This window comes from Macrobrachium nipponense, chromosome 12, assembly GCF_015104395.2.
Source record: "Macrobrachium nipponense isolate FS-2020 chromosome 12, ASM1510439v2, whole genome shotgun sequence".
NCBI classification, from domain to species: domain Eukaryota; kingdom Metazoa; phylum Arthropoda; class Malacostraca; order Decapoda; family Palaemonidae; genus Macrobrachium; species Macrobrachium nipponense.
The window spans coordinates 3,010,261-3,152,760 of NC_087205.1; the positions used below are offsets into that span (position 1 = coordinate 3,010,261).

The 142,500-nt window shown below is 38.0% G+C and overlaps 4 protein-coding genes across 8 annotated transcripts in view; 1 reads left to right on the forward strand and 3 right to left on the reverse strand.

Annotated features, from left to right (window-relative positions):
• The window catches only part of LOC135224922 (U-scoloptoxin(01)-Cw1a-like), a 2,498-nt gene extending 1,359 nt beyond the window's left edge, over positions 1–1,139 (reverse strand). The window contains exon 1 of the mRNA XM_064264247.1: positions 1,020–1,139. Within this exon, the coding sequence (XP_064120317.1) occupies positions 1,020–1,038 (19 nt within the window). The 5' untranslated portion in view covers positions 1,039–1,139. The remainder of the gene's footprint in view (positions 1–1,019) is intronic.
• A 46,490-nt stretch (positions 1,140–47,629) lies between these two features.
• On the reverse strand, positions 47,630–66,449 carry LOC135224290 (zinc finger protein 37-like). The gene is made up of 13 exons (XM_064263134.1): positions 66,285–66,449; positions 64,548–64,659; positions 63,369–63,623; positions 62,456–62,687; positions 60,797–61,045; positions 60,134–60,223; positions 59,713–59,981; positions 59,206–59,316; positions 58,229–58,440; positions 57,223–57,390; positions 56,592–56,737; positions 56,260–56,412; positions 47,630–55,309 (listed from the first exon to the last, which is right to left on the reverse strand). Exons 2-13 carry the CDS (start codon positions 64,625–64,627, stop codon positions 54,809–54,811), a joined length of 2,466 nt encoding a protein of 821 aa, XP_064119204.1. The 5' UTR covers positions 64,628–64,659; positions 66,285–66,449; the 3' UTR covers positions 47,630–54,808.
• A 2,889-nt stretch (positions 66,450–69,338) lies between these two features.
• On the forward strand, positions 69,339–110,552 carry LOC135224291 (E3 ubiquitin-protein ligase CHIP-like). Of its 4 annotated transcripts, none has more exons than XM_064263137.1 (8): positions 69,339–69,537; positions 74,903–75,101; positions 79,944–80,071; positions 84,023–84,142; positions 88,137–88,193; positions 100,938–101,054; positions 102,711–102,880; positions 108,105–110,552. In XM_064263137.1, exons 1-7 carry the CDS (start codon positions 69,448–69,450, stop codon positions 102,834–102,836), a joined length of 837 nt encoding a protein of 278 aa, XP_064119207.1. In that variant the 5' UTR covers positions 69,339–69,447; the 3' UTR covers positions 102,837–102,880; positions 108,105–110,552. The 4 variants fall into 4 exon arrangements, with proteins under 4 accessions (XP_064119207.1, XP_064119208.1, XP_064119209.1 ...); XM_064263138.1 differs by having other exon boundaries at positions 109,090–110,552; XM_064263139.1 differs by having other exon boundaries at positions 109,351–110,552.
• A 3,805-nt stretch (positions 110,553–114,357) lies between these two features.
• LOC135224292 (cytochrome b-c1 complex subunit Rieske, mitochondrial-like) lies at positions 114,358–138,623 on the reverse strand. Of its 2 annotated transcripts, none has more exons than XM_064263141.1 (5): positions 138,457–138,622; positions 134,797–134,940; positions 131,985–132,162; positions 119,830–119,978; positions 114,358–114,837 (listed from the first exon to the last, which is right to left on the reverse strand). In XM_064263141.1, exons 1-5 carry the CDS (start codon positions 138,548–138,550, stop codon positions 114,698–114,700), a joined length of 705 nt encoding a protein of 234 aa, XP_064119211.1. In that variant the 5' UTR covers positions 138,551–138,622; the 3' UTR covers positions 114,358–114,697. The 2 variants fall into 2 exon arrangements, with proteins under 2 accessions (XP_064119211.1, XP_064119210.1); XM_064263140.1 differs by having other exon boundaries at positions 114,576–114,837; positions 138,343–138,623.
• Between the last annotated feature and the right edge of the window lie 3,877 nt (positions 138,624–142,500).

Here is a 142,500-nt window from a genome sequence, read left to right on the forward strand (position 1 = left end):
TTTTTTTTTTCAGATTAAGAATTGACAGTGACAAAACTTTGTTGGAGAATGTAAACTTGGGATATTGCTCGTCAAGATCTGGATTCCACCTTAACAGACTTTGAGTTTTATCGGTACGTTTAATGTATTTTATTCGTTCCTTAGCTGTTAAGTGCGAATCAAATGTGTAAATAAAAGTTCATTACAAGCTGGTCTTCTTGAAAGTTTTGACAATTAGTGCGGGAAGGCATTCTGTCACTCTGAGGCCAAAGAAGGCTTTGTAAATAGTGGAAAAATATTACCAACTTAAAGTCTATATGTAAGGTAATACTCTCTGTGCCCTTGAACCTTATAATCTTCCACCCTGAAAAAGGGAGGATCTATGGCTTCCTGCAGGTCAGGCTACACTAAATTTCTTTCCACCTTTTTTCCCCGTGAAGGGATTTAGTGCCGTCAGTGCACCTCACGTGATGCACTGTAAGCATTACCAGCGTTGTTTGAAACGTCCCTTCGGCCCATAGTTGCACTAACCCTTTTTCAAGTTTTTAATTTACCTCCTTTTCTAATTCATTTCTCCCATCTGGCTGTCCAACCACTCTAACTCCCTCTGTTCAGTCTCTTACTCTCTGAGTAGCCAAAAGGGCTCCAGAGCGTGCTTTACAGCTTAATTTAATAAAGCAATCAATTGCTTTATGAACTTCGATTAGAAAATGATATAGAGATGCCTGTCCAATTGGTCCCTACGTAAAAAAGAAAAAATAATAAGCTACCTCAGAGCATTAGAAGCGTTTCTCGAGCCATAAAGCTTAATACAAACTCAGATTTTTCACTCTGCCGACCTAGTACATAGTATATATATATATATATATATATTATAATAGATTATAATGTATCACTTATTCCAGACCCACTGTAAGTCTGTAAGTTAACTTACGGTTTCCTATCCACCCAGGAGAAGCAAATTAAAACTTTAAAAAATGTAATGAAATCCTGGTAAAGCAGAACGAAATCCAATTCAAAGTCAGGAAAGTAACACTTACCGATGATGACGGATTTCATCGTGGTGGCTGGCGTAGTAGATCAGAAGAAGAACTGAGCCTCGAGATATTCTGAGCTAGTGAGGACCCGAAGTCTGGAGGGAAGGATCTGCCTTCTCTCTCCCTCGTCCACTACTTTATATCTACCTCGACGGCCATCTCAAGTTTCTGTCCGAGGATGAAGTCGACCTTGGCGAGTGACCACTGACCTCCCTCCCCCTTCTAGTCTGGTCGCATTTTTCGGCCTACGGTTTCTGCACCAGCGAGAAGAAAGGATGAAGGATGCCATTATTACAACTGTTAGTTCATCTGCAAGAAGCATTGCCTAGTAGAGGACTGGGTTTGGATAAAACACGAGACTATACGCTGACACGTTCATCCTTCAATTTTGAAGCAAGGATGAACATCCTATGCAGAGGGGTTCCATAGCATTAGCCCCTTTACATACCAGCATAAAATATTATTATTATTATTATTATTATTATTATTATTATTATTATTATTATTATTATTATTATTAAAGCCTCGCAATCCCACAGTGCTAGACGAGATGATAGCTCACAAGGATCGTATGTTATAAATGAAATTGAGAGCAAAACAAAAAATAAGTATATTAGACTAAAAACGTAGGCTTATTATAAAGTGAATTTTCACTACGAAGTATAGCCACACGAACACAAGACATTTGTTGAGGGTAAACTCTTAGCATAGCACCAACAGCAACGAAATCCAGGGAATAATCTTCAACATATTCCGGTTTGACAACTATTGCTCGTGAACTTTCATCTGTAGCATCTCACAAAAAGTACTATTATTAATATAGTTTCTAGTATTAGTAGTGGTTATAGTATATTATCGTTATCATTAGTATTAGCAGCTAAATTAGTGCTATCATCAACACTAATATCACTATTCCTAGTAAAAGCAAAGATAGTAGTTTTAGCAATAAGTTGTTAGCGTGATAGAGTTGCATTTGTGGTAGCTATGAAACAAAAGAATCAAGTCCTACGAGTTTCACACTTACTATCATTAGTATCAGAAGCTAAATTAGTACTATCATCAACAATAATATCACTATTCCTAGTGAAAGCATCAAAAATATTAGTTTTAGCAATAAGCTATTAGCGTGATTGAGTTGTATTTGTGGTAGATATGAAACAAAGAATCAATTCCTAGGAGTTTCACCAGTGATAACAAGCAAACAGATTAGAAAATGTAGAAGGGGAGACAGCGGGCTTGTAAGGGATGGTAAGAGAAACGCAAGGAAAAGAAGAAAAATAAGAGAATGAAGAAGGGGAAGGAAAAGACGAAGAAGTGGTTTTACGCCGGTCACCCTGACCCACTTTGCGGTATTTCCAAAATAGCAGAGAGCGTCTCTTGTTTCAGCGCTGACCCGAGAGGGATGGATTCTTCGGGAGTGGCCGATTGCTTAGTAGCCTTTATCAGTAAAATTTTATCGTTTGCAATTTTTTTTCTGCAAAATTTATCTTAGCTTCCTTTTTTTAGACTTGGTGTGTTGTTATGTTAAACATAGGGAAAAGACAGCTCTCTCTCTCTCTCTCTCTCTCTCTCTCTCTCTCTCTCTCTCTGTGAAAGTTAATAGTTCCGATGCCTATACCTTGTGCAGGAGCAGGAGCAGGGAAGGTAAAAAAAAAAAAAAGTGGATTCTAATCGAACCCAAGTCAAGACAGGCAAGTTATAAGAGTCAGGGAGGCGAAATATTATTTTTATTTTATTTATTTTTTTTTTTTTTTCGTATGACAACCATCCTATTCGATTGGGTGGTTTTAATAGTGTGGGGTTCCGGGTTGCATTCTGCCTCCTGAGAAGTCCATCACTTTTCTCACTATGTGCGCTGTTTCTAGTAGCACACTCATCTGCATGAGTCCGGGAGCTACTTTGGCATCTAGTTTTTCCAGGATCCTTTTCAGGGATCTTGTGATCGGGCATAGTGTTCCTATGATTATAGGTACAATTTCCACTGGGATATCCCATATCCTTCTTATTTTTATTTTCAGGTCTTGATACTTATCTATTTTTTCTCATTCTTTCTCATCTGTTATATTATTATTATTATTATTATTATTATTATTATTATTATTATTATTATTATTATTATTGCTGTTGTTGTTGTTGTTATTGGAGACCAAGTCATCAACCCAAAATCTTGCTCAAGATGCTTCCACAGATAAAATGACTAAACATTCAAAAATAAATAAATAAAAACATAACAAAAAGGAGTAAAAAAGAAAATATATATGTACAAAGATTAGAAAAAGAAAACGAACACTAGATAAATAAATCAACAAAATATAAACGAACAAACAGCAACAGCTGTCAAAAGGTTAACATTAGCGGGAAAGAAACAAACAATAATTTATTGAACCATTTAGATGGGGGAATTTAAACTTTTTGTTTCGATATTTGGATGGGTTGAATACATAAATTCTAAAAAAGTAATAAAAATTACTTTATTTCATAAGTTTTGTAGTTTTAATTTGTTGTCATATCCAGTCAGTAGTTTTTAGACACATGCAAAAACTTCCATACACACAAACACATATGCTCATAACACAACACGTGTTTATAAGAATAGCTGGCACATTTACAAAGATATGCATTATGCATGCATGTGTTGCATATAAATTTCTGTATGTATGTATGTATGTATATAACTGTGCGTATGTATTTATCTGTGTGTGTATTACCCGTAGGCTACTCCCATTTCCCTTTAGGTGGGTGGCTCTAGAACAGGGGTTCTTAACAGGTGGGTATCCATACCCTGAAACCGCATGCTGGGGGTATGGGACTTGATCTCTGGATATTTGTATATATTTGATTTTAATGTGTCAATGTGTACATGTGTACATTTTGTAAATAAATAATTATATAAAACTGTAAATACTTTTGATTTTCTTGTATGTTCTATTCCTAGCTATTCACCTAAAGTACGTATTAAACTAAGTATATTATATTTTCAACAAATAAGACTTAAGTGTACTTAAGCAAAGGGGGTATGGAACCATACTGGGCAATTCATTGGGGTTCTGGAGTCATCAAAAGGTTAAGAACCCCTGCTCTAGATGGTATTACCAAGCTGGTTTTCAGCAAATGATTTGGGATGAAGGTGCTAGCCTATCTCCTCCAACATAGCTGTGGCTCCCACAGACGTCTTGATATTGGACAAAAAGGAATCTGACTGCGATCCCTTGGTTCAGTGTCTGCAACCTGACATTGCTCTCAAGTAATGCTTCCAATATTTATATATATATGTGTAATATATGTATATATATATATATATATATATATATATATATATATATATATATATCAGGGGGGGGGGGGGGTGTTCAATTACTTAAGTGACGCTTGAGAACTTTGGCTCCAAATTTTGTCCTGCTGTGTTTCAAACTTCAGTGCTTAGTTTCGAAGCTGTCGAAGTTATTCCAAGCGGAAGATTTTCGAAAAATAAAAATATCAGTAACAGTAAAACATATAAGAAATAAAATTATAACCACACTCTAACAACAATGTTCCTCCCTGAGAAACTGAAAGGGTAATATGAAATAAATCAGAGGCAGCACCTCCCTCGAAAGAGGTCTGAGAAAAACACACCTTCCATCTGTTTCAGTTTTTTCAATTCACTTTTACTTTCCAGCGGCAACCAATCCCTTCGCTGACCTTCAGGAAGGCCGGGCTGCTGGATCCTCAAATTTATTTCCCAAAAGAACACAGTCTTTCTGTCTATCCTGATGAGGATTCGCGAAAATTTCTCAGAGCAGGTTTTACCTGGAGGTCTGGAAAGGTTCGGAAGTTCTGGATGTTAGTTATTCAGCGTCTCGCCTCTTTGGTGTCGTCCATCATTTCCAGCAAATGAATTCTGGAATAGTTTGCAATTCCTAAGTCACGTATATATAAATATATATATATGTATGTATATATATATATATATATATATATATATATATATATATATATATATATATATATCTCAGTTTGTTGATAGCATTCCGGCATGATAGCAAAATAAGGTGTGGGGAGAACTGCCATCAGATAAATACGAAATCCTGAAATCCAACGTATCACCATATATTAGGTAAATTCCAGTGTTCCCAAATACCACTTTACATCATTTTCCAGAACGTTTAGAAGCTCTCATTCAAATCCTTTCTGCTTTCTCCCTTCCCATTCTATCCTATTCTGTCCTAGTGATGTGTAATATATTTATGGGTACATCGCAGTCTTCCTACATCCACACTTTACATCCTTTTCCAAAAGCTATGGAAATCCTCATCAAAATCTATTCTACCTCCTCCTCCCATCCCATCCCATCCTATCCTGTCGTGTCCTACCCTATCCTATCTTATCCCATCCTGTTACGTTGGGAGGCGTCTCGCCTCTTCAGCATCGTCCATAATCTCCATTAACTGGATTCCTGAATTAAAGGGTCATTCGTTATCACCTTGTAAATTTATTCTGATCCTCCGGTGGTCTCTATAATTATCCGTGTTTTTTTATGCTAATGAATGGTGATCTTTCACCTCCTATTTCGTTCTCAGCTGAATTTATCCGGAGCTCAATATATTTGCTTTCTTTCTTGCATATGTAAATGATTTTATCGTTACGTAGTAGATCAGTTACAGAAGGAATGTAGTTGCCTAGACAGTTATTTAATATCTGATTAAGAGACAAAACAATAGACCATTCTTGCATTATTTGTTTTTCACGCCTTATTCAGTTTTCATTCATATTTCTCATAACATTTTCATAGAGACATTAGATAGTTCAGAAATTAAATGTCTTAGGCTACCGTGCTCAGATTTTCACTCACCAGGTGACGAACCCAAGCAGGATCAAGATCGGCCGAGACCTACAACAAACCTAGCAGTCAGGGACGTGGTAATAGGCCATAATGAGGTGCAAAACTAGTAGAATTAGTTAAAGTAAGCACCAATGACGAGAAACAAATCCACAATTATGTAACTGTAGATATAATCTGAAAATAAAACAAAACCGAGAGCTTTCGAGAATGTGCACGAGATTAACACGGAGAATTGTACGCATTGTCGAAAGCTCTCAGTATAGTTTTGCTTTTAAACATTTTGTACAATTACATAACTAGATTTTTTTCTCCCGTTTAAGACTCCTGCTGCTATGAATATTCGTTAACCGATAACATTATTGCAGTTCTATATATCAAAGGCGGTTACATTCGACTTTTTTTTCCATTCAGTCTTCTTCTTCTTCTACTTCTTCTTCTTCTTCTTCTTCTTCTTCTTCTTCTTCGGGATAGAGAGAGAGAGAGAGAGAGAGAGAGAGAGAGAGAGAGAGAGAGTTTTTTATGCGGTTACCAGCCATAGCGACTATCATAGCAAAGATGAGATGACTTTTCACCACAGGATTTACCTGGTGTAGAAATGTGCTCCGAAGTTGCCGGTTTCCAAAATAACAGGCATTGTCTAAAATTGCGACCTTGGTACCTCGCAAACCACTGAAATTGGTTGTCTTGGCATAGATCATTATCGGGGATTTAGAGAGAGAGAGGGAGAGAGAGAGAGAGAGAAGAGAGAGAGAGAGAGAGAGAGGAGGGAGGGGTGGGTGGAGGGGAGTGAATTTAATGTATCAGAGAAAAACGAAGGAAGGTATGGTTTAAGAAAGAGGCTGTTTATCCCAGATGAGCGATAATAGGTCTGAAATTCTGAGGAACTGAGAGAGAGAGAGAAGAGAGAGAGAGAGAGAGAGAGAGAGAGAGAGAGAGACTATTCCATGCAGATGAGCGAGAAGATATCTATATATAGAACTATAAATAATATATATTCGGTCTATAAGATAACGAACGTTAGACAATTGGAAGGCGTAGTCACATCAACTGATGAAATTTTATTTACTTATTTCTACTATTTCTTTTTCATTTTTATTTATTGTTAATTTAATTTAATTTTTCCTTGGCCTTCGGCTCTATGCTAGTTGAGGATATGCCCGTTCTGTCGGCCTCTGAATTAAAATAAAGCTTATAAATCATATAAGCTAGATTTATGTCATTTCCTGTTCATTCCATGTGGAGACCAAGACCAGTTGCCAGTCACTCAAAAAACAGGCTAAATAATTCCTGTGAGGAAGACGAACTAGGCTTATCTTCTCCTTCCCTTCCAATGGATTTTCAACTCGCTCTCGTACTACCTTACTGCGTTAGCTTCACGGGCCTCATTGTGACCTACTGCCGTTCAACCTAGACTCCTAAATCTGTTGAAAATTTCTCGGTATTAATATTTAGCTACGGGTTTGAACTCCTGTGTCTTTAACCCCCACAATGGTGTCCGGTATTCACAGGTGCACACCCGTTCAAATATTGACGAAACTAATCGTATTCGTAACTCTACTGATCGACAGACTTGGGCTGAGGAAAATGTTACCGCTTGGCATTCGCTGGTGGTCGGTCATCCCAAGGTGCTGACAGTCCTCCGCGTTGTTTTAACTTCACTTCTCAAAGGAACCATAACGTTGTCATCATCTTAGATGTGCAAGTCAATGGACTCAAACCTGAGCCTAATTGATACCGCTCTAGGAATGTGACAGTGTTAAATAAGAAAGTTTTACGACCAAAGAATTTCAACGTTTTTTCGATTTGTTCTTTAAAATCGATTGAGTAGCTTACTTCATTAAGTATTACGCACCAGTTATCTTACGTCATTATTAATTCATGGTAATCTTGCAAGTTGGTAGTGAGATGCCATATAGATTTCACTGGAATGATAATATTAACACACTTCTGCCAGCGTCAAAAAAAAATATAAGTAAAAAATGCGTCGAAGTTTCTACGACACAATCGAGTTTTCTGTACAGCGTATCTTTCGGTGGTCTCGGCATAATGCTGTATGACCCGCGGCACGTGAAGCTTTAACCACATCACGGTGGTGGCCTGCCCTATATCGTTGCAGGCCCACGATTATGGCTAACTTTAACCTTAAATAAAATGGAAAAAAAACTACTGAGGCTAGAGGGCTGCAATTTGGTATGTTTGATGATTGGAGGGTGGATGATCAACATAACAATTTGCAGCTCTCTAGCCTTAGTAGATTTTAAGATCTGAAGGCGGACAGGAAAAAGTGCGGACGGACACACAAAGCCATCTCAATAGTTTTCTTTTGAATAAAACTAAAATCCGATTCATCTCAAAATCCGACCAACTTTTCCTTGATCTAAACCATACCGATCTCAATTCTTTGAATAAATAAACAAAATAAACAAACAAAAAAGAAAGACACAAGTGAAATAACGATACATCTTGCACACCAAACGAGTCATCATTGATGATTTTCATCGACTTATGATCAGGCCAATTTAATAACAAGTTACAAAAGAGAGCAAATTCTGTATATAAGTTGCATAAATAATTAATTACATGTTTTTGCTTTCCCAATTATACTGACCTGGAGGCAAACTATGCTTGCCTTTATACGCTAAACGGTCTTTGATGCTGTAATGAAACGAAATGTATACCTTTTACAATACTTGCAATGCATAATACCGTACGTTTCTGCCATTGATTTGTCTAATTGTATATATTTACATTCGACCGATAAAAGGTATATTTACAGCATTAATATATGCAGGCATTCATACCTCTCTCTCTCTCTCTCTCTCTCTCTCTCTCTCTCTCTCTATATATATATATATATATATATATATATATATATATATATATATATATATATATATATATATATATGTGTGTGTGTGTGTGTGTGTGTGTGTGTGTGTAATAAAAGGACCCCATAAAAACGCCAAAATATAGAAAATTAGCACTTATTTTCTACATTTTGGCGTTATTATGGGCTCCTTTTACTAGATGGAATTCTGTTGTAACAGAATTTTTTTACCAGTCATACATATACATATATATATATATATATATATATATATATATATATATATATATATATATATATATACATATATATATATATATACAGAGAGAGAGAGAGAGAATGTAAATCTATACGCAGACAATGCTTAAAGGAAAGATGAACTGTGCTCTTTCTTTCATCAGTGTCCAGGTCCCTGAAACCTCCTTTTAATCCTTTCGGTTATGATTCCTCCTGGTAGGTCATCTGACTCCTTTGCCTCTCTCTTCAAGTAACGCCCTCTTAACCGTCGATGGGCTGTTTCGATAAGCGAGCTACTCTCGGTTTTTCCATCGTCTGGTGATGACGCAGCAGAGCGTCACAGTCTTGAGTCTTCAGTCGTTATGACTTTTTTAGTCTTTTCATTGAAATAGTCCTTTGACTTACAAGGCCTGCGATTCATATCTCATTGAATTGGCATTTATAAAAAAGACTTTAACTTAAGGTTGAATCGGTAAGAAACAGAGTCCTTTGACTTACAAGACCTGTTATTCATATCTCATTGAATTGGCATTTATAAAAAGACTTTAACTTAAGGCTTAATCGGTAAGAAACTGAGCCTGCGATTCATATCTCACTGAATTGGCATTTGTAAAAAGACTTTAACTTAGGGTTAAATCGGTAAGAAACAGAGTCCTTCAACTTGCAAGACCTGCGACTCATATCTCATGGAATTGGCATTTATAAAAAAGACTTTAACTTAAGGCTTACTCGGTAAGAAACTGAGTTCTTTAACTTACAAGGCACAAGGCCTGCGATTTATATCTCATTGAATTGGCATTTATAAAAAGACTTTAACTTAAAGCTTAATCGGTAAGAAACAGCTATGTAATTGATATGACAAAATAGTTTGAATTGTAGTGGCTTTAATGTACAATCTAGCATTAACTCCTAGTTCTCGACCTTTTCAGCATTAACTATCATGTAAACGACCTGACCTTTATTTTGTACCCATAGTGACCTAGCAGTGATTACAGAATGCCTGTAATTGATTTTATTTCAAAATACAACGGCAACGCACCCGACATAGTAAGTGGGTGGAACTGTAATACTTTTATCAAATTAAACCGTTAAGAATTAAGCTTCTTAATCGAGTTTCCTCTCTCTCTCTCTCTCTCTCTCTCTCTCTCTCTCTCTCTCTCTCTCTCTCTCTCTCTCATCAGTAGAATTGAAACATTACTAACTGTTATATAGGTAAGATTAAGTTGAACTCGTAATGAATAATATATGTAGTATGTATATAATATATATATATATATATATATATATATATAGATATATATATATATATATATATTCCCTAGATCCAGTTAAATAAAAAGGCGAATGAGTAGTGAACAACCATATAAGTAGACAGAACATGAACAGAATTCCCGGACTCCCTTCCTTCTCTGTTTCGTTCTAAATATAAAGGTGACGAAAGCAAAGTTACCTAAAGCCAAGCATAACATAAAACATTGTACATTCAACCAACCCTGTTCTTATAATGAATCGCTGTACCCTTGTAAAGTCTAGTAAATACATGTCTAGGGCAACCTGAAGACGATTCAATGATAGTCACTGGCATACAATAGCTGCAATATTTTTCTTGATCCTTAATTACAGATTATATGACCTCTTATTACTCCAGACACGAGTGAATATGTATTGGCACTAATCTGCCATTCCAGCGTTTTTATTATGCAGGCAGTTTATTCAAGATACAGCTCTCGGGATACGTAGGTATGCATATTTACCTCAATTTAAAAATAAAATAAAATAAAAAATAAAAACTGGTTTCTGAGGAACAAACAAATCAGTAATCCCTCCTTTAATGGCAATCATTTCCTCGTCGTAAAAATACACTATCAGTTAAAAGCAGTTAAATGAAAGAGATAATTCAAAGATCAGTAAAATGTTAACGATATATTCCATGAAAAATTAATTCTTTTTCAACGAAAGCCTCTCGACCTGAAGTCTGCAGATGAGATCCACTGCATTTCAGTTTCGATCCTTAGTATCAACACATACGTTGAATATAATGACAAAAATTAATAAAGAAATAAAACTAATTACAAAAGAAATGTACTCAATTTCCATCTCATTTCTGCAAGCTGCAGCTTCCATCTTTAGTGATTCAATATTCAATGTCAGGTTAATGGTTTGATAGTTTCATATCCCTTGTGATATTCAATTAACTCCTGCTATAGCTTTTGGAGTAACTAGTCGACTCAAGAAGTGATGGGTTAACTCACACAGTGAATGGCTAACTCAGAAAGTGATTGCCAACTCATGAGGCACTTGGTTCATTCTTAGGGTGTTTGACCAACATAAGAGGATCTCGGTTAACTCTGGTCGTCGAAGGTGGGAGAAGGAACGAGATCGTCCCTTGCAGGCAGCGTGGCTGTGGCTTCCCATTCAGCAGTAATCGCAGGCAAATTCGAATCAACAAGAGCGTAAAGTCTGCCCCTGCGCCATACAAGTCTCGCTCAGATCTCAGAGACAAGGCTCCCTTAGATGTGAGATATCCTAAATTCGGGAGAGCCTGTCATAGAGGCAAATGAGAAAGGGAAAGTTGTTCGCCCACCACAAAGGGATGTTAATACCATGTTACGTAGTGGGGGTTAAGGGTTTTTTCTTTCATAGCTCGAAACCTTATTTTTTTGTCCTCTATTCAGAATGAAAGCTTGCAGACGAAAATGAAGACTAAAAGAGAGACAGAATTATAGTTATATTGTTATTTAGTAGCATAGGTTTGCTTTTGTTGTTTAATGTACTTTCAAAATAAAATTACAACTGACTCACACAAAAACAACCTACATTTATATATATATATATATATATATATATATATATATATATATATATATATATATGTGTGTGTGTGTGTGTGTGTGTGTGTGTGTGTTGTGGTGTGTATACATACATCGAGCTACAATGTCCTTTAATATCTAATTCATTCTATCTACCTCGGAATTAATATATTTTCATATATGCTTAACCGAAGGGGAATTTTTTACACGATAATAGATTTGCCTGGTCCCGGGCGCGAACCCAAGCTTCCATGACCGTCCTACATTTGAATGTCTTCTTGGGTTCGCGCCCGGTACCATGCAAATCTATTATCGTGTAACAAAAAAAAAAAGAAAAAAAATTCCCCTTCGTTAAGCATATATGAAAGTATAGAGGTAGAGCGAATTAGATATTAAAGGACATTGTAGCTCGATGTATGTGTATGAATCACGGTAATGTGATATGACTTATACATATATCTATATAATATATATATATATATATATATATATATTATATATATATATAATTATATATATATACATATATATAAATATTTATGATATATATATATATGATATATATAGATATATTTATGTCTATATTTATGATATATATAAGAATAATTTATATATCTATATAGATATATTATTTATTTAGAATTATGATATATACAAAATTAATATATAATATATATTATACTATATATATATTATATATTAATATACTTATATATTTTATATATATATATATATAATGTAAGTGTGTATATATGTATAATTATTCATGTCCACTCAAATATGTAGGCATATATATATACTTGTGTGTGTGAGTATTTTTCAAGTATATAGACTCCTATGTTTGATAAGAAAGAACATCAAATTTATAATTATGATTTGGAATTAAATCAGTCCAAATCAAACGGATATTCAATTTGAGGATGCATTAGTTTTTTAAAGTTGAATAAGGTTTCATTTGCTTGTAGTGCTATAAATAAAATACGAGTTAACACTATTTTGCGTTGTATTCGTTCGTGGATAAAACTTAACAGCTTCAATATTAAATGGTTTTATATGTTAATTCATTTCCCTCAATGTCATTCTCAGTCTGAAGTAGGAGTTTTGATGCTTCAGTTTCGTAAATGATTTAAACGTAAAAATGAAACAATCGCCACTTTTACACGCAGAAGAATGTAGCAGGTGGGAATGGATCACATGAGGCCCGGAAGCCGATATTGTGAGCGAGCATGCAGGGATTTTGCCGACTTAATTAGCAGGTCTCTTTAGTAAGACTGGTGGTAAGGTCAAGCAATCAAGTGTGGTGAAGTGTCTATGTGCAAGGGCTACTATATAATTGCTGTATGTTGATGTCACTGTGGACTCCTAATTATATCCATTTACAAAAAAAGCACATAGAGTATCGATATCTACCGTAAGCTTTTGTTTTATTCATATGAAAAAAACTAAAATTATTTTCCGAGAAGTATCCATCATATATATTTATGCTCACATTAACTGTAATTCAAGTCAGAAAACGAAGGTATTGGTGCATGGCGTTGTCAAGCAGTTTGGCAACCTCCTTTAATATAATGGACTCCTAGCATCATAACGAAGGTATTTTCTTCTAAAACGATAACTCTTGCTGTACCTTTGCAGAGGACAACGTGTCACTTCACGCGGAAAAAAAAATGGTGAGACGACCAATTATATCCACATCTTTATGGCTGTCTCGCAAGTAAATGGTGAGTATAATATCCCTAAGGATCCCTTAAGGATACCCCATAGGACGTAATTGCGGGAGGGGATAAACTGCCGGCGACTGGTCCTATAACGACCCACCAGCACACCGCGCGGATCCTACTGGTGTTAGCTAAGAGCTTGTTTATACCTCAAGATCGGTATCTCTGACGCTTTGTACTCTTTCCATTCGTTTCAGCTCTCGACCTTTATTTGGCTCTGCGTTGAGACACAAAGCGGGCCTGGTGTTTTAGCACCGGAGTAACAGATGTTGTATTATAGTAATCCCTTCATTCCTTTCCTTTTAAGTTTTTCTTGAATGCCTGTCTTCTTTTTTATATATTTTTTCGTTTCTGTATCTGACACTTGATACGTTATAATTCCGTTCTTTATTTTTGTATCACTCTCTTGATAAGCTGCAATTCTTTTCCTGTTCTCTTTACTTATTAATCTCATGTAAATTCATTTTACTGCATCAGTCACCCGATAACGCTATTATTCCTTCATTTCCTCTTTACCTGTTAATTTCTAGTCAAATCATTTTACTATACCGGTCTCTTTTTACGCCATAATTCTGCTCACTCCCTCTCCCCCTTTTAATCACTGTTAAAATAATTGTAAAATTCAGTTCGCTTGCAAACTACAGAGGAGCTTCGAGGCGCTAAAATTCAGGGGAGGTCTCTCTTCCTAGATGCTATTCCACCTTTGTTAATCCTTTCCTGTTAAATGACTTCCATTTCGCAATGATCTTGCGACAGCCGAAAGCTTGCAAGTTATGGGAGGAACTTAGGACTCGCCAAAGCCGTTGGAGGAACGGAAGATTGTATAGAGGGCAGGACAGAATGTCTCAGATCCTGCGATGTGGCCGGCTGATAAGCAGACGAACAAAAGAAGGTGACCCCTGAGCAACCATAGTATTACGCGAGGCGTTTGTTTATTTATAAACATGATGTCATGCTTTTGCTTCCTACGGTTTCGACTCTTCCCCTCTCAGCCCCCCCCCCCCCCCCTCGTCCCCCATTTGCCCAAATAAAGACGCTCACGAGTAACAAAAGCTTACGTATAATTTATAATCAGTCAGTCAACAAGATTGACGATTTCCATTATTATTAACAAAAAGCCACAATTATGTCTAAGAGCGGCTGTACTTTTCAAAATACAGAAAAAAAATGATAAAAGGGCGCTTTCGACCGTTTGCACAACGGTCCTCATCAGCCTCTTTTTTTAACTTTTTTTTTGTATTTTAAAAAATACAGTCGCTCTTATACATAATTGTGGCTATTTACTTATCAGTTCTGGTCACAGTCTAGTGATGCACCTTTCCATTATTATCATTATTCTGTATTATTAATCACCACGCAAACATTTATTTCAAGAAGGCTATGACACCTGAAAAGCAAGCTCCTACAGAATTGTGTGTCCCTGTACGAATTAAGGTAAAACAACAACCAAATGATGAGAGGCAGATATGTGAACGAGAAGATTAAGATACATGTACACTATCGGCATATACGTCAGAGAGAATCAAAGGCATCAGGAATATCTCTGTTGCGTGGTTATTTCAATTGCAACACATATCGACCTGATTATTCACTTGACTAAGACTGGCGGTGAGTCGACTGAGATTATGCCGGCACTAACTTAGCAAGTGCCCTTGCCTAAGAGCAGCCCGCAGGAGGTCTACTGTGAACCTCTGATCTCTCTAAATTAACGTAGACGACAAACTCTTTGTTTTTGTCTAAGTTTTAATATCATGAAAAGTGTTGCAGAAAGATAGTACAAAATGAAAGATGCTGTTATGAACTGATTACTGATACATTCTGGTAAATATATACTCTATGAAAAAGTTAAACACAAACCAACCTTTGTTTGCATAGCTTTTTTGTTACATCTTCTATTATATTCAGTGAAGTAGAGATGTCGTCAGAACAATGTTATATCAGATTGCTAAAAAAAAAACGCGTTGGTCAGTGCAACCAATATTTAGAAAGAACTTTTAAAGTAGAAAATAAAGTGTATGCAGAATTTATGAATAAAATTTTTACATACAATTGTGGGCTCTGCTCAGTTCCTTTCTGATGCCATAACCTTTTCTTTCTTATCAAGAACACTTAACTATAAACTTGAATATCTCACGCTCTTAATTCCTTGGCTCTGATTATATGTGACCCATCGCCATTAGCAACAAGATACTAAAATTTGTTTCAAGTTTCTATAACGCTTCGTATTTTTTTTTCTTTTTAAGGTACAGAGGCTGACACTGCGTTCTCTCTCTCTCTCTCTCTCTCTCTCTCTCTCTCTCTCTCTCTCTCTCTCTCTCTCTCTCTCTTTTATCCTGAATTAATTATTATGAAGCGCCAAACGCTCTGTTAATTTCTTCCATCTCCTTTATTGAAACAAAAGGTTAATCAGTTTCCAGCTACCTCAGAAAACCCCCTAACTACCATTTCCACACATGGGTGAAACCCCAACTAAGTGTGGACCAGCCAGCCTATCATTAGTAGATAGTAAACCAGCTTGAGCGTCGACTACAAACTAATCCTCACATCATTTTACGATCAGCACATTATCTCGCCAGTCTGCCGGGTCATTCTCTCCCTCGGCGTTTATTATCGGTCTCAAAGACGTGATGATTTATGCCCGGTTTCATTTTATAACGCCTCCTTAAAAGGCAAAGATTTTTTTCATGAAAGAATAAATCTAACGTAAGCAAATCCATCCCTACTTTCTGCTGACGTCTTCTGAATTCAAAAGAATCAGTTTGATTTTCCTTTCCTCTCTTATCTATTCATTTATCACCTGTTCCAATAACTTGTCTTTCTCTACAGGCTGATTTCCCTTTTGCAGCCCTTTTGGGTTTATGGTCTGTTGACTCTATCCATAAAGGTTTCCAGCTGAATATTTTAAGACAGAGAGAGCAAATCAGCTGTCCCTGGTCTTATAACCAATGGCTCAACTAAGCTGAAGATTTTCAGATATCCCCGGCCTCTGTGATTCATTTGTCGCTCCCAGCAGACTCCTAAAGGATGTCTTATTTTCAGCATCGATCACCTGAGCTTACCTGTAGGACTTAGGTTAGAGCAAAGGATATCTTGAAATGTATAGGACACATGTTCCGGCTATATGACCATTGTCATTCTTTAAATTAATAAAGATATTTATATACAGACGATCCGTATGTGGTTATGACAAAACATCCAAGGCAATTGTTTACCTTAGCTTACAAAATCTATCGTCATCAAACATCAATATGTGTATATTTGTCTATCCTCTGTCTACCTAGTTAGCTATCTATGTATCAGTCTATGTTTTTCAATTTTTAAATGTGACAACTTGCATATATATATATATATATATATATATATATATATATATATATATATATGTATACTATATATATATATATATATATATATATATATATATATATATATATATATATTGTGTGTGTGTGTAGCGTATATATATATATATATATATATATATATATATATATATATATATATATAGTGTGTGTGTGTGTAATATTTTCACTTTTTTTGCTATCATTTTACCCGCGTCTAAATAGATTCAGTGTAAATCATCTTCCAACCTACTTGAGAAAACTAGCTATGAAACCACAACTTAATGTGGGTGAAGCAACCCGTAATTAATAGATGAAAAAAAAAGTCTTTGTGTCATCTGTAAACTAACCACATTCATTTAATGATCTCATTATTCGCTGTCCACCCATTCTCATCCTCATTCTGCTCTTGGCTTTATCTTTATCCTCTCTGGGTTACGTTGAAATCTCGAATTACAGAGAACAATAATGCCCTCACACACTCGCAACTCTCATATATATATATATATATATATATATATAATATATATATATATATATATATATATATATATATATATATATGTGTGTGTGTGTGTGTGTGTGTGTGTGTGTGTGTGTGTGTATAAAATTCTTATTGTAAATATGTGTGTACTCTTCATTTTGTAAAACGTCGCCAGCACTTGTTTCAAATTGTTTCGTCCATTAAAGCACGTGACAGAATATTAATTTTTTTGAGTTGAGGAAGATAAAATCAATCTTGAACATAACGTATTGTCATCAGAGCGGAAAATCAATAACAACCAAATGAGAAAAGAAGAAGAAGAAGAAGAAGAAGAAGAAGAAGAAGAAGAAGAAGGAGAGAGAGAGAGAGAGAGAGAGAGAGAGAGAGAGAGAGAGAGAACGAAATCGGTCTTTGGTCGTTTACAATCAAAAGTAAAAGTCTGATCATACGTTCAGATCAAGGGAAGGACCAGACTGCGTGTCAAGAACATTAGTTTCCCGTCATTCGAACGATGTTTATATTCAGATATTCCAGATGTTGCTTCTTTTACCGACTCACCTTTAAGGGGAGAATAGATTCTTCAACTTTCACCTCCATCCCCTCGACTTTTCCTTGTTTTGTCTTTACGTTATTGTCAACTACAATGGCGTTGTCTGGCTGTTTATCGGGAATTTTTTTCTACACCCTAACGAGGTAGGTACCTCGATAAGGCATCGCGGCGCTATTCGTTTGCGGAGGTATGTCAGTGAATTTCCCTGTTGAGGGAAATGAAATATTTGCAATGCAGCTTCCTGGGTTATGACTTTTTAGTTTTCTGTAAAAGACAACTATTGATATGGCTGTTTGTCTGTCCGTCCGCACTTTTTCCTTTCCCCCCTTAGATCTTAAAAACTACTGAGGCTAGAGGGCTGCAAATTGGTATGTTGATCATCCACCCTCCAATCATCAAACATACTAAATTGCAGCTCTCTAGCTGCAGTAATTTTTATTTTATTTAAGGTTAAAGTTAGCCATGATCGCGCGTCTGGCACCGTTATAGGTGCTAACAACACAGGCCACCACCGGTCCGTGGCTGAGAGTTTCATGGGCCATGGTTGAGAGTTTCGTTCAGCATTATACGCTGTACAGATAACTCGATTATTTATTATTTTATCACATTAATGTTCAATAAACGTTTTAAATGATAATTCATTCTAACTAGCATCTTAGTTATTATGGGAATTGGAAACTATAAAATATTCTTCTTATGGGTAGGGTTAACTATTGTCTATTTTCCATCAAATATCTTTAGAACATTTGATGTCATGGCATTTGTAAATTACATGTTTACTCTGTAAGCCATACACATCTATAAAAGTTTGAAAACAAATCCCGACTAAAAAAATTCGGATAAAAGAGCAGGATTAAGCATATGTTAAATACCTAACTACTAAAAAAAAAAAAAAAAAAAAAAAAAAAAAAAAAAAAAAAATCCGTCACGCTAGTCGCAAAGAACTTTAGCACTCTAGTACTAGCTGCAACTAGCCGTTATGAAACCCGGAAATCCAAAAAAAAAGTGAGAACAAGTGGTAAAGTCTATTTCTTCTGCTATTTCATATGTAAGATATTCAAGAAAGAAATTCCTGAGGCAGCCTAAGAGTTGTAATGATCCTAGAGATGTCAGTGGATTCCTTTCTTCGTTGTCTATGAATAAACACCTACGAAAGTATGAAAGATATTCTCATTTTTTAGACAGTGCATAGAGAATAAATTCACTCGTTCACTCAGAGGTTCTCACCATCCTGTTTTGTGAACACCCTGAGACTCATAAACAGCTAATAAAGATGGCTGACAAAAATTTACTGAGGGAGAGAGAGAGAGAGAGAAGAGAGAGGAGAGAGAGAGAGAGAGAGAGAGAGAGAGAGAGAGAGAGAAGAGAGAGAGAGTATGATGATGACGCTAATGATTAATTGTAAAATAGTAAAGTAGCTACAGTTTAAGCCAATTAAGAATGTCCATTTCAAAACACTTCATAACTCATTTTACTCTCCATTCATAACTGTTATATTCGGTATCAGATGGATGGATTACGCGTTGAACGTCCGGTTATTCATACCGCAAGAAAAATCATATATTTCTAAACCACACTGGGATCGAACCCGGGAATCTCAAAGGTAACGCAAGGGCGTGCCAGCCCATGTATAGCCTCAGGTACTGTGCAAGTGTAAGTGTTTACATAATAAAAATATGGAATGTTAGTCCATATATATAAAAGATTGCTTGCAGGAATGTGATCAGACTAGAGACGCTAAAGATGACGTATACAATAAGTATGTAGGCTAAGTTGACATGTCGTCATCTGTGGTCATTCATTTGTTTTGAAACAGTCCAAGCTTCCTGCTTGAGACAACTACCCCGACCTATGATTCAAACGGCCTACGTGATCTGTAGCGTGTCTCATATGATTGTGTGTTCGTATGAAACTATGTCATTTGTATGTATGTTCATATGTTCGAACTACTGTCTGTTCCTTCATAACTTGTAACAGAGATGGTAGACAGGCAGAACAGAGTTAGCTATCGTCATTAGAAGACCTGTACCTCTTTACCTAAGCTTTATCATGTAGAGGAATAGGATTAGCCATCATCATTGGCAGAAGCGATCAAGCTATCGTTATTAGAAGACTTGTACAATCATATCTGATCTTCAGCATGTAAAACTTCAGAAGAATACATATATTTTTATATTTCGTGTTTTCTACAAGAACCTCCTCACCATGAGTTTAACACATCGTCGTAATAACCAACAAGATAATACCGACTTCGTAAATGATCTACAAACCCCCAGACACTCCATTGAAGATGGAAGTGCAATACCAACCGACTTAGCGTAAGATTATCGCTAGTCTAACATTACCTCATAGGGCGCCTTATCATACAAGGCACAAGCCCTAATACAAGTACATCGGTTCCATCTCCTTTTATGACCTGTGGGAGTCAGTTGGTAACGCCCTCGCCTTTTATTTGAAGACATGTGTATGACCACAGGAATGCCTGTAAATAGGTGCAGATTAGTCCCTGTATCTGATATGTTTGAAAAGCGAAAGACTCTTCCACACCTTCCTGGAATGAACGTCGGGTAGCAACATGCCAGTTGCTTGCTGGTCTCTCAGTTATCGAAAATTACCAATACCGGTCACTATTACTTTGGCGGGTAACTACTATTGAACACCCAAACCACACTGGTTCCTGTACTCCAGAGTCATCTGTGTGGATATGACCACGTAGTTAGCAACATCATGCTGAAACTTTCATAAACTTTCATACTTCGAAACTGACAACAAGCAATGGGAGTCTGGTACGAGCAATAGGTCACTACGGGGCCCGAGAAGCCAAGTATTCGTATTCAGCCAATTATACCTCAAAAGAATGATGAATTCGTGAACCACTTAACTCTATCTACTGCCATTTTCCATGAGTTCTGGTTTTCCTCTTATCACAATGAGTTTGTCTGATAAAATTCCATTATTGCCTCTCGGTACCTATGAATTTAGAGCCAGGATATAAAGAATGACGTTGACATCCCTGCCTTGTCCACAGACAGTAGGAGTTTGCTACAAGCCGTAATGGGTTACAACAAGGCTCGAGGAGCCACAGCAGTAGTATATCCAACATAAGAAACAATGTAATTATAACCTCAGAGGTTATAATTATCAGGAAAGATTGCGAATTTGACTAATTCATAGGAAAACGTAAGATTAAAATTATTTCAAAAGTAGTTTACTGATCCAATCCTGATTCTGAGTTTCCACTCTAAAACCATATTCTTGGCGGGCAGCCATCTGTTCTGCGCCAGATTAGTAAACCTTTCAAAGGAATTTCCTACCTGACGCAGAGCGGAAAACTTCAGTTTCTACAAGGTCCCCCAAAAAATGAGTAAATGAGAGAAACGGTGTTGTAGCGCCGTCCGCAAGATTGTCATGTGCCCTACAGACACTTAGAATCATAAAAAAACAACAACAAAAAGAGACTGATGCTAATTAGTACGGTCATTATTAATGAAAATTGAGAGTGAACAGCTCAGAGAAATATATTGCTTCAATAAAAGATATCCCATGGATCACAACCCATACTCATACATTCTGAGGTAAGCCTTCGACTTCGTGTGTTGGCTTATGATTCAGCACCGGGCGGATCGCAGAGCGAGGAAAACTGTAATTGGTACTATACAACGCTTAACAATGAACCCGCCCAATGACAAAGTCAATTCAGGCTTCCGAGAACGCTGTTGGACTGTTGATGAGCTGCGAAAGATGACTGGTTTCTGTAAGTACGCTTTAGCCCATAGTGAAATGAGGCACGTACTGGAAGATTTGCGTAAGCAATTTTTAAGGATTTCGCTTTTTACGGAAATTAATCTGTCAAAGCACTGTTGGTTAATAAAGCAATAGGCGGAAACTGACGAAATAGAAAGTATCACCTTTGTGAGGAAAATCAAATTTCAGACGATTTAATTTTCCTCAAATAATCCCACCAACATCTTTCCAACTTTGAAGCAAGTATATGTATCAGATGACTTTTACTCCAAGACAAGAGATAATGATTATTTAGCAAAGTATGACATCTTAATCTGAAGTACGTCTTTCCTTGTGTCCTAAAAAACGCCAGTCATTTCTGCGTCCTCTTTTACCTCCTCTTTCTTTCTCTCTCTCTTTCTTGTAGGTAAAGGCTCCAGTGGGCGTGGGTTTGCCCGAAAGTAAGAGTGCTGGATGAAGGTGGGTGGAAGATGACACCCAGATGACCTTGGTGGTGACCGCTGGTTTGGATGGGGGCTTGTCGTGTGCAAATTGAATCCGGGAGAGAGAGAGAGAGAGAGAGAGAGAGAGAGAGAGAGAGATTATACTGGTTGCTATGAAAGCTCTCAAACATTACAGAATTTTTAAAAACAAACTCATTAAAAAGTTGGAGCAGATTTTTTTTCGGAAAGATACTGCAATGAATAAAGACCGTGATCAAAAGAGAAAGGTGCTAACAACACAGGCCACCACCGGTCCGTGGCTGAGAGTTTCATGGGCCATGGTTGAGAGTTTCGTTCAGCATTATACGCTGTACAGATAACTCGATTATTTATTATTTTATCACATTAATGTTCAATAAACGTTTTAAATGATAATTCATTCTAACTAGCATCTTAGTTATTATGGGAATTGGAAACTATAAAATATTCTTCTTATGGGTAGGGTTAACTATTGTCTATTTTCCATCAAATATCTTTAGAACATTTGATGTCATGGCATTTGTAAATTACATGTTTACTCTGTAAGCCATACACATCTATAAAAGTTTGAAAACAAATCCCGACTAAAAAAATTCGGATAAAAGAGCAGGATTAAGCATATGTTAAATACCTAACTACTAAAAAAAAAAAAAAAAAAAAAAAAAAAAATCCGTCACGCTAGTCGCAAAGAACTTTAGCACTCTAGTACTAGCTGCAACTAGCCGTTATGAAACCCGGAAATCCAAAAAAAAAGTGAGAACAAGTGGTAAAGTCTATTTCTTCTGCTATTTCATATGTAAGATATTCAAGAAAGAAATTCCTGAGGCAGCCTAAGAGTTGTAATGATCCTAGAGATGTCAGTGGATTCCTTTCTTCGTTGTCTATGAATAAACACCTACGAAAGTATGAAAGATATTCTCATTTTTTAGACAGTGCATAGAGAATAAATTCACTCGTTCACTCAGAGGTTCTCACCATCCTGTTTTGTGAACACCCTGAGACTCATAAACGCTAATAAAGATGGCTGACAAAAATTTACTGCGGAGAGAGAGAGAGAGAGAAGATAGAGAGAGAGCGAGAGAGAGAGAGACGCGGCGCGAGAGAAGAGAGAGAGAGAGAGAGTATGATGATGACGCTAATGATTAATTGTAAAATAGTAAAGTAGCTACAGTTTAAGCCAATTAAGAATGTCCATTTCAAAACACTTCATAACTCATTTTACTCTCCATTCATAACTGTTATATTCGGTATCAGATGGATGGATTACGCGTTGAACGTCCGGTTATTCATACCGCAGAAAAATCATATATTTCTAAACCACACTGGGATCGAACCCGGGAATCTCAAAGGTAACGCAAGGGCGTGCCAGCCCATGTTAGCCTCAGGTACTGTGCAAGTGTAAGTGTTTACATAATAAAAATATGGAATGTTAGTCCATATATATAAAAGATTGCTTGCAGGAATGTGATCAGACTAGAGACGCTAAAGATGACGTATACAATAAGTATGTAGGCTAAGTTGACATGTCGTCATCTGTGGTCATTCATTTGTTTTGAAACAGTCCAAGCTTCCTGCTTGAGACAACTACCCCGACCTATGATTCAAACGGCCTACGTGATCTGTAGCGTGTCTCATATGATTGTGTGTTCGTATGAAACTATGTCATTTGTATGTATGTTCATATGTTCGAACTACTGTCTGTTCCTTCATAACTTGTAACAGAGATGGTAGACAGGCAGAACAGAGTTAGCTATCGTCATTAGAAGACCTGTACCTCTTTACCTAAGCTTTATCATGTAGAGGAATAGGATTAGCCATCATCATTGGCAGAAGCGATCAAGCTATCGTTATTAGAAGACTTGTACAATCATATCTGATCTTCAGCATGTAAAACTTCAGAAGAATACATATATTTTTATATTTCGTGTTTTCTACAAGAACCTCCTCACCATGAGTTTAACACATCGTCGTAATAACCAACAAGATAATACCGACTTCGTAAATGATCTACAAACCCCCAGACACTCCATTGAAGATGGAAGTGCAATACCAACCGACTTAGCGTAAGATTATCGCTAGTCTAACATTACCTCATAGGGCGCCTTATCATACAAGGCACAAGCCCTAATACAAGTACATCGGTTCCATCTCCTTTTATGACCTGTGGGAGTCAGTTGGTAACGCCCTCGCCTTTTATTTGAAGACATGTGTATGACCACAGGAATGCCTGTAAATAGGTGCAGATTAGTCCCTGTATCTGATATGTTGAAAAAGCGAAAGACTCTTCCACACCTTCCTGGAATGAACGTCGGGTAGCAAACATGCCAGTTGCTTGCTGGTCTCTCAGTTATCGAAAATTACCAATACCGGTCACTATTACTTTGGCGGGTAAACTACTATTGAACACCCAAACCACACTGGTTCCTGTACTCCAGAGTCATCTGTGTGGATATGACCCACGTAGTTAGCAACATCATGCTGAAACTTTCATAAACTTTCATACTTCGAAACTGACAACAAGCAATGGGAGTCTGGTACGAGCAATAGGTCACTACGGGGCCCGAGAAGCCAAGTATTCGTATTCAGCCAATTATACCTCAAAAGAATGATGAATTCGTGAACCACTTAACTCTATCTACTGCCATTTTCCATGAGTTCTGGTTTTCCTCTTATCACAATGAGTTTGTCTGATAAAATTCCATTATTGCCTCTCGGTACCTATGAATTTAGAGCCAGGATATAAAGAATGACGTTGACATCCCTGCCTTGTCCACAGACAGTAGGAGTTTGCTACAAGCCGTAATGGGTTACAACAAGGCCCGAGGAGCCACAGCAGTAGTATATCCAACATAAGAAACAATGTAATTATAACCTCAGAGGTTATAATTATCAGGAAAGATTGCGAATTTGACTAATTCATAGGAAAACGTAAGATTAAAATTATTTCAAAAGTAGTTTACTGATCCAATCCTGATTCTGAGTTTCCACTCTAAAACCATATTCTTGGCGGGCAGCCATCTGTTCTGCGCCAGATTAGTAAACCTTTCAAAGGAATTTCCTACCTGACGCAGAGCGGAAAACTTCAGTTTCTACAAGGTCCCCCAAAAAATGAGTAAATGAGAGAAACGGTGTTGTAGCGCCGTCCGCAAGATTGTCATGTGCCCTACAGACACTTAGAATCATAAAACAACAACAAAAACGAGACTGATGCTAATTAGTACGGTCATTATTAATGAAAATTGAGAGTGAACAGCTCAGAGAAATATATTGCTTCAATAAAAGATATCCCATGGATCACAACCCATACTCATACATTCTGAGGTAAGCCTTCGACTTCGTGTGTTGGCTTATGATTCAGCACCGGGCGGATCGCAGAGCGAGGAAAACTGTAATTGGTACTATACAACGCTTAACAATGAACCCGCCCAATGACAAAGTCAATTCAGGCTTCCGAGAACGCTGTTGGACTGTTGATGAGCTGCGAAAGATGACTGGTTTCTGTAAGTACGCTTTAGCCCATGTAGAAATGAGGCACGTACTGGAAGATTTGCGTAAGCAATTTTTAAGGATTTCGCTTTTTACGGAAATTAATCTGTCAAAGCACTGTTGGTTAATAAAGCAATAGGCGGAAACTGACGAAATAGAAAGTATCACCTTTGTGAGGAAAATCAAATTTCAGACGATTTAATTTTCCTCAAATAATCCCACCAACATCTTTCCAACTTTGAAGCAAGTATATAATGAAAAATATAGGTTTACAATGTATCAGATGACTTTTACTCCAAGACAAGAGATAATGATTATTTAGCAAAGTATGACATCTTAATCTGAAGTACGTCTTTCCTTGTGTCCTAAAAAACGCCAGTCATTTCTGCGTCCTCTTTTACCTCCTCTTTCTTTCTCTCTCTCTTTCTTGTAGGTAAAGGCTCCAGTGGGCGTGGGTTTGCCCGAAAGTAAGAGTGCTGGATGAAGGTGGGTGGAAGATGACACCCAGATGACCTTGGTGGTGACCGCTGGTTTGGATGGGGGCTTGTCGTGTGCAAATTGAATCCGGGAGAGAGAGAGAGAGAGAGAGAGAGAGAGAGAGAGAGAGAGAGAGAGATTATACTGGTTGCTATGAAAGCTCTCAAACATTACAGAATTTTTAAAAACAAACTCATTAAAAAGTTGGAGCAGATTTTTTTTCGGAAAGATACTGCAATGAATAAAGACCGTGATCAAAAGAGAAAGGTGTTTAGATCGTTACTGGCGACCAGGGAAGAAGAAAAAACAAACGTCTGTGACTTGGGCATCCTAGAATGATTGATGACGCAGACGCACGGAAGGGGAGATCAGACACTGGGATGAAACGGGAAACCTAATTGCCATTCGTCTTGGTAGAATACACTTCTATATTAGCTGACTTCAAGGAGAAAAAGAAGACGGTATGATGATGGCAAAAGAAAGCCAAGCAATACCAAGCAGATAAAAAAAAAAAAAAAAGAATGAGGGAGATCTTAGGATAAGACCAATTGCCACCGGACATTGGCTGCGGCGTGGTGCTGCTGATGACTGGGAGGTGGCCGGGCGTATCATAGACAGTCTCCGGGAGGTGAGCGCGACTGGGTATGTTTGATCCAACGCCCAAGAGAAAGAAGAACATCGAGGTCATCTTGTCTAGTCCGGCGAGAAGCTAAAAACCTGTAAAGGAAAGCCACGGGTCGGGTTGGGGTCCAGAGGATGCGAATAGGAAGGGCGAGGAAAGACGCGTGTTGCTAGATGACTTGACCACGCTGTCTTCTTCGATGGAAGTGGGGAGACCGATGAAAAAAATGCGTTTGCTAGATATATAGAGATGTGAATTTCAAGGTCATTTCGAGTTACAGATACTTTTGTTAAGAAATATAACTGTAACGCTGATGAGCAAGATGTTCGAGAGAACTATAATCTAGGAAGACCTCGTAAGCTCGGTAAGTATCTCTCTGCCTCTGTTTTGGTCCTGTTGTCCAAGTTTCATGATGAATTTCACGTAAGCTGTCGGGCAATGTTAAGGATTAACTTTTTCCCTCTCAGATATGCAAATTTGATCAATTTTATTTGCAACAGTCCCTAGGAGTCTGGCACGAGCAGCTGTGGATCAAAGTGAAGCTTGTAATTCTCCAATATTGATAAAACGATTCATCCTTACACAGTTCTATGCAAATGTGAAAATCAAAAGCTTTCCTTATCATGTCTGTTGCCTTTGAATATGAATTTGCTCTGGCTTAGGGAAAGGTTTGAAAAATTAGTAAGTTGATCTCTCTCTCTCTCTCTCTCTCTCTCTCTCTCTCTCTCTCTCTCTCTCTCTCTCTCTCTCTCTCTCTCTCTCTCTCTCTCTCTCTCTTTCAAGTTGATTTTAACAGGTAGACATTGTGGAAATTCTGCTGCTAAACAAACGTTTTCAATAGCATAAAGAGTCTGGGAATGATTTATTCTAAAATGCCCTTATGTAAGCCATTCTGAAATCTTAGATTCAAAGGGCAGTATCGAAAGTGCTCGGATGACTGGGAGTCAGTCAGTCAGGTCCAAATTTGTCAAATAATCTGTAGACCTCTTCCACAAGTATTTCCTTCGTAAGGCGTCAGCTTTCTGTTTATCAATTTTTACCTTATATATAATATATATATATTATATATATATATATATATATATATTATACATATATATATATATATATATATATATATAATATATAATATATATATATATTTAGTTCCATAGTTCATCTTTAAATATCTGTTTTTATTCTAGTGGTTACACTCTGGGGTAACAATATTTCCATTCGATCAAACTTCTAGTAAATGATGGTCATGCGTAGAAGATTACTTTCTGTGTAGAGGTGAAATTCCCTGTACTTTAGTTTAGGAAGCCTGCTTAATAATATGTCGAAGGTCTGAAGATTGTTTTCTTTGAAGGATTGAAGTCTCCTATAGAAGCAAAGTGTTTACTGAAGGCATTTAAAATTACCTTTTATGATTTATATATATCATAAAAGGTTTTGATATATATAGATGTATATATATATATATATTATATATATATATATATATATATATATATATATATAATATATATATAATATATATATATCAAAACCTTTTATGATATATGTAAAATCATAAAAGGTAATTTTAAATGCCTTCAGTAAACACTTTGCTTCTATAGGAGACTTCAATCCTTCGAAGAAAACAATCTTCAGGCCTTCGACATATTATTAAGCAGGCTTCCGAAACCAAAGTACTGGGAATTTCAACTCTACACAGAAAGAATCTTCTACGCATGACCATCATTCATTAGAAGTTTGATCGAATAGAAATACTTTTCCCCTCGAGCGCAACCGCTGGAGTAATACAGACATTTAAAGAGGAACTATGGAAAAACTGATAGTTCTGTAATCAAATAATCAATTCAACAGGGAAGCTACAGATAGGGACCGACAGTCCGCCGTAGTAGTTGAAGGGTAAAGTTCAAACAGAAAGAGGCTGTATGTATGTGTGTGTGTTTGTTTAGGAGAGAGAGAGAGAGAGAGAGAGAGAGAGAGAGAGAGAGAGAGAGAAATAAGGATAATAACAACTAGTTCGGAATGAAGTCTCACCCTCGAGGGCGACCGGTTGGTGGTCAGTTAGTCAACTGATTCTATCCAAATGGTTCTTGTTACAACTTTTACTCTCGAAGGAAGGTCTTCTCGGTGCATTTCTCTCTCGTATAATCCCGTAGAGAGGCAACGATTTGGAATAAATAAAAGTAAAAGCAAAAACATACTCATGGAGCAGCGACTTAGGAGAAGATAATTCAGAATATATTAGCACATTTATTTTTGAGAATGGTATCCCACAAATACGGATTCCTATTTGATGCTTTTCTGGTAAGTTTTTACTTGAGAATCTGATTCTTAATGAGAACTACGCTGCCTGGGAAAGTTATAAAGGATTGTTTAAGGAGAATGATCCCGTGATGGTATTAAGCCAGCTTTATATTAAAAAACAAACTCGAAAAGTAATATATATATATATATATATATATATATATATATATATATATATATATATATTTCTATATATTATATATATCTATAATGTGTTGTGTGTGTGTGTGTGTGCGTGTGTGTGTATATATGCATATATATATATATATATATATATATATATATATATATATATATATATATATATATATATATATATATATCAACTACAGTTTGCATCAGAATTCTGAAGTACGTATGTTTGTCGCCATGAACAGAAAAGCACATACTATTTCGTTTCGTAATTTTCTTTTCATTTTCAAGAACAAAATAAGAATAAGTTACAAAATACAGCTTCCTCGTGATCTCAACATGTGATTATCACTTATGAAGTCGAAATATCATGAGCAAAGTCGATGTTCGACATGTTAGGAAAATGGAATGGACACACGCCCTACAGTTCCAGGATACGCCCGCACCATTGGTTCCAGAAGAAGGAAGTTACGCCTTCAAGAATCATCGTTATTTCACACACACAAGTCAACCGTGATCTGAATTTGACCGAGAATTATGATGTATAAACTGTGGTTCTGGTTAGCATATCCGTATACAGAGAAAGGATAACGCGTTTCATCCCATACGCAAGCACTAGCTTAAAAAGAATGAATGAAATCATTGAAATTGCTGTAGCTGTTCGGGGGAAATAATGAAGAATGATATATATATATATTATATATATTATATCTATATTATATATATATATATATATATATATATATATGCATGTACGTATATATGTGTTTCTGTGTATTTCTCATATATAATTCCCGATGATGTTTTAAGATTTTATGGTTTAGTTAGATGTCTGAAAGTCGAATTACTTACATTTTTCTTTCAAAAAGATAAGAGTAAAACCAAGGAGCAGAGTTTCACAGTAAACCTGTGATAAGACATTGAAAGAGAGAATATTACGCCACTTTCTTGTCGAGGTGAATTCAAGTACGAGAGAGAGAGAGAGAGAGAGAGAGAGAGAGAGAGAGAGAGAGAGAGAGAGAGAGAGAGAGAGAGAGAGAGCTAAAATAGCGTAGCTTGTCGAATCATTGTTTCTCATGTAGTGAAAGAGAGTGAGTGCTTAAATAATACACCTTGTCGGAGCCTTATTTCACATGCAACGAGAGAGAGAGAGATGAGAGGAAGAGAGATAGAGATAAGAGAGAGAGAGAGAGAGAGAGAAGAGAGAGAGAGAGAAGATGGGTGGCAAAGGAGGGACATGAAGTGATCCAAAGCACTTGCATGGTAAGCTTCTTGGCAGGAGCAAAAGGGCCCGGCAGCACCTGCACTACCGCGGAACATCAAAAGCGAAGGAAGCGCAGGTATTTTGTACCTGGGAACCACCTTTCCTCAATGCCGTTGACGACCGCTCTCCCGTCCGCCCCGTTGATGATGACCAATCCCTGTTTTTCATCCTTTTTCTTAATGGCCGTCCTTCTATTTCCTCTCCTGTGCCCCTTTTACTACTTTCTCTCCTCTCTTTCTTCCTGGCTCATCAGAGAGTCATATGTATCCCCACTCGAGGTTTAGTATGCATTTCCACGTGCTTGTCGCTACCTTGTATTGGTAAAAAGGGTCTTGCAGTTGGTCCCACTCCCCCCCCCCCCCCCACAGCCCCCCCCCCCTCTCTCTCTCTCTCATCTCTTCTCTCAACTCTCTCTCTCTCGCGCTCTCTTTCTCCTCTCTCTCTGTGGCTTGGGAGGTGGACCGGGGGATTCCTGTCGCCAATGGCATCTCCATAAATCTGAGAGATCCTTGTTATTCTGGTGGTTAAACTTAATGACTTTTTAATGGCAGGAATCCTGCATGTTGGGTTGTTAATATACTCTATGGCTAGAGTACAGATCTCTCAATGCATAGATGACTTTAACTCTCTCTCTCTCTCTCTCTCTCTCTCTCTCTCTCTCTCTCTCTCTCTGCGCGTGAATACGTGTTATGGTTTGGTATTATAAGCTTTCATGGCGCGCAAGACTTTTCTCAACGCACGTGAAATACGTCTTAGCGCCCAAAGACATTAATATACTGACAGGTACCACAATCAGAGAAAGAAACCGCATCTTTTATCAAATGATAAGCTCTAAAACCATTTACGGAGCATCAGTCAAAGTCAGAGGCCAAACCATTGCGCGTCGATTCAGAAAAGCAAGAAAATAAACAACTTTGACAGGGCTAGTAAGATCTATGTCCTGTATATAAAGCTCGTCTCGGTCTGTCCTGGCTGGATCAAGACAGACGGTGCCTGTCCTGGTCGAGTCAAGACAGACAGGGTTTGCCCTTGTCTGTTTGTGTCGTAGCCTTGATGAAAGGACGGTATTTCCTGAGGACCCTTTTTTCTGCTTCTTCTTTTTAACGATAATCTGACGCATTTCAAATAGGCTTTGGTTGGACCCGCCATCGTAATGCGTTAGTTCGTCTTAATGGTTTCGAAGCTTTTATTTGTGTATGCTACGGTTTAAACACACATAAATGATAATTTTATTTTCATTACTTTTGATTATCACTTCCCATGGTTTATTCCTGTTTAAAGCCTTTTGATTAAATACGTAATAGACAATGGCTAATGATTACTCATTTTCTTTTTCTTTAAAGTAAATGGTCAGTATGCGAACACTGCCTAAAAATGTATATTAAAAATTATATAGTTTACGAGCCAATGCACGATTTATTCTATTCGAAAATCAAATTTCTGAACCAAATAAAGGTATTCATATACATATATATATATATATACTATATATATATATATATAATATATATAGTATATATATTATATATATAACTGAATATTCATACTTGCGCTGAAACTCCGTAAGCAGCATAATTTATAAAAATAACCGGCAAACTAAGCTCAGCCTTAACCATTCAGAATTTGACCTTCCTTTAAATGGTCAAAAATTCCAAAGGATAACAGCTGTATCTCATCCCTCAGAGCCCATGAGATCTGAGACGTTTTTGAGAGAAGAGTTGAGCAAGGTTGCAGGTAATGTTGCAAAAGCTTCCGTTATTGTGAAACCCATACTGGTTTTCAAGGCTGCATTTCTGAGTTGGGCTTCGGTGTACTCTCACTCACTCACTCACTGGGTTGGCTTCTCAAGCCTCATTTTGACCAATTACCGTTCATACCAGTATCCCGAGACTGCTGAAAGTTTCTAAGCATTGATTTCTTCGGGGCTAGGTAATTCTACCCAAGCACATGCTTACCTATAAGCATCAGCTATTCACCTAAGTACCAGCTAGACAATTGCTGCTTGACTTTGATTATCGATAAGCCCGTATTCCAATAAACATGTATACTCTGTTTTTTCCATCTGTCCATCCACCTGTGGTATTTTTGTATGGTAACACTGCGTCTCGGGCTTTAGATAGTTACGTTCAGCTTACATTCAACGATTATAATAATATCCTATTTCGAATATTAACGGTGTAATTTGCATACAGTAAATTATCAAAACACTTTTCAGTTGCAAATGTACACTCAGATATCCTTTTATTTACCTAAAACTTACACATTGCGAACTATCTAAAGCCCGGGACGCAGTGTTACCATACAAAAACACCACAGGCGGGTGGACAGATGGAAAAAAACAGAGTATAGTCGTCTTTATATATTGAAAAGATATGCAGCAAGAAAAACAGCAATAATTTGAAAGCAAGAAAAAGATATACGGTGATCTTATTTCTCAGGATGTCTTCTTACAAATCTTTTGCCTTCCTTCCTTTTATTTCGGGTCTGAGTTAGACAAAGATATATTGGCGACCTTCCAACTGTCCTTGGAATTTAAGAGAAATGTCAAATTATCAAGAGCCTTTCTCATAGATATATATATGGACCATACCTGGGTTCTTTATAGTGAAAACTTTTAAAGTAAAAGTAGAGATATATAGAGACATACAGGAAGGGAAGCAGGTAGGTAGCAGGTTTTTTTATAATGAATTTCCTTTTTGTCGTCAAGTCCTCAAATTATGGTCATTCCACATTCTTTACTCACATAGCCTGTAGCAAACACTCTAATGTCTGACATTGTGTACCCAAAACAGCAGGAGCGGATCAGTCCATGTTGATTCTAACATTACTTATATTTCGAACTGAACAAAAATACCAATGCAATTTCTGTCTGCTGTACGTGCTCAACACTTAAAGATTTTACATTAGGGTTTAATACATATATTCACAACTCCATTTGAATTAAACAGGAATACCTGCTATGCACAATCCTCTCTTCATGTTCAGATCTTAGTCGGTTAATGAACACTTGCTCCTCGAATCCTGCTATGAGTGATCATTTCCCTGTATTCTAGAATAAATAGTTAAAGGGTAAAAAAATTTCAGCTTTCGCCTCATCGTTCGTTAGGTGATTTACAGATATACTTTTGTAGAAAAAAATTAAAGATGGTTAGGACAACAGCTTCCAAGGGTTGCCACACAGATATGTTCCCTGGCATCTTTCAGCGTATTATCAACAGACTTTGTACCGAGTAGTCAATATTGTTGAAGGAATTAAAGTCAACCGTACACGTACTAGTACAAACGCGCCTAATGCGTGCTCTTGCTCTTGTGAGTTACAAGGAAACGAACTCGTATGAGAGTGAAAACATATTTGTGTGACACTAGAAAAGTTGCTTATTTGGCAACGAAAGCATTTTTGTCTGACGCATGATGTGCTTGTGAGATACCAGAAATCGAGCTTTGATGAGTTAAGACAAGTTTGAGTGACACCGGAATGCGTCCTTCTGTTACACCAGGAGCATATACGCTTGTGAGACTCCAGAAAACGTGCTCGTATGAGACCGAAAAATGTTTGTGTGCCACCGAACACAGTTTCGTGAAACCAGAAAACATGCTGCTGCTGTAGCAATATTTTAGACGAACAGATTGAACGTAACATTCATATTTGCGCAGGATTTATAAGAGAGAGAGAGAGAGAGAGAGAGAGAGAGAGAGAGAGGAGCAATTACCTTACCTTACAGACCTTACAGCTCGATCGGGTTGCCCCAGGTCCCTCAGTGTGAGGCACCTCTAATGTCTACCAGAGAATTGCTAATGCATCTTCCGGTATATTTTGCATCTTCCAATCTTGGATGGTCTGGGATGCAGAGAGAGAGAGAGAGAGAGAGAGAGAGAGAGAGAGAGAGAGAGAGATAAAATTCTGTCTTTAGTATAAACTTTTAATTTCCAGGATCTGGTATAAAATCTACATCATGTAATCGAATATGAGACTTAATGTAAAGTTGCGTCAAAGGTCTTGCCCGTCCGGTTTGCAATCATAAAATGGAAACCTTTGAAAACGTAATGCTCAGTCTTTCTAATCACGCAAATATCTTCATCCGTCCTATGAATATTAAGCAGAATTAAAAAGAGGTAGTAAAGGCAAGCGCGTCCGGGTACATTAAATGCGGAAAAATTATCCGTTAAAAAGACGAACCCAAAGTAAAAGTCACTTGAAGTCATATCCTTAAAACCTAGAAAAAAAAATCGCCCGCCGAAACCTGATGCCAATATCTCCGAGGGTAATCTTCAAAATGAATTACTCCTTGTGGGAATCTCCACCACAGCAATATTTTTGACGCAGCAAATGGACAGGGTCGTCTTCTCTGGCGACCCGCTCGAATATTGTTTTTCTCCGCTTCATATGTAAACATCGTGACTTGATCTCGTCCTAAAACTTAATTATTTATTTGTCTTAACCTGTAGCGTGCTTAATCGATTATCCACTATCTAAATTACTTTGCTGGCTCCCGTAGCTCAGTGAAGCCTATCGGTAATTCTATCTATCAGGTTTGTTGCAAGTTTCTGTGATTTTTTTTTTTTATTACTGGCAACTTTCGTTATCCCAGACCTCAAGAGTCGCCTTGCATCCGACCTGCTTGTCTAGATATCTGGACTTCCCTTATCTACCTCAAGAGTCCGCCTTGCTCCGAGCCCTGAGATTGTCTAGAGTATCTGGATACATTCCCTTATCTACCTCAAGAGTCGCCTTGCATCCGAGCCTGAGATTGTCTAGAGTATCTGGATACATTCCCTTATCTACCTCAAGAGTCGCCTTGCATCCGAGCCTGAGATTGTCTAGAGTATCTGGATACATTCCCTTATCTTCTGATAAAGCGAGACTCTTTATAGATATTTGGCAAAAAAAGTCAAGTGAACCATTTCATTTCTGAGTTACTCGTTTTATTAACAGGCACGAGGTTTGTTGGGGTCAAGAGCTAGGAAGAGAACAAGGGTAAATCTTAGAGATAACGGCCTGTTTTGTTTAAAGTAAAAGATTACAACAGAAATTAAACCTCGGTTGTCTTGGGCAGACAGCAAGGACATGACAGACAGTACTCCACTAATCTATCAATCTATGTACTTTATTTATTCAGTAGTTAACCAGTTCAATTTTCGTACAACGAACAGACTCAGTGGATGTGAAGGTTCTCGAATCCGATAGCGATCGATCACCGCTCGCACTGGACCCCTCCACGTCGAATAGCCCAGTCAAAATTTCAATTGAAATTCAGTTCTCGTGTTGAGATTGTTTCTAGAGGTCAATATATGAATAATTAAATATCGGAGATAGCAAATACTGTGGCAATGGGAATATATTACAACTTCAGAAGAAGAAGAAGAAGAAGAAGAAGAAGAAGAAGAACAAAAGCCAAATATTCTCTTATTAAAGAAGTCCCAACAAGTCTCAAACTACTCTGAGATCACATTAGACCAATACTGCTGAGTATAAGCCCATGCTGTAACAAGAATAGAGAGAGCTAGTACTAGTTTGTAGCCAATATTTTGAGAATGCTGGCAGCTGCCTGACAGGAATGTTGATTCTTAGTTTTATTGTTAATCAACAGGAAAGAAACACTGACTGGTTTGTTAGGGTCAGTAGACACATGGTAATCGGTCATTTCCCAAACGAAGGACGATGGGTCTGGCAACCCTTCAATAAGCCGAAAAAAATGAGAAGTTAAAGCCGTAAAGACTCGTCTCTTTGAAAAAGAGAAATTTATTGGGAATCGGAGAAAACAAAAGACGAGAAAGAATACCGAATCCTGCGATAATTTTCCAGAGTTTTGTTCTATCTCGATCTGTTTCCTCTCGAATTCCACCGAGGCCCATTGTCGCTCGCACTAGACCCATCACTTTGTGCTGGCTTCGTCTCAGTTCAGCCATCTTGTGGATCTTTAATATCCGGTGACGGTAGACTCACCTTCGTTCCCTAGGTCTACCTTATGTCACCTCTTCCGTTCGTAGTACTTCCATTACTAAAAGCCACTACGTCTCTTTTTACAGCGTATTCTTTTTCTCTTCCTACCACAACATGCTTAAAAGACTAACAAAGACAAACTGCGACACTTTACAAGGAAGCATTATCAGTTGAAATGGGCGTACTAGTCTGCGAGGATACATGGATCTATTATCCCGTTCCTCGAGACAGCGTTCGCAAGTCCAAATCATGATTTATTTATCCTGCGTTCCTCACTTAATTTTTTTCTCTGCTCTTGGGCCTAATTGTGACGAATGTCCGCTTTCACAAGGCTGTCATTGTCCATCTTGTACCTTTGTTTTAGGATCTCTTTACGCCCTTGTTAGGTTACAATGTTTGTTCGAAAGGAAAAGCCTTCACTCTAAATCTTGCCATAGATGTTCGCAATAGAGAAATGTCCTGAAAAATAAATCCATAACGAGGAAGAAATTCTGATTTATATCTTAATATTTGAAATATATATATATATATATATATATATATATATATATTATATATATAATATATTAGACCTGAAAATTCTCATATAGTGCCATCTTGGCGCTGATAACTTTTTGAAATGTGCCACCAGTTTCTTCAGCATGACGAAATGAGTCTCATCAACCACGTAAAGACAGAAAGCATATATACATGCATACTTACACACACGCACAAACATACACACACACACACACATTCACACATACATTTTCAATTTCTTCTTTTTCTTCGTCTATAGGCTCTTTAACAAAAGACCATCCAGCCAAAAGGACATCAGCCTTCATGTTGTAGCTTCATTCAGCATGACCATTAATCCCTGTCAGCCTCATCTTGTTTCTACATGGACCTGTTTTCGCTCTCTCTCTCTCTCTCTGTGGGTGTGTGTTGGGCGGGGGAGGGGGGAAGTGGGTTCGTGTGTACATGTGTGCTTGGAAACAGATGCTGTATAAGCAGAGGTTTATGTACTTACTCCCGTCAGTTACTTGACTGCTAATTAATCTTTTTATGAAGTATCATGAATATCTTGTAGTTTAAACACGCATACACAGACATACCCACTCAAATATATACATATACACTATATATATATATATACACTATATATATACATATATATATAATTTTCATTACTATTGATATTAATACTATTGTTCTTATTACTTCAGCAGCTATTTGGAATATATATAGGTCCGTCCGTCGGCACTTTATTCTGTCCGCCCTCAGATCTAAAAAACTACAGAGGCTAGAGCTACAGATTAGTATGTTGATCATCCACCCTCCAATCATCAAACATACCAAATTGCGACCGTCTAGACCCAGTAGTTTTTATTTTATTGAAAGTTAAAGTTAGCAAAGGATCGTGCATCTGGCAATGTTTTCCGGATGCGTGGGACACACCCTCACTCTACCACATCTGAGAAGAGACTGAGCGCTGCTGGTCGTAGCTGATGGTTTTATACAGCATTATATGTTGCAAATAAAACTCGATTGCGCAGAAGAAACTTAAGCGCATTTTTTACTTGTTTTCCTTTTATCTCGTGTATCTAAACTGTGTTTTGTATTGTCTCTACTTTGTATATTCCGTGCATATGGCCCAGAGCTGGAATCAAGGACATTAATATCATATTATATTATATATATATATATATATATATATATATATATATATATATATATATATATATATATATGTGTGTGTGTGTGTGTGTGTGTGTGTGTGTGTGTGTGTGTGTGTGTGTGTGTGTGTGTGTGTGTAATGAACAACAAACAAATGCATAAGCTATAATATTTTAGACTCAACAACCAAGCATTATAAAATTGGAACCCATAGACCAAGGTCTAGCATTACAAGGCTTAAGATCGCCCTACACGAGTCTTACAAACATTCTCCCAGATGATAATTATCTGCTTTAGTTGTCTTCAAAAGCGAAGCATACAAACTTACGACACACACACACACACACACACACACACACACACACACACACACACACACATATATATATATATATATATATATATATATATATATATATATATATATATATATATGCTTCGCTTTTGAAGACAACTACAAAACCATTACCTAGTCTAGTCACGCGATCTGAAGTCTTACCTCTCAGGAGAAGCTAGAGTTACAAATACGCAGATAATAATGACAAACAAACAATAAAATAAAGATACTGATAATGATTTTGTTGATGGCTAGCCCTGCAAACATGTTGAAGAGGTCATTGATGATAGGATAGTAATGATAGCAATTAAACACAGTGACATCATCCTATTGTTGTTTTATTGATTTGACAAACATCCGGCTTTTAAGTTTAGCCTTCCTTTCTTCAATCTTGGGATAGATGAGAACATTTTCTTGCCTCTCCCATCGACTCGGCGTTAAAATGGTGAAAACGTCAATAATACAATAAGTAGCAAACAGCAGAAATGGCAAGAACCTAAATGAAGAAGAAGAAGAAGAAGAAGAAGAAGAAGAAGAAGAAGAAGAAGAAGAATCAACAACTGGAATTCCATGACAGCCCGTGGCTCCTCGTCCTTCGGTTATCAAATTTCTGAGTTACCGCTCACTCTATTCAATTTAGAACAAGGTACTTTAAAAACAAAAAAACTGGATTATCTGTGAGATTTTTGCAAGGTTACGGAATTCAATAGGTGTGTGACGTTGCAAAGTTGGGGCTACTCGGGAATTGTCGATTTTCTTTGGGTAGGGGTGGGGAGTGGGTGGTTTGCTGGGACACCCAGGTTGGTAGATGCCATAGGGCTGGCATAAGCTTGAAATATATAGGTCTACTATAGCCCTTATTTTAGTGTACTAGTAAAAAAATTTCTTCCTTTTTAGTACAGTGTTTTTGGGCAAGAAACCTGTCAAAGATTCCCGTGGTTTATCAAAGTTTCCTATCCAGAGTTTTTTTTTTTTTAGCATATTTTACAAGCCAAAGTTCTTGTTTTTTATCATTGATTCGCATTTGATTTCACATCCGCCTGTCAGAACTAATTTTTCTTGGGGCATCTGTTTGTCATACAAAATTCATCGATTTTATCACTCCTCTTATACTGCGTGCTACATTAAGTAGAAATAAGTGTCTGTGTGTGTGTGTGTGTATGTGTGTGTATGAGTTTGAGAGAGAGAGAGAGAGAGAGAGAGAGAGAGAGAGAGAGAGAGAGAGAGAGAGAGATGTTTTGCTCCTTCTATCAGTCGACTCGAAAATAAACACTTCTGGGGGATCTTTATTTATACATTCACACTCCATGTTGGATATTCACTTCCACGCCAGACATAAACGAAGTGTCACATTCTTATTCGTGTTGACTTCCTTATATACCGAACTTTGACCAGAATTATGTGACTCCTGAATTTCTCCTGCCTTCCAAAATCAAATACAAATGTAAAAGATACCTAAATGCAAAATCAATGTCCACAGTAGGTAAGTGCTTCCCTAAGACTTATGTAAAACGAATAACGATCAACAAAGAAAGCAACGAGTGGCTTGGATAAAGGTGAATGTTTAAGAGAAGGAAAGTAAAGTAGTTTTGAAAAGAGGAAGAAAGAGCTTAACAAGAACAACGACTACAGAGAGAGACAAGAAGAAAACAAGTAGTTCTAGAAGAAGAAGAAGAAGAAGAAGAAGAAGAAGAAGAAGAAGAAGAAGAAGAAGAAGAAGAAGAAGAGGGACAACAACAGAAAAAGAAAACCGCAACGTTTCATCAAAATTAAAAAGAAGAATATGAAGAACGTCGTCAGCATCAGAAGAAACCAAAACCGTTTTAAAATAATGACAAAGAAAAAGAATAAAGAAGGAAAAGGAATAAATCAGAACCCGAAAGAAGAATGAAAAAAACAGAAAGCTCTTGATAGAATGAAGAAAAAGAAGGGAATTAGGAATCTTCTTCTCAGTGGGGGACGTCCGTATTTAGGAAAGGCGAAGATCGGAATTGATCGAGGGTGAAAGGTGGATCGGGGTGAAAGGACAACTTATGCGTAGGACATCTGGTTAAGCAGAGAGAGAGAGAGAGAGAGAGAGAGAGAGAGAGAGAGAGAGAGAGAGAGAGAGGTGCCATTCCTAAGAAGGTGAAAGTGACTATAATGGAAAAGAACTGTATCTTCTTCATCATGGGAGCAGATGGATGCTGCAAGGTTGACATTGGATCGAATTGAGGAGGTCGACAGGTAATCGCGCACAGGCCATATTGATGGAAGATGTTCCTATTGTCGTCTTCATTCTGCGAATGATAAGATAGATACTTGATGATAGGATAGCCATACAAAGCGGGAGGATGAACGGACTGCGGGAGTCTGGTTTGAGAGGAATCGGTCACAATGAGGGTCAGGAAGCAAATTTCATATCCAGTCATGTTTTGAGGTCTTTTGAATGCCCTTTTGTTGACCTTAGTAGGTGAAGTGTTTACAAAGAAAAAGAAATAATTGATAGCAGAATGACCCATTACATTTTCTAGTCCCAAACTTTGGACTTTCCAAATTCCTCATGATCCTTGTATGTGTAAGGGTGAGTTTACACTAGGCTTCACCCCACGGTGCATACATAAGACTCATCACAAACTCCTCCCAAATTCTCTTTAGCACCGCTTACTGGACTACTCATTAGGGTGTGTTAGTGGTGTGGCGTGACTCTTGATGAGCAGTCCAGTAGGCGCGGCTAATAAGAATTTGGGAGGATTTGGTGACGAGTCTGACGTGTGCAGCGTGGGGTAAAACCTAGTGTAAACTCACCATAACAACTACTCACAATAATATTTTAACAAGTTTAAGCAGAAAGAGTCGACTTCCATTCATACCTCGCTTCGAGATCTTCGTAAGGAACTTGCGTCATCTCCAGTGAGGATATACATCGCCGCTCCCCGAATCCAGAGGCAAAGAAGCAAAAACTGTCAGACTGAAAAGAAAATCATAAAAATTGAATGGCACTTCTTATCCAGGAGGAGTGGAGAGGCATTCAGGTGATTAGGCTTTTATAAGTTTGGTCCACCCGTTTGCCCTTTGCTACCTGTTCACTCGAGGTTTTTTCATCCATATCCGTCCAGCTGGATGGGAAAGAGAAGAAAAGGGGGGAAAACTGAGGATTTTAACCTTAAGGGAAGCCATGGGCCGTCTTTTGAAGGCTGGAAGGCTATAAGAACTTGAGAAAACGTGCAATGGAGAGTAGCAAGAGTTCCAAAGCTTGGCAGTAGATGGAAAGAAACACGGAACAGTCACCGAATTGCGTTGTTTAACAAGGAGAGCAAGGGCGAATGCGCATTGCAACATAAATGCACATAAACTAATTGTTGAAGACAAACTTTTGAAATACTGTAAAATATACCATAGCCCAAAATTAACGGTGACCAACTGCTACATAAAAATTTTGTTAAACTAGAGTATAAGCATCGAAAGGACAATATCAAGGATTCTAATAGCCCTCAAAGGAAAGGAAAAAAAAACTAATAACTCTTAAACTTAGGAGATAACTTTAATGTCTTCAATCGATTAGTAACAACGGGAAAACAGAGGAGCTGATGGATAAAAGTGAAAGCAATAAATCTCGTCATCGTTCCGTTGGAAGAATGAATGTCACTTAACTTAATTCAAAGATACGGTCAGCTTGAAGTATACGATACTCAGAGCTATTAATGCCTTAATTTTATCTATAATATATTACAAAGAGAAACAAAGGCAGCGACCGGTCTTCACGAGGTCGCAGGGTTTGAACTCCACATAAAGTGAAGATGACTTGGAGCCTTAGTCTAAAACCTAAGAGCCATCAGGAAAACAAGTTACGGTCTGCTCGATGGAGCAGATACCAGACCAGCTTTCTCCTTGTACTTGAATCATTTATTTACATTCTAATCTGTTTATGTATTGTTTTGTTCATTTTTTCCTAATAACTGATCTCTTTCTTCTTGGGAAGCTTAAATTTTAAGTCAGTGGCCCCTGAGAACTTGTTCCATATTAATAGGGTTCACCTTCTGAATTATATAACTATAGTGACAACAAAGGGAAGACAGAAATTCGATCGGGATTTTGAGTGAAATTATTGTTTTTATCATTATCCTCATTATTTATTTCGTCTTTATCAATAGCCAAGTTGCAACCTCAGCTGGAGAAACAGGAAGCCACAAGCATAAGACCCCCAATATGGGAAAGCAGTTCACTATTGCAAAAGGAAAACGGGATTAAGAAATAATAAAAGGAAAATAACAAATAAAAACAAATAAGATAAACCTCAGTTGAAATGATAGTTATGTCATCAACAGTAAAAGAATGATATCCTTTCCATTTAAATTCAACTCGCAGTTTTCATAAATTAACTAATTTAAGTTTTTTCCTGAGTTTTTTTTTATTCGTCAATTAAATCTTCTGATAAAATAAGTCACTATAACGTTCCTAAAGTAATCTAATTAAAACATTTACACTTGTATGTTGGGATACATATATTAACAAAATTTTAAAGAGACATTTGGTGAAAAGTACAAATTTTTTTGTAAACATATATATATATATGTATATATATTATATATATATATATATATATATATGTGTGCGTGTGTGTGTGTGTGTGTGTGTGTGTGTGTGTTCTGTCTGTCTCTGTCTGTCTGTCTGTTTAAACTTTATTTTAACCAGGAGATTAACCCTAGCTAAAATTTTATAGAATAGAAAGGCTTAAAAAAAATGCCTTTCTTAGACGTAGAGCCTATAAGAACGAGCAATAGTCTCTTTAATCCCTTTATGTTTTATTCATGCATTTCTTTGGCGTTTCTGATTCCCTGTGAACTGTTTCCAATATCCTTTCTAGTGCTTTGCGATGGCCAAACAACCCATTTCGAGAGGAATTTATAGACCGTTAAACCTTAAAATGAAAGTATGGCTGTGTTGTGTTTTGCATTTACATGGCCTTTCCCGTTTTCCCTTTGAATACTGTATGGCAGAAATAAATGCCAAGCATAGCCTACATTGTCGAAGAAATGGTCTTTTATTCATGCCTTACCGATCACAGAGTAATAAAAAAGTAACAGCGCTTGACGATTAAATATTCGCTCCCGAGTCGTAATCACTTACGACCCGCTATAAAGAGTGGACCCATCTACCCCTTTTCTTTATGTGTATATATGTGTGTGTATGTATCTATGTATATAGATATACATACACAGAATGTGTATCCTCCCGATTCTCAGCAAGCATTTTTAGATGAGGTTCCGGACCATCGCAGTTGAGTATTAGGTACTTGATTCAATTTTTAGATCGACAGAAGTACGAAGGGTATGAAAGGAATGTACTGATATTGCTTCGTATTCGACAGAAATACTTTACCTGGGTCCTCCTGCAGGTGAGGTAAAAGTTCCTCTGTTTAGACTTTGTCAGCACATACGCTTAGTTCAACTTAGTCGAGCTATGTCTAGTGTATCAGTTTTTACCGAACAAAAAATATATTACTATAAACTTAGCATGAACCAATAATAATACGCTCGACATGGCATTCATATGTAGTACATTCTTTAGTCACTGGCGATTTTCACCCCTACAAAGATGAAATTGAGATATAATAGCAAAATTCAATAGGACTAGGGAGTATAAAAGAAAAAGTCTCTTACATATCACAGGAAGTCTACCCAAAGTGGCTTGATCCTCCCTTTATAGATAAGGATACATTTTTTATTAATATGTTGCTTTCAAGTACTAAGGATACTGTAGAAAGTATCCTTAAAAAATGCTCTTTACTTGTTATTATTATTATAAAGTTGTTTAACCAGACCACTAAGCTGAATCATTTCGCTCTTATGTGGATGACCCATATGATTTGTTTCAATTAATAATGAAGTTTACATTTTACTTATTAAACTACAGCTTTTAAAAAATGTTACAGCTCAGATATTTGAAAATGTCAAAAATTCTGACAAAATTCCTTTAATTGATTTGCATCGTTGTTAATTGTAATTCGGATGTTCAAATAAAAAAATTACTGTTAGATTAACTTACATTCGTTACATTTAGCTGTTGGATTACGTGAGTCAAAAATAGTGTTTCGTATCATTCCTTCTGACATGAAGAATTCCATACTCTAACATCAAGCTCGCTTTGTTTTAGTTTAGCCCAGTGTTTTTTTTTTTCTTTCTTTCTTTTTCCCCTTAATATAAAGGATGGGTGAGCAATGCCACTGAGCCCACGGTGTGGAGACCACAAAACCCCAGAATCAGCCCAGTGATGAATTCAAGGAGGGGCCACCTGGTCGCATGCCCCCCGCCCCCTCCCCCCTTCAGATATGAATATTAGGACATTGTTTTCTTTCTGTAAATAAGATGGTATGGCCACCTGATGAGAAGAGAAGACCAACACATGGCAAGAGAATTGATGGACGTGGAGGTGGATGGAACACGAAGGAGAGGAAGACCCAAGACCAGGTGGGGAGATTGCATTAGAAATGATATGAGGGAGAAGGGAGTACGGGAAGAAATGACACAGGGCAAAGGTAGATGGAAGAGACTCATTAAAAACGGCGACACCTAATAGGGATAAAGCTGGAAGAAGAAGAAGAAGAAGTTTTCGTTCAATAAATCATTAACAGCAGCTCAGTTTGGTTATTTGATGATTATTTCATCAACAACAAAAACAATAGCAAGAGCTGTATGCGTGTGTTCATACATATATAAATATAAGTGCCCCACCAATGAAAGATCTCTTAGATCCGCTACTGAATCAGCTAAGTCCTAAAGACCAGAGATTAGGTCTAGGAGTAGCCTACAGCCTTCGAACGCCGTCAATCGCAGAGGACGAACAAACGGACAAATTTAGACAAACTTCAGCCCGACGAGAAGAGCCGGAGATAAGCAAGTTTAGGCAAGAGATGGAGCACCAGGGGAGCCCCTAGATGTCGCGAATTGGCTCCATGGGCGCCAAGGTAAGAAAAGGGATGAGACAAATATCAAATATACGTCGACAGAGATGAGATGTGCCCCATTCAGGGTGACCCACCTGTTAGCAACTCAAAGGGCTTAGTTTGTGAACCTATACATTGAATTGCCTTTGCTTTTATGGTTCACGTTTCTATTTCTGTATGTCCGTATCTATCATGTTGTTGGTTTTTCTTTTGTTTCCTTATATGCCTTTGCTCTATTTGTGGGGATTCTGTTTATGTTATTATTCATGCAAATAATAATAAAAAATAATAATAATAAAATAATAATAATAATAATAATAATAATAATAATAATAATAATAATAATAATAATAATAATAATAATAATAATGTTCTATAAGGTCCATAAATACTGATGGTAGCAGTAGTATAATTTATAAAACTATATAAAAGCTTTCAAACCATTCCTTAGGTTCCTCTTCAGTCGAAGATGGGCCCAGGGAAGGCTTCGAAAGCTTTTATATAGTTTTATAAAAATTTTACTGCTGCTACCATCAGTATATCAGTTTATTATAGTGGCCTTAAGAACATTGCTTGTGCCCTCGTAATTTAGAGTTCGAAGCAATAATAATAATAATAATAATAATAATAATAATAATAATAATAATAATAATAATAATAATAATAATAATAATAATAATAATATCAAGGCAGTTATCGTAGCCAGGCCCTGAATATGAGAAACCAGCAATCATTTATTTCCTCATGCGAGCTTTTAGGAGGCAATACAAATTAGCGCTCGCTTCAAGACGGTAAACTCCCCTGACGTTTATCTCTGAGAAAAAGTTATTTCATTCCGTAGCTCTAAAAAGAGAATTAACAAGTTCGAATCGTATCTTTGTGGATCTATAAACACTGACCTATAAACTATAAACATTTCCGAACATTAAATAGTAGATATCTATATCTGGGAGAGATCGTAAACCCCCTGTTAGATGGGCGGTTACATATTCTTCCTTGAAGAGGCCGCCCTCCGCCTGCACAACCGTTGTTCTCCATCGAGTCGAATCGTGGCCACGGTCGAATACTAGGTCGCAAATATCGAAACGTTACTTTGTACCATCAACCCCCCCCCCCCCCCCCTCTCTCTCTCTCTCTCTCTCTCTCTCTCTCTCTCTCTCTCTCTCTCTCCACAAATCGATGCAGTTGCGGCTACTCCAGGAGCAAGAGCCCGTGCCAGCACAAGTCTGGCTTATCTTAAAACATGTTACGGAGATGGTTCACGGAAATGAATATATAGTACAAATGAAAACATATCACATGATGGACATGGTTTTTCACATGATATTAGAATGCAAGAATTCACACTTATAAGTAATACTAACTCTCGAAGTCAAAAAAACGCGTTAAAAATGGAAGGAAAAACTCGGTTTACAATGCAGTTTACATAAGTGTCAAATATAAAAAGCAAAGGATATCGTATCTTGGGAAAATACCAATGCATAAATCCCAAATCCTGAAAAGCCTAAAGACAAGAGTGAACAACCAAACATTTCCATCTCTCCCAACAAAAAGTCAACAAAGTTGAGCAAACAGGGATTATCAAAAAAAAAAAAAGTGAAAAAAAGCCATGATAATTGGCAATAACTCGGTTAAATGAACCCAAGGCCTGGGATTGGCATAAATGAAAATTTGTGAAAACCCTCAAACAGGTATTAAACTAAGAAAAGTATTTTTACAAGACTTTTAGCAATTTCGAAAGTAAAATTAGCAGAGAAAGCAACCGAGTTGAGTTGAGTTGAATATAAAATTTAGGCCAAAGGCCAATCACCGGGACCTACGAGGTCATCCAGTGTTGACATGGAAATTGCAATAAAAGGTTTGAAAGGTGTAGCAGGAGGAAAACCTCAAAGCAGTTGCACTATGAATCAAAGTTAGGAGAGGGTGGAAAGTAAGATGAAGAGAGAATTGGAAAGGAGGTACAGTAAAAGCAACGAAAGTGGTTGCAGCTAGGGGCTGAAGGCACGCTGCAAAGAACCTGAAGTAATGCCTACAGTCCACCGCATGAGGTCGGCTGACAGCACTACCCCTCCCTACGGGGGAGAAAGCAATCAGCCTTGTATTTTTCAAAGCCTGACTGTGGTTATTAATAAGTTTCTTTGAGGAAACTATTCAAGAAGGAAAAATCTTAACATAAGCAGAATATTCTGGAGAGATGACCAAACTTCATGTGACAAAAGAAGTGATGGTAAGATCGGATCAGGTCAAGCAAGTCTGAATGATCATTCGTAAGAATGACTTCCAGTCAAGCATCTTAAATATCAACTGGTTTTAATGAGATATGAACAACTAGGTGACACCTCAGAGTAATTACGTCACACCTGATATCTCATTTGCAATTGATCTTCAAATCAAAAAGTCAATTCTAACAGCTTTCCTTTGGAGTTGAATAACCTGGTGTAAAAACAAAGTCCATTTCAAGGTAATAATAACACTTCTAAATAACATTTGTTAATTTTATTTAAAAAATTATTGTTCCAGCAGACTGGTACAACGAATTTAAATAGTACTGTACATTTAGCATCTCGAGTAACAGCACTTTCAGTAAGTGGGAAACAAATTCAAATTTGCTACTGAAACCCTTGCCTATTTCTTTCCAAATTGTTACATATACTTTGCTTTCCCCAAGACAGTCCTAAATATTGATGTAAAACTGTACCTTCAAAACCTTCAGTATTGTATCTCACATAATCACATGAAAAACAATAAATGAATATGTGTTATATTAAACACGTCAGAATTATTTAGAAAGAGTTGTAAATATACCTGGCATGTAGAGTCAGGTTTTCCCAATACAGAATATTAAAAATCATTCTGATCTACAGCAATGTGATTATATTCAGTTCACTTAGACAGTTAAAGTAGTTAACTTTTTTAAAGAAATATAGACACAGAGACATCTGCAGGCGTTACAACCACTTTAAAACTATAGTACAAATGAAACAAAATCTCTAGCAAGACAATGAACTATACATGTATCTAAACCCAATACAAAATAGCACCAGCCTTCAATTTAAGTTTCCTTATCATGAGTACGTACTGTATAAAGAAATTAAAGATTGCAAGATTTTTAATATCTCTGTCACCTAAAGTATTTAATTTCATCTACAGAACAACTCCCAACATTCAAAGCACATTTGTTCTAGTTTATTTCAAACAAAATAATGTCATTTAACCATGGAAGCACTCTCAAAATGGAATGGAAATTTTATCATCCTTTCTTCTAACATGTTCAGCACACTCCAAACTTGACATATTCCTCTTTACTGTCCATGAGTGACAAATATAACACCTGCAAGATGAAAAAAAAAGCGACTTCTTTGTGTAACATGAAAAGATTTAAGAGGAATATTGTAACATGCAACAAACAAGTGAATGAACACAAAATTAAATGTGAGTCAGTGCTGGATAGAAGTCACCACCCAAAAATGAGACAATGATGCTTCAGTAAACCAAAGTATGGTTTACACAACAGTAATTGGGAGTGTGCTTTAAGAAAAAAGAGAATAAAGATCATTTCAAAATACTTAACTGAGGCTGTAAAGACTATGATTTAAAGATAAGGTTTCCCTAGAGGCAGCAAGCGGAAGACCTTGTCAAATACAGTACTAAATGTGGATGATGCAACAGATACTACAATCCTTTGGAAACTACCAATTAGATTAGCTGAACCCCAATTATTAGAGAAAAGAAAAAGTAGAGCATCACTTGTTAGGTGTTAGATCATGAAAGTGAAAGCAAATATTTTGAGCACTCCTAGCACCTTGTGCACAGCTAAAATTGCAAAAGTTTCCTTCAGATATAGTTTGTTACCTCTGAAGTTGGAAAATTAGTCTGAATTGCATTTTTCATCTCACACGGGGCTGTCTAGAACTATGTATGCCCACACAAACAAAACCATATGGTTATATTTTCAAACCATCACTCATTCTTTCTGCTAAAAAATTTCCAAACCTTCAAAAACAATAGCTGCCATATTAACTCTTCATACAAAAAGTTCTGAGACTCTCGAATACTTCTTGAACCTACCCTTGTACATATGGATAATTGTCCATTTACAGGCATCATAATACAATTCACAATAAAATACCTCTTCCATAAGTTCCCTTTTCAACACAAGATACAACACGCCTCCATAAGTTGCCCTTTCAACACAAGTTATAAGATACTGAAGTGAATTTCAGGTACGAAAAAAAAATCTTGACCATTATGACTGAAAACAATTTCATTTGCCTACCAAAATAACCAACTTTAAAATGTGTATACCGTATTATACACTTAAACAAACAAACAAAATCCCTGATTAACTATTCATCAAAATGAAATGCATATCCTTCCTTAACTCACAGAAGGTGGCTTACAAACTTAAAAGCACTCAAAATAAAAGTATATGGATTACTTAATCACTAAGCTGGTACATTTTCAAAATCTATGAGCACAGTACAACACTTCACAACCTTGATAATCTAAATCGTCCACAACCATAACTTAATCCAGTAACATTGTAAAATCCTATAATCTTCCTTCTAACTACAAGGCAATTGAGTGGCTGGCTAGAAGTTCAAATTCAGCACCAGAGAACGATGTAGCAAAAGAATGTGAAATCACTAAACTTCGAAGTTTTCAAGTATACTACACTAGTAATTCACCTCTAGTCCTTGTTCTTGATTTAGGAGCTTACAATATCATATTTTTGTGGGGAAAATCATTTTTGCTTCATCTCTAATCTTGATGATTGGCAGAGGCTAAGAAGAGTATTTAGAAAACTAAGTGTTATTTGTAACATAAACTCAAAGGTCGTCTGTTTTGATGAGGTGGACCAATTTAGTGTTGCATGATAAAGACATCTTTTATTTGACAGATATAGGTGATATAAATAACAAAGATTAACATCTGCAAATACTACAGTGTAATTTATAAATGCTTTTCTTGCTTAAAACAAAAACAAAAAACTGTGAATACCACATAACTTCTTCCACAAGAAACACTTTTATAATAGCTATAAAGCCTGATGTAGAGTATAGAAAACCTCAATATTTTTTAAATGAGGATGCCATCAGAGTTCTTTGAGCTCTTATGATTATTTCTAAAACAAGAAAAAGAAAGTATATGACAATTGGATTTATCTCCTATATGATTTTCTTTTACATTAACTGAGACTTTGCTGAAACCAGCTCTGAATTTTGTATACAGTTGTATAATTCAGGCAGTATTTGTACTAGTACTCTTACAATTGATTATGCATTCACTATTTTTTCTAACTACACATGCTATATAGTATCTGCTTAATATTGTGAAAGGATGGGTGAGAGTAAACATGTTTTTATGTATGAATACCAACAACTAATGATGGCTTTCCTGTAAAAACACTAAATTCTTTATTGCAATAGTAAGCATCCTTGGAGGATTCAAAAACTCCCAAACATGGGGTTAATTGTTTATCTATAAATCTCACATTAATGACCCACCTTATTTAACATAACATTCAAAAGTAGACATTGATTCACAAGATTACTGTAATGAACTATTATATGGGTGTCTTGCTAACCACAAGAAAAATAACTTGTCTCCTATTAAATTCCCATACCTTTGAATCTTCATTTTACTTATACTAGCACCTTAATTTCTTGCTTTAGAGATGGAGAGATCGTCTGCATTTGATAAAAATGTGGAATAATCAAGTTTTGAACAGCTATTGACAGTGTTGAGTTGATCCACTGGGCAAGCAGCCCCTTTACCTAAAGCTAACAAGTCATTCATTTCTTACAAATGTTTTCATATCTCCCGAGCATGAAGGAAAATAAAATTTAAAATGGTTGTCTGAATGTTAAAAACATTTTGATTGTTATAAAAAATATTACCGTGTTTATATATGCTAACCTTTAAAGAGCATGGAAAGTATTTTTAAAGTACTAACAGCAAGACTATAGAACCTGCTACAGTATACAGAAAAAAATCATTATTTCAAAGGTTCAACCACATTGCAAGAGGTCACAAATGATGGGGACTAGAGCCATAATGGAGATGAACAAAGCCCCAGTTTCAAGACAGACTGATCCCATTCTCATGTAAGCAGTGTACTACTAAAGGATCCTGAAATTGTTGGATTCTTGTCGCTAATATTTCATTCCAGATAATTGTTTTTTCTATTCATTCACCATGGAAAGTGCACTCTACAAATACATAAATAAAATGTAAAATATTTACTTAGAATCTTGCTAAGGCCCAAATATAACTACTTCAAAAGCCCAAATTAATTTATGGGTATAGATCCTACATACAGATACTGAGTGGAAATACTGGATTACATGGGTTGTGTTGGCTATGAAGGTAACTAACCTGGCTGATGGGACATTAAATCAAAGTAAGGTGAGCCATCTCAAACACGAGAAATAAAATAGAATGTTACAAAAATATCTTAAAAACCATTTGTTAAGCCACAGCTCCATGGCTTATCAAGAAAAAACAATACATAAAATAGGATGTTATAAAGAAAATACATATTTCAAAAACCATTTGCCATGAAACTACCCCACCGTTTGTTGCTTCAGTTCAAGGGCATATGAAGTAATATAGTGAAATGTCATGCAGACAACATTGTCCATGCTTAAAAATTTATGAAGTCACTCACGGGTTGTAAAACTTGTTGAGAGAGCTCTGATATGTACACCTCATTAGAAGTCAATAATGTTTAGACTCTCTAGACCATACATGAAAGTCAATCATTGGGGGACGAATGGCTGCAAGTGGACAGATATTGTTTACCTCAAACAAAACTTTATAACCTACTATGTGTCTTGATCAATACTGCAGCAGCCATACAAAAAAATTCTGTCCCAGGCCATGCTAGACAACCTCCATTAATTGCTGTTGAATTTGCAACCACTAATGGAATGAGTGGCAGAGAAAATTTTGAAAGTTAAATCTATCATCATAACTTGCAAGATTTACTATTGTCAGAAAACTGCAATATACTTCTGCATGTAAAAGCAAGAGGGTACAACCCTTCAGGATGTTTATATTCTATCATGCAACAACCAACTACAGTAATATCGACAGATGTTAACATTAATATCTAGAGCACATAGAGATGCTGTATGCCCAAACCTACAGCATAAGAAAATGTAAAATTGTTGGTGGTTGGTGAGATACAGCTTCCTTTCCAAAAGCAGCAGCTCACCCACATTGCCAGTAACAGTTAAATGACCATACTATTCTGCAGTTTCAATATTTTTAGTTTGTATATTCACCTTTTAAAATGTATATTAATAAGAGTGAAATAAGTACTACCTATTAGTACAAATACTATATCAAAATTAAATTTTATCAAAAGTTCTCATATGCTCACTTCTAGACCATAATTGTTAGACAAATGTATACAATTACAGTACATTACAGTAGCTTTCTAACCTTATCTAAAATTATATTTTTGTTGTAAGGTTAGAGATAAAATCTGTATACTAACTGCAAAATATATTTCATGATAATTTTCATTAGTATATAGGTATAATAATTTCCTTTCAAAAGTTTGACACTGGTTAATTACATGCTCCAGCATGAAGGCTCATATACTGTACTGTACTTTACAATTTAGATGAAAGGCTCATAAAATACTTTCTACACATGTGATGAAGTTTGCCTGAACCTTGTTATAATTATTAATACAATTAATTTATTTTAAAAAGTATTACAGTAATTTTCCATTACATCTATAAAATCCAAGCGCAGTTTTGATTTTAGTCTTTATGAACAATGTCAGGAGATATGTTTATATTTGATTACTCAGGCTTCAGAGCCGAGACATTTAATTAGAATCAATAGCTAAACTTCTATTTGATATTAAAGAAGGCACTAGGATGATCAACTCACTATCCTTTAGGGTACCTGATGACTCAAAAAGTAAATTTACCCATGGCTCCTTACACTTTTGTTATACCAGGTAAATACTGAAGGTTAGTTGAAGGACAGAGCCTCTCCACCCCATTAATAATTTCTACATTACCGATATGGTAAATAGCGCATAATTTGTCAAATAAGCAATGTAACTATATCATTATTGTCTAATGATGGACACTCCAACCGAATTCCACCTATTTATTGTTACATTAACCAGCTGTACAGAATGATTCCAATCTTCTTACACGTGTGTCCAAAAAATAAAATACAATACACATACTCTTATATCCCATGACTGTCCAAGTAGTATAACCTGGAAGAAAGTTAACAACTGTTAACCAATTGTACACAGACACACAACAAAGTGTTACAATAATTTAAACATACAATAATAAATAAAATAACTTGAGCACTTTACACAATTAATGCGCAGTATGTTCCTGCTTAAGCTGATAAGCGGATAAATAAATCACAGTGCATAATGTCTTCATACACTTGTGTCACACATAAAATGTGTATTTTAGTCATGAAAAGTTTACCTGAAAATTCACATCTGTATAAATCTAAGTATTTCATTTCAGTCATATATAAACCTTCCCATGAGTTCTATTCATGACATCCTAGTTAACAATGAGGTAGGAATGGGTAACAAAATCCATTTTAGTTAGTGATTAAAGTATTACTAACACATACACACACTGCAGAAACAAAGGAGGACTGACTGGGGAAGTAGATATGTAGCTAATTAAATTTGCTCTTTCAAAACTTTTACTTCATAAAGCTCCATAATTCTGTCATTATTTTTCATATCACACACATGTAAAATTGTTATACAAAAATCCTGCAATCTTGCCCCTACTGTCAAAAACACCTGAAATCCATGCAAAATGGCTTTCAATTCTTAAAGCAATTTTTTTTCTTTTGATGAATTTTGGAACTCTGGAGCAGCCATGTCTTACATATGAAATCCCATTATCTGATGCAACCTAGCAGTGCATGTGAAATTGAGAACTCTAAAGAAATATTGCAGATATGTCTTCTTGTCTCCACTCTTCTGCTATCCATGGAGTCCCTATTATGAAGTTGAATGACTTCAAAATGGCTCATGAAGAAGAGGAACTGCATTGATGACCAAATCCTAAGTCTACATGCAATCTCTGTGCATACCTAAATATCCATTTCTTCTCCTGCTCTTCTTCTGTACTTATAATTATGTTTTATACAATCAGTTGCCAATAAACTCGGAAATAATCTGTAGTTGTGAAATGGAAGGAGCAAGTCTAGTACAGTATACTTCCCAAGACCACAATGCTCCAAAATGTATGCCACCAATGAATTACATAAAAATCCAAAGTATTAAACTCAAAAAAATTCAATTTTATATATCCAGTGCAGTTTATTGTCACTTGGAATTCGGAACCTTATGGTTTATGTATGCATGTGAAAAAGTTTCTTGTACAATTTTGGTTTTAATTCACACCTTTAAAAAACTAAGTGCTGCATATCTGTCAAATGCTTCACTCAATCTATTATATGGCCTACAGAAAAAGAACTTCAGGAACACTTATGAAAATAAATTAGGCTCTAAATAAAATACTATCATGAATTCAGGTCTACAAAATATACAGAACACTAAAGGAAGAAATATCACTTCTTCGGTCACAAAATTTGGCACATTTAAATACTTCTTTGCTTTGCACACACTATCACATCTTTTTTCAAGGTCTAGTGACTGGATAAATGATTTACACAGTTTTGTTGTGGACACATATCAAACAGTGACGGATAATGGGGCATGACAGCATGATTATAAAGAGTAGAGTTGTACTGGTGAAGGAAGCCAGTCATAGCCGCTGGATGATTGACTCCCCCTGAGGTAGGGATCTGAGTGGTGTGGGTAGGTGCTACTGTTCCTGGAACAACAGTTCCTTGATGAGCCATTGGTGGAGATATTGGCTGACTTGAATGCATAGCCATACCTCCAGTAGTTGCCCCAACACCCACACCATGTGGATGAGGACCAAGATGAGGATGTGGTTGAGGATGAGTGTGAGTAGGAACAATGGATGGCTGCTGCATCTGAGGTTTGGGAGTACGTCTTGAGGGAATGCGTGGGTTACGGTGAGGTGGCACCCTCAAACGTCCTGCATTGGCCCCCTGCACAGCTTCCTCACTCACTGGTTCATCATTATGACTATTCTTCATGTGAGCTTTAAGATGATGAACCTGTAACAATACACAGATCACTAACCATAACCATTAGCTTTCACTTGCACGTTAACTAAGAAAAACAGGGCTTTCCCTTATCCAGGATTTGGTGCTCTGGAGAGCAGTTAAAGTTGGAAGATACTATAGGCAATTCACAATATCATGATAAAATGGCAACAGGAAGATAACATCATCAAAAGGCTATACTGTAATCACAAATCCAATCCAGATCTACCATACTCTTTCACTATCACAAATTTTATGAAATTAGTCAAGATATCTCTCTCTCTCTCTCTCTCTCTCTCTCTCTCTCTCTCTCTCTCTCTCTCTCTCTCTCTCTCTCTCTCTCTCTCTCTCACACCTACTAAATATTTCTGAATAGGTATTCAGGTAACCAACAAAATGACCACATAAAAAAGTTATCATAAAAATCTAACATATATACTTCTTTTGTTGTAAATCAAAACATTTGTCTAGGTACTTTCCAAAATAGTTAATCGAAATGCACTATTAGTAGAGCTTTTCCTTTTAAGAAACTTCTATTTGCCTAAATATTCTCAGGTTTCAAAAATAGCTTAAATACATGAACTGCTAAAAGCCTTTAAATTATGAAAAGTAATTTCTTTATTAATAATTTTCACACAACATCAATCTTAGTTTATTGAAATTTCATTGAAGTTTTCTCAAGGAACACTGTATTTTAATCACAGAAAATAACAGAATTATAAATAAGCTGGATAATAATAACAATAATCATCATCATCATAATCATGAACTTTAAAAACTAGAGCAAATGCTGTTGATGCCAGCAGCTACAAGGCTGGGCTAGAGGTGGCAAGAGTCACATCTTGAAATTCTAATAGAACTTGCCCACAGGAACTGAAAACTGGAACCAAGTAAAGGAAAGCCTGGAAAACAGCAGGATAACTTTTATAGCTTAACTGCAACACTGTTATTCATTATCTTACCTGAGAAAAAGTGGCAAGACAAACGGCACAAGAGTAGGGTCTTTCTCCTGTATGGCGGCGCATGTGTCTCTTGAAATTTCCGGATTCTACAAATTGTTTGAGGCACACTTCACAGGTATATCGTAGTTCCTTATTGTGGTACCTCATGTGGACCTGTTTAAAAAAAAAAAAAAAGTCATAAACTGCAGAATCAACAGTTGCAAAGTGATAATCATACAGGGTTTTAATTGTTCAGTATAATAATAGAAAAAAAATCCTCAATAACCACAAAGCACACAACATTTTAAAAAACAATATAATTAAACTGACAAGCTTATAATAGGATATTTTACCTTCAAGTCATGAGAACGTGTAAATTGTTTTGCACATAACTGGCAAGGATATGGTTTTACTTCATCATGCTTTAAGCGATGTCGTCTAAGATCAGTGCCTGTCACATAAGTAGCACCACATATTTCACAGGCATAATCTCTTTCACCTACGAAAGAGAATATCTTTAATAAATTGTGAAATGATCCACCTCAATGTACTATGTAAAAAATCACAACCCAAAGGAACTATACTTCTACTGTAAACCGAACTATATTTGTAAACCATAACTATCTATCTATGATGTACAACTATAAACTATTTGGCCAGCAAAATTCTTTTAAGTCATTGTGAAGACAAAATAGGCCACTAATTAATTCCGAACAGTTTAGTTCTATAGTAGTGAAATACCAGTAATTTATCTAAAAAAACACAAAACACTTCAGATTGAAAGGGAATGTGTCACCTTGATAAGCCAAAATACGTATAACCAAATACACATAATTTAATTTAAAATGTCAGCTATTATCAAGCATTAAAATATAAAACCAAAACATTAACATCCCCTCAACCAAATACGAAATGAAATTTACATCAAGAATAATCCAATAATTCTTTTTGTGTTAGTTCATAAAAACACATATTTTATCTTACCTGTATGCAATTTTGCATGTCTTTTTAAGGCATTGATGGCAAAAAATGACTGACCACAAACTTCACAAGTAAACTTCCTTTCCCCTGTATGATATACCATGTGCATCTCCATGTTAGCCTTACGACTAAAATCTTTGTGACACACTGGGCATTTAAAAGGCCTCTCGCCTGTTGAAAGAACAAAAGATATAAATTACAAACAGGAATTTTTAAGAGAAAACTAACCAGAGTAAAATGTCATCAAAATACAAAAAAAGAAATTCATAACTAATCCTTTGATTAAATTCCTCTTCTGTATTGTCGAATGAGATCTACATTTTCTCTGTTGAGGTAAATAATATAGGATTTCCTCAGTTGTGACAGACTACTACTCATTCTTTAAAATTATATTAATATTAGGTAAGTTAACTGATTACCAACTGTCAATGGTTATAAATTAACTCAGACATTACCAACTTTAAGAACAAAAGTGATGAATACTTTTCCACAGAAAAGTATGAAAATTGTAAATGTTATCCATGGGTCCACTGCCTGCAGTCTGCAAGAATAGTTGCCCCTTTTAACCAATGTAGCTAAACTTAAGTACAGTCTTTAATGCAATCATTCCATCGCCACCCCACCAACAAGAACAGTTTCTGTTCATCAGTTTACAGTGGTAAATTTCTCTAATCATTTACAGACTGAGTACATGAACATTACTATAGGATACTCTTAACCAAATCCAATGAGACAGTGAAGATTAAGTAACTAATAAAAGAACAACATATAACAAACATAGTACTACATTCAAAGATTAGCAAAATGAGTTGCTAATCAGTGACATGGAACTGCTATTTCCCAACAAGCATCTTGCTCCAATCTCTTGCAGGAACCAGGAAGTAGCCATCATAAGTGAAGGCACTTGAATGATTTCTTTTTTGCTTAACGGGAAAATTAAGGGTCATGTAAAATTTGTTTCCACTTGAGAACAATCACTAAACTACAGTAAAGTAACTTTATATCTCACCTTTATGTATTCGCATGTGTATCCTGAGATTTGTACGAGAAGATAGAACTTTGCCACACATGGCACATTGACAAGGATTTGGCCCTGACATGTGCTTGTGCCGAACATGTACTTCCATGTGATTTTTTGTGGTAAAGAATTTCTGACAATGACCACATTGGTAGGGCCTTCCATTATTGTGCTCTGTGCGTTGATGTTCTCTCAACTCTACCCTGAGAAAGAGTTGTATGTTAGGAATGGTTTGCAATACATTTTTAAAAAACTTTTGCCAATGTATCAATTATACAAAATAAAATTGATCCACATAGCATTCTTAAGAAACAAATTTATCTTAATGTAGTGCATCACACTTCACCTAATTCTAAGTGAAAGATTTCCATAACTACAATTTTAAAACTTCCATTCCTATTGTAAGTCCATAACTACAATTTTAAAACTTTCATTCCTATTGTAAGTGTTGATCAGTATCTAGACGTTCTGTGGTGGAGGAGCAAAGCTAACTAGTACATTAAATCAAGAAGTAAAAACTTATAAAATCCAGAAACTGTTAAATTTCTCCACAAGAATAACTATAAAAACATCAATAAACTTCCAAAACACAACTCTCACAAACTATATGTATCACCTACACACATTATATTCCCTTGTTTCATTACTTTTATTAGACATCACACAGTAATATATAGTATATGCACAAAAGCATTAACTAAAACTAGCATTTAGAAATTTTCACATAATTGGTTGAGGAAACAGCTGGCTTGAAGTGACTAATTATACTAACACCTCCAGAAATAAAAAACAAAACCTTGAAAAAGAAAACTCCTAGCGTTATACAAAAAAGGCAAGGCCTCAATATAAATGCAACAAAGGGAAATTACCTAATTTATATACTTAAAAAGTATGAAAAGAGTATGAGAACTGCTTTTGTTGTAACATGATGAACTTTCCATATAAAAATATTAGTAGGCTGAACATACCTATTATAAAACATTTCCCTACAAACGCGGCATTGTCTGGGACCAGCTTTCCTTTTGTTCCCCTCATCTGTCCCATCCTCTGCAGGACAACTGTCATCTTCTTCATCATCACTGAAAATTAATTGAATTTTTGAAGGTATAATTACCCTCCAACTCACAATAAAAGATTTCAGCAACTATTTTTAAAAGGCTTACCAAACATTAGGAAAGGTTTCAAAACATTGTACTATACTGCAAAAGATCTTTTCATTATTGAGGTCTTCATAGAGAGATACCAAATTTGTACAATGTGCCTTCAAAAAATAACATTTTTTTTAATCAATTTGTATTTTCCATAGCTAACAAACCTGAGTTCTTAACTATAGGATACATGCTAATTTTCTTCAAGAAACTAAACAAAGCTATAACGATGAAAGCACTTTAGTGTAGTATAGTATATCTAATAATTGTTCAAAAGTGTTTCACACATATTAAAGTAATATTCAGGTACCATATCAAATTACTAACTTTTCTTCCTCATCTTCATCTGCTACATCATTATGGGAAGAATGTGTACTGCTTGTTTCAGGTTCTGGAATAGGAGGATCATCAACATCACTCTCTTGGAGAGAAGAATCTTGGAGAGAAGAATATCTGCTTGGGTGACTACGGTGGCGGACAGGCCTTCTTGAAGGCTGCTGGGTTAATGCTGGCTCTATACTTTCCCGAACTTTGTTTCGACTGCCTCTCGGCCTTCCTCGCCGTTTGTTTGTTGCAGGTTCATCCTCTTTGTCATCCTAAAATTATAATACTGTTGATAAAACTCAAGATAGTACTGCACTGAATTCAATTGCACAACATCAACATAAGTCACAAAAATAATTTGCTGAATACTGTACTTGTAAACTGTATTATTACAAAATGGAAGCACATTGCTGCTAGAACTCACATTTTTTAACTGGTCTGTGTTTGTTTGCTGATTGGACCTTGATGCTCTGGAGGATCTACTGCCAGAAAGACGACCACGTCCACGAGCACTCTGAGAAACGAAGACTCTTGATGTAATTAAGAACAACTGGCATTATCTCAAATTTTGGCTTTCATTACCCTTTAATTACAAAGCAATTACATATACTCAAATCATATCTCTGAAACCTGATTCTCTACTACTGTAGATACAAAAGAAAAAGATTTAAATTTTAAGTTTTAAATCAATGAACCTGAGATCCAGTATACTACTTTTAACACTTCCTATAATGTACATCAATGAAAAATGCCTTAGTAAACCAAGTTCAATGGTAGCATAAATTTTAAGGCCTGCCATCATTCTTTCCTTGTCCTCTGCAACATGATCATCTCAGATACATCATTATTTCATAAGTCCAATTTCGCTTAAAATTTCATGTGAGTCATTTGATTGGTTAATGTAATGATGGAGGTAATCTCAAGATTTTACCAAATGTAATTACAATACCAAAAATTAAGTGACCCTCAGTTACTTCTTGGAAATTAATCTTCTGAAGTTATTTACCTATACTGTCAAATTTCATAAGTGAGATGATAGTCATATCACAAGAAAATAAAGTTCTAACAGTCGACCATCAATACTCACCTTCCCTTTTCCTTCAACTGTATTCTGAGCAGCCATTATATGTTCTACAAGATGTTTTTTCAGCTGGGTCCAGACAGAATACTCACGCCCACAAACATTACATGTCAAATCATCAGTACTTGTGGTGAAATCATCCCCTGCTTCTCTTTTTGGTGTCATCTTCCCTGAACTTTTCTTCAATGGACTTGTAGTGTTTGTTTCTGCCACATCTGGTTGATCATACTCGATCACCAATGAATCACCTGATGACTGAAAAGTTAGATGAAACATAAAGCATATGTAGTGCAGTGGACCCCCCGTATTCGCGTTCTCCAGATTCGCGGACTCACACATTAGCGGATTTCTATCGGGAGCGTTTCCCCGCATTATTCGCGGAAAATTCGCACATTCGCGGTATTTTTCTATGAGAAATATCCACAAATTCCTGGGTTTTTTTATTAATTTCATCATAAAATGCACTTTTTGTGATAAAACTATTAAAAAAACCAAGTATGAACATTTTAATGGGTTTTTCTTGAGTTTTAACTAACAAAATAGGCTGTTTTAGCGTTTTTATAGGGGTTCCAAACATTCACGGGTTCTAACTATTCACGGGGGGGTCTGGTACGCATCCCCTGCGAATACAGGGGGACCACTGTACAGAAAAATTCTGTATTTCAGTCAGCTAAAATAATGTTCCACAAGCAATGATGTGTACAGAAACAAAAGATATTTGGAGTAAAGTTTCAAGAATAAATACTATTGGTTAAACCTTTATTTACAAGGTTATTAATAACGTTAGAAAGTACTATTCACAACTAGTGTAATTTAATCTTCAAAGAAAGGCTGCAGTATTCTATGTGTGGTATATATTGAAAAGAAGGCAAGAATCACAAATGTACAGTGCATATAATAATGGCAACATAGTATTAAAGTGCAACAAAATCAAATTCCTAACTGCTATTTTCAAATAGATCTCCTAAAATCATAAGCTATTGTGCTTATAGGTCACAGCTAAAAGAAAAAACTTTCAGAACCCAGATTCCACATTCATTATCATCCAATCGCATTTTACCAAGTGTCAGCAAACTCAAACATTTAAAAGCCTAACAGCTATTGTTTTAGCTTGTAACTTGTTTCTGCATGATGAAACTCACCAACAACAAAGTAAGCATTCATATCTCCCACCCTCAAGTCTTATGCTCGGCAATCAAAGACATTTGCCAGACGTTACAACTGTTGTTAATGTTTTACAGTTTCGACAAATGTTAATGTAACTCATCACCTACATCTAAAAAGATAACTATTTCATCAATAGGAATAGCTAACAAACTTATGAAAATTATCAATATTGTTACTCTGAATTGCCATGCAAAAAGAAAGTACATAGTACTATATTTCAGAAGCTAAGGAGGGAAATAACCTGCAACTTTATATACCAAAAGCCAAAAGACCCAATAAAATCCAAAAGTAACAATTCCAAGCTTCCTTGAATGATTTTCCAATTATTGTACCATGCTACCCATACTGTACTGTATATGTACAGTGTGTACTTCTCAAAACACTTCCATACCTGGCTTCCAAACTAATTGATAAAAACTGCAACAGGATCAAAGGAAAACTAACTTATCACACTTTACTCAGATTCATTACAGAAACAAATCTGGACCCATCATGTACCTTGATTTGGGTGGGGTTCCGAATTGATCCCATCCCCGTTCGCATTGTTGATTGAGCTGAGGCAGGACCACCAAGGTCCAATAAAGATGACGTTGAGGTTGACCGCGGTAAATCTTCTTGAGGACTAAGGGGGGTATTTGGGGTTTGTGGAGTTGCTGGGCGAGGTATTCCCATAATGTCATCAGATGGATGTTCAACACCACCTTCAACTTCCAACACTGGATACATAGCACTACCAATAAGAAAGATTTTTATTACTGCAAATCTTCTGAATTTCCTAAATTTGTCTATAAATGTTTAGCATAAATCCTTCAAATGTAAATAGTATCCACCCTAAGCATATAAAATTTCTGCAACATGTGTATATGGGAAAAATCCTTCTGCTACACCTTAGATGCATAAATAAATCCTAAATAACTTGGCTCACATGTTGTCATGGAGGACTAGTTCTGAGAAACATTATCAAGAAGGCAACATCATGCACCATTAAATAGATGGAAAATACATAGCATGCATCTAGTGATAAAAAAATAACACTGCTTTTATACAGTTAGCCCTAAATATCTAAAACTTTTCATGGTATTTACACTTTTCTTCTATAATCATTACTGGCCCATGATACCTCCAGTAATTTGTTTTTTTCATGAGTTTACAAAGAAAAGTTGAACAAAATATACAATACAACAATGATACCAAGTACACCATCATATGGTACATGAACATCAGTTACTTGAAGTAAATAGTACATACATCAATGTCATTGATAAATTTATCTAAATATTTATAATCTGTGTAATTCATAATTAAGAGAACTTCCCCCATCACTCATTTGCTCTAGAAAAGAATTAATTATTTCATTTCTTACACTAATACAACTGGCTTAGTGATAAAAATGAAGTTCAGTTAATCTTACCCATTTAGGTGAGTACTTGGAGGTGGTGCTGGAGGTGGTGGCGGGGGTGGGGGTGGTGCCACTGGTGCAGGTGCTTGTGGAGGCATGTGATGATAGTTTTCTTTCTGCTTGTGGCGTCCTGTTGCTTCATGATCCCGTAAACCTTTGGCACCAACAGACTTGATACAAATGTCAACTTGACACCACCGGCAAAGTGCGTACTTCTCTCCTTTGGCCGATGGACTAACCCACTGATATTCCTGTTCATATTTAGAGCTGGAAAAATATAGTACCACTAATTACATAATATTCTAAATTCAAAACTAAAATAAAAAAAAAAAAATTGAGGAAAATTATCAAATTGGACAAAATTTCATTAACTTCAGGTCATTGAATAAAAGTAGACCATTAGTAAATTTATGGGACACTCAAAACTATTTTATTTCCACTTTTTCAGAAAGATACTGTGTCTACAAACCGACACTTTGGATTCCCCTATCTGACAATGCACAAGGGGTGAATAATTTACAAGTCTAATTTGCTATCCTACTGTATAATTGGTTTAGCTCAAAATTTAAAGTGAATGACCATCATGGCAATAGCCATAAAAATTGTTTACAAGGTCCCTTAGAATATCATTTAGGGGCATTCTCTTACTCAGTATTAATGTTAGTTGCTATTATTGGTATAAACTGTTGGGAAACTAATGCTACCCCAGTTGAAAATCAGTTTTTGTTTCAAATAATGTCATCATTATCCTAATAAGACCACTTGTTTATGCTGTCATTACTGATTTTGAAATTATTTGTCTACAGAGAAACAAAAGGGTTTCACAGAAAAATTCCGCTTGAATGAACAAGGAATGGAGTCTTTCCTTTTGAAAAGTACTTCATTCTCCACAGGGTCAAGCCCAAAAGTAAAGGCATGAATTTGAGTCAGTAATACAAAGAGGACTGTAGTATGATAAGTGCTAGTATTATAGATTGAAATCCACAGCATTGCTTTTGGGTAAATAAAAAAAAAAGAAATCTTATGAAAGAGAGGGACTCTTCATGTTCCTGACACACAAACAATGCAAGTCAGAAAAACTAATAATATAAAGCATGAGTTTCCATATTTAGATAAACATATGGCATGACATAAACATCTTAAAACTAACTTTTGTTTCAGTCAAAAAAAGCACACTGGAAAAATGGTTACCTGTACTTAGTTTCATATTTCTTTCGACTTCGAGCAGGAGGGACATTTTCAGGTTCTTCTCCTGCTACAAACACAGACATTCTTCTTTCATCACAGATTAAATCTTGGTTCCCTGTAAAAATAAACCAAAAGTTCATTACAAAGAACAATCTTTTAAAGTTTTGCAATCATGAGATACCTAGAAAAAGAAAGAACAACTCCTCTAATTACAGGCAATATGTATCTTCATTCAAACTTTGTATGGATTCACATGAAACAAGCAATACTGACACTGTATTTAAAGGTGGCATAAATTCCCTCTATACACCTAGGGAGCATGGGTAAGTCTAAACTTCAAACTAGAATAAAGCTTATAGAGGATGCTAAACTGCATAAGTTCTGAGCCTTCATATTTGTCACATTATCAGGAAATGAATTCCACAAATTTAAGGAATTTACTATTCTGTAAGTCAATGGAAGGAAGCTAACAAATTATAATCCTACAAAATCATGGTGAAAGGGGGTAAAGATGAGACATTAAGAGAATTGGGATTTGGCTGCGCTGGGCTCAAAGTCCATACCAGACCTCTTCTCCCTCTTACCTAAAAGCTTTCCACACTTATGAACCACCATTACCCAATACACAAGGAATTCAGCAGAAACTGCACATGGTGTAAGAGCTGAGAGACCAACACCAGAGATACAGGCTAATCCTATAAAATTACACCGATTGAAATGAAGATGTTCATTCTAATTTTGCTCTCAGATCTAGGGGCAAACATACTTCTAGTTTTATGTGGACCACTGACTATACACGTTATTCTACTTGGACATTTGACAGGTCATTACTAGGTATGGCAGCAATCATTATACCTAACTCCATTTAGACATCTCATAAGGTAACCTATCTTTAACAGAGCTTAGGACTGTACAAAGACTGAATCTAATAAATCTCTGAGGTATGCACAGCCTATAGTGAAGGGAAACACCGAAACCAAAAGCTATGAAAGTCATGTTAAGGTAGAACGCTGCACTGGTAGAAGATTAGTTGGTGTTGCCTAACCTAATTAAGCTTGTGCATTCATTCAACTTCCTCCTATGAGCTGGATTTCTCACTCCCAATCCAGAAAATGCAATTAAGCTAACATATGTCCACAAAGCAAAATGCCTCAGTCTTATGGTATTCATTCTAGCTAATCCTAGTAGCTTAAGCCTGCTAGCCTGGCTTAGGGTTCGGGAGCCTACACTTCAAGTCTTGTTTGTTAGCTCCGGCAGTGATTTGAAGGTCGCTTACTACTTTTACGTCATTTTACTTGGCAAACAAGCTGCGAAATGGCAGCATGATTACGAAAATTGTAATTAAAAGTATACTGTAAAGTAAAGTGACTTGTCAACCATAAAGAGTCGATCAATGAACCTGACGACGAGTCACTTCGCCATGCATCCCTCGGCTATAAACCCCGTTAAAATCACTGTAAATAATCGATGCTGTCTACGAAAACGATTTAATATGTACTTTGAAATGTGAAGTAATTTAATTCAATTAATTAACCCAAAAACTGAGGTATCATTGCGGTGACCTAAAGTGACGCCCCGCGCATAACGTCGCCATCTTTGATTTTCGACATTTTCAGTTTTCGACCACTAATAGAAGCCTACCAACGTATGTGACCTTAAATCACAGAACCACCTTTTCCGGAAGTGGCAAAATGCTCTTGATAAAGTATATCAAAGTGTCACTACCCAAGTTTTAATTACCTAATTCAAATCCAAACGGTGGGTCGTTGTTGGTGGACGAGTTACGCAAAGGTCGGTCACAGGGGCGTGTTCATTATGTCTTAAATTGGGTTTAATTCTTTTTTAACTTTACTAATTGAGGTGTAGCTAGAAATTCAGAAGGAAAACATATAATTCTCATACAAATTATATAATTTAAACTAACAATGAGACATATATTTAATAATAGCAACACGTATATATTCCTTTTAAAACTAACGCAACCCACATTGCACTTGAATGTAAACAATACAATAACTGACTATTGATAAGTTATTGGAGTGCGAGTTCATCACTACTAACATGCAAGCGTGTATCTCATTGGCATAATTATTATTAACAAAGGGATCAAAACACATTAAATTACAATCCAGCGAGAAAGTATGGCTGACTTTACTAGTATTGCAAATATGAATGCGTTAAAATTTCTTTAGCAAACGTCCAATAACTCATCTGAGTTTCATAATACACGAAATATCTCCATGGCTTAGGTAATTTTCCTCGTATATAGAACATAAGCACTTAAGGGCGAAACTGCTGAAAATTCAGCAAAGTCAACTCGTAAACCATTGATTAAAACAATTGAAACCTACAATGAGAAACTCAATTCCTGTAATTTAGCAATGTAGCTCACCGTATTTATTTCGTTTCTAGTAATTTTTCCAGAGAGAAGTTTTGTGTAAAAAAGGAAAATTCTACATATTTTCAATAACTTAAATTCCGTAAACACATTGACACATAAATATATATAAGAAGCTGAAAATTAGTAGGAAAATCAGATGATACGATAATGAACATTCCAAAATGTTCACCTGTGGGTATTATCCGGTCAGTAATTATTAGAGGGAGAAGTGGATGGAGTTTATGCAAAATACCGGAAGAGATGGAAAGTAATCGATTACTACACATTTATACAACTAAAGAGGGCATTTGATAGAATACCAAAGTATTCTTGGTATTTAAGGAAGAGGAAAGTCTCAGAAAAGTCGGTTAGTATGATATATGAAATAACACGAACAAAGTAATAACAGCGTGTGGCAATTTGAAAAACAGAAATGTCTGAAGTTCGAGTTGGATTAATATCAAAGCTCGGCAATTAACCCAATAGATATTTTATATTGGTAATGACTGTATTGAGTAGATGGATTATAAATGAAAATCTATGAAGATAATCTGCTAATTATGGCAGACATCTAAAGAGTTTCAGCAAGGTATGAGAGGTGTAGGAATCTCTTGAGTAGCATCGCATGAAGATAAATGTGGGTAAATCTGAGGTTATGGTATTCAGAAAGCAGGGAGGGGACCGGTTATTTGTTTAGGACAGATGAGGCCTACATTAAAAACTGGTAGGGAATTTCAAATAATCAGGATTTACTTTAAGCCAGGCGGGAATAAGTGAAGCTGGGGTTGACGGTAAGGTAAAAGCAGTTTTGGTGAAAAAGAGGGAAGCGGCAGAAATAGCGTGCAGCTAAAATGTCAAATAAAGTGACATAGTCACACCATCCTCCCATATCTATTTTAATATGTCTTTCAGAGCCATAGCCGAGGAAGCTGGAAAAGTGGACTTTAATTCTATAGCTTTCAGTCTTAAAGCCTTTTTCTACATCACGGAAGACCATGCAACTCTGAAAATGCAAAGGATATGAAAATCATTTAAAAGTTTAGATGTGAGGGGATGGAGGGGTAATAACATGACTCCAAGTGCATATGCTAAGTTTTATTCCTTTTGTATCTATAGGCTATTAGAGGGAGAACGGGTCCCTCGTTGGCTGAGTGGATTTCGCGCTCGGCTACCAATCCGGTGGTCCGAACTTCGATTCCATGCTCGACCAACGTGGAACCAGAGGAATTTATTTCTGGTGATATAAATTCATTTCTCGATATAATGTGGTTCGGATCCCACAATAAGCTGTAGGTCCCGTTGCTAGGTAACCAACTGGTTCCTAGCTATGTAAAAATATCTAATCCTTCGGACCAGCCCTAGGAGAGCTGTTACTCAGCTCAGTGGTCTGGTAAAACTAAGACATACTTAGAGGGAGAACAAATATTACTCTCACTTGGTAAAAAATATACATTACTCTTGCCTTCGCTTGTCTTAAAACTACTCATAATCCATAATAAACGTGTCTATGTAAAGCAAACTATGTAATTTAATTAAAGAAGTCAATTGCATATTTACTGGTGATTCATGAAGTTGTCTTTCTTCAGGCATACTAATTCATTCGCCTGCAGATATTGTAGAAATTGTTTTGGAAAGGGGTTGTTAATCTTATGCCGCCAACCACCTTGCTGTTTCCTAAGTTCGAACATCTACTCTACTGTGTATATAATTCATACTGAAGCCAAGAGATACTGTGGGTATTGGAAGAATCTACCAAAATCCTTCTTCCTCTTCTGAAAGTGCATTCTGGACTCTGGTGAGGTTCTAGTAACATAATATCTAGTCTAGACCAATGGAAAGTAACTTTTTAATGGAAAAGGCTCAAAACCCTGGCGTTCAACATATTCATGTAAAATCCACATCATTACTCTTCATTTGAAGCCAAATCATATGTATGTATGTATGTATGTATGTATGTATGTATGTATGTATGTATGTATGTATGTATGTATGTATGTATGTATGTATGTATTCAGATCTAGAATAATGGGTTGTTAACCTTCTCGTTAGCCAGATAGACTTTCAGCTGTTAATAAAATATTATATATATATATATATATATATATATATATATATATATATATATATGTGTGTGTGTGTGTGTGTGTGTGTGTGTGTGTGTGTGTGTGTGTGTGTGTGTGTGTGTGTGTGTGTGTGTGTGTAATTTATAAATCTTCAATACAGATACAACCACGTAAGTTTGCATGTATGCGTAAACTTAATTAATGGTCACTTTGAATGTACATTTTTCAGCCCTTTCATCAAAAACTTTTTCCAAATGTTTAATTTAACAAGATCGTTAAAACTACGACAGTTAACTACGCGAACAACCATCTAATAGCGTCATTAACCTTCGCCCAGAATTTTTCTTGCGCTTCGCTTTTGTCATCGTAAACCGAAGTGATTCAGGAATCAGCTGATTGTTGTAAACAAACCATTTGACGTATGACTTTCTTATTCATTTGTTTGTAGTGCTGTCAAATAATGACGGATGTGGATCTCAAAAACAGGGGTAACAAGTTATTTGCAACCAGGAAATACGAGGAAGCCATAAAATGTTATTCCGATGCAATAGTAAGTTTGTTTAGGGACCTGATTGCGAAGTGACTTTCCTTGCCAGCGCAAAGCTTAGCGTATCCTCGTTACACCATGGAGAGTGGATACTTATGATATGACATAGGTACTACCTAGCTAGTCACGGATAATAAGTATTTTGTTGATTTTCCGAATGAGAAGAATTAGCTACCTGCTATACTACATTCTCTGTTATGGACAACAGAAGGGATTTCTTAGAAGGTTAGGTATACCTAGGTCATAGGGTAAACAACCGAGTGGACTAGCTGCGGCCCCCTTAACAGTGTTCCGACACACATTCAGAAAAAGTACTTCACCGCATCCTGACACTGGAGATGGGCACCAGTCACGAGTCCTCTGGCTCGAGGTGTTGCTCCCACGACCTAGGGTAAACCACCACTGACGATCCATCGTCATCGCGCTGGCCAGGCCTTATCACTCTATATTTAATTGGTGAAACAAGAATACAATTACAACTTTAAGCATACCATTCAAAAGATTGAAGTTTGAAGGCCCCAAACGAACTAAAATAAGCATGTGAGCTCTTCGTAAAATATGTTTTCAAGGCAGTTTTGAAATCCAGTATAGCGGCAATCGTGTGGCTGGCCAGTCTAACCACGGACAATCCACCATATTTCCCAGCCTTCCCAGCACTCATTTGAACAGTGTTAGCGTATATATGTAACTTATATTAATCTTACTCAAGATTGAAGTTGTAATCAGCATAATAAAACATTTGTTGCCTATAGGCTATTAGTGAAAGTGTGAAACTTTTTATTCCCGCCGTCATGGTTTGAACTGAATTCATTTTTACCTTGTAATCGGTGGTTTTATCCTTACTGCCATCACAACTGAAACTCCACAGTGCTTATTTGATTGTAATTATACACATTTTGGTCTTCATTCACTCCACATTGCACTTTTAACCACATTGCTGTTCCTGGTTCCTAAGCACTCACTCCGCAACACAGTTACGAGCAGCAGAAGATATCACTGAATTTGAGGTGCAAAGCTTTATTCTCTTAATTGTTCACTTAACTCATTATTTAGTTTAACTTTACTTCAAAATATTTTTTCAATTCATGTCTATTATCCCTTTTTTGCAACCAAATTAACCCAGAAAAATTAAAAATATTTCGGATGTATACTTACGAGCAGACAACGCGAGGAAAAATGACTCATCATTGCCAATCTAGTGGAGTGTCACACATACGCCAATGCATTTACAAACTGTTTCCATGAATTTTAGTTGTCATAGTAATGCAGTAATGATAAAATTGCTGTAATATGTATATATACTACAAATAGATACGCTAATTTCACTTATTTCCCCGGTTTTGTGTAAGTCTTATACCCAGTTTGGAGGGTAAACACATACCAATTGACAACACTGATAAACAATTAAAGAGCGCAAAATGCCGCAAAGAATGCCATAGTCCCCTTGATTAAGTACAAATAAGTGCTGGTTAGAGGTCAGGGTTTCCATTGTTGTGATGAAAGTGCCCCAGCGTCTATGGGTACAAGTGGTGTGCGGATTTAGCACAGGAAATGGGAAGTTTGTTGACACAAGCGACTCCGCAAACATCAAGGTGACGTCAATCTTCTAAATATTTGGAATTGTAAGTAAAAACTTCGAAAGCGTTTTGGGGTTGTGGGCCCTGCGTTGGCCACCCTTTCATTACCCTCTGCTTAAATCTTAAAATATGCTTAATTTCTAACTTTGGAGAAAATACTTACTTCGAAAGGAGAGTAGAGGTCTTGAGCTCCTGTTATCACCACCAACTACTCATGACTGATGACCATCTCCAGTGTCAGGACGTGTTAAAAGTACTTTTTCGGAGGGTGGCCTAGCCGCGGTAGTTGGTGAGTTGGACATTCCACTTGGTTGTTTACCCTAAGACTCGTGACTGGTGCCCATCTCCGGTGTCAGGACGTGTTAAAGTACTATTTCTGAAGGTGGGTCCGAACATGGTTAAGGTGGCCACAGCTAGTCCACTCGCTTGTTTACCCTAGCCTGTGTGTTTAAGTGCCTCAGTGGGGTGATCGGTATGGTCTTGGCCTGCCACCTCGGTGACCGCGAGTTCGATTCTTGGGCATTCCACTAAGGGGTTAGAGATGTGTGTGTATTTCTGGTGATAGAAGTTCACTCTCAATGTGGTTTGGAAGTCACGTAAAGCCGTTGGTCCCGTTGCTGAATAACCACTGGTTCCATGCAACATAAAAACACCATACAAACAAACAGACTTAGCTTATGTTGTAAGCAGTAGGATATATAGGTAGGCTAGCCTAGTAGGCATTGGTTATAGCATACCTAGGTAAGGAGACTAGCTAATCCAATGATCTCAATGTAAGTTCATTAAGCACAGTCTAAGTGTAGTTAAACAGTGGAATTGCAAGAGATCAGCATTTTAGGGAATGCTGTAAAGTGCAATTTGGAATTGGCTAACTAGTAAAGACTACTAGGGCTATCATGCCTTTCTCATTCGGTAACTGTCCTACCAGTTTATGTGCAATTTGGGTGCTTTTAGTACCAGCCCTTTGAGGCAGTAAATATCCTGGTTGGCAATTGGCAGGAACCAGGATGTGGGATTAGTCTTCAGTCTTACTGCAACTTGTTTTGGGATGATGTAGTGCAATAAAATTATTTGCCAAGATGGAATTAGGAGGATAGTGGTGATGAATGAGAAATAAAGGTTGCAGACTGTGATACACAGTTGATAAGTTAGGTATAGTAGGCTGGTGCCCCCCCCCCCTTTTTTTTTTTTTTTTTAGTACAAGAAGGCTACAGAAATTTATGCTTCCCTGTATGATCTTCACACCATCTATACTAAATCTAGTTCTGGTTGTTTTCTCAAGTGCCTTGCACATGTGCATCTTGATTTTAGGCAATAATGTAGGGACAGCAATGAGAATTTTACCTTCTACCAACTGTTTTTCAAACTAGAAATTTGTTAACATTCAGTCTTCAGTCCATTTGGTTACATGATGACCTAAAGATGATTATTTTTGTTCTTATGAGCTACCAGAAAAGCCTGCAGTCTGTAAGTTATAGGGAGTAGCTTTTTATGTGAAAGGTTGATTAAATTTTATAGGTTTCTAATTAAAAGTTTAATTTTTACTACTTTCTGTGATGGTTGTAATGAGTGAGGTGCTTGATGTGTTATAGCTATTGTCAAAGCCCAATGAGACTTCAGAAGTGTAAGGTAAAGGACTGGAAGTAAGGTATACCATGTAAGTGGAGTTTCCTTTCATGGTCAGGTAGGCAGTGCCTCTAAGTTAGGTTAGGATTCATGTGTTAAACTACATACTCTTGTCATTTTTTGGGAAAGGCCTAAGGGCCTTAGTCTAGTAGGCATTACATCCCAGGTAAGATTAGTGTAGGATATATTTATGTTTATGGGCATTTTCTAAATTTATTTTTCCCCACTGCTTCTCTTGGGACTTGAATGTAGTTTACCAATGCTGTTGGTTCTTTTCACTTCCATCCCCCCTCCCCCTCCCCTCCCCCTCAAAAAACTCAAATTGTGAGCCGTGATTCCGTATACATGTGGTTACAAAAAAAGGATTTTGTCCCAACAGTGATGGTCAAAGCTCTAACTATAAGGTGACCAGTAGGAAATTAATTTGCCCTACCATTACCCATGGTTGTCATACAGGTCCTATAGGGTAAGGTAATTATATTTTGGATTAGCCTATCACTAGTACTGTAGGTGAACAATTTTGGCTGATATTGTTTTAATGTAATTAATACACTAAAATAAATCAGTTTTGCCAGATCAAGCAGTTATTTTCTCTTAAGGGTTTGTGTCTCACCAAAGCTAGTGTCAGGTGGCTGGGTTGTTAGGAAACAATATATTATACTGGTCAATGTTTATAAACTCGATTCCCGTTGTAGGCTGTTTGTCTGTTTATTTAGCAACAAATTTTATGTATTGCAATGCCTCCCCCCCCCTCCCCCCCCCCCCAACATGCACACACACTTAAGGCAGTGGAAGTGGACCTAGGAATTTTTCTTAATTAGACCTGAGAGAAGTCATAAGTTTACTGCACTGCAAATATGGTACAAGGAAAAACATTACTCATGGTAATTCCATTACCAAACATTGACGGGTGCATAACCTGACTATGTACGCTTCGTGAATTATTTAACAAATAGACATATAACAGGAACAAACTAACTAGATTGTTAATCATACATCTATAAATAGGTCTGCTTTGTCAATATCATTATCCACCTTATCAACAATTTACATTGGAGAAGCATCATAAATTCTTTGATATTAATCACTGAATTCTTCATTTTACTATGAAAGAATTATCTAAATTGTAGGTATGTGTAGCACAGACATGACTATTATTACAGTCCTCTTGTTCATTAAGCAAGTGCTGCTATTAGTATTATGCTGTAGCCTATAAAACCTTACAGTGAAATTGCAACTACTATGACATTAATCTTGTAGCCAACATAATAATATATATATGTATGTATGTATGTTTATTATAGTATGTATGTATGTATGTATGTATGTTGTATGTATGTATGTATGTATGTATATATATATATATATATATATATATATATATATATATATTATATATATATATATATATCTATATATATATATATATATATATATATATATATATATATATATATATATAATATATATATATATATATATATATATATATATATATATATATATTATATATAATATATATATATATTATTATATATATATCTTATATATATATATATATATTATATATATATAATATAATATATATATATATATATATAATATATATAATATATACACACACACACACACACACACACACACACACACACACACACACACACACACACACACACACACATTCGACCACTTCCTATTCGCGGTTCCGGTTTCGTGGACTTGCCTATTTGTAGTTTTCCAAGGAACATATATATGCATTATTTGTATGTACATTATTCACCTGTTAGTGGTATTTTTCCTAGAGAAATATTTGCTAATTACTGTATTTTCAAATAATTTTTGTGACTAAATGATATTTTTTTGTGAGAAATCTATTAAAATACTCGGGTATAAGCATTTTTAAAGGGGTTTTATGGTGTTTGAACTATTAAAATAGGCAATTTAAAGCATTTTTAGACTGGTTCCAAGTACAATTTGTGAATTTTAGCTATTCATAGGAAGGTTTTGGCACACGTCCAATTAAGATTTAAAAGTACTGGCTCTGTATATGTATCTTTAAACATCAAGGTACCCGATACATTTATAGTGATGTAAAAATAATTTCTGCTTGTTCTTTATCATTTCAAGATATGTATCTGTAAATTTTTATCATTATTCTTTTTCAGTCAAAGAAACCTTCTGTCGCTGTTTATTATACTAATCGAGCACTGTGCAACTTGAAGTTGAAACGATGGGACCTAGTGTGTTTAGACTGCCGTACAGCCCTTGAGATCGATGCAACTTTGGTTAAAGCCCATTTCTTTCTTGGTCAAGCTCTCCTTGAGACAGACAATTTCGATGAGAGTATTACACACCTTCAAAGAGGTAGTATGCTTAATAAAATGTTAGCATAGATTTTAGTACTGGTAATTAATACAGTAACCCAAAGTGCACAAACTTGCTTGCGTGATGTTCTTACTTTTGTTAAGGTCTGCACTAGTACTTGGTAAATATTATTTTGTGTTAATAGTTTTTAAAAAAATACCATGAAAAATCCAAATTTTTGTGTGTTTTGTTATAGTGGCCATATATCTGGAGTCGCAATCTCTATACCAGTACTACGTAGCACAGTGGTCTTCCACTAGGGTGGCACTGCAAAGCCTTGCGGCCATTTTTAAGTTAAACGGGATTAGTGCGATTGGGAATTTTTTATCGTTAATGTTTAATGAGTAAGTGTTTAGTGAATGTTTGAGTAATTCTTTAGTGAATGCCTAGCTTAGGTTTTAGTGAATGTTTACTGAGGGTTTAGGGTTTAGTGAATGTTTTTTTATGTTATTGAGTGTTTATTCAGTAAATGTTTATTGATTCTTAGGGTTTAAGTGAATGTTTTATTGATGATAGTATATTGTGTAAGTTTTCAGTGAATGTTTAGTGAGTCTTTAAGGTTTTTGTGTATGTTTAGTGAGTGTTTAAGGTTGTAGTGAATGTTTAGTGAGTGTTTAAGGTTTTAGTGAATGTTTTGTGAATGTTAGTATATTGTCTAAGTATTCAGTGAATGTTTATTGAGTGTTTAGGGTTTAGTGAATCTTTAGTAATTATTCAGTGAGTGTTTGGTGAATGTTTTGTGAATGTTAGGTGTTTTATGAATGTTTAGTGTAAGTGTTTATTGAGTGTTTAATGAATAACGGGTGGGTGTTCATTCATTGTTCTGTGTTCAATGAGTGTTTAGGGGTTTAATGAGCATTTAGGGTTTAGTGATTATTTAGTGTTTAATGAGTGTTTAGGGTTCAGTGAATATTTAGTGTATAGTGAATGTTTAGTGTATAGTGAGTACTTAGCAAATGTTTAATGTATAGTGAGTTCTTAGTTAATGCTTGGTGATTGTTTAGTGTTTAATGAATATTTAAGATTGAGTGTTTAGTGAATGTTTATTGAGTGTTTGTGGTATAGGGTGTATTTAGTGAGCATTTAGTGTATAGTGAAGTGCCCAGCAAGTATTCAGTGAGTGTTCAGTGTTACGTATTGAGTGTGAGTGTATGTCAAGTGTGAGTGTTTAGTGAGTGTGAGTGTTTAATGAGTGTAAGAGTATTGTGAATGTTAAGTGTTTAGTGAGGTATATACATTATTGTTTAGTTAGTGCTTAGTGGCTGTATGCTAACAAAGTCATGTAATTTACAGGAACCATTCATGCTAGACACTGCTTAGATCCAAGAGCAGATGCTTAGGCCTTAACCACAATGGTTGAAGCACTTAGGCTAACCTGTTTTAGTAAAAAATCTTTCTCTGTGAAATTGGGTCCAGTAAAATTAAATAATACCAGCAACAATAATAGAACAGTAAAAATAATATTGATAGTAATACAGTGGTACCTCGAGATACGAAAGGCTCAATTTACAAAAAACTCGAGATACGAAAGCAAATACGACAAATTTTACAGCTCTACATACGAAAATTGTTGAAGATACGAAAGGTTGTTGCTGTAAAGTCCAAAATTCGTCCGGACCACCGATAACAATTTTGAAACTCGCGCACCGCCAACTGAGTAGACTCGCCACCATCCTCCCGCTCTCCCATTGGTTCCTGATGCTAGTCACCGCCATGAGATCCTTCTCTCCTATTGGTCAGCATCCCTCCCATCATGCATCTACGTAGCGGCATGCTTCTTCGGCTAATGCACGGCATCGTCTGTATCGTACGCACCCGGTATTCGTTCGTTCTAACGATTTCGTTTATTAACGTAAATTCGTTAGTGATTTCGTTGTAGTATACTTTATCGTGTTGTGTGAGAACTTTACTACATACATATACGTACTACATAACATAATTGCGTACAGCATATACGTAGTCATGGGTCCCCAGAAAGTTGAAATTCACGGAAAGAAGAGGATGCTCTCTTTGGAGACGAAGATGGAGATTATCAAGAAGTATGAAGCTGGTATGCGATTGAGTGTGATCGCCAAGGAATATGGCCGAAATCTGTCGACAATAGGCACCATCCTTAAGCAGAAGGATGCCATCAAAGCAGCTACACCTTCCAAGGGCGTCACTATTTTGTCCAGCAAGAGGACCCACGAGCACGATGAAATGGAAAGGCTTCTTCTTGTCTGGATAAAAGATAAAGAAATCGCTGGCGATACGATAACAGAGACGGCAATTTCCCACAAGGCCAACGCTATTTTCAGTGATTTGATCGCCCAGGCCGAAGACGACGGAGGAGAAAGGACATCAACGCCAACCCCAGACTTCAAGGCTTCGCATGGGTGGTTTGAAAAATTCTGTAAACAGACTGGCATCCATTCGGTGGTGTGGCATGGGAAGGCGGCCAGCTCGGACACGAAAGCGGCCGAAGCCTTCAAAAAGACTTTCGACGAAATGATGATCAAGGAAGGCTACAGTTCTCAGCAAGTCTTCTACTGTGATGAGACTGGCCTTTTTTGGAAAAAAAAATCCTCGTCAGACGTACATCATGGAGGAAGAGAAGAAGCTACCCGGGCATAAGCCTATGAAAGACAGGCTTACGCTCGCACTTTGTTTGAACGCCAGTGGGGATTGCAAGGTGAAGCCACTACTTGTCTATCATTCCGAGACTCCTCGAGCCTTCAAGACCCACAAAATGCTTAAGGAGAAGCTTCCAGTGATGTGGAGGGCTAATGCGAAAGCCTGGGTAACAAGGCTTTTGTTCACTGAGTGGGTAAATCTGTGTTTCGGCCCGACAGTGAAGAAATTCTTGGAAGAGAAGCGCCTCCCTCTGAAATGCCTGCTGGTGTTGGACAATGCCCCTGCTCACCCTTCTGGCCTTGAGGAAGATATCCTAGTGGAGTATTCCTTCATCAAGGTTCTTTATCTTCCGCCTAACACCACCCCTCTCCTCCAGCCCATGGACCAGCAAGTGATATCGAACTTCAAGAAGCTATATACGAAACATCTTTTCAAGAGATGTTTCGACATCACCGATACCACAAACCTACCTGCCTTGCGTGAATTTTGGAAGGAGCATTTCGATATCGTAATATACATCCGACTCATCGACCAAGCTTGGCAGGAGGTTTCGAGGCGAACTTTGAATTCCTCGTGGAGGAAACTCTGGCCTGATGCCGTATCCACCCGAGACTTCGAGGGATTCGACATGGGTGAAGCTGGTGCTGCAGATTCAGAAACAGTTGACGATCCTGAAACTGTTTCCCAACCAGATCTTGACTAGATCGTTGCACTCAGCAAGTCCATGGGGCTGGTCGTTGACAAGGACGACATCAATGACCTCCTCGAGGAGCACCAAGAGGAGGTTACGACGGATGACCTGAAGGAGTTGGAGGCCATGCAACATAACGTCGTTCAAGAGGAGTTCTCTAGCAGCGGCGAGGAGGAGGACGAGGACTGTATGACAACGGCAGAAATTAAGGATGCTCCAGCTGCTTTTTCATATGGTGCAATCATTTGTAGAAAAGAGACACCCGGAAAAGGCTTACACAGGTCGTATGCTTGCACAGTTCGATGACATTTGCCTGAGTCGTTTCAGGAACATTGTCAAAAGTAGGCAGAAGCAATCTTCCTTGGGTAGTTATGTTTTGAAGAGGCCTTTAGTAGGAGTAGTAAGCAAAAAGGAAGAACCAAGTGATACTAAAAAACAGAAAGTTAAAAGTGGTGAAGAAGTTGAAATTTTGTTTAAAAAAAAAAAAAAAATGTAAAAATAAAAAAAAAATAAAAATTTTATTTTAGTTTTTTGTAAAGTTAAGTGTTACAGTTTTGTTAATGTGTTTCGTAAAGTTTAGTTTGTTTTCCTTACATTTTTTTATGTATTTCGTAAAGTTAAGTGTATGTACATATCTGCCGTTTGTCCTCCTCCTCTGTCGCCACTTTCGGAGATAGCCTCACTCGAAAGGTAAGCTTCCACATTTTACTACATACGTACGTATGTACATACAGTATTTCTTGTATACCATGTACACTAATACACTTTATTTACAGGTATATTAGCAGTACGTATTAAGTTAGGTATTGAATGGTCCAAATTGTTGTAGTATTTCATTGTTTATAGGTCAATTTAGCTTTATTATGAAATTTACTGGGGTGTTTTTGGAGGGCTTGGTACGGATTAGCCATTTTACATGTAAAATGCGGTCCAAGATACGAAAAGCTCATGATACGAAGGCCGCCTCGGAACGGATTAATTTCGTATCTTGAGGTACCACTGTATTAATAAGATGATAATAGTAAAAATAATAATAGTAATAAAGTATATAGTACTATGAGCTGGATGGAGACTTTTCAATATGGCCTCCCAAGGTCACACGCTCAATGGGGAGATCGCCATAGTACTAAGAGCTGGACCGAGACTTTTCAATATGGCCGCTCGAGGTCACACGTTCGATAGGGAGATTGCCACTCCAGTGATTGACGCTCTGTGGTTTTTCTTCCATTTTATTCTGGATACATCTTAATGATGTCAGTACAGAAGAGGGTATCTATTCAAAATGAAGTCAATTTTCATGTACAATTGTATAAAGTAACTCTGTAACTTTTCCCAGAACTACCTGGGATGATATTGCTGTTATTGCATGATTTCTTCGTTCACATACCATATTTTTATTAAAATTTACCAAAAGAAGAGCATTATTTGACATTTTTATTTTTAAGGCACTTTAGATGAAAATTTACAATATCAAGTGTTTACAGTAATATAGTAATTGCCTTATTGATTATTGTATTCATCTATTATTTATAATGTAGCTCAAGATCTTGCCAAGGAACAGAAAGTCAATTATGGAGACGACATAGCCTGTATGATACGAGTTGCACGGAAAAGAAGATTCAACATAGCTGAGGAAAAACGAATTGCCCAAGAAATTGAATTACAGGTACATACATGTGTTTTGATGTTTTGGTGGTGGTTTATCATTACTCAGTAAATGGGTGATGGTTATCAATTTTACAAAGCTATCAAATAGGTACTAGGCAAGGGAGAGAACATTAACTGACATTACTTGAAGAAAAGGCATGAAGTTTTTAAAATTTATTATTTTTTTAATTTATAAATTAACTTTGCATTATGCTTAGATTTGTACTTTTGACTTTTTACACAAATCAGAACCATGATTAAACTGTAGAGTGAGTACTTGGAAGTCATTGTAGTGTTCTTGTTACATCAAAGTATGAATGTCTTTGTCTTTTACTTGGTTGAACTCTTCAAATCTGTTAAGATTTTGTTCATGGTTTTTAACCTTCCATGAGTGTAGGTACGTAATTTTTGGTAAGATATATCCTTGTAATAGAAATCCTAATAAGAAAGGGACCTAAACTACTATATACTAGGAACTGATGTAAATTACCAGTAGGATACTGTACTAGGACTGGTATCTAGGGTGGGTAAGGAACCCTAGTCTATCAAAATATACAAGGGTTATGCTGAGATAAGCGTGGAGTTACTTGAATAGCGGTGCCTCCACAACTTACTAGTCTATGCAAGGGAACATCTTTCAAAAAAATAAATCACATGAATGTCGATCTCTCTAATTTTTCTTGAACTGATTCATAGTGATACTATGCAGTTGTCTTTTCCAAAATAAGGCTTTCACATGTATGAGTTTGTACAGTGGTTTGTTAAACCTTTTTAGTTCCAGTTCTCATTGGCAGAATCTAGTTTATTGCTCAAGGTACAGAGATTTGTTGTCTGTTATTATAATTCATGTTTATTTAGAGTAAAGAGTAGAAATTTAGGCATTCAAGTATCTTTTGATATCCAAGGTGTTTGATTTGTGATATAGATATTTGGTTGTTTTTGGCTGTACTGCTTCCAGTTTTGTGGGATTACACCTAAACTTGGACTTATAATAGATTCCTAAATTTTTCCTAATAAGTTGAAGTTGAATGTATCGTATCCCAGCATTTTATGGACTTTATCGTTAACTTTTATACATTGTGCAAGGGAGTATGTATTAACCACTAGCGATGATGACTGATAAATCTTATTTTAATAGCATGTCTGTTTCCCTACCAGTTCATTCATACTGGGCATTCTTGTTTTTGTAACACATGCATAACTGCATTGATCCAAGTTGAATGGCATCTGTCAATTTATTTTATGAAGAACTCATAGATCTTCTTTAAGTCTCTTGCAATTATTTTATGGTGGCATCATTTTCAGCAGTGATATCCCTTTGTGTGTTATCACAAACTTACTTACTTTGTTAGTCTTCCTTGAGTCCAAGTCATATATAGTATCGAAGGTGAAGAGCAACACCAAGCACCTAACCTTGAGGCACACCATTTGTGAAATTTTGCAAGTAAAGGGATTTCTCGTTGCTGAAAACTTGTTAGACACTTTACTTTGAGTCTTTTATGTAGTATCTTGTTATATGCCTTCTGTATATACTAGGTAGATTATATCCATTGCTTTACTTTTATCATATGGATTACTATATATATGTCCTAGAAGTAAGAAACATTGGTTAAGTTTGATTTTCCATTGCCAAAGCCATGCTAGCTATCTAGACTTAGCTTGTTTGGTTCTAAATTCTATCTCATTATATTGTCTGCTGTGATAGATTCTAGTAGCATCCCTATACATCCCATTATCATCCCAGAATCTATCATTGTAGATGATATAATGAGATACGTATTTAGAATCAAACAAAGTTAATTCTAGATAAATCACAGATGAAGTGTGGATGGGGTAAAAGACTGGCTATGTAAAAAAAAAAAAAAAAGTTGTCATCAATGAAACATCCTCTCAGTGGTAGGAGTCACAAATGGTGTGCCGAAAGGTTTGTTTGTAAGTGTTTATTTTCACTGTAACCAATAAACAAAGACACTTGACTGTAAATGTGAAACAAAAATGCTTGTAACCCAGGAAGATTGTCTCTAAGGATCCCATAAAGGAAGAGATGGAAAAACTATAGTCAAGAAGAGTGGGATTATTCTTTAAGTCATTCCCCCCTAGTACAGTACTTTGTCACAGCTGCAACCTGTCCCAGAGAATGTGCATCCATTCATTAATGAATTAGTACGTACATCCCTCCAGGTACTTACATTTAAAATTTCATTCAAATCTAGGGTACATTTAAAAACTCTAAGACAGTTAACCTCTTCATTACCGAAAGTTTGTTTGGAGGTAGGTGGGTACCACCATTCAAGTCTACTACACCGCACCGGGTGCATAAAGGTGGTACGCATAGTACCACCAAAACTCCTCTTTTCAGATAGGGACTTCCAATCATTCTGTAATTTCGGTTTGAAGAGTTTGGAGCAAAATAAACAGTATGACACGATGCCAGACGTATGATGAACCCCAAAAAATATTATTACTGCTTATAGTAGTGTGTAGGTGACAGATGAACTGCGTCTCAACAAAAAATCACAAAACCAGACAAGCGTAAACATGTAATAACTTCTACCCAAGTATAAAAACAGTTGTATCATCATTTACTGTATTTTTTATTTATTCACTTATTACATTTTACAAATAAAAGATATGAACACCAGATAAATGAAGGTAAAAATAAAGCCTTATAGTAACTTTATATATAAAAAACCAAACCAGAGAAAAAGCGAAAAAGCGATTTTTTCTGAGGACAAGAAACTTGAAAAATTAGTTTAGATACCCCTGATGCCCCTAAAGTTGTTTTCTGTGATGAAACTAATCTTAGAAAACGTAGAAAATTACATCGACCAATTTTTGAAAGATATACTATAAAATTTGCGATTTCCATATTTATTGGCGGGGCTTTCGCTTTAGTTTTTGCTCTTTTTTTTGTTATTATGTTCTTATTTACTGTTCTATTTTGATAATACTTTATGTGCATGTTCCAGGTGCGATATACCAACATTCTGTAAGACCGAATTTCTATTCAAGACTGTAGTTTTCTCACTGACCACCAGTGTCCCTTGTACAAGGGACACTGAGTTTCTCATTTTTTTTCATAAAATCATTTATTTTACCTGTAGGATGATAAAACTAACAGAGAATATGCGTTATTATAGTGGTAATAATACCTGATAATTTAATTAGCCTGTCTTGATTAGTGTATTTTTGGCAAATATTTTTACGATCGGCACCCCTCCAAACTCGAGTCACTACCGAGAGATTCAGTTCGGCAGCAAACGCAATGTTTACATTCTGCTCACCCACCCGGTAAAGAAGGGGTTAAAGGGCTATGACCTCATGGACTTCAACCCTTGCCTGTGCTGCTTTGCCATCCTGGACTTTTAAGTCCAAAAGGCTAAGTAGGTTGAGCCAGTTGGGGATGGTGATACTAGGAATCAATTTCCCAGAATGACTTGTGGGAAGAAACAATCAAGGATGGTCGCCTCTGGAAATTCTTTTCCTCCTGAGGTTAAGGCAAACTACTTTCACTGGGGACAGAAGGCAATCCTCTTCAGGTCTGGATTAGGCATCAAGAGAAGACAAAGCTAAAGATGCTGTTGATTCTTTTCTTTGGAGTCAGTTGCAGTGACTTTCCAATGTATCTCCACCCCTTAGCATGTGTGACTGTTCGAGAGAGAGCATGAATTCAGTGTCCAAAGCATGATTGAAGTAGTACCATTTTTTTTATACATTTAATTATAAGTTTTCTCTAACATTTGATAAAAAGACTTTCCAGAAAGTATTTACCATTGCCATTAATAAAGTATTGTAATAAAATACGTATAAAGAAGCATAAAAAAGCATCAAGTAGGTTGAGCTGATGCTTGTGCAAAGGAGTGTTTCATGGGGTATGAAATTTAGAAATTTAAATATATGATTATTCCAATCTTTTGGGTTATCATTGATTTTTTAGAACAGATACTACATGTTGATTTCCTATTTTCAGTCATATCTGAACAGATTAGTTTTAGAAGACAGGGATCGTCAAATAGAGACAGTCCGAAGGAAATATGAAGATGATGAAGAAAAAGCTCAGGAAGAAATCATTAGAATAGAACAACAAACAGTAAGTTTTTCCTTGTACATTTTTTCAAAATTTGATGATTAAAAAAAATGGAGGATTTTGATGAGACCTTTTCAAATAAGTTTTTGGAACAAGCTGTGCACCCTTTGAAATATGTAATGATAATTTATGCTGTAAGTATGGCATATTGTTTTATTTTTATGTAAAAATTAGGGAAATGGTTAATTTTTTATTTGAATGAAAATAATTGTCCTAAAAGGAAAATAGTTTATATAATCCACATTTGTGTTCTTTATATATATGTTTCACTGCAATCTTTTGTTGAACAGACAAAAGAACAGCAGTAGTGCTGTCCACTCACTACCTGTGTCCACGGGTTTGTTGTAGGAAACTGTTTCACTTTTCTTATTTCTACAGTTCTGTCAGGAGCTGAACAAAATTACAGATTTACACTGCAGGGCTACTCATTTCATTAATATTTAATTATAGTCTTATTCCTTTTTTTACATTACTTTCCTCATAACATGGTGAGTGAATTAATTTTTCACCAAAAACCTGGAGCTCGGAAAACCCTGAATGCCTGGGCACATACGTTGACCAGGCCTTGAAGAATCGAAGGACTCCATGATAACAACAAATCACACACACACAAACACACTGAAAAGAAATCACGGGCAAACAAAGCAACCGGCTTGGGAGGAGACCAAAAGCGACTACTCTCCAAGGCTGTCAAAGAAAGACTATCGAATCACAAGATTCTATGACTGGTTGGTGACCAGTTTCCACCTCATATAAGCATGAGTTGCCAGATACCACTGATTCCTTGCTTTCCAATCTTTAATTGTTTTTCACCGGTTTCCAGCTGACGCAAGAAGATTATCCTATTGTTAAGACCTCAGGTTTGTTAGCTATGAAATATGCAAATTGATTAAAAATTTCTCATTTTTGTTGAGTCAAGGATACAATCCTGAACATTATGTGACTAAACCTGCAGCAGAGCTGATTAGTCATTGAAACTTGGTAAAAGGATTGTTAACTTTCAACAGGTAGGCAAGGGGACCACCCACCCACCTGACTGGCAGCCTGACTTTTCTTTTAGCAGTTGTCAAGTTAAGAAGTCGTAGTTGATGATGTGGTCACTAATCTTGACTTAATTTTGAAGCCTTTATCATTATAATTCTCTTATATTGTGTTTGTCGATGTTCATACACAAAGATACTTAAACAACAAATGAACTTATTGTGTTTCTCATACTATACAATCTCTTTTCTTCTTATGAATTTCTTATATAAAGTCTTAGGGCTTTCTATATTTTAACTATTTTACAATTTGTCCATACAGGACTAGGTTTATATGATAGAGAAACATCATTTATAATGAGTCTCTCTTGTTTTCTTTTTCTACAGGAGTGGATTTTTTGTATGAGATACTCGAGGATCTCTTGGAGTTACTCACTTTGTCTTACCTGCTGTCTATTGGTAGAAGGGCTGAAAAAGTCCCGGGCCTTTCATCTAGCCCACCTTTGTGACACACTTCCAATTCTTCCCTGGTACCAGGGGAAGTGATCGAAGTTGGTTGAAGCTGGGTTTAATGTAGGAACACCCAGATTGGAGGACAACAGATTGGAGAAGGACCAATTTGTTTCAGTCTCTCTCCCTTCCTTCTGTCTTTAGTCCTTCCTGCTGTCCTTCCTTTCCTCTTGTTCTATCTCAACCCTTGGGCTGCTAAGATGGACAGGATTTCATTGGAGTGTTCCTTCTGAGCTCCAGGTGTAGTGGTCAGCCTAATTATGATTACAGGCAGCCCTCACTTAGCGGCATTGGTTAACAGCGTTTCAGTTTTACAATGCTCGGCTAACGATGCTGTTAACCAGATTTTCGGTGCCGGTGAACGATTTTCACCACCTGTAAGTGGTTATTGGTGTCTGTAGGTGGTTTATCAGCATCCATAGGTGGTTTATCAGTGTCAGTAGGTGGTTTATAGGCGTTGATAAGTGATTTTCGGCACCAGTAAGCCATTTATTGGTGTCTGTAAGCAGTTTTCTGGGCTCAGCCGTGTCGCTCCGTGAAATGTGTCCTCTTTAGCACTATTTCTAGTAAAATATTGCTATGATACCAGAGAACTGCTAAATTGGACATTGGCACCAATCAGCACATACAGCGCTGTAAACGCTATTTACTGTTACCATAAATACTATGATGATCTGGTTAACAACAATTTTCGGTCATCTGTGCTCAACCAGGAACGGAATTCCCATTGTTAGCTGGAGATTGCCTATACTTGTGCCAATCTGTCTTCAAAATTCCCTTCAGGAAGGCTGTGGGACAACCTAGAAATTAACACCTTGCCTCCCTTTGGACTCACCAAAGAAGTTAGAGACAAGTGTAGCCATCCAGAAACCTAAAAGTGACTAGGGTTGGTTCTCTTTAGGCTCCCCTTGAATGGTTCTCCAGTCTTCTGTCCATTTTGATAGAAAACTTGGGGGGATAACCAGGTTGGAAAAATTTCTGTAAATGCACCATGCAATTTCACCAGGACCTGTAGGTTTTAAAGGCAGAGCAGAAAAGGCTATGACCAAATCTTGTGGAGCTTTGACTCTCAGTCAAGCTATGAAGAGTATGTTATGTAGTTGGTGCTGTGATATGATATCAATCTAGTTGATAGCTATATCTCAGCAGTAGCAAATATCCCCATTTTACCAAGGTGTATTAAGATGCTTTTGGTCTTGGCCATCAAAAGCTAAAGGGCAGATCTTTCTCAAGTTTTGAGCTTTGTGAACTAGATGCAGGTTCTTTAGTGAAACTTGTAGACCATGCTGGATATGTTGATAATCCGAGGTTTGACTGTGTTCATGTTTGTACATCAGTAGGATTCTCATTTGTAGATGAATTAATGGTGAAAACAAACTTAAGGTAGAGAGGACTGTTTCTCAGGTCCCTTTGCCACCTATTCTCTTGATTTCCAAGCGAGGGATACAAATGATCTTGCGTTAGCAATTTGCTTAAACTATCGGAGGACTCCACAGGCTATTACGAGAAGCAAATTTTTGGAGGTATGGCTTCTTAATGGATCATATAAGTTATCCTTTGATCCTACAGTGATGTAGCAGAGGATGAGGCTGCACAGATACAATTTCTTGTCCACTGAAACAAAGATCTTTCTGAATCTTCAGTTTTCAAATGGTGTCAACTTGGTTTTAATGGCAAATTTTCAGCTTTCTAGTATCAGAGATGTTCCATAAATGGTTAGATGCTTACTCAGAACTAATAGCAGCAGCGGCCTACTTAGTACCCTCAGTAGTTGGGAACTGTGGGAAAGTACTTCAAAATTATGGCTGTCACCTTTCATTTTTCACTAGTTATAACCATAGAGATGTAAAGGTCCTCATTTACTGACCCCTACCTTATTTCCCTCCCAGAGCATTTGGTCTGTTGTTTTCATAAATATGAAGTGCAGGTTCTCTGGATGGATCTTCTAGGTTAAATCAGCCAACTCTAGCATCTTCAGCAACTTAGTCCATCCCACCCAACTAGTGATTTGGGCTACACCTAAGTGTGGGGTTATGGTAGAGACAATTTTTTCTCATTAATTTTGTATACAAACCCATCATTTATGGAGCAAGGGTATTATTCCCAGTCCTTCTGACCTTATAGATAACACCCAAGACTACATGAAGAGTGAGTAAGGCAACCTCCATCAGTGGACCTGTAAATCCAGGTAACACATGTATAGTACTACTATCGCTGTTCTCTTGTCTGTCTGACAAAAGACTGCAATGTATGGTATGTTCAGAGACCTCAGAGGTATGAGTGGTTATATGGAAAGATTTTTATTTTCAAAACATTAGATAGGCTATTTATGAAATATATATCATTTGGAAAAAGTATAATGATTTGAACAAACATCTTCATAAGGAACAGTACAATACCTAACACTGATGTCATAAGTAAGATGTAATTGGTGGTTTTGTTATCAGGATAATCACAATACTTAACACATGTCATAAGCAAGATGTAATTGGTGACTTTATTTTCAGGATAATCATATCACAGAAGTCAATGCATTGTTTGCAAAATTAGACGAGAGAAGGAGAGTAAGTATGCTATTTGTTTGTTATATCAAATTAGTTTATCAGTAGTCTGTAAAAGTAGACTGTGAAAGAGAAGTACAGTAGCCATAGTTTCTCGAGTTGTCATTTTCTTTGTAGACAAAACCATTTATACCCAGATCATTCCTAAAGTGAAGTCCTAAAGCACATTTACCATTATGGTAATCTGAGGACTTTGCTAAGGATTAGTCTATGTTAATACCAGTTGATCACTTAACCCCCTAAAATCAGTACCTTATGACTATCTGGCTTACATATACGTAGTTCACAATTCTTTCTCTTATTCCCAATCACTTAGAGGCTGAGTACTCTTTATTCATTTAAAAGTTGTGGTATTAGGTGAAATAAAATTTATTTCTTAACAAACCCATTACATATTATTAGCTCATTTAATGCATACAAAAGGGCAAATTCTCAGGTCTCAAGCAGTCAGATGAGTCAATGTGTTTGTAGTGGTGTGCACTGTTGTCTCCAATACTCTGCCTTATTTTTGTCTCTTAGAGATTTCCCCCTTGAATAATGTAATTTCATTTCATTTACACTCTTTGAGTAAATGAATGATCCTTCCAGTCTTGAGACAGAGGTGATGACTACCAAATAACAGTTACTGAACTGCTGATTGTGCTTTGCTAAGAATATTTATAGTATTATAAAGAAGAACTAGTGCCCTTTACTTTTGAAGTTCAGTGATAGCTTGCTTTTGGTATGGTAAGTTATAATTACGGACATCAGTGAGTTCTGCTGTTTATCCATTAGTGAATGATATTCTGCGTATTAGTTTTTGTTTATGAGTTGTCTTTTATTCAGTTATCTGATAACTTTAAGCTTACATAAATTGGGTGACCTCATAATGCATATTTTGAGATGTTTAATTTTTCCTTACTCTTCACCATTAGTACTTATTTGCTTATTTTGTTATTTTTTTTATTATTGTTTTGCTCTGTAATTGCCCTTTGGACATTTAAGTATGCCCTTTTGGTGGAATGTATGTTACTTTTTGTATTAAAAAACACAGTAATACTATATACAAAAATGCAATAATAACTTTAATCAGCCTTTTATTATGCAGTGCTTATATTCAGAAAATATTTCTTTGAGATTATTTATGAAAATGGCTATGCAATTTCATCATTGTGATAAACATTTCTTTTTTTTAGATATGAAATGAGTTTTCTCTTCTCTTCTGTCCTGTGTTTTTTCTGCTTGAACTCCTGTTGTGTCTAGGTGTTCATCTGTCCCCTTTTTCTGTAATTTTATGGGCCTAGCTAATGCTCTTTTTATTACTAATCCCATATCTGTTGCTTATTTGACCAACTGTTCCTTATCCATTCTCCTCTCATGTTAGAACCATCTCCATCTTTCAGTTTTCAGCTTAATTTCCAACTTCGGGACACCACATCTTTCCACCATTTCCTCATTTGTAATATGAATAACAGTAAACCAGCATAGTTGCTCTGTTATTTTAGAGGCATGTTTGTCCACCCTTCTACCTAACAACAGGTGTTGGGGAGGCCTCTGAGATGGGCCTTTATAGTACGGTAATAGATTTGTGTAAATCTTTGCATTAAAAATTTTGTTTTCAGAATGTATCTTTGGCTTCAGTTTCACTCATTAGCGAGATTACCTTCATTATTACCAAACATTCACTTCCTGTAAGTAGGACCAGTGAGACAAGCTCTGTAGAGGTCCTACTGTCTATACCAATTATAGGAGCTACTTCACTTTAGTGCTGGGGTTCAAGATTGTGGATTATGGATAAAAACCAGGATCTGTGAAGTAGACAGTAATGGTTGGCTAAGGCACCCTCAGAAATATTATCAGTTCTGGTGTATGCTTTTGTACCTGCTAACAAGAATTCCCTCAGCCAAACCTGTTTGTTCTTTTTCGAAGTGGTATTTCTTCATAGGCTAACTAGTAATGTGTTAAACACTAATCATTTCATTTCACAACTCTAGTCACATTTTAAACAGCTGATAGGGCTTTAAACATACTCTGACATGTGGGTCTTGGCTAAAATAAGGAGATTTCTTAACAGTTTAGTGTACTTTGTGGTCTGCTGTATAAAGAAGTAGAATTTTGATGTGTAACTTTGAACAGTAAAATGTTTGAAATTATAAAAATTATTCTGCCTATGGAAGTTATCCAGTTACCCTCTGTGATGCAAAGAATATATGTCCACTGAGTTCCCACCTATTATGATTTAGGCTTTGAGCAAGTTGATAGGTTTTGAAATTTTTTCTCTATCAACATAAACAGTTTATGAAAAACTTAATTCTAATGGTATTTGCTCTCTTGCTGGTACCTTCATTTCTGCAGGTCAATTAAACAGTTCTACTATATACATGCAATTAAAAAAGGCTCTTCTTGTCATGATTTTGTCTTATTGTGCAAGATAGTAATCCTTTATTAAGGCAAAAAAGTTTTATATTATCATTCATAAAAATACATATAATTCTCATGATCATTTAAGAGTTTTATATTGATGCGTTCAGCTTTTGTCTTATTAAACTTAGTCCATCTAGAAGTAGTAATCTTGCTTCTGAGTCAGATATTTATGTGCTTTTATATGTTGCAGTATATTAGATTGCAGCAGAATCATTACCAGGTTTAATGTAATACTACATCAAACATCAAGTGGGAGTATTCCATGTGGTTTTCTTTTATTTTTCTTTTCATTATTAGAAATACTTTTGGGGCCTGTGTGTGCTGCTGTTCTTTATAATGTTCAAGCTAAAGTTGAATGGTAGTAATGATGAAAGATCTGTTAGTCACACAAGGTAACTTATTGAAATATCACATGTTCTTGTCGCTTGATTCATTTTAATTTCCTTTTATATGAGCAATTTAATTTTGATAGAGCTTCATTGCCATGCACATGTAAATTATCTGGAAGTGCCAGTACTGCAAGTTTACTTTGGCTTATTTTGCAATCTCTTTACACCATAGAAACACCACCCAATTATGAGCACAGTAGTATACCATAATAGATTGAATAAAGTGGTAACCTATTACATACTTTGAAAGGGACACTAAAGTCCTAAGAAGTGGAGTTTTGACATAGTTCCCCATATATGTTCAGGAAAGAGAGTATGTGTTACCTTGAACCTGTTTAAAATGGAAGATACTATCTTTTAAAAAAAAAAAATTTCATGCCGATATTAATAATTTTTTAATTCGCCCTACATTTTATGTATGTACTTTTATTGATTTATGCCAACATTCATAATATGATATTGTTAAACTACAATAAAGTTTTGTACATACTTACCTGGCAGATATATACGATTAATGGCCCACCCAGCCTCCCCTCAGGAGACAGGTGGAAGAGAAAAATCTGACAAGCAAGGGGGATTGGTTCGTACATCCGCCAACCAGCGGCGGGTAAGGTAGACCACCTGACCTACCTGTCGCGTGTGCCGCGAGATTTGAAATTCTGTCGGGAACGTCGGAGACTATAGCTAAGTATATATCTGCCAGGTAAGTATGTACAAAACTTTATTGTAGTTTAACAATATCATTTTTGTACATGAACTTCCCTGACAGATATATACTTAGCTGATTGGCACCCTTGGTGGAGGGTAAGAGACAGCTAAATAATACAGGTAAGACGGGAAACAACTAATGTTGTAGGATATAAAAACCTTGGTTCTCACCTTTTCAGGATGAAGACTTCATAGATACTGTCTCTGAGTCTGCATTGCCTGGAGAGCTACAGCTAGGACGTGACCTGATGCTGAAAGACTCTCGGATCTACCACTGGGATATGTGATCCCTATTGTGGTAGAATCCAAGTCGGATACTGTTAGAGGGACCTTGTCCGCTTACCTAACAGATCCTTACCACTACCTCTGCAAGGAGCCAAAACCCACCAGACCACCTAACCAAAATACAAAGGGTTAATATTACGACAAAAAGAGGTGCCTCCTGCAACCTCTTTCAGACAACCAAAAACACCAATATAAAATATAGGGTAACATATAAAAAATTTACACAGGATAAGTTTCAGCTCCCTGCCCCAGCACCGAATCCGCCGATACGAAAGGACCCAAGGCGAAGCATTTATCATATGTGATTTTTACATCACGTAGTAGTTTTTTTTGGTTTGCGAAAACCGATTGGCATCTCCAAAAAGTCGCCTCCATCAAGTTCCGCACAGACATATTTTTTCTGAATGCAAGCGAAGTTGCAATGGCTCTCACCTCGTGAGCTTTCACTTTCAGTAGTCTAAAATGTTCTTCCTTACAGGCAACATGTGCCTCTGTAATAAGGCTTCTCAGAAAAAAGGAAAGAGCATTCTTCGACATGGGCCGAGTGGGGTCCTTTACGGAGCACCAAAGCACATCTTGATTAGCCTTAAGTTGTTCCTTCCTCTTAAGGAAATACTTCATAATTCTCATAGGGCAAAGAGTTCTTTCAGGCTCTTCCCCTACTAGAAAAGATAAACTACGAACTTCAAAGCTCCTGGGCCAAGGGCGTGATGGGTTTTCAAAGAATGAAAACCTGGAAGAAACGAACACACCATAGAATCTTCCTTAAACCCGACATTGCCCTCAATAGCTTGGAGCTCACTCACCCTCTTAGCTGTAGCTAGGGCCAAAAGGAAGATAGCCTTCTTCGTCAGATCCTTGAAAGAGGCTAAGCCAGGAGGTTCGAATCTAGACGATCCAAGGAATTGTAGAACTGCGTCTAGATTCCAGTTCGGTACCACATGAGGACGCTTAACGGTTTCAAATGATCTAATAAGATCATGCAGGTCCTTATCATCGGATATATTTAAGCCTCTATGCCGAAATACCGCCGCCAACATACTGCGGTATCCCTTAAAAGTTGACACAACAAGATGACATTCTTCTTTGAGGAAAATAAGGAAATCCGCAATTTGGGTCACAGAGGTACCGGAAGAGGAAATGTTCTTCCTCTTGCACCAACGTCTGAAGACATCCCACTTTGACTGGTATACACGCAAGGTGGAATGGTTCTCTTCCTTGCTCTTGCGATTGCTTTAGCAGACTGGATTGCTGGAAAAGCCTTTCACTCTGACCAAACTTTGGACAGTCTGAAGCCAGTCAGACTGAGAGCGAGGAGATTTTTGTGGTACCTGTCGAAGTGGGGTTGTCTGAGTAGATCGCTCCTTAGCGGGAGCGATCTTGGAAGGTCCACTAACCATTCCAGTACCTCTGTGAACCATTCTTGGGCCGGCCAAAAGGGAGCGATTAAGGTCATTCTCGTTGAATCGGACTCTACGAACTTCTTGATGGTTAGCCCCAGGATCTTGAAGGGGGGAAACGCGTAGACGTCGAGTCCGCTCCAGTCTAGAAGAAGAGCATCTATTGCTAATGCCTCTGGATCCGATATCGGAGAGCAGTAAGGATCCAGTCTCTTGTTCTTTGACGTGGCAAAGAGGTCTATGTGTGGCCTGCCCCATAACTTCCACAGGCTCTGGCATACATCCAGATGAAGGGTCCACTCTGTGGGAAGGACCTGATCTTTCCTGCTGAGGAGATCTGCTCTTACATTCCTTTCTCCCTGCACGAACCTGGTGAGAAGCTTGATTCCTGTTTCTTCTGCCCACAGAAGAAGGTCTCTTGCTGTCTCGTACAGGGAGAAGGAATGCGTCCCCCCCGTTTCCTGATATATGCCAGAGCTGTAGTGTTGTCCGCGTTGACCTGCACTACCGATCTTCTGACTTTGGGCTCGAAAGCCTTCAGAGCCAACCACACAGCCATCAACTCCTTTCTGTTGATGTGCCAGGCTACCTGGTCCCCCACCCAGGTACCTGACACTTCGCTGGTTCCCAGAGTTGCCCCCCACCCCGTGTCCGACGCGTCGGAGAACAACACCAGGTTGGGGGTCTGGGATTGAAGAGACAGTCCCTTCGCAAAGAGGTTGGGATCTGTCCACCAACATAGATGTTTCTTGACATCCTGGGATAACGACAGGGAGAACGTCAAATCCTGAGAACGACGACTCCAATTCCGATGAAGAAAGAATTGGAGCGGTCTCAGGTGCAACCTTCCTAGGGAAACGAATTGCTCCAGCGAGGAGAGCATCCCCCCCAGCAGACCTCATCCACTCGCTCACTGTGCATACTTCTTTCCCTAAGAAGGTTGTTACTCTCTCGAATCCTCGGGCTATCCTTTCCTGAGAGGGAAAAGCCCGAAAACTCAGAGAGTTCATCTGTATCCCGAGATACACACACTCTTGCTCGGGAATTAGTGACGACTTCTTGAAATTGACGAGAAGTCCCAACGCCTTCGTCAATTCTAGAGTTACTTGTAAGTCCTTCAAACAACGATCTTCTGAATTGGCCCTTATCAGCCAATCGTCGAGGTACATGGATATCCTCACCCCTTTCAAATGAAGCCATTGAGCCACATTCCTCAAAATCCCCGTGAACACTTGAGGGGCCGTCGAGAGGCCGAAACACAGAGCCCTGAACTGAAAAATTTTCCCCCCCATCATGAATCTGAGAAACTTCCTCGAGGAAGGATGGATCGGTACGTGGAAGTAAGCGTCCTGTAAATCCAAGGAAACCATCCAGTCCCCTGGACAAAGTGCTGCCAGCACTGATGAAGGCGTTTCCATCGTGAACTTCTTTTTTTCTACGAAGAAGTTCAGGGCGCTTACGTCCAACACCGGTCTCCATCCCCCTGAGGACTTCGGAACTAGGAAAAGGCGGTTGTAGAAGCCCAATGAATGATGGTCTGTCACTAGTTCGATAGCCCCCTTCTCCAGCATCTGATCTACTGCTAGATGGAGAGCTTGATTCATGATGGGGTCTCTGTACCTGGCCGTCAGTTCCCTTGGGATGGTCGTCAAGGGAGGTCATTCGACGAAAGGGATGAGGTAACCTCTCCTCAAAATAGAAAGGGTCCAAGGATCCGCCCCTTTTTGGGCCCAGACTTCTGCAAACTCTAAGAGTCTGGCGCCCACCGTTGTTTGAAGGACTTGCAAGTTATTTGGGGGCTTTAACTGACTTGGCGAAAGTCTTACCCCTTCTTGAAGGTCTACGACCTCTAAACGTAGAGGTTCTTGAGGAAGACGCCCCTCGAAAGGGTTCTCGAACACTTGACTTTTCCTTCTTAGCCTTGGTAGGGAAGGAAGGGCGAGGTTTTCTTGCCGACTGTGCCAAAAGGTCCTGGGTGGCTTTAGCTGAAAGCGATCTCGAAATGTCCTGCACTAGATGTTTAGGGAACAACTGAGCGGACAGAGGAGCAAACAGCAAAGAAGACCTCTGGGCATGGGAGACAGACTTCGTTAAGAAGGAACAATAAACAGACCTCTTCTTCACGATCCCGGCCCCATACAGGGAGGCGATTTCACTCGCTCCGTCTCTTACCGACTTGTCCATACAAGACAAAACACACATGAGATCTTCTGGCGAAAATGACTCTGGCACTTCAATTTTCTTGGCTAGGACCCCCAACGACCAATCAAGGAAGTTAAATACCTCCAGCACTCTAAACATGCCTTTTAGCATGTGATCTAGTTCATTCATTGCCCAAGTCGTCTTTGCAGAGTTAAGGGCAGCTCTCCTTGTCGAATCTACCAGCGCCGAAAAATCCGAATCAGCCGAAGACGGTAGACCCAATCCTAAGGACTCTCCTGTCTCGTACCAGCAAGAAAGCCCAGCCGGTCCATGATAACTTCGAAGGGGAAAAGGAAAGCGAACATCATTTTCCCCGCTTCTTCTTTGGAAGCCATCCAGGAACCAAAACTCCTCAGTGCCTTCTTCATTGAAAGAGTTGGCTTCATCCTCACACAAGAAGAACTCTTCGCTGTCTTCGCCGTTGAAAAAAGTGAGTGAGGAGGAGGAGGAGCCGTAGGAGTAAGGGAATCCCCAAAAACTTGCAAAAGTAGCTCTGTAAGCTTCTTGTAAGAAGACACAGCAGCAGAAGTGTTCGGTTCCTCATCCGAACCTTCTAGGACGTCTTGTCGAGGCGAGCGTGGAAGATCCTTAGGTGACGAAGGAATCCTAGTAGGAGTTGAGCGAGAGGTTGGAGAACGCCCTCTCGTAGAAGAGTTCACATCCACTGGAGAACGATGAGAAGATCTGGGTTGTCTACGATGAGACTCCCTCTTCGAGGTAGACGGAATCTCAGCAGAAGGAGAGGTAGGGCTCCTACTCCGAGAATCCTTGGAAACATCCACAGGGCGCTTACGAGGAGGCGAGCGCCTGCTAGACTCTTTGCGCCTATCCTGAGGCGAGCGGCTGCCAGGAGAAGAGCGCCTATCGGGAGCAGAGCGCTTGTGCGGCTCTCCATACTTGTCCAGTTGAGTACGATCAACGGAAGTTCGACTGGAAGGCGAAATGCGCCTACTAGGAGAAGGCTGCTTGCGAGACTCTTGACGTCTAACAAGAGGGTAACATTCAGGAGAAGGGCGCTTCAAAGCTAACGAGCGCCTACCTGGCGAAGGGCACTTCCGAGATTCCTGGTGCCTACCAAGAGACGAACGGTCAGGAGTAGTGCGCCCAGAAGAGGGAGAGCGCCTACACGGAGAAGGGCGCTTCAAAGACTCTTGTTGTCTGCCCCGAGGAGAATAATCAGGAGTAGGATGCCTTAAAAGAGACGAGCGCCTACTAGAAGATCGATGTGCAGTAGGCTCTTGGCGCCTACCTTGCGGGGAGCGGCTAACAGCAGGCCGTCTATCATGCACACGACTCCTACCAGACTCTTGATGCCTGTAAGGAGAGAAGTCACGATCCGACACTCGAGGAGAGCGACATCTGGAAGAAGAACGCCTACTTGTATAAGGGCACCTTCTAGGATCTTGAGGCTGCTGAGGAGAAGTCCCACGCGAGGGAGTCGAAGAAATAGCGTGATGAGCAGGTGCAGTGCGCTTACCGGAAGCGGGAATCCAATCTGGAGAAAAAACTTCTTTCTCCATAGAGCGTCCTACCGATGTTTGGCGCCTTGAAGTCGAAAGAGAGCCAGGGGAGCGAGGGCGCTCATGTGAGCCCCTACCTTCATACGAAACCTCCCCATATGAAGGAGACCGCCTAAAAAGAGGAGAACGATCCTCTGAAGAGCGGCGCCTAGATCTCTTGATCGGAAGAGAAACGTCCTTCTTCCTACGTGATCTAACTGCTAGAGAATCTGCTAGCGCCGTGATCTGAGCTTGAAGTCCCGCGAGTACTCTCGTAGGAGAATCTTTTTGTTCTTCCTCGGAAGCAGGCGCAGAGCGAGGAGCGCGAGAAGAAGAACGATCACAGGATTTCTTGGGTTTCTTCGCCTCCACCGACGATTCTTCCGGGAAAACCTCCGAACTAGAAGCCAAAGGACTGCAGGGAGCCTTCCAAGCCCTCTTCAATGGGCGCGACGCATCCTGGGAGTTCCAACCTCTCTTCGGAGAGGGAGAAGACGAAGAGGAGAAGCATTGGCGTAGGAGCTCCTTCTTGTAGCGATCCGAGCAACCTGGGAGCGTACTTCAGGATCTGCCGAGGGGACGCCTGACCGGTGGGGGTTCTCCCTAGCCCTCTTGCGGCTTTCGACTTTCCTACTCCACTGGAACTGGGAGTCTGGAAGAGGTCTAGGCCTAGAGGCACTAAGGAGCCGGTCAGACGCACCCTCCACAACACTGGGGACACTGCACTGATCACTAACACTCTCCTTACCTTCCAACTGACGAATCTTCTGATCCATAGATAGAATCGTGGCTCTTAGAGCTGCCGCCTCCGAAGGCGAATCTTCGGCTTCGGTGCGGGGAGCAGGGGCTGCAACTTGGGAAGAAGGTTCTAATTCTACATTAGTATTAGGATCCACATCCAACTCACTCATTCTAGACCTACTAGAACTTCTAGAGGAAGCCTTACGTACTCTATCACGTTCCAACTTCCTAACATAAGAAGAGAGAGCCTTATATTCTTCTTCATTCAATACCTTACATTCACTACAAGGGTTAGCAAAAGAACATTCATTTCCCCTGCATTTCATGCAAACCGTGTGAGGGTCCACCGAAGCTTTCGGCAACCTCACCTTACATCCTTCATTCACGCAAACCCTAAACAAAACAGAAGTTTTAACTACTGAATCTAGGTCAGACATCGTTAAAGAAAATCAAAATCAAAATCAAAACGGTCCACAATTAGCGTATGCCAAGCCAAACAAAGCGAATACGTCACCAAAAGAAGTCCAAATTAACTCCAGGCAAGCGAGAATCGAAAAACTATCGAGAGGAACCGACAACAATTGTTATCGTTCCCGCGACAGAGAAAAATCTGACAAGCAAGGGGGATTGGTTCGTACATCCGCCACCCAGCGGCGGGTAAGGTAGACCACCTGACCTACCGGTCGCGTGTGCCGCGAGATTTGAAATTCTGTCGGGAACATCGGAGACTATAGCTAAGTATATATCTGTCAGGGAAGTTCATGTACAAAACCGTGAATTTACCCTGATATTATACTTTCTTTGTCTGACATACAGATCATCAGCACATAGTAGCTTGTCATCTGTGCTATGTGGAGGGTTAGGTATCCATCAATAACCCACTCACTTATTGACTGTGTGCAGTGCTGTTTACAAAGCTGGATCCCAGTTGACTCTTAATATTATTCTTCTTAATTTCTGTCTGTACAGCATTTGCATTCCTTTCATAAGTGATGAAGTGTGATGTTTAAATCTTGGCAGCTAGTTATCCATTTGGGTTTTGTTGTATGGTTTGCTGCATTTGGGTTAGCAGGTGTTAATTCCAAGTAATTTTACTTTATTTTTTTTATAACACTTATATACATTTGTTAGTAATAGTTCCACGTTTTACTGTGCTTTTCATTGGTCTTTTCTATACATTACTATTTAGCACATTAATGATAGTTTTTGTTAGCTAACTTGTATGTATTTAGTTGTACAAGAGGAAGTAAAACTGGAATGTTATAACGATAAATAAAGTCAGCCCCATCAAACCCGTCTAATTGTAGGTACGGGCACAACTTTGGCCTTTAGCCCTGAATATTTGGGTAAAGTACTCTGCAATTTTTCTTATAGTAATTAGTAGCAGGCACAGGGTCATCTTAGTGTCTCCTGAAAGAATTAAAATTAACAACATAAAATTGGTATCAAAACTAATAAATACTAGACTCACAACAACAACAATATAATGAAAATGAATGGAACTATAATACAATCAACATTTTATTTTAAAAAATTTTAGTGAAAGTATAAAGAAACCCGACCATATGTCATTGATGATGAACAGTAAGCCATAATTAATTGGTGAGAAATGATCATCAAAAGTGTTTTAAGTATCTGGGCTCGATAATAGATGCATTGAGTGATGTGTGATAAAGAGGATAACCATTGTATTAAAGTTGGGTTAAATATTAGGAGGGGTTATCAAGCATACTCTGTAACCAGAGAGTCCACTATAGGCTGAAGAACAGAGTACATAAGGTGTTGGCAAGAACTGCTGTGATGTATAGGCTGAAAGTGGACCACTAAGGATAATAGAATAAAATAGTTCAGTAAGGTAGGAATGATAATGCACAGATGAATGAGGAGAGAGAGTGGATAAGAAATTAATACACAATGCTAAATACCAAAGCCACATGAAATCAAACAAGCAACAAGGAACTCCCAAGCACCAACCTTGATGGCTCACTACGTTGACGCTGAACATGAGTATCAAATCATATATGCCAAAGGATTTCCTTTAAGACTGATAAATAGTTCACAAAGCAAGCATAGTAAGAGGAGATGTGCTTATTAGTATTATGTATATGAAGGAGAGCAGTTTCAAGTTGGGTGGTCCTCAGGCCAAGCATATGCTAAGGGCAACATGGTTCACTAGAAGGGCACAATTTAGGCTGTAGGTTCTGTTCAGCAAAGACTTTGCATTGATTTTCAACTTTCTTTCTGTTCCTGTTACTTTCTTCCAAATGCTACATCTTTTTCATTTGGTTTTCACATGTTAGGATGTGAATCAGATTTTATCAGCTTACCTAAGAACAGATCCTTCAGACCATGTCTGAGAGTTCAGTAATTGGTCTGTAGTCTTTTTGAACTATATTAATAATAAAATTCTGTGTGTTCACAGCATTTTTTGTGTAACAACAACTGTCTGTGGATAATAAATTACATTTTGATTTTAGGCTTATCATCCAGTTTGGGGCTAGCTTCATCCACCACTGGGGGATGAAAATGCATTGGTTTGAGCTTCATGGCACTGCATAATGTCAGGACTCGTTGCCTTGACCCTTTCTTATGTATTAACATTATTTTTTATGTTATGGATACATTGGTCATATATAACAAACATCATTCATTAAAATTTTGTAGGGCTCACTTGTTCTATCGGCTGAGTTTGACTAGCATTCCTTGATATGGAATTCTATTGTTTTTTGTCCATATAATACAGTGATAGGTCAACAGATGCTCTCTTTGGTGAACAATAATAGAAGCATCAGTTGTCTCTTTTGTCAAACTGGGCTATTTTTGCAAGTAATACTATCCATCACAATAACACTGTTTTGTTACAATTTGTGTATTGTAAGCATTTCCTTGCAGTGTAAGAGGAAGTTGCTCTTGATATTCATGGAGATTTAGAGCAAAATGCTTAAGGTTCTAATTCTAGCTTAGGTGGAGGCACTTGCCAATTTTATTTTTGTGATGAGCAAATGAGTATGACTGTAACTTAAACAGACAGATATTATTTAGTTATGTATGGCATGTAGTCAATTCATCCTCTTGAGTTTTAAACATATTTTTTCGTTTTTCTCTCGCTACTTTCTACAGAAACGAGAAGTACCTGATTACCTATGTGGCAAAATTAGTTTTGAGATCCTCAGGGAACCTGTTGTAACTCCAAGTGGAATAACCTATGATCGCAAGGATATAGAAGAGCATTTACAGGTAAGTATAAAAACCTTGCAGAGAAGGATTTGTATTTTGGTTAATAAAAGACAGTGAAACAGTGCAGTACTGTGCTATATTTTTGTTAAAAGAATAGATGTTACCCAGTTACAAGGTCATCTAAATTGGACATATGTAGTAAATGGAAGGTAGAAAGAAAATATATACAATAGGTTAACTATATTCTTCCATTATTTTTCTTTTATTAACTTTAGGAAGTTTAAATATACACTATATTTGTTAGATTAATAATTTTTTTATTATCAGTCTGTGATAATCTGTCATTAACTATCCATGATTAATCATTAAACATGTATGAGGAAAGATAGTTAATAAATTTGTAGATAATGTCATTAACTATCCGTGATTATCATTAATCATGTATGAGGAAAGATAGTTAATAAATTTGCTGATAATCTGTCATTAAATATCCATGATTAATCATTAATTATGTATGAGGATAGATAGTTAATATTAAATTTGTACTCATTATAGTCTCCACAGTCAGGAAACCAGAAGAAAGAATCCACCTCTTATAATGTTCCATCTCCCTTAAAGTCTCCACAGTCAGGAAACCAGAAGAAAGAATCCACCTCTTATAATGTTCCATCTCCCTTAAAGTTACATTCGTCACTCTCCCAAAATTTACTCACATGGTACTAGTCAAAAGGCCACCTTAGGTAAAATTTTAGTATATTCCAGTTTATTTCATAATTCCTCCAGCAAACAGCCATAAATCATACAAAATAATACAGTGGACCCCCACTATTCGCGGACTCGCCTAATAAGTAGACTCGCCTATTCACAGATTTTTGTATGAACCATACAGGTGACATTAATAGGTTTGTGATGTCGGGTAAGACCTTGGAGTACAAACATTACATCACCAAAGTAGGTACTTGCCACTGGCATGAAGAGAAAGGAATGGTATTAAGAAAACAAAGAAAAAGGTGGAAAGAAGTACAGTACACTAGCAACTTTAGTCATGCAATGGAGAAGTGATACATATAAAAAAAATATTAACTGCTAGAGCAGAGGTGATAAAGCTAATGTGTAGGCTTTTCAGAGATAGGGGTTGATTGGTTTCTTTATCAATGAAAGCACTCTTCCTTTCCAGTCATGTATCAGTTTTGAGATTGACATGGCTGTCCAAGTAGTGATAGGTCTAGATGAGATGAATAATGATAGATTTAATGAGCCTTTCATGATTTTGTCTGTGATCACTTGGTTCTCAGACATGTAAGGCTTAATCTTCAAGAATGGTATACAACTACTGCCAGCATCAGCAGGGTATACTTAATAGTCCAGAGCAAAATGGCTAAATACAGAGGCACTTATGAAGCTAGGTGTACGTATTTAAGCAAAAGATAAGGGATTAGATGAAGTAGATTCAAGAGTCTGTGGTTGCTTCTTAACTTCAAGTCACAATCCTTTAGTTTCTATATTTAGGATACCAGTCATTTATTTTTTTGAGGTTCAGAGGTTAGACTTATTTCAACTTAATTTATCTGCACATGCTATGATCTTTCTCTCTGAAATAATTGACTGTAATGGATAGAATTTTAAATTTTCAAGATAATATACATACTTTAATAGTACAGTATTGATTGCAAAACTTTTAAATTTCATGGCATTAGCAACTCTATTTTCTTTCAGCGTGTCGGCCATTTCGACCCAATCACTCGAACTGACCTCACTGTTGACCAGTTGATTCCAAATCTTGCCATGAAGGAAGTTGTGGATTCATTTCTAACAGAAAATGAATGGGCATTAGACTACTAGCATAAAGTGTATTGTCGCAGAATGGGTTTACTTCATGTGTCTATGTATGTATTAGTTAATATAGTTTTTATGTTGGATTCTAATGGTATCAAGTTTTGAGTTATAAAGATTTTATGTTTATACTCTCTGTATATACCCTATTTGAATTTAGAAGCCAAACTGCTCCATCATTCCATATTTAAAGATGTAATTGTACTGTATGCAGACACTTAATCTGGTGTTCACCATTTTCTTTTTACTGATTTAAAGAAAAGTTTATTGACATGGCAGATAAGATGATAAATTAGTTACTGGTTGCATTATTAAAAAATTAGTTCCTGGTTGCATTATTAAAATTTTAAAAGCAAATACATCAGCCTTTGTTATACAAGAGCTCAAAATGTTTAGCTGAATGTTGGGACAGGTTCATAAAGATATTGAAATTTCCCCATTCATTCAGTCATCTGGTGCTAGGTGGCTCAGGGTATGCAATGAAATTGGCAGCTTATGAGAAAACACATTTTACTTTCAGTCAAAACTCCAGTTGATCTTCTTTTTTACCTTTAAGATTGCTTGCGCTGATAAGCAATTTTTTCCCTGTCATTCTTCATTTTTATGAGTTAATGACATTTTTTTAAGTGTGCATAATGCTCTAATGACCATTATTTTTATTTTTTATACTGATTCCACTCTTTTCTTAACGCTTTAGCAAAAGGTAGAGTACAAATCCATAGATGCTGCAGATAACAAGAGGAAAGTTAATGACCTTTCAAAATTGGAAAATTTTGGGGCTCTGCTTTTGAGGTTTAGTTTGGTTTGGTTCTTTTTCTAAATGGGACTGTTTATTAGCTTGTCTCTTATGGAGTTTGATGGTTATAAAGGAGAACTAAAGTAATTGAAAACTGGGTGAACTTTTTTCCAAAGAAAGGTGTTGTAAACTGGGTAAACTATTCTGGTGCAGTGAAAATCTTGGACTCCGTTCATCCTGTGGCATGTCAATACGATAATTTTGTTATCCTGTTGCTTTCAGTGATAATTGTCATCCTGTGGCTTGTCATTATGATAATTGTGGAGTCAGTAAGGCAAATACTAATGTTTTTATGACAATACTTCATTTGTTCAGATGGTTGTACGTATTTGGTAGTGCCAATCTTAATGAATCATATGTTACCTTTGAGTTATGACCTCATTTCATCTATATATATCTTCTTTTGGACCTGTGGTGCCACAGGCATTTTATCTCATAATTTTGCGGTTCTAATTTTTACAAAACATTTTCAATCAGCTGCGAGGTCACCACATGAGAGTTAATGTTATTTGTGCAGATGTTTGGATACCTTTGTAATCATCACATGCCATCATATAGTTAAATGTTTGAGTGCATTAAATGATCGTTTGAAGAGCATAGGAGTGCAAGTTTTTAAGTTTTGTGATGGAAACGAAATGTGTAAATTCTTAGTGTTCTCTAATTTTCAGTAGAGTACTGAATATAATTTTTTTGGATATAACTGAAAGAATATGACCTCATTCCTCTGTTACAATTGTCGAGATGTTTTCTGTCCCTATCAAGAGTTACATGAATAACCAATAATTCTTGTTGATGGGGGTGGTTGTTGTAGGGAAAGAAATGTCATAGAAATAAGGGAAAAAAATATTCATATTTATATTCCTTTAAGGTTTATTACTGTTGCATTGCTGTCATTCACCGTGCATCCTGCGGTTGACAACAAGTTAAAGATGAAGGGTGCAGTCCATCTCAGTACCTGCCCAATTATGCCTAGTACCACCCAGCAGTTATTTGCACCAGTTAGGAGGGAATTTCAAAATCTTTATTGTTCAGTTCTATCATGTGGTCTGAAATTTGAGGTTCTTTGGAAACATAGGTTTCCATCATGCCGTTTTTAAATGATCATACTGATTCTTTTGGATTCTTCACAAGTAGTAGTACATTGTATGGTTTCCTTGTCTTCCTGACAAAGGGTAAATCACATTACTAAAGCTATTTCAGTATTTTGTGTTAAATTATTTCTACTATTTCTAACAGATTAAGCAGTGGCCGAGGTCACAGTAATGATTTTACCATGTGTCCGTCCACTTGCCTATCAATATAGAATTACCGGGTATGACCAGCTAGTAACAGGTCACCATCCTGAATCATCTTGTTTTAAAGTGTTACCATTATATGCTTGTTAAATTTAGGTTTCCAGGAAAAAAAAAATTATACCTCACATTTTAGTGTTAGCTTGATGTGCTCATACATTTCAGTCATTTGAGAGATATCATACCTCAAAGCTAGACATCTTAATGTTTGAATTAAGATGAACTTTGGATCATGTTAAACTAAGATCCTACATAAAATGCATTTATTGAAGCTACATTGTTAGAGGCCCATTTTGGTCCTTTGTTGCTCTCATACTTAAAGTACTTTAAAGTACTAGAAATACACCTTGGATGTGTTGAAGCATGGAATATTTGCCTGGTAGTATGAACTTTATTTCGCATATGAAAGTTGGCTGCTAAATGTCTAGATTCATAAATGAAAATAGTTTTTGCTTAGTTTGTAATTATTTGTTTCCTTCATGTCATGTGATATTGCAATAACTTGTCAACTGATAATCTGCATCCATTTTCTTTTTCTTTTTTTTTAATTAAAAATATTTTTCCTGACTAGTAGTTACACATATGAAATGTTGAGGAAATCTCTCCCAAATTTTAAAGAGTGGATTCCATAATTAGCACAAAGCTGACAGTTGTGTGACCAATAGCAACAATACAGGACTTCATGAGAATAAGTTATTGCAATCTCTTTTTCATACAGTATTAAACAGTGCCCAAGAAATCAGGATAAAGGACAGGCAAGCGAAGGTATGATTCTATACTTTTACCATTTATATAAACTTTTGAAACTTCAGATATGGGAGCATATTATGATGCTTCCCCAAAAGGACTTCTGCTCTTGCTATCTATTTAGTGATTCTAATGCTGTCTTTTTCAGGGTTTTTTTCACAACTCTTCTGAAAGGCTGTAGGACTTTGAATTGTAACAATCTTAGTTTTATGGATTGGTTATGATATTGTGATCCTACACAAATGCAAACCATAATTTTTAAATTTAAATTTTATTATTTACTGAATGGATACAAAATAGATCATTCTCAGTTGATCGTAAACCACTGTTTGGGTGTGACAGTTATTGATTGAAAGTGAACTACCCTGGCTCTTAAGGATGAGCTGTCTCCTCACTTGTAGCTAGTGAGTTATTCTTAGGTCTTTAAGAGTTAGTGCAGAAGAGAATCTTATTGATAGTTTTATAACAAGAATGATCAAGTAGAGACCACATTGGTGGACCATAAGCAGCAGCATGGTTCACATAAGCCATTAAAATCTTGAAGAAGAGTGTCTGACATAACCCATGCGCAAATTCACTCTGCATGGGCATCTAGTACCAAGAGCAACATGGACAATATTGGGAATGGAGCCTAAAGGAGTATAGAAGGGGTCTTTACGCTAAATAGGTATCAGGATAATACTGAAAGTAGTCTTGTCCATTCTTTATGAAAAAGACCATGTATGTTATTATTCCATAATATTATTATTATTATGTATTGTTATTATTATGAAGGAAACAACAAAAATGCCATTATTGTTTTGCACATGCTTTTACAGAATGGAATATAACCGAATTAAGAAATAAAGCAATTATGTTAAAGTACAGTAAAATAAAAACAGGCAAATAGTTACTGAAAAAAGAAACAGCAAATAAATATTTGCATCTACATAATGCACATCAGTAATTTACAGTAGCATTACTGCCTCTTTTAAACTTGTAACTATTTCCAAAACACTCCCAGGAAGACTGTTCTACAGTTTTATAGCATAGAAAATGAAAGACTGGTACTAGAAGGATGATGAAATACCCACACAACAGAGTGTGGATGCTGGATATCTTCAAAACAAATTGTCTTCAGTAGCTCAATAAAGAGAGCATTGTTCCAACAGTTGGAAAACAAAGTATCTGAAAATAATTCAGTCATCTCTGCAGATATGGGAATCCTCACAGACAGTACAGTTTTATGGAAGCATTGAACATATGATTTTATACATTCAACTTCCCTGCCAGATATATACTTAGCTATAGACTCCGTTGTCTATAGCTAAGTATATATCTGTCAGGTAAGTATGTATAAAACTTTATTGTAACATGACTATATCATTTTTTTAAACTTGGAAAAATATTCCATAGTGCCAAAGGTACCACCAAGTGCTAGCAACTATGTATATTTGGTATCATGAGGGGTAGTGTTACCTATCCATAGTGAATCATGGAGTTGGGGCATAGCTTAGTCATGATGGATTTCAGTCCTTTTTTCCATTATCTTCAATAGTTTACTGGTCTTCTATAGATTTCTGTAAAGGCTAGCAGCTGCTTAATTTCACAATGGGACCAATAACTGCAAAAATTGCAGTAATTGCATTCTTAACCAGTATTTTCAAGGCCATCAATCATGTTGCTCGTAAAAGCTAAAAAGAACGAAATCCAAGACCACTGTTTGAAACACCACATGTAAAGGGTCTAGACTTATTAAAAGCATCATTAATAGCAATTCTCTGTGGTTGGTTACTTTAAACTTGGATGAAGTTGGTACCTGATATATAAGATTTATAAGTGACTCCTATGGTTAACTAAGTAAAATGTACAGCAAAACCAATTTTAAGAATCCAGACTCAAAATGTCAAGGTTGGCCTTGATATTATTATAGTTTGATATAAAATGACAACCTAAGTACTAAAGCTTATTTTAAACATCATCATTTAAGAAATGTAAAACCTCATCTAGATTTTGAACACTCGGCTGTCAAGATTTTCAAGAATTTAAAAAAAATGTCTAAAAAATTAAATTTGCTTAGTACTAGTAGTTCATTTCAGGATGATGTCAGGAAGAGGAATGACATCCAAAAACTCGTTTAACTGCAAGACCTTTTGAAGCAGCTCCTTTGTTTATGTTAAGGTCAATCATTTTCATCATTAGCTACTAAGAAAATTAATTTCAGTAAATGCAGCAGATTTGAAGATAAAGCATTTTAATTTGTTCCACCAATGAAAAGATATTTTCTTGTAATTTGGTCATGAGATCATTAACTTAATTTCTCTTAGCAAATCTGCAAAATGTATTCACTTTGAAGTCTCTTTCAAAATTTGTTTTGTTTATCTATAGTCCAATTTTCATATTTTTCCTTGGACTGACATGTTATGTTTATCCATAATCAAATTTTCATATTTTTCATTTCAGTGATGGCTTTCATTACTATTACTGAAATGTTTACAGCAGTACACATTCGTGTTGCTTAGTTTCGAAGTTACGACAAGACTACCTGAACAGTTTTCTGGTATTGATACTGAGAAAATAATGGTTCACTGAGATGCCTATCAGTATAGTACCATGAGCAAAGACCAGTACTAAGAGATGAGGAAATAAATAGTACTGTGTTAGGAAAAGTAAGACACGACCTCATTTATGACTAGATTTCACAAAGTATGCTGTCCAGAGTAAAATTAACTTATTAGATTTCCATCAAGACAACATATTCTTGGCTTGTTATCTCGGCCAGTCAAAGATGGGCAAACATTGCTGTGGTTGGTTAGTTTATAAAAGACAGTTTAACTCTACACATTGCTGTGGGGGACATTGCTTACAGGGGAGTTCACTTTTACTCAACAAATACCATTGTTGTCTTGCTTTAGGTTTTGAGTTTTGAAAATAATACTTTTCCTGTGTTTGGTAGGTAAAAAGACAAGTAAAAATTTGTTTTGGTAAGATGGAAAGCATTTTGAGAATGTTAGATTATTTGCAAGTGTTTGCTTACTCTGCCCGATGTATGATGTATCCACTACAATTTTAATCTGGTGAAAAAGGCTCCCTTCTTATCATTTATTTGTTCATATAAAATATGTGATATTTATTGAATCATTGTTATACTGTACTTGTTGAACATCAGTATCTCTCATATATTTTCCGTGGACTAGCTAATAACATAAGAAGGTGGCCTTCCGTCTTGTAATAGAAATTGACTGAATTATTATATGCAATATTTGATGTGTATATTGATCAAATTTACTTTGATCATTTTCTAATACTGTAGAATATTTTCAGTGGTCTAATGCAGAATTTTGTACTTCTCTGCTGTACATGTCATAAACTGTGGATATATATGAAAATGTTATTAAATTATTTTTCTTATAATTTTTTGGAATTTTGATTAGAGCTTATCATTCAGGTACTTTGCATATTGCTTTTCCCAAAGACCCAATCTGTGTAAAGCTCATCAGTTTACTTAGGAGTCAACACTGAAGAGTCAAAATGATGTAGGTACATACGTACATGTGTATTCTTGGTGCTTCCATCGTTGCTATTACCAACACATCTCAGTCATGGTTCTGCTCTTTTTTTATTTCATTAAAGTACAGTACTGTATATGGAAATTTGCAGTAAATACAGCAGATGAAAAAATTTAATTAATGGATGATTATATTTTCAGGCACACAAATAAACAACCTGTCATATTCACGTTTTGTCCGGTCATATTGAATTTAATGAGGTAATTTGACAATGTTGATTTTTTTTATACATGCAGCACACCTGATTGCTTATAATCTTATGAAAAGTTTATGCATTTAAAGATATCACCACTTTTTTATGTAAATATTTGTTTTACATCCTGCATGTGCTAAGAGCCATCATATGAGACAAGAATAACACAGTTCTCATCTTACAAGGAATTTGCATTCTTATGACCAAAGTTAGGGATTTTGTCATACTGTATGTACTAGCTCATATATTTACTGTATGTTTTGGTTTCATATTACATTTGCAAAAGTGATTGCTTACAAATTTATGAAATAATTATTTTTTGTTTAAAAAGTGTTTGTATTTGATCTGTCAAGTTATCCTTTTTTTTTTTTAAGTGCATTTCTATGTCAGGAGGATGTGACTTAACTTTGATATTCTATTTTCTTTCACTTGTCAGAATGATAAACAAGTTGCCTATACTATACCTTTAGCCCAGATAATAAAAGAGCTGCATAATTAAAGCAGACAAAATGTATAATTGTGCACTACTGGAATTTACCATGCCCTCTTCATTTCACAAGTCTGTAGGAGCAATATATTTCATGTATTCCCGAGACCTGTGCATTTAACAAAATGAACAGTTACATATATTTTAAACTTTAATGTGAGCTAATCACCCAAATATTATTAAATTTAAACAAACATGAATAGAATGTTAGTTTTCTTCTAGTCTCATAAAAACAGCCAGAGATGTTTACTCATCTTTGTAGCATATAGAATATGAACAGACACTTGGATATAATGAATGAGGTTCACAGTTAGAGAATCAAAAATCCTGTGTATCCCTCGTTTTCTATTTCCTCTTTTTTAACTGGAAGTTTAGATAATTTGTATTACAATATTGAAATAATACTGTTTAATGAGAATGCATTGTAATAAAGTTTCACTCGGTCTTTTCTTCAAGCTCTTAACATGAGATTTTGCATCATAAACATATATCTAGGAGACATTTGGGGTTTAGTAAACATTTACATACATTTTTAGAACATGAGGACAGTTCATATAGATTTCCAGGTACCAAGTGTTGTCCTTATTTTTGGTAAATTTTTTAATGGGGTATATAATGTAGAAAACAAAAGGCTGCTTTTTTTTTTTTTTGGTCAAATATTTTTTTTAAAAATTTGCAATAACAAGACACTGTATTTCGGTCTTGCTTATCTGTCATATCTGTAATACAAAAATATTCTTAATTTTCTTGGTGTCCAACCCAAGATTTTCTGTTGAGTCATATGCAGTGCATTGGAGAATATTTTCAGATTATTACCTTTATATTGAATTTTTCATTAACAGGTCTTAAATGGTAGGTAATGCAGTGCAGTTCCCTCATAAATAATGCTGCTGTTTCAAGCATAAATATATAATCTCCTCTGTTCGTTGTCTTACAACTAGTAGAAAATGATGTATCCTATAATAACATATAAAGTAACATTTTTTTCTTTAATATTGTAAACCAGATGGTCAGATAAAATAATTCTTTTGCTGCTCTCTCTTGAGAAAGGCAAATGGTAGTATCTTTCACTCTAGTAAATACAGTTCATTCTCAAGATAACAAACTAGTTCCTTTGTCTCTATCTGCAGACTCTTACTCAATAGGCATTGGTCTTTAGCAACTAATTAGTTAATGTTTTACTCATTCTACAAATTTAGTAATAAAAAAGTGTAATTCTAGCATGGAGTTCCAGGACCCCAGTGTAATGTTTTCCTTAATCCCATACAATTCATTGGTAGTAATTAGGATCTGCCAAGCTTTTAATATAGTTCATTCCCAGTAAACTCACTCAAGATGCGTAAGGTAATGTGAGATTGTAGTTCTTGAGGAAATAAGTCACATGTTGCAACTAATATATTTGGGTAAGTGGTAACTACCATACTATATTTTTTACAAATTCTGTATCAGGTGATAATTTTTTAACAGCTTAGAAATGGGTGTAGCAAAATTTAGTTTTCTGATCTCAGGATTTTCAATTCAGTTTTGGGAATCCTTCATTTATTGTGCCAGATGAAAGGAGCCGGAATGGGACTACTGTATCTAGGAATACTGTAGTTTTTTATATCATCCAGACAGCATCATAATGAATATGGCTTTTTATATTTTATACAGGAAAATACTGTACCATGATAATCATGTCTTATATTGTAAATAGTTTACTTACTAGTAATATATTGTAATTGTAACTATTTAAAATGTTTACTTTTATATTTATTGTAGCATAGAAAAGTTATTTAGGCTTCAATGAGGTCATTTACTTTGAATTAGCAATGTATATTATTAGTTTGATATTGCAGTTTTAATCTGGTGCAGATCAATAATCAGCAAATATATTAGGTATTTTACTTGTTACTTAGGTGAAATGCAACACATTGAAGTCCATTTTGACACTAGTAGCCAGCCTCCAAGGGGAAAGTATTCTATTCATATTCAGGTCTCATAATTTGAAAGAAATTTTATTGACCTCCATGACTTTGATTTGTAAGTGTGTCTTGATGGAAGTGTGCTAGTTCTTTTCCATACCAGGATCATTAGCTGAAGGCAACTACTTCACTTTTCTGATACCACATGACCTCCGTATTCATGCATGTATTCTATATTTGAAGAATTTTTTTATTTCTTTGTGCTTCAAATATTATTTACATTAAATTTCAGTCACCCTTAAGGAAATCAAAATTGTTAAATTTTAAGTTGTAATTTGTGAAATGTACATAAAAATAAACCTATTGTGCCTACCCTGTGGCAGTTAAGAAAGTTAACTTAATCTTCTAGTTAAGCTATTCAGTAATAGTTTTGATTAAAAAATACTTATAGTAGCATGAATCTTAAATGGAGAAACAAATCCAGTTATGTATATGTATATATATAATATATATATATATATATATATAATATATATATATAATACAAACACAAAAACACAAAACTGTGGATTTGTTTCTCCAATAGCTTTGATAATGATAATAATCTGGGAAATTGAAATATATCATATATATATAATTGAATAACATCCCATCCCATAGGTGACTACATGCCTGAGGTCATGAGTCAGAGGGGGTTGAGGAAGATGGGCACCTGATGGCTCAGACCCTGAAACCCTCTAACCTTGGGATGCCAAGTCTTTCCTTGGTATTGTTAGAGGTCAGGAGTTGCTTCTCAGTGCAAAAATTTTCAGAAATGTGGTAGAGATAGACATTTGTCTTCCAAACAGCTAAGAGATCTGTATGCATGAGCTTTCTCCTTTGAGGATGACTAATGTTCTGCCAAAAAACCACGGTTTCTTGGGACTCGGTCCCTATTTATTCTTACACTGGGTTAGGGCAATGTTTAGCCTTTTACAACCACAGTGTATCAGAATTGTATATTGCTACAGGGTTAAAATCATGGAGAAGTCATTTCTACTACAGCAAATACTTTTTTCTTGGGGTGTTTTTTCTGATATGTTCTTTTAAATGTTTTGACTAAGGCTTGCCAATATAAGGAAGTCCTTTTATATACAGTATATAGAAAGCATTTTATTAAGTCCTTGTTTTTTGCTTAATATGGATTACAAATCTTTCCAAAAAAAAATTTTAAAATGTTTTAACTAAGGCTTACCAATACTTCCTTATATAATAGAAAAGCCTTTTATGTCCTCTCTATTTTTTTTTGCTTAATATGGATTACTTTTAAGACTTTCAAAAATTCATTGCTCCCCGAGACTGATCTCTCTCTATATTGTGCAGAACTTTTAATAAATTTCTCCATGAGTTTATCCCTTAAGAATTGTAAAAAAATTTTATAAAATCCTCGTGTTCAAAGAATTTGTAAATCAGTGACAGCACTTTCATTTCAGGAATCTCATTAAAAGTCAAATTATAAGTTTCAAGTCTTTGTCATGTGAATAAAATTTGGGCAGTAATTCTTGTTTTTCTCTATGACAATTTTGCACTGATGTTTAAAATTGGTTTTCATGTTGATCCCACATATTTTGCACATGGGATTATGCTATTTGTAAGGATTTTCTTATTGTACTCATTTTGTTGAATTATTTGTTGGAAGAAGCTGGCCATAAAAAGTTTTAACTCTGCTAGTAAGTGAAACTTTTTTTTTTTCCAGGAATATTAAGACTTTATGGGGAGAGTGAGATTACACGATAAGTGTTGACTCATTCTTAACAAGAGATTTGGTGTTTTTTTCCAGGAATATTAAGACTTTATGGGGAGAGTGAGATTACACGATAAGTGTTGACTCATTCTTAACAAGAGATTTGGTGAACATGGTTAAAATCATACGTAGTCACTGCCCACCAAATGCCTTGTCTGCTGACTCCAGTTCCATTGCAAGGACCAGTCTTAAGGTGCATCCACACGGTCGGACAATGTTCGACAGACAATCATTGTTACCATATCATAGGCGAAGCAGGATGACGTCATAAGCTTTGAAACAATGGAAGTAGATCTGGCAACAAACACTGGTACCAGATGAGATTGAATACTAGTGATTTAACAATTTTTGTGGATGCACCTTAACAGATCATACATAAACCAAACAAATATTTGTAATGTCTATCTCCCTTTCAACAGTTCTTCAAAATCTGTTCACATCCATACCTTGCTTTATAATTAAGTAGTAGTAGGTATTTTCATTGAATAAGTTATTCTAAAATTTTTCTTCTAAATAGGAGTTGCAGCATGAGAGAACCTTACTGCAGTGGTGGCAGCAGTTTGCATTCCCATTTTAAAAGGGTTTTGTGTTATATTGCGAATAGCTTACTTGTCTGATTTATCAGTGCAATATTGCTAAATAGCTTAAAGGAATATATAATCACAGAAAAAACTGAATCTCACTTTTTTTTTTAATGCCTGCATTAAAAATAACTGTAGTAAATTTGCATTGTGGGATCTAATATGACCACTTTATCAGTAGGTAATTTAAAAATTCATGTTGTATTCATAAAAAGTGTTTTAATCCACGAACTTTTTCTCCAATGCAATAAATACACATTATGGTAGGATTCTTTATACATATCTACATTAGTGAAGAACTGGCATAATTTTTTTATACTGTCTCTACTAACAAGCTAATTTCATGAGAGAAAGTTAGTGTGACAACATCTCATGTGGGCAAAATATTTCTTAGAGACTTTACATATGAAACATCCATAACTGTCATTCCCTTATATTTTTTCTACATGGCTCTTCTATCACTATTTCCATATTTCTATAAACTTCCATAGTTATTTCAAATTAACACAAACTTTAAAACTTACACCTTTTGGATAAACTTAACCTACTATAAGCAATCCTTCCTCAGGGAACTCGTAAGGAGGAATTTCCAGGTTGAGGGGAGCTGGTCCTTTACGAATGCGTCCAGCTGTGTCGTAGTGGGAGCCATGGCAGGGGCAATAATAGCCACCAAAGTCACCTGTGAAGAAAAATGCGAGACTTGGTCAAAATCTTGAACTAATTTTTATTTTTAGAAAAAAAAAAATTGTGTAAAGCTTCAGGAAGATAAAAGTATAATTATTTCCAATTGGTGAATGTACACAATATGAAAGAAAAATAAGGTGGTTCAGAGAGCTGCTGTTTCAGGGAGAGAATTTTAATGGCTTATTAGATTTCTGTCATATCAGAGATCTAAGAAATAGGATATCAAATCCTGAGTATATCCATAGTATCGACAATGGTCTGAAAACCTGTCAAGCCTCTTTATTAAAAAATTTAAAAACTACCAAACAATATACTTCTATATGGGAAAATGAGGCAAATTAAATAAAAGATAAAATTGTTTAATAACTCGTCAATCATACACAGCCCTTATCACGGTCCATATCATCTACAGGCACTGGACAGAACCACAGAGTAGCTAATAGCCACTAAGAATGCACCTAGTACACCTTGATCCGTCAATGTGCAGTAATTACATTCCTCACTTCATTACATGTCGGAGCTGTCAATGTGACTTCAACAAACTCTCCAGCTTATGCTTCTGGCATCTGGAATACATTTTCTTGATTTAATCCCATTTTAAATTTTATCAATCTTGATTCCCTCCTTTTATCTTTTACAGTAATATATCATTCCTGTTTAGCTGCAACCTCCAAATACTTTTTTTTTTTTTTTTTTTTTTTGTGGCATTGTTGTGAAATACTGTAATATAGGGAATATCTACATTTTAATGTATGTATTATAATTACATCTGCTCTTATAACTTTCCCAACCTTTTGCCTAATCCGACAAGTAATCAACAATGATGTTGTCTCAGAACCTCAGGATGATGCTGCTGGCTCCCTTGTGGCCCCATGCAGTGGTACCCAGATCTAGAATCTGCTGTCCAAGGCACCGAGGGAGATTCCCCCTGGCACAACCTTCTTTGCCAATCTTACACTCAGAGATTCCACAATCAGTACTCTCTCTATTCTTGCAGAGCAACAGAAATTTCTGGCTATCTCAGAAGGTCATCTACAGTCATGTATCAGGGGAAATTGGCCATTTACTGCAATTGGTGTAGTCAACAGGGTTTCTCTCTAGTCGGAACTCCTATTTAACAGATAGTGGACTTCCTCGTATTCCTCCGCCATAGGGAGAAGCTACTCTGTCAGCCATCAAGGGGTATAGAACTGCTCTAGGATTAGTTATGCATTTCAAAGATGTAGACCTTTCCACCTCATGGGAAATCTCTGCTTCTTAAAAGTTTTGAACTGTCCTGTTCCCCAAGATATCTTATGCTTCTAATTGGGAATCGACTCTATAAATCATGCTCCAAATGAACCCTTACGGGGTTCATCAGACAGAAATTTAACACTTAAAATTTCATGGAGAAACTTTTAATGTTAAACGGTCTGGGGTCTGTAACCTTTGAATCAATCCTGGAATTCTAGCGAGTCAAAATCCCTCAGTTCACAATGATAGGTTCATGTCATTCTCAATCCTCTCCCCTGAAGATTTTGTCGATAACAACCCAGACGAATATTTTCATGTCTCATCAGGGTACTAAGCAGATAACTAAAAGGGACCCAACATCTCCAACCTGAATGTCAATTTTTTTTTTTTTTAGCACAAGACGGAACTAGATGGAAATGTCCAAGAACACAATCGCCTTCTGGCTATGTGAAGTGACTAAAAAGCATAAGGTACCAAAACAGTGCATCCAAATGACCTTCACATATCTGCAGTACATTCCCCATAGGTACTAGACAGTGGTGGCTGCTCAAGTTGTGTAGCTCACCCAGTGCCCCTAGCGGGACAGTTATGAAAGGGATAGTGAATGGGATAACTGGCCTTCTTCCTTTCTCTTTCTTTTCCTCTTATTCTGGCGAGCAGCAGTAAGATTTGAACCATCATTTGCTGGAACTGGTTAGATAAAGGTGAGTGAACACCCATTCTTTTTGTCATATTTGATTGTTCCAACACAATAAAATTCTTTTGTAGAAGTAAATCCCTTCCTCTCTTTCAAGGGAAGAGAAAACTGACAACAGAACAAGGTAGGTAGTTAATGTGAGCTTTGCTGTCTGCAACAATTACGGGTGCACAATGTAAACAGAAGTTCCCATTGTCTCTTAGCCCAGATGTCTGGCTGTTGAGCACCCTTCATTTAACAGATCAGAGGCATACAACTATTTCCTTTGCTCTAACAATAGACCCGGAAGTTAAGACCTCAGGTTTGTTGTTGTTATGTTATATTGCATCGATGGATGTAGAGTCGTTTACCACCGTTCCTTGAACGCGTTTACAGGGACCCCTCCATCATCTACTGAACATCCCAAAGCATGAACTTTGCTCGCTGCTGGAAATAAGCACCAAGAAGGTGCCCTTCAACCACCATGGCTATATATATGTACAAGTCGACAATGTCGTGATAGGAACCCCCCTGCCTCGGGGTCCTGTTTGCAAACTTCTACATGGGCATGGTAGAGGAGCGAGTCTTAAGGAGCATCTGGAAGCCTTCTATATATACACGTTGGTAATGTCACTGGAGTCCTGTTTTCTCTTGTGTACTGGTTCGAATCTACGAGAGGACAAAATTATTAGCAACTAAAACCTTCTCTTTTGGTTAACATATATGAAAAAATATTCTGGGGTAAAGCAAATTGGATATTAAAGGACATTTGTAGCTTAATACACATCAGATATATAGACAACACCTTCATCCAAGCAGAAACGACGGAGGAGATACAAGCCTTTCACATCCACAGCTGTTTGCGTTTTACTATCGCACATAGCCGGGATGGCAGTCTCCCCTTCTTGGGAGCGCCTCAGTGGCATGGTTATGGCAAGAGTGAGTGCCCTGAACGTTTATAAGGACTCCACCATCAGCGCCTTCGTCAAGAGAGCTCTCTCCCGCTCTCCCACTTTTGGGCATGGACAGATACTCATAAAGGGATGGAACATGCAGCCCAGGTCCTAGTAAACAACGGATACACCAAACGCAGCTTCCAGAACGTCTTTAGGAAGAAGATGGAGAAATGGTACCTGCCCTGACCCCCCCCTGCAGAAAACTGAAGACATGCAGCCTTATCATGAAGAATAACCCTGCCCTGCCACAGGATCCCTAGAAGAGGATGATCATCTACAGATATAGTACATGCCCAATCCAAGGATGCCTCGGAACTAACAGAGATGACGTCAATGCACCTCTTCAAGAGGATTTCCTGTCACGCTCAGGAAGGTACAATATATAACCATGCAAAAACTGCACTTAACAAAAGGATCCGCCGCTGTGACAGTGTCAAGAACTTTGAAGTTATCGACCAAGCACCTGATATACAACATCTACGAAACCTAGAAGCCCTGCACATCAGGAGGGAGAGGCCCAGTATGAATGTTGCACAGGAGACCTTCCTCCTCCCCATCGTCATCAGGAGAGCAGAATACAACTCCCTACTACAACCACTACACCAAAGGGACCCCAACGGTGATAGAAGCATTAGTTGCACTTCGAAGACGTCCCTCGAAATCCTGAGGGTGAACAAAGCACAGGCTCTCACCCTGAGGATGACCTAGAAGCAGGCCCTTCTAAAAGATCTCCATCATCCCCAATGAGAATGAGGCTCCGCTCAAGGAGAGGACAGCCAATCAGAAGCAGTCCACCTGATGATATCACACAGAATGCCACAACCAGCGCCCAATGAAAAATAGGATACCAGACTTCTCAAGCCACCTAATTGCAATATACAGCGCGAATCCCACCGAAGTAGCTCACTGCACACAGCAATGATGATGACCGAAAGCATAATAAACACCAGACAGCTGTTTAGAAATATCAGTGTGCCAGAGAAGCAAGTCCTTAGAAGAATTAAGAGAATTCTGTATGAAATTAATAAAATTATATTCAATAAAATTTTAAATTTGTCATTTTATGGCAAATATCAATCATGTCTTGTCCTCCTGCTGGTAATTATCTGATGTTTTACTGTCAATTGATATAACTGTGAGCACTTTTTTACACAACAGTATCTTGTTATTTTGATCAACGTACACCACTTTAGTGCAATGTTGTCGCTTCTACTAAGTGTGCTTTATTTTGCTTAAGTTCCAGGAATGGTCACTCTTCTTCATCTTCTCGGAAAATTTGCCCTCTAGGCAGAAAAGACCACCAATCTTAGACTTCAACCCAGATTCCAACTTGAGGAGGAGGAAAGATACAAAAACCTTGTCCACCCAGGTACATCTCTTCCACCAGTAAGATTTTGGAGTTTCTGGCCTGAGTTAGGGGTATTTTATGTGGAAGTGGTTTGAGTTGGTTACAAAATCCCCTTTTTAAGACTAGTAACTATACTTGCACTCAAAACGGTCTATTAGCCATATTACTCGATGAATGATGAATACTACTCTTCAGACAAAAAATTACCAATATAATGGCTTTAGAAATATAAAACTAAATAACCAGTCTAACCTTACCCAGTAAAAGCCAAATGGCGAGTGAAAGCATGCAGCATATAAAACCAAAGCATTTTCGCTAGCAGATGACGAGATGTCAACAGTTTTCTTATATCTTCAACTAGAAAAGCCAGACTGCATTTCTGTGCCTAACTAGCATTAAGGCACACATAAAATAAAAAGGTTTGCATATATGGATAAATTTTACAGCAGATGTTATTATCTCATACAACTCTGGTTTCTCTTGTCGAAAATTCTCAATTCCAGAATAAGGAACCATTTTCATCCAATGAATACATACTGCCTAAGTAAAAATAACATTCTGATACAGCAACCTGTCCTATACAGTCTTCCTACAACATACTGAACAGAAAGCTTATACATGTCACCTGACACAAAACATGCATGTATGAAATTCTGCCTATGGCTTTTTAATACCCAATTGACTAAGAACAAAAAAAATTCATATGCATATTAATAAAAAAGTAAATTTCACCCAGTTAATCACTACAAATTAGTACATTCAAGCAAAACTTACCAGCATCTGCAATTGGCACACAACCAAGATGAGTGCATACCCCCAAGACAATCAACCATTTGGAATTGGGACACCGCTCGGCATCACTCTCTGGATCACGAAGTGAACCAACATCTACAGAGCCTTCCTTGGTTATCTCTTCCTCTGTCCTGTAAACACCAACATGAATATTTACATTAGTCTTAAAGCTTCAATATCAAGTTTCATGCCCTCTGTGCACCTACACTCACAGATTAATATCAAAACAAGGGCATCTTTACACTACTCATTCCTCCAAGTCTGTAAATCACTGAAATGGATATACAACTTTTCATTAGAGTAAACTGAAAGCTCAAAATTCTTCTCTGTCAAAACCAGTTTCAGAGGATGGCTACCTGAACAGCTATTATAATTGCAATTGCAGCCTTGAAATTTTGTCTTTAAGCCTACATTGTACATCAATGCAATTATAAAACAGCTTACAGCAAGATTACAAAAACAAGCACATTCGCCACAAATCGCCACAAAAAATAATTTCCTTTGATTAAATAAATTGAGACTACTACTACATATAATAAATTAAGCAAAGAAGAACAAATTCATTTATAGCAAGACTGTATTACTACCTGGCCTCATTCATACTTTAATAATTAATCTAGCCTCAAATACATAGACAAGAGCCTGTCCTATATCTATCCAAATCACCAAGTCATATTTATTGTCATTTGTGCTATTATGAAGGCTGATGAAGCCATTATCTAAGGAGGATGACAAAACTGAATAATTAGGGGCAGCTACCTTAAATCCTTCTGGATGAAATAACAAAGAACTAGAGGAAGGTGATGTGAAAAAAGACACTTGAATATCTTAGTGTAAGATTAGGAGAACCATGGGGAATTTAAAAAAAAATTGAAAAACTCCAAGACATTCAGCAATAAGCACATCACTAGAACCAAGAAAAATAACATTGTCGAAAATTGTATTTCTCCTAACTATACAAACCTGAGGTCCTTTAACAATAGGAAGGTACTTTAGCGGCAGCTGAACCAGTCGTAAGCTTTGAACAAGGGTGTTCAGTAGTTAACTACTTGTCTGGCAATGGTGGTCAGCCCGACTGCAAGGAGAGGAGTCCCTTTGCTTTAGGCCCAGGAAATGCAGAGTGAGGGGTGGCATGAGGTGGGACTATGTGTAAAGGACCTCAGGTTTGTATAGTTAGGAAAAATACAATTTTCTACAAATTGTTATTTTTTCCGATACGTATACAAACCCTCGGTCCTTTAACAATAGGAAGACTCACTTATTGGTGGGTGGAATCTGAGTCTTATGAACAGACTGGTGTTCGTCCTACCTTGGTTCCCTCCCTGGTCGTAAGAGCAAAGGGAGGGATCCTATCCTCTGCCCAGCTGATTGGGGTGTACACCGCAGGATCAGTGGTCAGACTTCTGGACCAAATTTATAAGAGGGAGGCAAGCGTACCTCTTATAAATAGCAAAAACACAAGAACTAGTTCCTACTTCAAGAGCCAAATTAAAGTCATGGGTTTGTCTCTTGTTGGCTTCCACTCCCCTCCCTTGTTGGGGAGTGGTGGATGATTACTCCTATCCCCACTGAAAGGGATAGGATGGAGCTCAGTCGTGTAGCTTACCTGCATCTGCTTCCTGTTCAGCGTAGTGACGACCGCTGCCCTCTGCCCACAGGTAGAGGAGGAAGAACGAAGGAGGAAGAGAAGCCAGTCACACACACTTTCACTCGTCCATTCATGCAGTCACACAAGGATGCGATGCTGTTCTGTCCGCTCGGGTGCTGGGTAGACTACACAACTTGTTGAGCAGCCACCATGGGTCCCAAGGAAAAGGTGTCCAAGGACCTGTGGGTAATATCCCGAAGGTAGAAGGAAGTGAAGGTGGTCTGGTTGGCCCAAACCCCTGCCTTCAAAACCTGCGCCACGGAGAAGTTCTTGCGGAACGCAAGTGTTGGACCAATACCTCTGACTTCGTGAGCTCTTGGCGAAGGGTACGGGTGTCGTCACTACCATCCGTGTCGTACGCCCTCCTGATCACCTCACGCACCCAGAAAGAAAGTGTTCTTGGAAACTTCTTTCTTGGTAACCACGGTGCTAACGAAGAGGCGTCGACACTCAGGCCTGAGATGTCGAGTTCTCTTCAGATAGCGCCGTAGCCCCCTCACAGGACAAAGTAGCATTTCATCCGCATCATTATCAGTGAAGTCCATCAGGGAGGGGATCGTGAAAGACTCTAACCGGTCGTCAGGGACCGAAGGATTCTGAGTCTTCGCTACGAAGTTCGGGACGAAATCGAGCGTCACGGATCCCCATCCCCTGGAATGCTTGACATCGAAGGAAAGACCATGAAGTTCCCCTACTCTCTTCGCTGATGCCAGGGCCAGCAGGAAGAGGGTCTTGAGGGTCAGATCCCTGTCTGACGACTCTCAGAGTGGCTCAAATGGTCTTCGAGTCAAACTCCTAGGGACGAGATTCACGTCCCACCCCGGGGGCCTGAGTTCCCTGTGTGGGCAAGACCTCTCGAAGCTCTTCATAAGGAGGGAGATCTCGAAGGAGGAGGAGATATTCACTCATCGCAGTTTAAGGACTAGGGCTAGGGCAGCTCTGTATCCTTTAACTGCGGAGGCTGAGAGGAGCTTCTCTCGGCAAAGGATCACGAGAAAATCCGCTACCTGCTGAATAGTGGCTCTGAGAGGAGAGAGACCCCGTCCACGACACCAACCACAGAAGACGGACCACTTTCCCTGGTATACAAGGACTGTCTGAAGTAACCAGCCATCTCTGTTGCTGCGCTGCGAGAAAAAGGGGGGGGGGGGGGGGGGGGGGGGGGGTGGAGGGGGGGGGGGGGGGGGGGGATGTGAAGAGGCATTCCTCTTAAGAGGTTCCCGTCGTCCAGCCACCAGGTTAGGTCCTGCCTCACCTCCGTGAGGGACACAGGGAAAAAAGGTGGGTCTCTTGCCTGTGACCAACACTCCTTTAGTCTCCACTGAAGAGACCGCAGGTGAAGACGCCCGTGAGGGACTAGCTTCTCGAGAGAAGACAGGTGCCTGATCACGACCTGCCACTGCTGAGCTGGCTGCTCCTGTCGGGACAGGAACCGTCCTGCTGCCTCCCCTGAACCTGCTGATCCGCGAATCTGCGGGGAAGACTCACCCTGCTACCGTGTCGATCAGCATGCCAGGTACTTCATCCTCTGCTTGGGCTTGAGATCTGACTTCTTGTAATTCACTACGATCCCCAGATCGTGGCAGAATTCGAGGAGTCGATCTCTGTCCTGTAGCAACTGTGAGTGGGAGCTCACCAGGACTAACCAATCGTCGAGATACCTCAGAAGACACATCCCTACCGAGTGGGCCCAACCCAACACCAGCGTGAACACTCGCGTTCTGCGTGAACACCTGTGGGGCGGTTGAGAGACCGAAACAAAGTGCCCTGAATTGGTACACCGTCCCGTCGAGGATGAAGCAGAGGTACTTCCTGGAGGATTGATGAACGGGTATCTGGAAATATGTGTCCTTCAGATCCACAGAAAGCATGAAGTCGTTCTCCCTGATGGAATCAAGCACTGAGCCTACTGTTTCCATCGTGAACTGAGTCTGGCGAACGAATCGGTTCAAGGGAGAGAGATCTATCACCAGGCGCCAGCCCCCCCAAGGACTTTTCCACCAGGAAAAGTCGACTGTAGAAGCCCGGCGACTGATCCCATATGATCTCCAGAGCAAGTTTGCTCAGTATGGCTTCTACTTCCTGCCGAAGCGCCACGTCCTTGGCCGAACCAGGAACGTATGTCTGCTGATGGACCGGGTTGGAGGCGAGGGGTGGCCGAGACTTGAAGGGTGGTAAATATCCCTCCCGAAGGACGTCCACTATCCAGGTCTCTGCTCCGAAGCGCTGCCATGTTGCCCAATGGCTCGCCAGGCACACCCCCCCAACTTCCAGCAGCAGGTGAGGGGGAACGCCGTCCCTAACGTTTCCCTCCTCTCTTTGACTTCTTCCCAGTTCCTCCTCGAGAGAAGAAGGCCTGGGAGGGGTGGTGGTTATGGTCACTCCTTACCGAAGAAGTTGAAGGCAGAGTCTTTCCTCTAGGCTCGACGAAGCGATCGTCTTAGCAACAGAGGAAGCGCTAGCTATACTCTTGGGCTTAGCCGCAGTCGTTCAAGATTGCCCAACCACCTTCGAGACTGCCTGTTGGACTAAACAGTCACTCTCGTCAGTGCGCCGTTGTTCCACCGCAGCGTCCACCATCCCTCTGGGGAAGAGAGAGGAGGAACTCCGCACCGGTCCATTGCGAAGACCCAAGCCGCCTCTCGCCCAGCCGCCCTGGTCACTCCCATGAGGACAGCGTCCCTAGGCCTCAGAACCAGGTTGGCCCACAGGCTAGCCATCTGGTGGGCCAGGTAGGAGATGGCCCTACCTCCAGACTGGCACAGTCTCACAAAAGCCGGGTCCCCTTCAGGAGTGATTTCCCGAGGAGGTCGCAGCTTTAGACGCTGTGAGGGACCACAGGTCTAGCCATGAGACTGCTTGGAATGCTGCCATAGCAGTAGATTCCAAGGCAAGTGCCTCTTGCTGTGAGAACCAGAGGTTCACCGACAGGAGCTGCTACAGACACCCCCGGAGTTAGCCTAGCTAATTCTGGGTTAACCTGTTTGGGCGGCAGAGGGTCTTCTGATGGCACGTAAAAGTGCTTCAGTCGCGGTAGAGGTGGGGAAAGGAGCTTGGTCGACCTGCCGGACCGAAGTGAACACTCCTGTCCAGAGACGAGAGCGTCCACCTGGCTAAGCACACTGTCGGCCAAGGCTGATCACGGCAAGCCCACTGTCGTCCTGGGTTCATTTTTGGGTCCCCAGAACGACTCCAAACCCAATGTAGGCTAGGAAGGTGGGAGCGGCAATCCTTCCCCGAGGTCGTTGTGCTGACGGATCAGCGCAATAACCTCGGCAAACGACCTCTGGACCTCAGGAGTGGCTGCGTCCTGCGGAGACGGACCGTCAAGCCCATCCAGCGAGAACACCTCCCAAGATCCTCCTCCTTCCAGAGGAGGAACTGCAACAGACCCCTCATGGTCTCTTCCTGCCACTTGGGCGTATGATCTGGTCGGTCCCAGGACCGTGCCAGGTTCATAGGGCGTCATGGAGGGATCGGGAGGAGCGCGCCCCTCGCAATCACTCTTGATCACCTCGCTCTTCCCGGTGTAGCCCGAGGAAGTTGAAGGGATAAGAGAGGTAGACCTGATGCTCCGTGCCTGGATCCTGGCGTCGAGCGGACTCGGTTGCCTGGGTCTTGGCTGCACGGTCACCCGCAGGTGACCGTACACTAGGTACCTCTCACGAGCGAGAGGCCGAGACGGTACCTGGCGCCGAGGCGGAACCTCTGGCGCCAGGCAAGGAGGTACTGGTGTTAGCCGGCGCTCCTCCGGTCCCCATCGTCTTCTTCCTTGCGGAAGGAGAGACGTGCCCCGTTCCCGAAGGAACAGGAGGATGAGCGGGAGTCCCAACCGTCCCACCGGAGTGGGACGGACCCTTAGAAGTCTCAGGGCGAGCCTTCTTAGGGGAGGAGGAGGCTACCTTCTTCTTCTTCTTCAGCTGTGGGGCCTTAGAAGACGAAGGGGAAGCAACGAAGAGAGAGAGAGAGAGAGAGAGAGAGAGAGAGAGAGAGAGAGAGAGAGAGAGAGAGAGAGGCACTCCTCTTACGAGGTTCCTGTCGTTGAGCCACCAGGCTAGGTCCTGCCTCACCTCCTCCGTGAGGGATACGGGGAAGTAAGGTGGGTCTCTTGCCTGTGACCAACTCTCCTTTAGTCTCCACTGGAGAGACCGCAAGTGAAGACGCCCGTGAGGGACTAACTTCTCGAGTGACGACAAGTGGCCGATCACGACTTGCCACTGCTGAGCTGACTGTTCTTGCCGAGACAGGAACTGGTAGGCTGCCTCCCTGAATCTGCTGATCCGCGAGTCTGTGGGGAAGACTCGCCCTGCTACTGTGTCATCAGCATACCCAGGTACTTCATCCTCTGCTTGGGCTGAGATCGGACTTCTCGAAGTTCACCACGAACCCCAGATTGCGGCAGAACTCGAGAAGTCGATCCCTGTCCTGTAGCAACTGCGAGCGGGAGCTCGCCAGGGCCAACCAGTCGTCGAGATACCTCAGAAGACGTATCCCTACCGAAAGGGCCCAAGCAGACACCAGAGTGAACACTCGCGTGAACACCTGTTGGGTGGTTGAGAGACCGAAGCAAAGTGCCCTGAATTGGTACACCGTCCCGTCGAGGATGAAGCGGAGGTACTTCCTGGAGGATTGATGGACGGGTATCTGGAAATACACGTCCTTCAAGTCCACCGAAAGCATGAAGTCATTCTCCCTGATGGAGTCGAGCACAGAACGTGCCGTCTCCATCGTGAACCGAGACTGGCAAACACATCAGCTCAGGAGAGAGAGATCTATCACCGGGCGCCAGCCCCCCAAAAGACTTCTCCACCAGGAAAAGACGGCTGTAGAAGCCCGGTGAATGATCCCTGACGATCTCAACAGCTCCCTTGCTCAGCATGGCTTGGACTTCCTGCCGAAGGCCTACGTCCTTTGATGTTCCAGGTACGTAGGTCTGAAGGTGGACCGGGTTGGAGGTGAGGGGTGGCAGAGACTCGAAGGGTAGTAGATATCCCTCCCGAAGGACGTCTACTATCCAGGTCTCCGCTCCGTAGCGCTGCCATGTTGCCCAATGGCTTGCCAGGCAACCCCCACTTCCGGCAGCAGGTGAGGGGGAACGTTGTCCCTAGCTTTTCCCGCCTCTCTTCGACTAATTCCCCGCTCCCCCTCGAGGGAAGGAGGGCTGGGAGGAGGGCTGAGGACGACCGCCCCTGGAAGAAGTCGAAGGCAGTGTCTTTCCTCGGGGCTTCGACGATGCAATCGTCTCGGCCACATAGGAAGCGCTGGCCACAGTCGTTCGAGGCTGCCCAGACACCTTCGAGACTGCCTGGTGGACTAGACGGTCACTGTCATCAGTGTGCCGTCGTTCCACCGCAGCGTCCACGATCTCTCCTGGGAAGAGAGAGGAGGAACTCCGCACCGGTCTGTTGCGAAGACCCAGTGCCGCCTCACGCCCAGCCGCCCTGGTCACTCGGGTGAGGACTGCGTCCCTACGCCGAAGTACCAGGTTGGCCCACAGGTTTGCCATCTGGTGGGCTAGGTAGGAGATGGCTCTACCTCCAGACTGACACAGCCTCCCGAAAGTCGGGTCATCTTCGGAGTAATATTTCACGAGGTTGCCGCTACCTTAGACACCATGAGAGACCACAGGTCTAACCAGGAGACTGCCTGGAATGCCGCCATGGCGGTGGATTCCAGTGCAAGTGCCTCTTGCTGCGAGAACAAGTTCTCCGACAGGAGCTGCTGCAGAGACACCCCCGGAGTTAGCCTAGCTAGCTCCGGGTTAACCTGTTTGGGCGGCATAGGATACTCTGAAGGCACATACAATCTCCTCTGTCGCAGTAGAGGCGGGAGAAGTAGCTTAGAAGACCTGCCGTACTTTAGCGAACCCTCCTGTCCGGAGACAAGCGAGTCCACCTGGCACAGCACCGAGTCAGCCAGAGCTGATCGCGGCAGACCCACCGTCGTCTTGGGTTCCTTCTTAGGACCCCAGAACGACTCGAGCCGGGACGTGGGCTCAGAAGGTGGGAGCGGCGATCCTTCCCCGAGGTCGTTGTGCTGACGAATCAATGCAATAACCTCTGCAAACGACCTCTGGATCTCGGGAGTGGCTGCGTCTTGTGGAGTAGGACCGTCCAGTCCCTCCAACATGAACGCCTCTCGAGACCCTCCTCCTTCGGAAGGAGGAACAGCGACAGACCCCTCCTGGTCTCCTCCTGCCACTTGCGCATACGACCTGGTTGGTCCTAAGACCGTGCCTGGTTCGTAGGGCGTCGTGATGGGCCCGTGAGGAGCGCTCCGGATCGCCTCGCTCTTCCCAGCGTAACCCGAGGAAGTTGAAGGAATTGGAGAGGAAGACCTGACGCTCCCCCCTCGCTCACTGGTAGAATCAGTGTGCTTGGGGGGCTGCAGGCAATCGCCAACCCACGGTGGCGATCGAGCTGCAGGCCTGGGGTCGTGCGGCTCTCCAGGGGAGAGCAGCTGGACCGAGAACAGCGGCTCCGGTCCCGTGCATCAGAGGAGCTGCTGCTGGTCCCCCTACCTGCCCGGTCCCGATGGGAGTGGCGGTCAGGGAACCTGCAGAGACCACTGTCGCAGTGGGAGCGGTGCCTTTCTTCACGGCCTGTCGAACCGCTGGAACCAGCCTTGGGGGGACCTTTTCCTAGCCTCAGCCCGCGGCCGGTCTGGGACCGTCGCGTCAACCCTGGTTACCTGCGGATTGCTATGAGAGCGATCGCTGGCCTGGCAGGAGTCACCTGAGAAACTCTCGCCAGTCTTTCGCTTCGTGCCTTGGTCCTGGCGCCGAGCGAACTCGGAAGCCTGAGCCTTGGCTGTATTCACCCGCAGGTGACCGTACACTCAGTACCTCTCGCGAACAAGAGGCCGAGCCAGAACCTGGTGTATCGGCAGAACCGCTAGCACCAGGTGAGGAAGTACCGGTGTTAGCCGGTACCCCTCTAGTCCCCGTCTTCTTCCTTGCGGAAGGAGAGATGGGCCCCGCTCCCGAAGGAGCGGGACGACCAGCGGAAGAATCCCCCGTCCCACCAGAGTGAGACGGGCCCTTAGACGTTCCCGAAGAAGACTTCTTAGGGGGGGTAGGAGGCAGCCTTCTTCTTCCTCGGCTTAGAAGCCTTGGAAGTCGAAGGGGAAGAGGTGGCAACAGGCGACGACGAAGAAGAAGACGAAGAAGAAGACGAAGACGACGACGACACCTTCCTCCTCTTCCTCTTCTTCTTCGTCAGCTTCCTCAGGACAGACGTCAGGTCCTCCATCCAAGACGGAGCCGGGGCTATTGCCGAAGCAACACGGCCCGGCTGCACCTGTCCGGAAGGACCGGCGACTGGGGCAGCAACACCACGGGCAAGAACGTTGTCGGCAGGGGCTGGTCTAGGCACGACAGGAGCGGCAGGCACGTCAGGTACAGCAGGAGGCGGAACAGAAATCAGTGACATCCTGGGTACAGGTGGAAGGTCCAGGGGCGAACTCTTGGGGCACCAAAAGTCAGGGGCTGAGGCAAGAGCAGCGAACCCAGGCGGCGGTGGCACGACCCTCCTCGGGAAACCAGCAATCTGAGGGTGTTACCGTAGTAACATGCTGGGTATACACCAGGTGAAGAGGTGCGGCATACTCCGGGGTCGAGATGGTGGTGGTGGTGGTGGTCACCGGTCCATGGGTGACCGGAGCAGCACCTGCCAGGTGATGCAACAGCCCCCGAACGCTCGGTGTCCCCTGGAGGCCCAGCGAGAACCATACCTGGCCAAGGTTGTTGCCCCCAGCAGGAGCACCTGAGGCGGCAAAGGTCAGGTTAGTAGGAGGGGTTCCCCCTTGCAGGAGGGGGGGGACAAGCCCCACCACGAATGAACGGAAGACCCCGAGTACAATTGAATGTCGGGGTACCTAGGCCCCCTCCTCATCGCTCAACGGTTCGAGCAAAGAGAAGGAACGAGAAACAGCCCCCGAAGGAGAAGGAGCCATACGCAGAAGCCGAGATGGCGGCAGGAAGGAAGACGATGTGTCTGTGACCAAGGGCGTTGCCAGAGAACCCTCCGAGGACTCCCTGGCAGGCTTACGTCACTTCCTCCTACCCTCATAAAGCACCCAATGCTCCTCCGACCAAGAATTACACAAATCACAGGGCTCAGCCCGAGAGCATTCGCGCCCCCGGCACCAAGCGCACAATTCATGAGGATCCACTTCTGGAGAGGAGCGGAAGGCCCCACACTTACAGCCCTCCACACCAGGGCAAACTCTGTGGCTGATGGGGGGGTGTGGGGATGTCTCCAGCTCACAGGAATCCATTTCACAAAATCAATAATAAAATACAAAGCACACGTACTTACAGTATTTTACCATACACACAGAGCAAACCAAGTTTGAGAAGACACAAAGCATACGACGAAAGGCAGGCAGAAAGAGGTGGAGAACACGTCTGTCAACCAGCACGGCCGAAAGCAAAGTGGATCTTCACCTCCCAGTCACGCGGTGTGCGGACTGTCGGACAAGCAGTTAACTACCAAACTCCCTTGTTCAAAGCTTACGACCGGTTCCAGCTGCCGCAAGTTACATTCCTATTGTAAAGGACCGATGGTTTGTATTCGTATCGGAACAAATAAGAAGAAGAGAGAATACACTGGTAAAAAGTCTTGGATAAGTATGTGAGGCAGCAAAAAAAAATTTTCAGCTTCATGTTCTACAAACCAGGAGGCTGCCTCTACGATGAGAACTACAGAGGAAGGAATATGCACAAATTAAGTTTTCTGAACATATATTTGTCAAGAGTAAAAAGAACAGCAATTACATGTGCTTGGTAAAAGAAGACGGTCTCAGATAGCCTGCTAAAACATGTCAATGCAGATCACATAGTGACAAGTATATCACAAGAATTGGTGATTAATGTTGGTGTCCCTCAAGGACATGCACTTTTTATCACAAAGGAAAAAGCTTCGATGGAATGCAGATGCAGAAAGCAAAGGTCTCTCAAAACCATTATATACATATGGTACTAACTTCACACACCGAGTTAGTGGTCCTAGATGTGTTTGATAAGATGGAAGGTTGGGGTGTAGCTAAAGGATGACAAGTAAGCCAAACCAAGCCTAAGTATTGTATGAAAAGTACCATGACATCAAACAAGATGCTCAGGATTGTACATTGCAGTGGAGCGGGAGATTATCAAAGACAAAAATGCAAAGGAAGAACAGACAGTGAAGAGAGGGATGGAAAGGACCATGAGCTGCAAGGACAGAACTTATGAGCAATGTATATTGCTATATTACCATGGCGACATAATGGATTGAGAAGTTAGCTTAAAAGGTGTAAAAAAAAATTAAGACATTACTTCTAGTTCATAAAATGATCCATTGGCAAACAAAACACTACGTGCAAATTCGAGGCCCGTACTCTACTTTGAAGAGGCTATATAAGCATTTGAAAATAACTGCAATCTTAAAGATGTAGACTATGCAAACAAACCAATGAGATACATGGCTGAAGAACACTGATAATATCTGAGGAATATGCAGATGAGCTTTCCAGAGGCTGTTAAAAAACAGATGTCAAATAACTGGAATGTTTGGGCGTATGATAAAGGAGTAATTACCTTATAAAGATAAAAGATTATGTAGGAGACAAATACCTACAGCTACATCAAAAAGATCATAGAGAAAGAGCATAAATGACAAAACATGAATTAAAGATGGCAAGTGCACAAGATATGAGTGAGTGGAGAGAATGATATTTATGGAAATGTAGCTTTGACAGACATGAGGCGTATATTTCTGCTTGGTTGGTATTCCATCACAACTGGTACGTTCAAAATTTTTTTATATTTTAGGAGATCAAAAGAAAATGCAAAAATTTCACTTTATGAACGTGTAGTTTTTTTTCTTTTTTGCAAAGGTTGATGCACCAAGAAATAAAGTATACATACATAAATTAAGAATAAGGACTAATTCAATATGTATGGTTGTCCTTAAATATACATGATGCCTATTTCTGCCTCAAGTTGGATCTATTATATCATTTGATCCAAATGGTATATCTACCTGCTTAAGTACAAAAAAAGTTTATCCACTGGTCATTAAATTAACACATTTTTTAAGCAGAACTTTGTCCCAAGACAAGATATCAAAAGCATATTAAGCGGTTTAATTTTAATAATTTGCATTTCTCTTATACATACAAACTTGCTGCCCTTTATTACCTTCAACAAAGGCTGATCGGTTGGGGGATGCAGCAGCATCACTTATCCCTTCAACATTTGGGATAAAAGCGAGGTAGATGTTAGATGGGATTACAGTAAGAGACTTCAGATCTGTAAATCTTGAAATTTGCGATCTGTTCTGGTGAGGATACAATCTTCCATCTTTATATGGAAACTCATTTTGGCCAGAGGTACTGCCTACAGATCAAGACTGGTGGTGATCTCCTAAGACCAAATTACATTAGCTACATAAAACAATGGACTCATCTGTTACGGTGGAAGTTAAGCGCTTACTGGCATTATCCTTACCTGTGTCTGACAAAGAGTGGCTTACCACGCCACTGGAATGTAACCGATTTGCCTTCTGGGATCTCATCAGTCTTGATTTCAATCTTAGCCAAGGCCAACACATCAGCAGAAGCAGACATGGAGGAGATGAACTCAGTGACTACAGACTTTGCAGCATACATTCCAGAAACTGTGCCACCTGAAACACCAAAGTGGATAAAATATCAAAATGTTTGGTGTAACTCAATTACACTAAACAGTACAAATATGTACTGTAGATGCAATGGATCTAACAAACATATTACACAAGAGAGAAAACTGTTACAACTCACCATTATTCTTTAGCAATGCATGCAAATACACACACAAAATCTAAAACATACAATATTTCATGCACCTATATACTGGTACAGGTAGCTGTTGACTTACGACCGCAATTGGTTCCGACCAACCGGCCGTAAATCGATTTGGACGTAAGTCGGCCCATGTTAATTGACCATAAGAATATTATACTAGCCTAGCCTACACTAGGGTAATCAGTACCATCTTTACATATAGGGTAGCCTAGCCTACAGTACACAGCATACTTTATACATATATGGCACAGTAATTATTAATTTCAGCTAATTCTCTAGGTTCAATGCATATTGGCTTATGATAATTCAGTATAAAGAGAAATTGAATAACATTTAACAAGTTAGCCTCACGTATACGATGATGTTTTCATTGTATGTACATATGTCGTATATATACAAATACAGTAACCTAGCCTACAGCATACTGTATACTACATATACGATATAATTTAGTAACTCATTAATACAGTTAAACCTCTTAAAACCAGCATTCTATGATCCGGAAACTCCCATGGTTCGGCTTGATTTTAAATCAGCAACCATTAGATCATTCCGCTGCCACCAGGGACGCACCACATATTGTTTACAACTTCAAGGCAGCAAAAATTATGCCATATATCCTTTGTTAGTATTAAAATAGTTGTTAGTAATATAAATATGTGAAGTCAAATATGTTTTTGATATTAACCTTGGAAGAATAAATATATATTTTATAAATATTCCACTTGAGAAGGTTCAACCAAGCCAAACCTTTTAACTTATAATCAAAACAATGACAAAATAATCAAAACAATGAGACATTTGTCAAGCACAAATTCCTTACTCTGTATGTGCTTGAGAGACCGTTTTGATCATTTCTTTTATGTAACTATGTATTTACCTATTCAATATGCCACCCACGAGATTATATGATGCTAGAGGCAAGAAGTCCAAGCATAAATCTTTACCCATGCTAGAAAATCTTTATTTCATTAGCGAATAGTTTACTGTTCATTTTCAATAGATGGTGCCGGTATGCTTTGTTTACAGTTTGACGGCGACTTTCAAATGCACAGTTATCACCGAAATTCAATCATTATTTTCTTCATCTCTTTATCCTCTACAATAAAATCAACTATGAAACTAATAGCGATAATTATGAAGCTACGAAATTTTGGAGATTCAATGCATTCTGAGTATGATAAATCAGTAAAAAAAAAAAAAAAAAAAAAATTGGATACGAAACAGGAATCGGATTCAGACCAACATCTACATACCTAACTGAGCAATGTCAGGCTGCTGATGGCTATGTATATTTATGAATTAAAAACACAATGAACTGCCTTGCTTCTAGTTAGCATAAAATATCTAAATACTTTACTTATATGAGAAAAGGTAATTTGTCATTACGTATACGATGTGTTTTTAAGTTGAAATATGAATTTAATAAGTCTCGTGAACTAAATTATTTTTTTCATTAACAGATTGCATTGTGAGCATGTTTATTGTATAAAAATATTACATGATTCCGTTCGGAATTATCACTTGTTTCTTCGTAGTAGGAGCTTTACCGTTAGTTATGTTACTTATCGTTTATTGGCATGAAAACAACAGTAAAATGTGTTCTTTCAAGACCTGAAGTTTTAATTAAAATTATTCTCTCAATTTTATCTACGGTTGTGTTTGATGGCATAAGTTTACTGGAGTTATATCCTTGTTTGCCGATGCATGATAATAGTCATTAGCAGCGCAAGAAGTGATCTGAGTGTGTGGAGCTGGGGAAAAACTGTCGTATGTACAGCTGGACACCATTCTTTCTTGCTCGAGCCGCTTCCAAGTCATTTTAGTTGTGGGTGGTCATAAAGTCAATCAGTCGTAACTCGCATAGGTCGTATATCGACAACTAGCTGTATAAATTTTTGTCACATACAAATTTTTTACTTGCCCATATTATGCTACAAATATGGTTGCCTACTGAAGTCAATATAGTACCTTTGGAATAAATTACACCAAAAGGGAATTTTGATTGACAAGTGTTTCTGTGCTGGCCAGGAGTCAAACCATGACCTGATTTGGAAACAATGATACATTGATTTTGATTACCAAGCTATAAAGAACGAGAACAATTTATATAAACTTAGTGGTACATACGCCTTTTGAATACACATTATTTAGAAAATCTATAACAATCCACCTTCTGAAAGCTGATTAGTAAGTTTGTAACACTTGGCTGTTCTTAATTTTTGTCCCATACACATTTTATAATCACAATATTAGTTCACATTAAATTCACTATACCATGAGAATAACTTACACCAAAGGTGAAATATAATAGAAGAGTACTTTTGTGCCAGGATTCAGGCATGGTTTTGAAACTACAGGCAATGACTCTGACCACTTGGATATAAATCTAACGATAAATCAGAAACATACAATCATACCAAAACTACTACTAAATGACATCAGTGAGTGCCAATACTTCTCTTCTGAATCCTTACCTCCTACCAGCATGTATGTGAAAGATGTTCTGGAGTCTGATGATTCCTTAGACTTAGTGCGAGGATCCTGCACATCACTGCGCCGATATGTAGAAAAGTCTGGTACTTGAATATCGCTGTGTGCATATCTCACTTGAGTTGTTACTATATTGGGAGAAAACAGGAGATACATTGTAAATCAACAGTGGATGTAAAAGTTACACCTATCAGGTCAAGGCCTATCAACTGCCTCTTTGACCAAGAGATTGTTTAATCACGTGATTAAGTAATTTCTTAGATTCTTTTTAAGCCGACAGATACTAAACTTCTCCCGAAGTCGTAATTTGAAACATACGTATCCACTGTCTGGCCATAAATCTCAAAATTTTACTGTAACACTGGATCTTTCCTAGACAGTGAGTTTGGGGGTCATTACCTTCATGATATTTAGTTTTTTTTGTTTTTTTATTTTTATTTTTACGGTCATCCCCACCGAGCTTGTACTAAACACTCCTCAATGGTAGATACAATCCGGGTTAAAACCCTTGAGGGTCACTATCTAGAAAAGAACTGTAAAAACTAATGAAAACCTTCTCATTATTCCCTGTAAGCAACCATGGTTCTGTTGCATATAGTACAGGCCTTGTATAAATATCATGTCTTTACTCTCTACTTATTGGAAATTTTTATTTACCAGTAGTCTAGTAATCTCTCTCCACTTCATTCATGACAAAACCACTCAATGCTGCACCTTTCCAAAGACCTGCCTATCTATTGAAACTCCCTTGACAATCCACGACATCGGTTATGCTTGATAAACAATATACAGTTCAACACCCCAAACCTTTCCCACAACAATATGGCCACTATCCCAACTGTACTTTTTTCCCGATGCACAGCCACACATACGTATACTAGTTATTAATTATTGAATGCCTTTGTTAAATCTGTGCTGCCTACTGTAAGAGACAATGGTTATCAACAACAATGCAGATATTAACTAGAACTAGTGATTACTCAAAGCACTATTATTGTAACTGTCTGAAAAACAAATAAATGTAAAATCTTAGAAGTCAATCTACAACTGAATTAAGCAATGATTTCTGGGGGAACAGGATGTTCCACTAAGAAAACCCTCCACGTGAACATACAGAACTTACTTATGTCTCCGTAACTTCAATATCACTCTCTACCAAGGTCATGAGCCTCAAACAAAAACTGTCTAACCTCTAAGATATTTCCCCTATTAAACCAGATCATCTACAAAGGCAAGTTGTTATTATCAATTGCAAGTTTGTCACCAATCCTTATGAATGGAGGCATTATCAAAACAAAATCTGCCAAGGATGCAAATCAGCATTGTCTACAAAATTATCCTTAAATTCACTGACACAGTATCCACAAAACATCCAACCCTGGCCCCATTTTTTAGGTCATAGGGATGATGGAAAGGTTGGTCATGGTATTGTTAATTGCAAATAGTAGAGAATCCTATACTACACGGATATCTCCAAGACCCAGAATGACTGCACAGCACAGCACAATTGTAGCCAGTGTAATATGAAACATAACATTGATGAAAGGAAATGGAAAAGGGCAAAATTTAGGTCAAAGGCATTGGGACCTAAAAGGTCATTCTGACCTAAAAGGTCATTCTGCCCTAAAAGAGAGAGGTTTTCCTGACGTAACGAGAGGAAAACCTTGCAGTTACGCTACAAGACAATTGTTCGGAGCAGATGGAAAGTACAGTACTACGTAAGAAAGAGAATATGAACATAGGTAGGGTAAAATGAATGAAAGTGGTTGCAGCTAGGCCAAAGGGACATTGCAAAGAAATGATGACCCTAAACCACTACAGTTAATAGTAGTAGTAATGGCGTAATTCCCAAAACAGGAACAATTTGTCTAAAAGTGCACAGTCTAGCTGGCAACACCTTAACTAGGATGTGTCAATATCAACCCCCGGACTGAGAAATAAAAAAATTTGCAAAGGGTAAAAAAAAAAAAAAATGGCTAAGCTATAGGGGTTTACAAAAAAGATATGTGCTTGAGCCGAATGTGATTTTGCCAGACTCCAGTCATTTTTATTTGCAAACAACTTTGTTCATTGTCTGGCTATCCCCTTTCCCCAAAATTTAACCAAGTAGACATTTAGGTTTCCTATTACATAATAAAAATGACTAATAAAATTCTTGAAAAAACCATATTTCATTGAATGAGCTATACATCACGACCCTATTCAAACTTAACTCGATCCTAACCCCTAAGGCCTCCAACCTAACCTTACCCTGAATAAGTCTTATTCTATGGTATTTGTTTTAGGGGAAAACATAAAATAGGTATATACCTTGATAAATGTAAACGTGACGGGTGTAAAAAAAAAATATTTAGTAAAACCATTTTTTTACTATAGAATTTATAAAAAAAGTGTACATAATGCAGCACAGGAGATACCTAATTTGCGAAATTTACCGATATGTGAAATTAACTTTTTTCCTCATGCAAAATTTTACTCTCTTATTCGCCATTTTATCTCACTTGTACTACATTATTATACACTTTTTTTTTTTACATACCTTAGCCAAAATATTATACAGTACCACTATGAATTTACAATATCTTTATGTGGCCAACTCCTTTAGATTTACCAAATTACCAAGGCTAATAGGCCCCCGGACCTAATACCTACTTAGACCTACCTAAGACAGGTTTACTCTAGACAAGCAAATAGGGTATTTCTACAGAAGCAGTCTGCACGGACTGCAAGGAACGTAACCGCCGATACGACATCCACTAGGGATTGGGGCGTCCAATGTATTTTGCCGTGTTTGGTATCGGCCCCTGGGGGATTAATTAGTCGTCCGAATAAATATTACTTGAAATTCTTGTTCAGTAGGTAAAACTGCATAGAAAAACCGGCTGCCACGGATAAGTACCCTAGATTTACCGCAAATACCTAGCTATAAGACTCATGCATTTCATGAAAATATTAATTTACAATATATTGACCAAATGCTTCATCCTACTGAACGAAGGGTTGGAAAAATATGGTGCACAGGATACTACTTTAGGTATTCCACTGAAGCTTAGGGTAGGATTACGTAATGCGCTCTTACATACAGGATAAGCTATCCTACCTATTACTACCTTATATAGGTACTAGTACTAAATTCCGAGTTAACTTTCAGATTAGCCGGGTTTTTAGACCACATTCTACCTAGTATACATTGGCCGAGCAAGCGAATATACCTAGGTATCTATAGGCTAGCTATACTAGTAGTTTTAATTTCTACATTCGCCGAGCTAACAGACAAATTTCAAGTTTCTGTTTCTTTCCTCAAATTAACAGGTAAAAAGCAAGTTTGTAGTGCGTAGTTAGGATAACCCAGCCGCGACCCAGAAATCAGCTGATTGCACTCGGGGCCTAAATAACAAACATGGATCCTTGCCAAAAATCTTGCATAACCGATAAAAACTTTAATACAATAGGGCTAAAAACGTAATTATCTCATAAGCCGCAGCCCTTTCTTATTTCTTAGAGGTCTAAATGTAAGATATGCGATGTACCTGTCACCCCACATCTCGCTTTAGTCTGTCCGGTTGGACACTTCTTTTGCATAGCCGTAGCAGTGAGAACTAGAGGGGCCCTGTCCAATACATCTGCCGGGGTATGTACCACACCTGGAGCTGCATTCTTCAGGCCATTTGCAACCGCCTGCGCCGATCCTTTGAGGGCAGGGGAGAGCTGACACGATCGTCCTATGTACGACAACATCGTTAACTTTTTCGTCGGACTAGACACTTCCCACTGGTCTCAGTCTACACTCTCGTCTCGATTGAGAAAGTGATTGCGTCATGAACCTACAGATGTCTCTGATGGCCGGCGAGTTGTGACGTCATTGTGAGGATATCATTCGAATCTGTTTATTTTCGACTTTAAAGAATATTCATATTGCGCCTTTAAAAATAATAACAACTACAAATTAAATATAAACATGTATCAAGTGCACAAATATTAATTATTTTTGTATTTGATAATCAATAAGCCAAATTTACTCTATAACTTTATGATATTGTATATTGTGAAAGCAGAATCGGACGCAATCCTCACTAAAGTCTGTTTCACAACACTATGATTAAGCGACTAATTTTCGAGAACACCCCTCTCAGAATAGGTTTTTATGAGTTCCCCAATCGTCTTTGCAGCTTAAATGAGCGACCACATTTAATTCTAATGATAATTTAATAATAATAATGTCCTTGTATGTGGACAAAGTCGCACTCAATTGTAGTCCTGTGAATTTTCAATTCATAAGAGAAAGAAGACATTTGACCTTTGGTAGTAACATTGGGAATTGGTTGATGTCCTAGGGGTAGGACCTGCAGCCAGGCATTATCGGGTACTAGGAGGGTATGTGGGGATTTGGGCGCGTGCCCCCGTATGAAAAATAATGACAAAATAATAATATTGAAGATTTAGATAATAATAACACAAATGAAATATATAAAAATGGGAAAAAATAAAAAAATAGAAGTGAGAAAATTAAAATAACTAATAGTATATATATATATATATATATATATATATAGATATCTATATATATATATATATTATACGTATATCAGGAGACAGAGGAAGGCGATGGCCAGTAGGACACATCAGCGTGAAGGTGGACTATTGGAAACGTTGCAATTCATTTCAATTCTTTATTTCCTACGTTTCGTAATATCATTATTACATCTTCAGGGAATCTGTTAAACAATAAATAAAATTACTTTAAAATTAGTTAAAAATTACTTTAAAAATTACTCTAAAATTCAACATTTATAAATTACAACACAATTAAAAAAAACATACAGAAACGAAAACAAAAAAAATAAAAAGACCAAAGACCGCTAACCAACCTTATGCCGAGAAGGCAAGAGACAGAATGACAAAACATAAATAAAAGTTAGCTCAGGTACAGTGATGCTCAAATCTCATGTGACATGACTCCATAGGATTTCGTTCAAAATTCACTAACTGGCAACCTAGCATGCTCCATATTTATCCTTTATTTCAATGCGAAAACGCGAGTATCGCATACGCTAAGGCCATAATATGTTTCATAAGAGTGAAATCTGTCATATATTTGAAAATTGTAAGAAAATGTCACGTGTAGCCAAATTTCAGAAAAACCCTTACGAAACATTTTCAAAACTTTCGTTCACTCATTGCTGAAGCATTTGACCAAAACGAAGTAGCCATCAAACCTCAGTTCAAATGTTAAATAAATAAATAAAAAAAAATTGTAACATTAATAATGCTTCCAAAGCAAACATAAAATTTGAAATAGTCATATTTGATTGTTTTTACCCTCAACGCTGAGAAAATGTAAATATGTATATACAAAAGTAGAATGCGCCCACCGATATCAACGTGTGAGGGGAGCATGTGTGACGTATTAGTGTCGGTGCAACAACAACCACCTGGTATATAAGTAGGTCTACAATGAGTAGCGACCATTAAATTATCTTGAAAACATTTACTTTATGTGTTTAAGGAATATTTGGATTTTCATACATAATTATTTGTTATCTTTCTTGATATTTCAAAACTGATGGCATACTAGCAAATATTCGCTTATTTGCTGAAGCCAAGATATTATTCCTAGGCTTAGGTTAGATTTCTTTATTTTACGCTTAACATTCACATCTCTATATTAACAATTTCTGGCCAGAATGCAAATGAGGTTATCTACACATTCTTGCACTTCAAGTTACCTTATGAAAGAATAAATTATACATCAAAAGGTAGCAGAAGGACTTTTAAGAAAATAATATTGTAAACCAGTTGAAAAACCAGTGATCCATATGCCTTGATATTAATACTTATGATATTTCGATTATGGCCATCTTCTCCATATAACCAAAATCATCATCATCATCTTTTATTCTTCAAAGAACAGGTAATCTACAAATAAAAAACATTAGTAAAGATTACATCTCAGAAAGCTTAGATATTTTCTAGGCCTATAAATTCATTTTTGCAACATACAAGCAGCTTAAACACAGCCTGAAACTTCAACATTCAAAGAAAACCTGGTTGTAATTCATATTCCTCAAAGAACAGGTGATCTCACAAATAAATTCATGAGTAACAATTACATCTCAGATGGCTTAGATTATTTTGTAGGGCCTATAAAACATTTTCCAACATACAGGCAGCTTAAACGCAGCCGAAATCTTCAACATTCAAATAAAACTTGTTTTAATTCATATTCCTACATTGAAATTGTTGTTATGACTGTTGAGCTTATTAGGTCTACTGTCATAATGCTGCAGACATGGTTATGTTGACCAGTCCGAGGAGCATGTTAAGTGTGCTTTCATTGCTGGCACCGCTAACCTTATCACACCACACTTGAACTGAGCAACGTAAAGATAAAAAAAATCAATTCAAATCACACAAATTAAGAATTATACCAATGCATAAAAGGGATCATATCTATTTAACCATAAGGAAAATAAGGCTAGCTGTGAATTCACAAACTTTTCGACATGAATGACATTACAAATGGAAAAAGAAAAAAAATAGCACTACTTGGTAACATCACGTTGAGTCTGAGAATATGGACGATACAAAAAGAATCATGTCGCATGAGATTTGAGCCCCACTGTACAGTTGTGTGGAGGAGGTCTGGGTATTTAACTGGGGAACCCGTTGTTTAATAAATAATGACTCTAGGATAGGTAGTTCATATGCATTGTTCGCTTGGCCTATGACTCGGAAATGGCTTCTTTCTATATATATTTTACAATTTTTTTAATGGTTACTTATATTGGAATGTTCGGGATTGGAGTGCCTACAGCCAGTACGGAAACTTAATTCCAATAAACCCGCTAACAATCGGTTCCTTTTTCAGATATAAAGATCGACTGGACCCTCTCTTGACCTCCAATGTGGTCTATAAGTACACTTGCCCTAAATGTAACTCTGGGACATATTTCGGATCCACGAGGAGGTTACTGCGGGTCAGAATCGACTCTCATCGGAGATTAAGTTTCCGTACTGGCTGTAGGCTCTCCAATCCCGAACATTCCAATATAAGAAACCATTCAAAAAATTGTAAAATATATATAGAAAGAAGCCATTTCCGAGTCATAGCCAAGCGAACAATGCATATGAAACTGCCTATCCGAGTCATTATTTATTAAACAACTGGTTCCCCAGTTAAATACCCAGACCTCCTCCACACAACTGTACCTGAGCTAACTTTTATTTACCATTCATTTATTGTTACCTCACAAAAGCCAGACACCTGGACAGGTATTAAACGACTGAATACTCTAAAGGCAATAGTGATCCCTTAACAACTTACCAGTATTGCAGAAAATCAGACTAAGTTCGTCAAAACAGGTGTGAGGTAATCTTGTAAGTAATTAAATTAATCAAAGGGCATCACTCCATCAACAACTTTAAAAGTCTAAGTATTTCCCTAATTTCAGAAGTCTAAGTACGTCCCTGGTTCTAAGTCATTTCAAGTAAATTGAAGGAAAGGAGATTAATCACCACTCTATGTTTCTACCTAACATAATCATAATCATATGCAAATATACTGGTTAGAAATGAAATACTCATAAAAATTTTAAATACAAAAATTTATTATTAAACTCAAAATTTATAAGTGAAATTCACAATATCAGGGAAAATTACTGTTACTTAAAAACAAAGTAAAGTTTAAT

Excerpts from the sequence above, each read along its gene's own strand:
- LOC135224290 (XM_064263134.1), bottom strand. The coding sequence starts at position 64,627 with ATGTCTGTGTTTGTAGCAGGAGAAGAACCTGAAAATGTCCCTCCTGCT. Across the intron at positions 59,982-60,133 it reads ACACAGACCAGTTAAAAAAT|GATGACAAAGAGGATGAACC; the intron begins GTGAGTTCTAGC and ends TTATAATTTTAG. Across the intron at positions 57,391-58,228 it reads ACACATGCGAATACATAAAG|GCGAGAGGCCTTTTAAATGC; the intron begins GTGAGATATAAA and ends TTCTTTCAACAG.
- LOC135224291 (XM_064263136.1), top strand. The coding sequence starts at position 69,448 with ATGACGGATGTGGATCTCAAAAACAGGGGTAACAAGTTATTTGCAACC. Across the intron at positions 80,072-84,022 it reads CCCAAGAAATTGAATTACAG|TCATATCTGAACAGATTAGT; the intron begins GTACATACATGT and ends TCCTATTTTCAG. Across the intron at positions 88,194-100,937 it reads AATTAGACGAGAGAAGGAGA|AAACGAGAAGTACCTGATTA; the intron begins GTAAGTATGCTA and ends TACTTTCTACAG.
- LOC135224292 (XM_064263140.1), bottom strand. The coding sequence starts at position 138,550 with ATGTTGTCGTACATAGGACGATCGTGTCAGCTCTCCCCTGCCCTCAAA. Across the intron at positions 134,941-138,342 it reads AGCGAGATGTGGGGTGACAG|TAACAACTCAAGTGAGATAT; the intron begins GTACATCGCATA and ends CTCCCAATATAG. Across the intron at positions 114,838-119,829 it reads TGTGCCAATTGCAGATGCTG|GTGACTTTGGTGGCTATTAT; the intron begins GTAAGTTTTGCT and ends TTTTCTTCACAG.